General features: G+C 36.1%; 1 protein-coding gene across 5 annotated transcripts; it reads right to left on the minus strand.

Annotated features, from left to right (window-relative positions):
• Positions 1 to 21,150: 21,150 nt before the first annotated feature.
• On the minus strand, positions 21,151 to 60,550 carry VSTM2A (V-set and transmembrane domain containing 2A). 5 transcript variants are annotated; one of them, XM_071553611.1, is made up of 5 exons: positions 59,865 to 60,550; positions 57,348 to 57,514; positions 56,442 to 56,492; positions 52,709 to 53,045; positions 21,151 to 21,327 (listed from the first exon to the last, which is right to left on the minus strand). In XM_071553611.1, the coding sequence occupies exons 1-5, from the start codon at positions 59,941 to 59,943 to the stop codon at positions 21,257 to 21,259; spliced, it is 705 nt and encodes a 234-aa protein (XP_071409712.1). In that variant the 5' UTR covers positions 59,944 to 60,550; the 3' UTR covers positions 21,151 to 21,256. The 5 variants fall into 5 exon arrangements, with proteins under 5 accessions (XP_071409712.1, XP_071409710.1, XP_071409711.1 ...); XM_071553609.1 differs by lacking the exon at positions 21,151 to 21,327 and adding an exon at positions 33,188 to 35,920 and having other exon boundaries at positions 59,865 to 60,547; XM_071553610.1 differs by lacking the exon at positions 21,151 to 21,327 and adding an exon at positions 35,841 to 36,042 and having other exon boundaries at positions 59,865 to 60,548.
• Positions 60,551 to 144,179: the final 83,629 nt, after the last annotated feature.

Raw genomic sequence — 144,179 nt, forward strand, 5'->3', positions numbered from 1 at the left:
TGTGATAAAAAGGAAAGGCAATTCTATTCCAAATAGTTGTGATTGAGCCACATACTAATTTTGGGTTTTATTTTTTAGTTTTTAATGTTAGAATTCTTACTGTGTAGTGTATTGTAAAGTTCATCAGAAATCAGGACCATTCAGGTTTTTATTCTCTGGGCTTTATGAATAAATATGAAATGTGTATTCATTTTGCATCTAGCATTTTAAAGCTTCTCACAGATTTGCATGATGATTCAGCTCAGTTTTATAATTTTGCTGAATTAGCATAGTAAGGAAATAGCTCTTGTTTCAATCAGGGCCCATAGTCTTTCAGATCTCCAGATCTGCTTGAAGTAAATGTAATGTGCAGACAAAAATGTGAAATTAGTATCTTGATGGATGCCATCAGCTTTGAAATTTGTTACCTGGTATTAGAATAGCTGCAACCTACTCTACCTATAGACTGATTGTTTTGCAGAAATATTTCCATGGGGAAACCATATTCTGTGTAGTCTCCTCTAATGCTTTTACTTACATGTGACTGTTTCACAGTTAGCAATCCATAGGCTTTGGTGTTGTGTGTGGTATGATTTCCCATATTTTACTATTCTTGGAAAGGACATCTGCAAATGATTGGCTAAAGGCATTCATCTTTACTTGAGGAGGGATGATCATAGTATCCCTCTAATGTTTTAGCATGCACTTTGTGCTGATACATTGCCCACTTCACAGTTTAGGGGATATGTTCTCTCTATGAACAGATGCTCCGGATGATAGCCTGAAGCAAAAAGAAGTCTTCTCAGAGTAGGTCATTATAGAAATAACTACATCATATCAAATATTTTTTTCCACTCCATAGTTGAAACTGAAATTTAAAATGTCATCCAAATACTATTCTGTTAGGATTAAGTATCTTAAGAGTAGACAGCAGAGCATAAAAATCTTTTTTCTTCAAATACCTGTAGAAATCTATAAAGCCCTGTGGGTTCTTTTTCATTGTAAAGTTTGGTACATGCAAGCACAGAAGAAGGGTATGTACAGGGAAACTGTTCCAAATGAACATCAGATTGCATGAGTTTGGCTGAACTGGAAGGTTACTTCCTAGTGTTGAAACACTAAAAAATATTTCAGTAGAACTTAGCAGGGATCTAAACTTAAGTTTCTGTTTTCTTAAGGGCAAGAAGTAAACAAATCTTATATATGTAAAGTCAATAATTTCTTCTTTGTATAATTGAAATCTTAAATGACCAATCAAAAAATATCAATTACTTCAAATTTGTTACACAGAAATAAAGAAAAAGGAAATTAAAAAAAATCTTGTAGTAAAAATCAGTAATAGAGTAAAATTATTAAACATGGGCTTCTTTTTATCTACCTCTTTTCTTGCAATTGTGTTCAGTCTTCCACTGCCCCTTGGGTTCTTAGAATTTACAGCTCCAATTGGACATACAGATTTTCAGGATCCTGAGGACGTTACTGGGAGCAACATGATGTTAATAATTGCATCCTCCACACTGTAAGAGCTGCTTAGGGTTCTTTTCATAGGCCTGCTAACACACATTTTTTATGGGTTTGGCCAGGTGGGCCTAAATTTAGGTTTTAAAGTTCAGCTAGGCCTGGGATTGTCAGCTGATTTAAGCTGAGCTGAGCTAGCTAACAGCTGACTTCTTCCAGCCAATAATATTGTATTCCATACCATACTACATCATCTCAAAGGGTGTAAAATCCAGTGTGTGAGAGTGGCTGAGTCTGTTCTGCTATGGCCGAGGTACAAGCCGGACATCGTCCCGCTTCTGTCTTGGAGCAGACCTTGCTGCTGCCCCTGCTGCCTCTGCTTGCATTTTGTTTGCATTCAGGGAAGTAGAAACATTTTTGCTGTTACTCTTTCTGTTTCTTGCTATGTGTCTCTTAGAGTACTTACAGATCTAGTGTAATAGACTTTGCTTTGTATTAATTGGGGAGTGGGAAGTTATTCCTTGTTATGTATATACGTAACTTGTGTAAATGTGTGTTATATTGTAGTTTTCTCTTAATTTTCTCTTTTCTGTATAAATACATGTAGTTAGTTTCAGCATAAACCTAGTTTGAGGGGTTTTTTTTCCTCTCCCTCTTCTTTTTTCCTTGCCTGGTTGGGGGGAGGAGGAAAAAACTTTTTCTCTGTCTTGGACAGCTGGCGTTTTGCCAGCTCGACCCAAGACAAACTTTGCTCGCTCTTTGCGGGTCTGAAAGTCCATGTTAAAACTGAATTTACTATATAGGAAGCTTGTCGTATATACTGGGTACTACTTGTTCTCTTTGTTACTGTTAGCTGGTTTTGCCCAGGTCCATATCTGCATGCCTTTATTTTTCCAGAGTCAAGTTTTTATGGTTTTGGGCTCTCTAGAAGCAATCCTGCATCACTTGTCTTAGCATCCCTTGCCAGTGCTTTTCTACATTGCAACCAAAGTCCCTGCTTTTAAAGCCTCCACTGTCATACCAGACTTGTATTTCTCTACATTACACTATATATTAGAGCCATGAATATTTTGTTCTACACAGAATAACTGCTTGTTACAACAGTATATGCAGGATTACAGTTATAATACCAACTGGACATAGCTACCTTATCAGGTTGTTTTAGCTTAACAAACAAACAAGCAAAAAAAAAAAGATCCAGGCAAGGTTAGAAAAGTTCAAAGTAATCCTGATAAAAGTGAATTCAGATGCCTTGCAATATCAGTACAAACCTTATGGCCTATTTCTTGCAATACTGTATTTAGTGGGCTATAGGGTTACACTGCCTTCTCTGTAGGGGAGCTGAAGAGGGAGAACACAGTTTCTTAATTCCAACACAGATTTACAGGTTCTTTCTATATACTAAAGAGACAGAACCATTTTACACATTTTTAGAGTCTGTGGCTTGTTTTTTGTCACTTTGTTTGTTTTTTTCTGAAATATAGGCATTTCCTGAACTTTTGCTGGGATGACATAAACTCAGTAACAAACAGGTTTTGTTTCCTTAGCAGTGGGATTCATATGCCTTACTTGTCTTCTGATCAAGATGGCTCTTGAATTTGTTAAACTCTTATTCATTAATATATTTTTAATGTAAAACAGTCTTCTGTGAAATATTTGATACGTCATGCAAGCCACAGTAATAATTGCTTTTATAAAACATTCCTTTTCTAAAACATCTTAGAAAATAAGTAAGGTAAAAACCATGATTTTTTTTCTTTTAAAGCATGTGGTTGACCAATCTATATTTACAAGGCTCTATGTTTACTATTATGGAATTTTTAGTATTTAAATGATTGAAAAGCAGACACCATTTAGAACATCTGTAATTAACATGAAATCTTTTTGCAGTGTAGACACCAAAAGGTAATATTCTCCAGTATTCTTCAAGTACCATAGACATAAGAAACACGCATATGTTTCTTATATTTGACAATGAATCATGCAGAGCTGTAATGATTTGGAAGCTTGAGTCGTGTATTATAATTTTCTAAGTCACTCCATAATCAGCACTGGAAAATATACTCTGCAATACATATTGAAAACTCACTGTTTTGCTTATAATTCCACCCATAAGATTAAGAACAGTTTTAGTGTTCTTGATCATCTATCTCTGTAACAACAGGATTCAGCCAGAATAATTGTTGTAAGGGGAGACTGCTTTCAGATCCAAATAGAAAAGCTGTACCTTTAGGGAGATAAAAATAGTGCATTATTTATACTTTCATGTTTATCTCAAAATGAATTATATTATTAGATATTTAAAGACTAGACTATATACTCTAAAGTACCACAATCAGGACATGAGTTCTTCTGATTAGGAAGAGAAAAATACCTTAAACTTATAAGCTCATCTAGGTTGCAGTACAGCTGTCTCTGTAACAGACCTTCCATACCCACATAGGTCCTTGAATTTGTTTAAATGGCATTTGAGGTGAAAAAAGTAAATCAATTAAAAAAAGTTAAATTATATATATATATACAGCAAATAGTTCATTTTGTTTTCCTGTCCCCTAACAAAGGAAAGCTGATTTATATGTTTTCCTCAAGAAGGAAAACAAAAACAAAAACTAAAACAAAAACATTTTAAAGCTTGAACAGCCTCACTGAAAGAGGGAAATAAATTTGGTTTTAAAAAATTTCTGAGTGCAGGATGAGAACATACAGATGTTTAGGTTTAAAATCAAACCAGTTAGAACAGTATATTGCCTTATTTGGAGCTACTTCCTTCCTCTGAAGGGAGTAATCTTAAAGCATTAGAGGTTCATGTGATGAAATAGCTTGCTATCCCTGTTTTTCCATGACTACAACTTATTTAAAGGAAGCTTGAAAATTACTGTTTAAAATGCTGTAAATGGCATTCAATTGTGCACATTGTACTGAATAATTTATTAGTGTTAACCCCCCCCTCTAACTATTTCAAAGCAGAAACAGTGAGGCTTCTTAAGTGGTTTTCTTTAAAGAGCTAAAAGGTCCATGATCTCTCCTCCAGCTTCCCCTTGATGTCTGACTTTTTAAGTTGAAAACAAGATGGATGATGATGCTATTAAGTACTGAGTAATATATGAATTCTATAACTGTGTTAAGAAAACACATTCCGCTTGCTATTCTTTACCAGCAATCACCTGCAGGCAATAAAAATAACAATTTTTTTTTTTTAAAGCATAAGCTGAAGAAGTATTGAAACTATTTACTCTGTTTGACTTTGAGGAGATGTTGGAAAGATATCTTGCATAACTAATTCTGTTTGCCAGATCTGCCAGGTGAGCTGAAGGCAAACATGTATTAAAAACTGAGACTTTGGATGGTATAGCCTTAGATAGTGTTTAATATCAGAACTTTTTTCTGAAGGCCTAGATTTCTCCTTAATGCTGCTTTTATGAGTGAGTTCAAATCACAGTCTTTACTCTGTGTGCAATAAATTCAATTTTGTACTGAATGCTTGTGGCCAACTAAGTTTGTTTCTGAATTTTGTTAGCAATCCTTAGATATTCACATTATTAATATTTATTACACCTTCCCTTCCCCACCTTTGTTGTCTCTCTTAAAAAAAAACCCTATTATATAACATTCTATCTTATTTTGGAGGGTAGAAGAATGAGAGAGGGTTTTTTGGGTGTTTTGTTTCATTTTGTTCTGGTTTCTTTCTGAAATACAAGGAAAGCCAGTAGATTGCATCCAGTCAGACTACATTCTATTATACAATTACCTTGAGAGTCTTAAGTGCCCACCAGGGACTTAAGAGTGCTCACTGAGAGTCATGCTGAGGTGTGCTGTGGCAGCAAAAGGAATAAAAGGTGCTTTGGATGCTGTGAAGTTAAACTGGTTTTTACAGTGACAAGTGACAGCAATAGATAAGGTCCCTGATAATTTTAAACTACTTAGCATTGCATCTTTGACCCAAGGTAAACAATCATCCTCCCTCCCTCCTTATACAAACTATGGTTAAATTTGGTCTGCGTAATGGAGACCCTGACACATCTGTGGTGACAGTGGTTAGTCTTTTCACCTTTCTACACATGTAGTCATGAAACAGCATTCAGTTAAAGTTGAAAATGCTTCAGAGAATTACTTTTTTGAGTTATGTCCAAAGCATGCTAAAATTTCCCAAGTAAACATTTGTGAATATGGGTTAAAATCCATATTAATTTTAAATAATGATGAAGGGCTTTGTGGGCTAGGCACTAGATTTCACCAAAACTCTCCAGTGAACACTGCAACTATTTTATCAATATATTTCTTACAAGGAATTCAGTACTCCAGATTACCATTTATATTGTAGAAAACCCTGAGTAATGATCTTCAGGAACTAATATTTGACTCTTGTTTTGGTTACAGCTGATCTCCTGAACACTTGCAATTTTTCTTAGATCAATTTGCAAGGCAAAGTGGTGTTGTTATCTGCTTAATGTCTGAAAGGATTGTAGGCGAAGAAACAAAATCAAGAAAGTCTGTGCCTTTAAAATATGGGAGAAAAGAAGTTTAATTAACTTTAAGCAAAAAAATACATTTGAAAGATGAGAAGCATTCTTGACTTTCATTTAATTCTCCATTATGGACCATACTTGGTAAAATATTTTACAGCTAAACTTTAAGCATATGTTGAACTCCTTATTCAGCAAAGCACTCTGGCCTTCCAAATTAAGGTTGTTGAACCTCTGTAGTAAATTTTTTGTCCCCAGACTTAAAGCTTTTTAAATTCTTAATGTTTATTGATTTCATTAAAGGTTATTCTGCTACTAGAGTATGTTTTCAGAGTGCTTACAGAAAGCCACACTGTTAAAATAAAATGGCACTTCCCTACATCTTTGTTTAAAAGCAATATTAATTGTGTATGCAATACCTTATGTCCAGTTTAGTAAGTCCAGAGATGGTTTGTACAACTCACAGCTGCTTATTGGCAGTTGGATTGCTTCATTTGTTAATGTATTTTGGGGTAGAACAAAAGTAAGTATAGGTGAACAGGCACAGTTTGTATTTTGACTCTTCATCGTTCTCTATAGACACTTTAAGCAAGAGCATTTGCAATTTATGCATTTGAGAAGTCTATCCTGCCTTTATGTCAAAAAGTCATGTGGTGAACCATTTTAATATTGTGCAAGCTTCTAAAAAAAGAAACTAAATGAATATATTAATTATTATTTTATACTTTGAAATATGATTTTCAAATCTGTATTTAAAAGTAGGCCACTGAACACTTTATTGAAGTAGTAGAGCATATTATATCATATAAATTACAAACAGAATGGTTACAAACCCCTCTCTTATTCTTGAAGATACACAATTTGCTTCTTCTGACCTTTTCATTGTTCTGTAAATTCTGTCATTTACCACAATGGTTCCCACTAGGAAATTAAGTAAAACAAAGCTATTTTTAATATGATATGAAATGAAGAGTGTAGCTGCTAATTCTACTAAATTTTACTGATAATTATCATTATTTAAGGGTACTTTTTAATAATATAGAAGTTTCTTACTATTTGCGTTGATGGAGATTTAGGTTTTTTAACTTTTCCTTGTCATATTCACAACTGAAAAACTTTCATATTTTATTTTTAATGCATTAATAAATAAATAAGTTTAAACTCAATTATAAATTTTAGAACTGTAAAAAAGGTTTAGGTTTTTTTTCTTTTTCTTTGAAGCTACTGATGATTTTAGTAGTGTTTAGAATAATCACAATAGCCTATAGGTTCAGGATTGTTTGAGATTTTGTACAGAATGAAAAGGTTTCTCACAAACTTAAGTGTTACATATAAAATGCTAAATATTGTTTCATGCACACATATGTAATATCTATCTCATTTGTGAAAAGTTTGTTTTGTTTTTTTGTTGTTGTTGTTTATTTATTTTGGTTTGGTTTGCTTTGCTTCAGTTTTGTTCTGTTTTGTTTTGTGAAGTATTGTATCCACAGATCTGCTTAGTACTTTCTTGCTAAGTAGATTGACTATATACTAGAAAACCAAAGTGGCCTTATTTATGATTTTACATTATCCTGTTAAGCACAAAAGATTTATAGGTAATCAACCTAACAGAGGATTTGGACAGCATTTCAAATTACAGATTTTGAGAAATAAGAAGGCATTCTTTTCCTTATGTAAAATGGCACAAGTGTCAGGTCCTATTTTGACTTTTTATAGAAGGTTAATGCAGAGGTGATACAGAAATCAAGAAAATATTTTATTTTTTAGTACAGATCTTGTGATGTGATGGCTGAAGGAAATTCTAATTCACTTCATCACAGGGTTATTAGATTTGTGTAAAATGCTTTCCAGACAGATATTTTACAGATGCAGTAATTTAAAAGTGATCTTCTTTTTTATATATGACAAATAATATGAAGATAATTGGAATAGTTCACTGTTGATGCACCTGTGAGTTAGAAGTGGCCTAAATCTACTAAGGGAAGATCACTTTTCATTGTTCAATTAGTGAAAGAGAGAAAGTCTGCTAAAAGTTAAGCAGTGTATGTTTTTAAAAAAAAAGCATTGTTAAATCATGCACTAGGATTATCATGTAGCTGTAACAAGAATCCTTAATAAATTAGATTTGGAGGCGTAAGATAGAAAAAGTACTTGAGACCATGAGCAGAAAGAATTTATTTAAGCTTTAACCACCTTTTTTTTCAATTCCTTTCCAACCCTGGACTTCATTCATATGCTAACTTCTAAGTCCTGTTTGTGTCTCTGTTGTTGCATCTTCTGAAATATCTCAGCTTTGTCTATCTCAGGGTTCACATAGTCCTTTCTTTTGATTAATTTCTATTCTCACTCATCCAAGACACATCCTTGATAGGCATTGGTAGAACTGATCAGTGAAAGGAATTTGTCACATGTTGAGTGTTGAGATATTAACGTATTCTTTTGACCTCAATCTCCTCAAAAGTGAAAATACAGAGCCCCCTATTTTCCCATGGAAAATTGTTTCAGAAAAACCTTAGTATACATCAGAATATTTTGCTTGAGTAACATTAAATTGTATGCTCATCAAATATTTCTGGTTACTGTTGAAGGCACTAAGTCATTGTCTCTTATCCCAATCTCCTTTATAGTTCCTTCTTTCTTTTGCCACAACTAAACAGATAGACACTGAACACATGCCAATTTTTCATTTGAACCTGAATTTCTAGTGGGAAATATTCAGCAGAAAACCCCCTCCAGAAACTTCTTTCAAATTGTGGGTTTGGATGAAACCACTTTTTCTTTGAGGCAAATGTTCCATGAGTGCAGTGTAGTTACAGTATATGAAAAGTCCTGTGGAGATTAAAAAAGAAAATAGATTCTCAAGCCAAGTTATGGTCCTTTGGCTCCACTGAGACTCTGTAAATTACTTTATCCAACCATAAATAACCAGAGGAACATTTTCCTGCAGGCACATCTATGACACTGATGAGACATTAGTTTTACCCCTTAGGCTCCAGTGCTTGTAGGAGGCATGTTGAGAGTGATACAGCTGACCTTCATCGCTGCAGATGACTCCAGTACTGGCATGGGCTTCATTAAACACCCAGTGTCACCAGCATTAGAATGGCCACGGAGCAGCTTGTCACATGAGGAATATCTGCTCTCTAAAGCCCATCATCTTTTGCACTGAGTGGAACTGTGTAGTTCGGTTGTAGCTTAATTCTGAATTCTTCCATATGCAAGAATCCAGTCTGCAAAGTATAGTTAATTCAGTACTTACTTGCTCAGGACATTCCCAGTAAATAAATCTGCCACTTCAGTATTACTCCATGAGTACTCAAACATAACCAGTTACATTTATTAGCAAGGACTACTGCTTAATGAGGAGAATCAGTTCTTTAATGAAGAAAGTTTCAGATGAAAATGGTAGTTATGCCTTTGCTGCCTCATATGAGATTGATTCTGACCACTTACTTTTATAAGAACTTTCTGTCCTTCCAAAGCTATGATGCAAAGCAGCATAGGCTGAACCACTGTGCCAAGTGGCTCACAGCCAACTTTTGCTGTTCCCTTTTCCCTCTCTCAATACTAAAATAATGCTTTTTCAGGCAAATGAAACCATCTATCAGCATGATGGTTTGCAAAGTTCTTAAAATAGTAATGTGATCAAAATATTTTTCTTAACAAAGGAGTCTTCTTAATGGAGTTATAGGTTAATCTGAAGGAGTCTACTGTCAGATTTTGTACAGCAGTCTTCATTTTCCAGCCTTCCTGAACTTTGTCAGGTGTACATTTTACAATGGTATTTCCACTGCTCAAATGCAGTCATTTCTGGATTTTACACTGGGAAAATTCAGGTGAGATTAGAAGCTGAATACTTAAGTTGTTTTCTTTCTGCTCAAAGTGAGTCTTTCAGGAGCAAAACACCCAGTTAATAGTTTATTTTTGAAAGCTGAATTTCATAATATCATCTTGTCTGGTTTTCATCTGTCCATTGACCGTTGGAAGAATGTAATCTTCTAGGTTGTCAAGATTTTCTTTGGCTGAACTGAGTGTCTTCTCAACCAGATTGTCTTTGAAGACTCCCAGTGATCAGGTTAGGTTACCATATGTACTAGCTCCTCAGAGATAGTGTAGTAATTTACTTTACTTTTCCCAAATCTTAAAAGAGCTTTCAAATTGTTGTCTCTCAGAGTAAATTACCTCTGATCTAAAGCTCTGCAACTATAGCAATTTTGTCTTTTTTCTTAGGGGAAAAGGCTAATCAGCCTCATAGCATTCTGTGAATCCATTTTTGTTTGAAGGAAAGCAAAATATAAGTCAGATAAGCCAAGAGTCTAGCTCAAGGAGAAGGGTGTGTGAAAGATAAAGATGGTGCAGGGTTCTTTTTGGATCTCAGTTAGAAAAGACTGGCAACAAATGACTCAATAAAACAGCTGTTTTATTAAGACAGAGTAAAAAGAGGAATACAGGTAGCGAATCAATCTTGTATGCCTCCAGATGCTGGGACCCCTGCTTTCGTGCAGCATTGGATTGTCCCCAGCTGGGTTTTTGCTGTGCATGCTGTGCAGATCTTGTCTGTGGCTGAAAATCCTCTTTTTTGGTCATCCAAAAATCATATAGAACACTGAGTCATTGTCATACAATGGTTTTTCAGTCAGGACCACTAGAAATATTTTTTTTTTAAGACAGTACTGTCAGAAACAAACTAGAAGCATGTGAAAGAAGCATGTAGTTCAATCCAAGCTGGTGGAATTGTTGCTTCTGAAACACAAGTATCCATGTCAAAAGGCTACAGTATATAGGAAAAAAGTGTTTTATAGATTACTGAATATTTTATGGATGAGGAGAAAAGCAGTATTTAATTCCCTATGGTCTAACAACTAAGAGGATGTTAAAGTAGGGTGTGATTTTACCTCTTTTAGATACAATGACAAAATTTCCATTGATTTATGAGTGAAGTAAAATTTTTATAGAAAAGGCTGACTAGCACTTTCAATAAAGTGTATTTCCTAAGCTTTAAATTGTAATTTAATTCTCAAGCTTAAATGCTCCTAGAATTTCCCAATAAAATCAGATTGCAGACTGGTTCTCTGCTAATGTCTGCTCCATCAGTAAATACTCAAATATTTCTTAGAAAGCAGGTGAACACTTAATTCCATACTGTATTGGTGGTTTTAATATTTCTTGTAAATGCAACAACAAATTATTTAACTCTAGCTGGGAAGAGCTTGCATTCATAGCAGGTCATAAGGCTTAAGCTTTCATGACTGTAGCATATGCTGCACGTTGGGAAACTTGCCCAAAGATCTTCTATTCCTTCGCATTCTGTGGTAGTTGTGATTGCTGACCAAGACAATATCTTCTGACTCATTCTAAATGAATGTTGCTTTAAATGATGTACATGAAAACACAAGTGGAAGACTTTTCTTTTCATTTTTACTCAGAGTATGTATGTGGTATGGTATTTTCATAAGAATTGCATAATACTTAAACCCTTCCTTTCTGATCAAAAAACACTTTTGATTTATTTTTCTGTAAACAGAATCCCCGCATTTGTTTGGCATGCTGTTCTGATCCCCAACTTAAGAAACTGTTGTGAAAGTTGTGGTCTTTCTCAATATCAATAGGAGTACTTCAACACTACAGACCATACTTGCTTATTGTTTGATGTCTGTGAGTTCACTTACACTATTTATGTATGGACTCACCTGTGTCGTTTCCTTCCTACACATACAGAGTTATATCCTGTCATCTGTACACTATGCTGGTTGACATGGTGGGGTTTCTGTGCTGTGCAGCATGAAATTGGGTTATTTTGTGAAAAAATTCAAGACATCACATCAACCCTAAAAGCTGATTTTACTTTATATATAAAATATATAATATATACCTTATATAGACAATATATAATATATACCTTTTATACATAGTAATCTTGAAAGCCTGCAAACTTGTTTTTATTACTATAGCATATATATTAGTCTGACCATGGAACTGTTAGATAAAGTAGTTGTGGGACAACAATTAGGTGGTCAGAGGAGTTTTAGAGAACATTTTAGATCTGTCTACTTTGTGTAAGTATGTTGAACTCAAGATAAATGCAGCAAGTTAATTAGAATTTGGGTTGACATAGTAAGTAAAGCAGTTCTACTTACAACACTTTAAACACCAGCTTCTGGAATTGCAGAACTAGCATAAGCTTGTGGGCTTTTCCCAACTTGCACATATGTAATGACTATTGGTTCTTACAGAATTTGTGAATGGGAAAGCAAACCAGAAAGAGGGGTCTGGAGTCACTGCAGTTGCACTGTGATTTACGCAATATCTGTGCAGAAGCAGTTACTAATCACCATCTCAAAAGTGGCACAGCTAAATGTTTCACAGCCTTTTCACTGTGTTAGAGTCTGAGGTTCATACCTCAGGTAGCTGTTACTGCCAAATTTTGTTGTTATTCTTAAAGGGAAGCCTGTAAGAGAGGAAAGAAAAAACTAAAAAATATTAATAGTTTTTTGAAACATTTCCATTTCATATTACAACTGCTAATGGAACATCAACATGGAATTTTCTCCCTAGAAAAAGAGGGCAAAATTGTCAACCACAAAAGAAATTTTTCCTTCTGTTCTACAGAATTAAGTGGACCAGTTAGATATGTTGATGAACACAAGGGAAACACAGGACCTAAGGAGTAGATACTCACTAAGCTACTTACTGCTAACAGAATGCTGACAATGAACATAAATGCATTTAGTGGATTGTGGGTATGATGGTGCTGCCTGCAAAACCTCTGAAAGACCATTCAGGGTAGGGATGTCTTCTATAAAATATTACAAATTCTTCAAAAAGAAGAGAATTACCAGAATAAGAATCAGATTTTGGGGAATGTAAATATTGAGGGGGAGAGCCTGTCATTGAGAATTCATATTGCAATTCAAAGGGCTAATTGTGCATCACCGTAAAAATGTAAAAGTACAGTGAACCTCCTATGAGTAGATCATCAGGAGACTGCTAGAGCTTTTTGTCTCTAAAATCAAGAATGTTGCCACATTGAACAGAATGTGTCAGAGCTGTTATTCATAGTCAAATAATTTGCAGGAAAAAAAAGAGGAAATATTGTATATGGGTGCAACTGATTAGCAGAAGAGTAGTTTTAATTTTTTACAAATTACATGCAAAGCATTTAGAAAAAAAGTTATGAAAACACTTTGTTCTTCTATGTCTCACCTTCTTTGGTTGTACTGTTTAAAGGTCTTTAAATGCTTGAGATCATGAAGAACTTGGGGAAGAGTAAAAGCAATCTAGTGAACTGTTCTATATCCTTTGTTTTGCATAAAGCTGGATACACCTTGAATACTCACTGTGACTGCACTGGACATAATATAGTCAGCTACTATTCCTGAGTGATAGTGGTTTGGCACAGAGTACTGGCTTAACATTCACTGCTCACATACTGGGATAAACTAGTGTATATCCACTCAAGTACTCTTTTTCTTTAATGTATAATAATCTGCTCCTCCTTAGGGTCCTATAATCACTCCTCAAGAGTGACTGCCATGGATTTGCATGTGATGTCAACAGTAAAAGTATAGAGTTATGATATAGAGTTGGAGCCATCCTCAAAAGACCAGACAGCATCTTGTAAAGCTCTGCACAGCTGAAGTATATACAAGACAGTCAGCTATCTGTACCTTGTGTTTTTTTTTTTTTTCATCTGGAATGTGCCAGTGATTCACATGTTTCAAGTTTTTAAATACATTTATGGAATAGGCTTTTAAGTGAAGTTTCACATAAATCTCTTCACATTTTAACTGGTATCTCATCAAAACAATGAGATAGTACCTTTTTGTTTTCTATTTTGAATGGATAAATTTTCTTTTATAATTGGGAGATGTTTTATTTTACATATATATAAATTCTTAATGCCTTAGATCTCCCTCAATATTGAGATGATGTGCAAGAAGGCAGAATGCCTAGAACAACAAAATTTGATATGTGTATCCTGAAAATAAGATTCTTGAGGTTTTAGAGTGTGGGTCATAGCTTCACTAAACACTAGGGAAATTTAGCAGACATGGTGGTCACTAGATACTTTGTTATCAAGATTAGACGATCCTTTTTTTTCTTAGAAATAAATATCTCAATTAAAAAAAATTAAGAAAGCTTTCTAAATTAAAATTAGACTAACTTGTCACAGAAATACCAATCTACCTTTATTAATAAGTAGCTTCTGTGTTATCTTCTGTTGGCTTCTAATACTAAAATTTCCCATATATCAGTCAACCAAGAAAACTTCAGTTTTCTGCCTTTCATACTTTTCATTGTCTGTTGGAATGGGTAGAACAAGTTTATTAAAATTATAAAATAGTTCTGAATTTTTATAGACTAGATGTGAATTGATGTCTTTTTCCAGTTGCAAAGTTTGAATATTTTCTAGAACTGGATTTCCATATGCCAGTTCCATGACAGTATCAAATAATCAAATTATCTCTTTCAAGAAGTTTAATTTTTTTTTTAAGCACCCACTATCCATAAGGGAAAATCTTCCACATAGACTCATGTGAGATAGCCAATACTTGCAACTAGGCTGAATTGCTTTAACTGTGTATTCTAGATTTGTTGTGGTTGTAGGTCTTCAACAGATAGCTTAGTTGATTCAGCCAAGTCTTCCTCCAACATGATTCTGATAGGTTCCATAACTTATGGAAGATGCCTGTCTTTTTGACGTATGATCTGGTTAAGCATTTCTGTGGAAGATGCTCACCATAGCAAAGTACAGCAATTAGCTGAATATTTTCCTTCTTCTATTGCAATAGAACACATACTTTTTAAGTTAAATATATCTATAGATTCCATACTGTTTATTAGTAGCAAAAATAATCAATTTAGAGTTCAGCTAACAGCTAAGCTAATCTCCTGCCTTTTCCATTTATTCTTTGGTTCAGGAAATAGCACACTGACTTTCATAATCTACTTGCATTCAATATCCATAGAAAGCAGGAGGCAGTACAAGGAGTAGTAATGTTCTACTACTATAATATCTGTAGGCAGTTGCTTCAAAATTATTCTATTTTACCTGTGATTCCTGGTCTTTTCTTTTTCATAAAACAGTGCAGAAGAGCTCTTCACAGTTTCAAGAGAAAGGCAGAAACCTTTTCTGAAAACACAGTGGACTTTGTCTTAAGAGCCTGTTCTCTGAGTAAAAATCCTGCAATGCTAGCTATTTATGAAAAGGCAGCAGCACACTAGCTAATTGCTGCTGTAGGACTTCTTGGACTTCAAGAGCAAGGAAAAATGAAAATCGTTCTTTCTTGATAGTAATTGTTCTCATTTAACAGCCATGGTCACTGCTTCATAATGTGCAGTCATAGGTAGGCTCATACACTGCCTGAGATAATGACAGTAGATACAGTCAATATTATCAAAATCTTGAGAGTCTGTTAAATCCAAATTAAAAAACACAAATTAGAAGATGTTCTGCTTACAATGAAATTTTCAATGGAACACCTAGGTGTCACAATCTTACAAGTGCATGAAAAGACAGAGATGATAGAAGCAAATCAAAGCTTGAAATCAAACTGGGCCTTTAAGGTGAGAGCCTAAGTCTAAACGCTAAATGATTAGGAGAGATTGAGAGCCTGCAGTTGTAATTTGCCATTGTTAATTCAGAGTTGCTCCTGCTTTTAGCTGAGGACTAGGCTTGGAACTCAAAGACTATGTCAGTTTGATAACCTATTCTTGGGTAAACCACCGGAAAAAAAAATAATGTAAAGTATTACAAACATATTATAGAGTAAGATGTAGGATATTTTTACAGTTAAAAATAATTTCACCCATTGCTGTCACATGTAGAAGCTACCAATCAGTTATAAGAAAATTACTTTTATTTGAATGAGAACTGCTCAACTCATTTTACTTTAATATGGAGACTTGGCAGAGCAAACTTTGCATAATTGTGGAAATTTGAGTTTTTTAAATGGAACTATAATTTCCCTATGGAACCTTCATAAACATCAGAAGGACCATATTAGTCTATGAAGTAATGTTAACCAAGGTGAAACAGACTGGTCTTCTTATTATTTAATCTTGTTAATTAATGAATAGTACTGGTGATGGAGTTATAGTTTGTCACGAAGAAATCACAACACGGAAACAGCAAGAGAATGATGATCCTTCTGTCTTTCTCATCAGTATACTGTCTAGGAAAGGCTAATTTAATTTCAGTACAAAATTGATGGAATTGCAAGAGTGGCAGGAGTTTACATAAGACAGATAAGAAAGATTTGAAGAGAATAACAATTGTCCAATGAAGTAAACGTTTTTACCCTTGGGTCATCTGAATATGATTTGACTTCTCAAAAAGAATTCTTTGCATATTGTTTTTACCTGTTTCATTTTCTGTAGGGTGATATCCAGTAGAAAAATAGGAAAAGATAGTGCTGGATAATAAAATAAACATTCTAATAAAGTTTGAAATCTTACTAGGATGCTGATGGTCAGTACAGGTCAGTAAATAACTCATTTGGAGTGTAAGAAATAATGGTAGGACTCTTAAGAAAATTTTCTTATTAAAGGGAATATAAAAGCCATCAAAATTTTTTGAGATATATTGTCAGGAATTAACTTTATTGTACTTAACTGCTGTCTTGGCAGACAGAAGAAAATTCTTAAGTCTGTCGAGCCAAATGACCTATGAGCCTATTTTATTCCCCTCTCTTACCAATCTCTTCTCTTGTTCCACTTTTGTCTGAAAGTATGCCCTAATGATTATAAATTGTTTTATGAAATGTTGGAATTAATGGCCAACAGTGTTCAAAGATGAGGTGTAATCGACATACATTCTTTGGGGACAGGCAGGTTCTTTTGCAGATCCTTGGCAGGATGTTTTCAGAGGTCAGGACCAAGGGTTACTGGTCACACATAGAGAGGCTTTGTTCCTGGGCCAAAAGTGAAATTCCCTCTTCTAGGGAAGGAAGGGAGAGGGAAATCATACCTTTATAACATGTGGTTGAGTGAAGTAGACATCTGTAGAGCCTCTCTTTCTTCATGTGTTGAGTAGCAGAGCTCACACAGAATTCAAGGGTTCAGTTATTGGATCTTGATGAAATCCCCAAAGTCAATCCTGCTAAAGTGAATGGTGTAGCATTTCAAATGTCATCGAGTTTGTAAACTAACAGAGATCACCTTCTTTAACTAAGAGAAAGAAAATAAAAGTGTTGAAACAATGAAAATAAAGGAATTTATTTGCACATGCTAAAATAGTGGTGTTTATTTGAGCAACCTAGTAGAAGATATTGGCTGAACAGGCCCTTGTACTTCAGGATTCAATAATATGCTATAAATTGGAAGGGAGTTTTGAAAGTCATAAGTGTAAGTGATTGATTAGTTGGAGTTTTATCAATATTACAGGAAAAATAAGAAAATATTCTCTTTATACCCTGATGATTTAGAGTTTCTTGTTTGGCTGGTTTGGGGTTTTGTTGTTTTTTTTTTCCTGTGGACAAAAGTCCAGGAGGAAGGCATAGACTGAAATGAGGAACTCCATTGAATTGGAATAATCATTACGCAAGATCCTTGTGAAACAGATGCCTCTAGAAATTCTTTTCTATACTCTTCTGATTATTATGGGAAGCAGTCCTTCAACCATCTTTGAAAGCTCTCCCAAAACCATGTCTTGAGCTCATTTACTCATGTCTGTGAGCCACCTGCATGTACATCTGTGTAGGAAATGTTGGTCATATTGGTCATCATTACCAATTGTTCTTCTGTTTTTCATTTCCAATGACTTAATTTTGCACTGTCTTCTGTTTACATTGCATGCAAATATTATGCTTGGTAAGACTAAAGTGAACAGTGAATACAACTCTCTATAATTAGAGTTGTTCTATGTGGTAGTTGGAATCTATTTCATTTAATGATCTTAACTGGGTTTTTGGAATGGGATTCTTTTAGTCAGGCTACCTATTTAAATTTCTGGATTAACTTTAGAACTGCCCTTCATAGTGATAGTTGAGGGACTTTTAAACCTGCATTTTGTCTCTGACCTTGTCCACTATCAATGTGTTTGCATTTTCACCTACTGTGCCTGAAGATGAGTGGATTACAGAGGATTCTGGGCAGTTTTAAGCAGTATTACACTATTGGTCTGTGTTACTTTACATTGTTCTGTACTCTGGCTAGATTTGATATTATCTGTAAATGTTTAGGCAGCCAATGGGTCTGTTTGATAACTGTTTAGGTTCTCAGGATACACATAGATGAAATAGCCTTTACTTCTAAATTAAAGAGAAAGAAGGGTTAAAATGGCTTTGAAAACCCTGTTAGAAACCTATCATTAGCAAGAATTTTGATGCCTCTGCAGCCTTCCTAGTTTTGAAACAGTAGTTGTTTTATGCTGCTCTAACACTTCTTTTTTTTACAACAAGTTTGAGGAAAAATGGGAGGAAAAACTCCTATTGTTATCCCAAGTATTCTACGTTTTATGGTGAATTCAGATCTTTCTTCATTTTGTCTCACAGTCCTTTGTGTATGAAGCAATGGAGGGAAGAACCAAAATCAAACAATATGCTAAAAGCTGAAAAGAAGACAGGTCAACATGTTGCTTGCTGCAAAAATTGAGAGGCAATGGAAAAATATCTATGCATGTAAGAGAAAGCAAGGGACTCAGATTAAGAAGCTGGCAGAGTCAGCAGAGAAAGAAGCCAAGAAAAACAGATGCCATATCTAAATACCAATTCTGTAAGGACTGAATCACTTATTCAACAGCCATACATTGACTGCCTACAATAATTGACATGGTACAATGCTGTTGTCTGCTGGGGGAAGAGTTTTTGCATAGTTAGATTGAAATTATTCAGAGAGGTCAAAAATGGCTGTGAAATCAACTCTCTATTTTTTGTTCATACAGATACTATAATGATCCAGATGTCTGCCCTTCTACAAATCACTGAGCAGCTCTCTGGGTTATAAACATAGTGTTCAAAACACATTTGACAACTTAGATTACACATTGCTGTCTGATATTCATAATGTATGTATGTGTCCAAATAAATTCTCAAATGTATTTGCAATACCTATTATAATCATCTTTGGCAACTTATGCTCTAATGATAAAAGATAGATCAGACTGTAAAAATATGGATTAGAATCATCAATGTTGTGTTGCTTAATCCTATATGGTTTGGAATTAATTAAAAAAGCTATCATTGATATGACAAAGCATTGGTTCATGTTCAAAACTTTCAAAGTAACCTCTCGCATTTGACTTTCTTTTTAAATTTTGTAGAAGCCTAACATATAGGATGAAGGGACCTGAAGAGTCACCAAATTCATTTCACTGCTCTCATAAAGCATGAATTCTACAACAAACTTTCTAACTTTTTGTCTAATCTGTTTCTTAAAGCCTCTAATGGAAGAGACTCACTGGTCACATTCAATGCGTCAGTACTGAGCAAAAAGAACACTCTAAAAAAGATGCTTTGGGCTAACCAAGCTGTGCAGGTAAATAATTACTTGGAGAAGCCTTCATCATATAGTGCACATTCTGTTCATTGAACTATTTCAAGTCTTGCTGTATGTGTAGCTAGATAAAGAAAATATACCTTTAGAGAGAAGTCAGTGGATACATGTTATTAAGCCATAGTATTGCACAGTATAGAAAGTAGAAATAAATTGTGTTGTTTGTAATTTTCTAGAGGATGGGTTTTGAAGCAAGATTTTATTCTCTTAGAGTATGACACACTGAATAATTTTAACAAATATGCCAATATTTTAGGTTTATTTTATGTAAAATCTTCTCTGTTTTTTTAGATGGAAGAACAAATTCTTATAGCTGTTTTTTACACAGTCAAAATTGATTTTTTATATTATAACTGATTTGGATTCTTCTCCACTTAGAAATTAATAAGAAACTCAGAGTTTTCATAATATATACAGTTGAGTGCTGTCAGTGAAGCTTATGTAGCTTGATACAGCACTGTATGACCCAAGGTTATGGGTATTAATTTAATATTAAAGAAATATCCCCTCATTCTGATCTTATAATAAGCAAGACACTGATGGAAACAAGTCATTGCTGCCACTCCAATTTTTAATGTTGAAAGCTGAGTTTGTTGTGGAACTGGTGCTGTACCATTGTTACCAGAACAAGTCAGTATTTTCAAAGTTATGATAAGGCAGTATCTTAATGCCATAATAATTTTCTAACCTTAAAGGAGGAAATAAGTATGATATCTTAAAAATAACTGGTAAACATTTGCTCTTAAAAAGCAAATAATTTAATAAATGTTAAGTCATAAAAGTAAAAGGTCAAATTAAATTAAGGCTTCTCCTTTTTATAGGTTAATATTTTTTCCTTAGTGTTCTCTTTAAAAGTAAATATAGTGTACTCATCATTACACAAATTTGGCTACTTAGTTTTTGCATATTTGAAAACTTACTCTTGCATTTTTACCTTCAGTGTTGATCTCTTCTGTTTTAAACCACTGTAAAGATGTTGCAGAATGTTACCAGACAGTTATGTTTAACTGAGTTGTGAATAAAATTCAGTGAAGAATAAAATGATTCTGATGTATAGCTTATAAAGTACCTTAGGACTGCTTATGAGAAAGGACTGGCAAAATAGCTGGCTTGGTGCATATGACCAGCAAGTGTGGACCAAGGAACAAGCCATGTACAGCAGACTGGTCACTGCTGGGTAATAAAACTATGGAGAAAAAACCCTTTTATTTTAAATTGAGATAAAACTTTATTTCATGTTTAAAATTTTGCCCTCAGAATTTCTCAGGGGTCATCAAGTCTTCAAACTATTTCTCCACTTTGTGCTATCTTTGTAGTGACTGACAAGTTTCTTCTCTCAGTTACTTATCTAAAAATTATTCAAAATAATGCAAGGGACAAGATTAAAACAGGATTTAAATTGAAGAAAAACTGCTCAGAAATGAAAGCTGATACCTGGCTGGAAAAGTGCTGCTATTTTCAGTCCACAAGTAGGAGAAAAAAAGCAGAACAAAGTGTTATTTCAACACAATTGTAAACCCCGATGCATATAAATCAGAGACTTTTAGAAGCTGAGAGTAGTAGGAATAACAGCAGTGGAAAGCTTTGAAAGAAGAGACACAGGAAGGAAATATGGTTACAACAGAGGCTTCAGATAATACCCATAAACTGGGATAGAAAGATAAATAAATAAACAAACTTCCCTTATGAAATCAGTAGGAACACAAGTAAAGGTTACATGTTATTAAAAAAATTCTGAGAATTCATGGAATATTTATTTAGACTACATGACAATCATAAGGTAGAATAGCTTTGAAGACACAGTTAGAGTTTCACTTGGGAGACACAAGTGACTGATAGCAGTTCGTGAACTTAATACAGTTTTAACAGCTGTAGTGTCTCAAGCCAAAGGCCAAGTTTTGTGCTGTATCCAGCGGCATCCACAAGTGAATGGCTTGAAAAAAAAGAAGAGCAGGACAAGGTTATAATACGATACTTCTGTCTAATGCTAATTTCATGCTCCAGCTATTTTCACTTTAGAAATCTCATGAGTCTATTCTGAGTTCTAGTAATTTGCAACTCACCACAAATTTCTCTTCCATAAACCTTTTCAGTCTCCCAGTCAACCAATCTACATGAACTTCTTGCATCCACATTAGTTTTGGAAAGGTCTTATGCACCTGCTCTAATCTGTTTTGAAATGTGTTCATTCCTACTGGCTCAATTTGACTCCTCTTGTTTCCTGCATTGGAAAACAAAGTGAACAATTTCTGTCTGTCTTACTTTATACCACTTCCAATTTTATTTTCCTCTATAATTTCCCCTCTCAGTTTTATTTTTGTTCCACAAGGAAAAGTGGCAAGTAGCTTCATATGTCATATACAGAGATCATAAATAAGAGACATTTTCTATTAAAATAAAAGCATATTTAGAAAGAGTTAAAGTTTTATAATGTGTGGAAAAACTTAAAGTACAATTAATTGGCGTGATTATAAATTTAGCATGTACCAAAATAACTGGAGAGACATGTGACATGTTCATAGAGATTTAGCCAGATAAATATGTTGATTTCATAGGTTATATGTAAAGCTTTATGTGATAATTTCTGTCCTTTTACCATGCAGAATTGAGAAAGTGATGAAGAGTTGTTTCTTTTAATCTCTCCTTTCCTTTGGTGTTATATAGCTTAACTAGTGCCATGGAACTGGGTTAAGTACAGAGGCAATTGATCGCTGAGCTAATCAACTTTCTCATGAGATGAACTGGAGTATTTTGTATTTAATTTTTCATCTCTTCCAAACCATTTGTAATAGGTTTGTTGTTATCACAGTTTTCCATTCCATATCCTCTGCTTTTTCACCCTTCACTACTGAACTACCAGTCTTTTTTATCTGTCTGTTTATCTATCTATCTATCTATCTATCTATCTATCTATCTATCTATCTATCTATCTATCTATCCTTCCTATTTAATTTTTATTTTATTTTATTTTAATTTTATTTAATTTTATTTTATTATTTTATTTTATTTTATACAGGCTGGACTCTTTATTTTTGTACTTTTTCACCCTTATCAGTTTGAGGCTGTTTTAGTTATTTTCCCCAAGATATTTAAGACCATCATTATCACTGCTCAGAATGACTGAAAAGTTCAACCCCCTGTTTTACAATAGTATGGGAGGCATTTTACAGTGCCTGCCATTTGTCACTATAAAATCAGCTTCAGAACAGATTCTAAGAGAAGAATTTGAACCTCATAAACCTCCTACCAGCTAAAAACCTCTGTCTTATCATTACTGGAGTTCCTTACCTAACCAAGGAAAACTGTGCCCCGAGTATATAGTCATTCAAAGATATCAGAATTTATGTATCAAGACCAAATTCTAAATGTATCCAGTTCCCTATTTCTTCTTAATGCCTTCTTGGGACTAGCAATACTTTTGGGATTAAGTATTTAATTTGGTCACTGCATTATTTGAAAGACTTCTTTCTCATATCTTTCCTCTTCTCATATGAAAGGATTTTTCTATATTGATAAGATTCCCTCATTGACAAAATAGTCCAGCCTCTGGCTGGCTTTGGAGCTCTGAAATCTTAGTTCTTGAGAGGCTTCTAGGAAGGTTTAGTATTGTTACTCTCGTTTTTAAAAGGCAGTGTTCTAAAAAAAAGTAGTCTTAATTTCTGCCCTGACACTGTCTGTTTTCTCACCCCATCTACCCATACAAACAACCCTACTCATTTCCACCCAGGGTCAAATATTTCTAGTCAAGAGACATATCAAGCCTTTTGCCTCCCTTTTTATTTTTTTTCCTGCCTATAAAAACATAAAGAACTGAACAATAAATGCATGAATAAACATTCAGAGAATCTAGCAACAAATCACCCTGAAGGAAAGCAATACAGAGAAGAAAACTGAAAAGAACCATCATGCTTATCAGTAATCAGTGACAGGCAGCGATCAGGGAAACAATAACTTGTTTGATGTAGTCAAGTCAGTACATGGCAACATCTTCTGTGCCAACATTGTTAGTTTGCTTCTGTGACTTTTACTTATGAAGGCTGAGTTTCATAGATGACCAATTTGTTAACCAGCCTCCTTCTGCCATTTAACCTTCTATATTTTAACACTAGAAACTATCTTGAGAAATGCTAGAGAAACGTTGTAGCCGGATGAAATGGAATGCCTGGTTTTTTAATTTTTTTCCTTTTTGAAAGTTGTTGTCAGTTAATGTAAAGCAACAAGAATCCAGAACCTGAGACACCTTCCACTTGTGTGGTCTAGAGCCAAGTGGTCCACAGCTCTGACATTGACAAAGGTGGAGGTTGCCTGTTTTGTTACTAGTTGGGGACTAGCTTAATCTGAGATTATACTTTAAAGTAAATTCCTGGACTGCTTGAACAATGCCTACATTTTCCTGGAATGAACCCAGAAAGAAGACACTGTTTATGAAGTGTCTCATACATGACTGAGTCACTTGCTTCTGAGATCCAACAATGCACTCAAGAACCTTAGACACAACCATAAAGGACTCATTGAAATTAAAGTCAGACACATGTCAACACACACATTCAGCACCTAAGAATAAGTGAGAAGATGGTTAATTCTTTTCTTTTTTTTTTTTTTTCACTCTTCCTTTCCAGAGTGATAGGTTGTTCCCAGCTGGTCACCAAACTCACATTCAGCCACTGTCACTCCCCCTCCTGTCAGATAGAGGAAGAAGAAGAACAGGAATGTGAACCATTTTGGATCAATATGGAGACATGAAGATCACCTATCATTTACCACTGTGGACAAAACAGACTTGATTTGTGGTGAATAAATTTATTGTCAATGAAAATAAACATGCAGTTACTGATTTGGGTACTGGGAGGAAAAGAACAATAAATCACTTGCACACTTAAGGAAAACACCTTTCCCTCCTCTTTTTCCCATACTCAGCTTCACTCCAAATTCCTCTCTTTCCTCCTTTGTTATTGTTACAGGTTTACATTCAGTCTCTATATGAGGCAATGCACCACAGAAGGTTGGGGTATGTGTATGTGTGAGAGTTATGGTCAGTGCATAGTGTTTTCCTTCTGCATTCCTTGCTTTTCACTTTCTTTTTTTTTTTTTTTTCTGCTCCAGTGTGAGGTCTCCACAGGCTGCAATCCCTTCAGGTAAGTGCCTGTTCTTTCATGAAAACCCTCCTCCTCCTATGATTTTGCTGTTCCTTATCTTTTGTTGTCTCCTCCTTTTCCTTCCCAGCATTGTCTGACCTGTCTTAAATACGTTTTCTCAGAGGAACCAAACACACAGTTGATCTCTTGCAGAACCAGTGGAACTGATTGTGTCTGGTGCAGGGTAGTCCTCAATTGCTTTTCACAGAGGCCACCACTGCAGCCTCTTAACTACCAAAGCAAGTCTTGTCATTTAGACTCATTCTAAGAGCAAGGGAAGCAACATTTCCTAACACATAAGAAGATGGTCTTTATAGAAGAAAGATTAGGAGAAAAGTATGCCCTAAAATGGTTTTGATCTACTTTACCCTTATTATTACCAGCAGCAAGTCCAGTTCTCCAACTTGTCCTTTTTTCTCTCTCTCAGAATTGATCCTTATTTTCAAAAGCAAATGGAGCTTGTTTGTTCTTAGTTTTAGGAGCTTCTGTGTTGGTGATATTTTAAACAATCTGATATTTTCCAATGGAGAAAGAGTGTCCTAGTAAATTCTAATCAGGCGTCTTAAAGCTGACACGAAAAAGTAGACTATGAATTAAAGCTTTGCAAACAAATCACAATTTTACATGCCTTTTCAACAGACAGTATGTTCTTTGTACCAGAGCAGCAAAGAAAACCACCTGAGCGAAGGTTGAGCTACCTTCACTTATTCAAGGTGGGGTTTTTTTTTGGTTTGGTTTGGTTTGGTTTTTTTAAATGAATATGTCTTACAGCATGTGAATACTTAGAATTACAGCTTGGAACTTCTGTGAAAAAAAGTCAACAGGATGTGGCTGATACAGGAAGCAGCTATTTTTAGGTAAAACTCCTGAAGTGGGATATAAATTTAAGTCTTCTCTGCATTTTTATTTCTGAAGCTGTTTGCCAGGCTTGAATGATACATGATTAATAATTGAGCACATCATATTTATACATTCCTTTACAATAGATGCCTGAGAAGAAAACAGAAAATTAAGGGGGCGGGGAGGAAAAGGCAAAAATACGCTTCTATGGTAGATCCTGCCAGAAAGACATCAGCTCGTAGTGATGATAACTTTTCTGCCAAGTGATGATAACTTTTCTGCCAATCTACATGTGTTTAATCTTTATGTATTACTTTCTACATTTCTTCATTTTCATGCATGTCTCATTCTCCCTTGCTCAAATGAATCAGTAGAAAGATTTTTGCAACTGCATTAGGATTGAGGCTAGACTGCCTATTTCTGCTAAAATATGTGATGTTAAATGTGGATAGAAGTCAGTTTAAAAGTCCATCCAAGGTATGTTTCTCCTCCGTAGGGTGTTAGAATGGCCCAATATCTTTGGCTGAGTTGACATTTCTATGTTTTCTCAGCATGTGACAATTGTTTGCTTGTACTTCCAACCCCAGCAAAATAATATTGTCAATCAACTTTGTTACAACATCTTATGAATTTTAAAATCAAGTGCCTCAGCAATGCTGCCTTATAGTGCTAATGCTCTGATTATGATATATTGAAGTAATTGCCTTATCTACCTTTCTCCCCGCTAAGAATTGCAGACAGTAATTATTTATAAACTACCAAAGTCTTCCTTTTGGAACTTAAAAAGCTTCTACCATACAAGGCTATGAAAAAATTATTGTTTTCACAGTTCTCTTCAAATGGAAATGGGAGCTATATAGTAAAAAAATTGAAAATCTTGAAAAAAGACTATTAGAAGGAAGTCTAAAAGGGCATGCTGCAGCATGACAGCCTGAGCAATTGTCACAGTACTGTCTGGGTTCCCAGGCAGAAAAATCTCTGAAATCTCTGCACTGTCCATTTCTGCAGCATGTAATGGGATCCACCTAGTTCTGTATTTAGTGTTCAACAGTAGCCATATCCATATGCTTCTCAGAGGTATGCAGAAATATTCTCCTGGAATAATTTGCTCATGGAATTATATGTCTGAAGGTTATTTTATTTCTTTACAGCGGTAGATGTTTATTACCTCTAATTTTAAAACACAAAGATTTATATTCACAGAATTATAGAATAATTTAGTTTAGAAAGAACCTTTAAGATCATTGAGTCTAGCCATTAACCTAACAAGTCAAGTCCAATACTTAATCATGTCCCTAAGTGCAACATCTAAATGTCTTTCAAATATCTCCAGGGATAGTGACTCAACCACTTCTCTGAGCAGCCTGTTCCAATGCTTGGCAACCCTTTTGGAAAAGAAATTTTTCATAATATCCAATCTAAATAACCCCTGGCACAAATTTAGGTGATTTCCTCTTATCCTGTTTCTTGTTACTTGATAGAAGAGTGATAGCCACATGGCTATAATCTCTTTTCAGGTAGTTGTAGAGAGAGACAAGGTCTCCACTGAGCCTTCCTTTCTCCAGGCTAAATAACCCCAGTTCCCTCAGCTGCTTCTCTAAGACCTCTGTTCCAGTCCCTTCACCAGCTCTGTTGTCCTTCTCTGGACATACGCTAACACCTCAATGTCTTTCTGGTAGTGAGGGGCCCAAAATGAAGCCTAAGGATTTGAAGTGCAGCCTCACCAGTGCCAAATAGAGAGGGATGAACAGTTCCTCAGTCCTGCTTGCTACATATCCATATGAGCCCTTTTTTGTTTAAAAACAAACAAACAAACAAACAAACAAACAAACAAACTTTTCCACTGAATCTGTAAGTTTTATTATTATCTTTACAAGTGTTCAGTTTCACTTAGAATTTTCCTATCTATCATTAGTACTCATATAGTTACTTCTTGGGATACAGTTTTTTCAGTCATCCAGCTTTGTTTTGAGTTAGAGATTTATCTCATTGCCACATTCTGGTATTGGTGTTTTCAGAGATTATGAGCCCAAACTTGCATGTAGCTTTCCTCAGCGACACACAGCAGAAACATGTAATGTCATTTCATTATTTTCAGAGTATATTATGTCATTTATTTCATATATGTCATAATATATTTTCTGCTTGTTTGCCCATTAACCACTACAATGGTGTTTTCTTTGATTCAGACACATTGAGCATATTCGTCTTTCTCTGGACTGTCTATAGTTAGTACAGACACAAATTATTCCAGGGTTAGGTTCACCTCAAATACACTAGATGTTCTGTGTGCTAGTTCATTGGTAGATCTTGTGTCAGTTTTCAGAATGGTGTTCTTTTGAAATCCTCCCCCAAGATGGCTGTTTGGGGTTTTTTGATAACCAGAAATAGCTGTGATTATTTTAAAACATTTCTGCCATTGTCCTTCTTTGTAACCACCCTAGAGGTAGGAAGTCAGAGCATTCAAAGATGACTTGGTGAAACAGATCACAAGTGCTTCTCAAACACTTCAGCAATCTCATATGGCTTAATATTTTAAATTGCTGAAACAAAATACAGAATACGGTCAAGAAATCCACAATAAAATAAGAACAAATAGGATATTTTAGAATTTTGCAACAAGAATGTTTCAACTAAAGCCTCCTTTTTGGCATATGTTACGATAAATCTTTCTGAACAGCGTCTCTAATATGACTTGTATATAACAAACTCAGAGTCTAATATGGTGTCTTTCTTTTCCTAAGGAAAGCTTGATTTTATTTGTCCAGTAAATATACTTGAAGCCCCTCATACTTCCATACAACTGTCTGCAATTTTTTTTGTGTTACATATTTCTGAGGACTTCCAAAAGCCTAATCTGATTAAAAAGAAAAAGTGGATAAAATAAAAAATCACTGCAGATATATGTCTCCAGGGTAGAATTGATATTACTGCTGTCAGCTACTTATCAGTAGGAAAAGTGTGAAGAAAACAGAAGTCTTCCATCTGCTTCATCCATCTGCTGAGAAAAGGAACTCTTACCATTACCAGGTCTGTCTCTATAATTCTGTCTTTTCTGTGTACATTTTCATGACTAATGTCTTAAATACCTGTATTGTTTACCTTTACAGATAAGCTTACAAAATAACATTTAATTTATCAAATTAAAAGCAACTCTAAGGTTACTATTTTTGAAACAAATGCATACTAGAGCATAATCCCCAAATCCCTACTTAAATGTCATGATTATAAATCAGTGATTCTTTAAAGTGTCTAATAAAAGAGTTTGGTTTAGTATTAGATATACTCGATTATTCATATTTAATATTGTTTGGAGTGAGGATTTTGGCACAATATGTCACTTGGGCTTCTCTTTATTTGCTTATATTCTATTTCAATGTTGACATACCTTTCAAAAGTGAAAGAAATAAAGTTGAGATGTAAAATTCAGGTCAAATAGTATTCTCCAAGTCCATATGTGGAGGTTATTGGTGAGGAGAGCAGTTTTCTTGAATGTCTGTCTTAGAAGTGTCAATCACAAACACAGAAAGTAAGGGAGACTCCTGAGGAAGTTTGTTCAATATTCTTTATTTTCCAGTATTCTATATTTTATTTGTCCTATGGGTTAGGAGCTTTAGAAAGGGAAAAACTTTTCTAGTTACAGAGATTCCACCAGACATTGGAGCAGCCCATGTCTATCAGCTCCATGCATTCAGCATTTCTAGAATCCAGACAATGCCAGATATTCTGCTCTTATGAACAGTGCTGTTGTGTAAACTCAATATGTCCTGTGGTTTGCATAAGGCAAACAGCAGTATTACATGCATTATTTCTGCTGCTGCATGTGTATAAGTTCTTTCAAAACTTATTCCCTTGTTAAGTTCAAGAAGTGTACTGGAAAGGTTAAAGACAAAGATCAGATCAGCGTGACCAGAATCCCTCCAGGCCTCACTTCCTTTCTCCAGCATTTTGTATTCCTGCTTAGAATAAAATCCAGGCTAGGAGATTTTTGGTCTCCCCCCCCCCACGCCCCCACTTTTTTTTGTCTATTAATGCAATTAGTTCTGGCACATACACAGCCTTAAAATACTATTGGGTGACTTTTAAAGCCTGTTCTACTAGGTTAAGTGCAAAGAACTATTAAAAAAACCAAACAAGACAACAACAAAAACAAACAAACAAACAAAAAAACATGACCCAAACTCAAACAAATAATCTACATAATTTATATAAACATTGCCTCACTGTTTTAAAAGAAAATTACCTAAGGGATGCAACAAGATTTTTTTCGCTGAAAAGCTAAAAATAGTAAAAAAAAAAAATAAAATTAGGTATAGAAAATTACTGTTCTATAATGTATATTAATCTCTCAAGTGCCCTCATCATTAATAATCAAATGTGAGGCAGTGATGGTGGAATGGAAACACCTGACAGTGTCTGGGATTCTCATTGTGCAATTGCAAAAGGTGAACAAAACTTTTCTCTCTTCATAGCCCTAACTACAAGACTTTGTTTTCACATCAGCTAGAAGAGTAATAGTCTTGGAAGAAAAACTTTTTCATTTTGCTAGAAAAATTTCTTTAAATTTCATTGAATGTTTTACCTTCTGACAAAGTTATAGCAGTGGTTTGGTTTACTAGTCCCTGTGAAAATTCTTCATTGTTGGCAGTTGTAGAGAAACAGAAGGAATTGTGCCTTCTGTTTTCTCTCTTTTGCACAGGATTTCAATCAGTAGGTGAAACACTTTGGATCCACCTTTCCGTGTCCTTTTTTTCAGTGCTTAGCCCCATTGAGAAAATTAAATATACGAACAAAAATAATGTGTCTTGTGCCCAAATCACCAAAGAAAAAGACATTAAGGTGGTTTAGTAAACACGTTGACATTTATTTTTAATAAAGTGTGGATTTGTTCTTTTCTATTATAATGAAAAAACAACATTTTTAAAACCTGAACCAGTGTTTATTAACATCCAAAAACTGAAGAGCATTGTTGGTGATCAGAAAAACTGACACCTGTTTTTTTCAAGAAGTATGGTTGCCAGTGATTTAAAGGGTCTGTTAAATCATTTAATATAGAAAACAATCAGCAGCAATGAACATAATCTTCTACCAGAAGTAGCAAAAGAAGTAATTGTCTCCTTCTTCCTCAGTTGAATATACAAGGATATTATATATAATATATATAACTTTGCTTAAAAATCTAAATCCCATATAATCTGAAAAGTTATAGTTATACAAGTCATTTTAATTATGACCTTGCATCTTCAAAATTTTAAATTAAATAGTTTATTTTAAGTAGCTAGTTGTCAGACCCAATCTTCTCTCATTTTTCAAGTTCATGGCATATAACAAGAAAGGAATTAATAGTCTATTATGTACATTTTGGCTTCCTTATGAGCTGTCACTCTCATATACACATAAGACTTCTTTCTCTGCTGTATTGTTAATGTAGAGGAGCATTTCAACAAGTGAAAAATTAATTTGCTCCATCTGAAGACCATCTCTACTATTAGCATGATATAGTGGGAATTCAAATTCTATATATATGTATTTTGAGGTGATAGAACACTGCAAACATTTAAATTATTGTAAAATGAAAAGATTATTTCACTCTCTGCTTTTCTTCCCCAGATTCTTTCATATCAAAGATGACATTATTTTGTCCTCTGTCACTTTGTAAGAAGTAATAAAATATAAAATCTTGTCTGGGTTTTAGATTGAAATGTTGGCAAAAAAAGAATAGTACAAAAATAAGAAAATTACATAAAACTACTATTAAACTTGACTCTCAAAAAAGCACATCTCTGTTTCTTTGCAAGCATCTTAACCAGTTGATTGATTCATTGTTACAGACAAATTTCTTCTTGCATTGTTTGACTGAAGAGCACTAGAAAGAATATGTAAAATCTTTCAACTATGTCAATGGATGTGCAAACTCCATGACTATGAAATCAAATCAATATTTAGGAAGCTCAGAAAAAGAGACTGAAGGCATTTATGGTGAGTTGCATTAAGCAATTTACTGTGTGCTTAGCATTGTTTAGCTGAGCTAATCATGAACATTAACCTTTAAAAATGTATATTACAATGTATGATGATCCCATTATTGGCTCTAATGCTTTTAACTCTATAAACAACACTTGACATTTACCAATAGTAATGTCATGGACAAATGTTCCCATACCCTACTAATGACAAAGGTCTTCCTTTTTTATTTTTTTTTTTTTTCAGGAAACAAAGATTGACAGCAATGCAGTCTTTTTTTTTTTGTCTTTTTTTCTTTTTCAGTGATGAATTAAATCATGAATTATGATCGCACTGTAGAGATCATTAGAAGTTAAATGTTTATCACTGAAAAATATTAGCCAAGTATTCAGATTTGGTCACTGTTGCTTCCTTTTACTTGAATGAAGCAAAACAATTTAAGGAATGAAAGTGAGAAAAATGCCTTCTAAGGCATGTTCTGATCCTAAATCGCAGCAGCACTGGATAATGTGCATAAGTATGAACCTCCAAGCAGTCCTATCGCACTTGCCATGGTGTCTTATGTGTTTATACCTACTTCTGATCTTTGTCTTCAGGTACTACTATAACAGAAATTTTCAATATTGGGAATGAAAAAGAAGTAACAGTAACTCATGATAGATTCAGCATTTACCATTCACATTTTCTAGTACCTTACTTAACAGGAACTCTGAGAAACAGTCAATCTTAAATTCATCTTCCAAACTTTTTGAATTATATGGTCTGAGCAACCCTTATGCTCCACAAATTTCTTTGAAGAATCTACAAAGGCAATTAAGAAAGGAAAGATCCAACATGTTATGTAGCAATTTGTATGCATGAAATTCCAGAACTTAAAGGAATATTGGTAACCATAGATAAGGAGAAATTTTGAGACAGGCTGTGTTGCAGTACTAATCCTTGATAGTTGTATAAAAATGGCATAGATCTCTTTTTTCATGTAATACAAAAGCTGTCATTGACATTTAATGGGGTCAGAATATGCTTCATTAAGACTGATGGCATATCAGATATCAAAGTTTGTGAGTGTAGATGGCATATACCTTGAAATACAGAAGTGTTTCATACTCACCGATGCTTATTCTTCTATTAAAACCAAAAACTGTTGGAATGATCTCAAGAAAGTCGCATACACAATGAGGCCTCATGGACACCAAGTGAGAAGCATGAGTCATGTAAATGACCACCTCAAAACTGGGCTGATTTTGTAGAAAAGGACATTGGGTTGAGAGATTTTATCACTGCTAGATGTAAATTGTCTTTATCTAACTTATGAGGAGCTCTTAAGGACATAATTAAGCCATTTTTTTAATCTATTAGCATTAAAGTCAAACTGGAATTGCACCAGGCAAAAATTGGCAGTAGTTGGATTTCTATACCAAATATGATTCATAACTAAACTCTCAGAAAAAAGGAGACTACTGAAGCTTAGCTTCCATTTTGAGAATTTCTAGGAGCCTCAGGTAGATTCTCAATTTGAAGAATGGCTGTTAAGACACAGTATAAAATTTAGAAAGGCAAGAGTTGTTTCTGTTGGGAGATGTTGCTGCTGCATCCACACAGATTGGCATGAACTCTAAAGATCTAGATCTGCAATCAGAAAGGCCTCATCTTAAGAATTTATTTGCCCCTTGAGGAGGGAGGAAACAGGACAATTACTGTATCCCCTCAGCATCTCATGCAAGATTCAAAGGCTTTTCAAGAGTCCTACAGATTTCTTTTGTGCTTTTTTTGCTGACACTGTTGAATGATAGCAGATCATAATATGGCACTTTCTTTGGTAATGTCTTCTGACTTGCACCACACTAGGCCAAGTGGTCTAGAATTCTGCTTTTAATTTCAACTGGTTCTTTAATCTGGATTCCTAGCACATGGTGATTTTATATCCAAGCAGCTAACAGCATAAAGCAAAACACAGTATCAATTTAACATAGTAACAACTTTAACATTGTGAGGCTAAACTGCTCTGCAAAATGCCATGTCACTGTGGGTAGTCTTTATATAGACTCTGTGCATACATGGGATATTCATACAAGATATATGGATACAGTAAACAAATGAAACATGTAACATTAAGTATTTGGTTCCAGTTAAGACCAATGGAAACTGAAGTTTCCAAGCTCCAGGCAGGAGGTTGTCATATCATTCAGTCATATTTATCTATTTCAGGAGGAATATGTAGATTTCTCTCCAGAGCTCTCAAAGTTTGGTTCCATAGATGTGTTAAGGAAGTAAGAATTCAAAAAGCTTTGACTCTTAACTTTTTTTTTCTTTATGTTCTCTCTGATCCATAATATTGGTTTTGATTCAGAACATTTTAATGGGGTCTGGTTTTAATTTCTTTGTCAGTAGGTTGCTATTAATATGGAACAAAACTTTTTCAATACGCAACATTCCAAGTAGGTCATAAATTTTAAGTCAAAATAGAATTTTTTTCCCTTTTCCTCCTGACAGTTATTCCTGATTTTTCTCTTTAGACCAATCATCTACTTTCTATTACTGCTAAACTTGTCTAAAATCAAAGAAAGACTGGCCATTTCCAGTCACGCTTAAAATACAGAATGTATGGGAAAATAGATCTGCCCAAATATGTTATCCTCTATCAAAGTGTATGTTCCGAAGCATTGATTCTATGCCACTATATGGTCTTTACCTTTTGAAAGTCGTGGGGGAAGGCTTCAGAGCTTTGAGTGGTTTGAGATAAAATGCTAGGCCTGTAGACCACAGACTGGTGAGATATTAAACACTCTTTTTTACTTTCATCTACATTCCTTACAAAGTGAGGAGAAATCACACATCTGACCACACTGCGGCTACTTAATGCTGCTGTAAATAGATCATAATAAGCATGTGGTGCATGTGATTGTATGTGATGATAAATGAAAGGGTGTGAATTTTTCAGCGTCATTGGAAAGAGGGGAACAAGAAAAAACCTTCCTGATTGCAGCTGCAAATGGTAGCAATTTTTCCTTCCTGCATTAATGAATGTAATTCATGTAATGCATATTACATCATTCAACAGCAAAATTCTCATGTTCATTTCACAGACAAAAAGTATTTTAATTAAGAATACCAATGAGCAATGAAAACCTACTTCCAGAAAAAGCAAAGAAAAACACTTCTTTGGCCACGTAGAAGGACCTGTGATGTGAATGTAGTTTATCAGTGTAATAAATTCACTTTTCTATAACCTTTTACCAAAAGAACCTCCTTTAAGTCATGTTGCAGTTTATTTGCCTGTTTTCTCTTTCTAACCTTTCTTTACCTGCAGTATTTGACTGCAAACCTGCACTGTACAGTGTCTGGTGATCAAATCACTTCATCTCCTATAAACATCACAAAGTAAAAAAGCTTTCAGCATCTGAACTCCAACACAACATACAAACTAAAATAATTCATTGTCTAGAGACCATAACAAATTTTAATGTACATTTACAGAGTAAACAGAGGGCTGAAGGAGTCAAACCAGTCAAAGTGAAGATATGTATTACAAAATTCACACATTACTGAAGTACAAACTAAAAAGTGATGTTTTGTCAAAAAAGGAAATAAAGATGTCTCTTGGTGGCACAACATATAGATAATATTAAAAACTGGCTTGCATGAGGACCAAAGTATGTCTACTCTGAAGTTATATCACACAGACTGTAAGCAATTTACAGAATTTAAGTTAGTTTTGCATATACAGGGGTTGCAAAATTAGAGAAAACACACTGAAATATAGAACACGCACACACAAAAAGAAAGATGTATATATATAAACCTCCACACAATCATCAGGGGTTGGCCTAAGTCTGTAATTGCCACCATTGAACAAGAAACAAACCAAAAGACAGGAAGAAAACCTCACAGGGGAAAAAGAATAATATATGAAAAAGGGGTAAAAAGTCAAACCAAAACAAAAAAAGAAAACTCAAAAGAAAAACACAGTCATTTGTTTTCCAGAAATAATGTCCCCTAGTCTGCTGAGCTGCTTTGTAGAGTTTATTTTCTCCTCCTTATTTCTCATGCCAAAAAGAAAAAAAAAAGAAAAAAAGAAAAAAAAGGTTTTTGGTAAAATTTGTGTGTATTTTATTTGGGTCGATGTTAAATCACTGTAGTTTGTTTCATAATTTGGCCTTTTTTTTGCTTCCAGGCTGGAATGGTTCTTTCAGTGTAGGAAACCAAATGTTATCCATGGTTAATTCTGTTATACTGATGACACGCAGGCCAACCCCTGAGAAGTCAAGGATGAGGCTTCTCCTTGCCGAAAGAAAAGGAAATTAGGTCTTGCTGTTACAAAATGTTTGATTACATCACACCAGGTCTCTTCAAATAAAATATCAGTGATACGCCAAACAAAATAAGATACATCAAGAAAACATGTGGTATCCTCTTCTTTTTTATAATATTTATTTTATTTTATTTATTTAGTAATTTTGTTTGTACTTCCTGAAGACGGTGCTCCTTGTGTAGAGATTTAGAGTACATTGGGTGCAGAGTGGTGGTTGGAGGTTAGGGTCAACTTTGCTGTCCGCTCCGTGGATTTTACAGGCGATTTGCTCTTTGCTTTAAGAAGAGAAAGTGATATTGGAAAAAGTCAGCACTTTTAGATTAAAGCAAAGCACCCTTCACAAAGCCACAAACAAGAAGCAGGACAGAAAGTCCATGGCTTGTAGCTATCCTCGCACCTGCGGAAGAAGTTATAAGATATTCGCTCATCTTGCAGATTTCCAATGCTCCTTATAAGGTTGTTTTAAACATATACATTTATATATTTAATTAGCTCGCCAGGTTGGCTCTGGTGCCCATGAATGTCTTGGCATGCACTGCAAATAACAACACATACAAAGTATTTCAGTCCCAGGGAGGTTTTTTGGTTTGCTTTGTTTTTTGTTTTTTGTTTTTCTTTTCTCTTGTCTGTCTTTTTAAACAACGTTACCCAGTGAAACCATATACTAGGAGGAAAAAACTCAAACACCTTCCATATCAGAGTGTTCTTTACACAATCATTTCCAGCATCACATCGTCAACTGCTAACAACAAAATCATGTGTTTTCTTGTAAACCAGAGGAGATACTGGCAAATGTCTGCGCTATTTACAAGGGGGAAACAGATTGCCAAAATATTTGGATTATTTATTTTTGAGAAACCATATTATACCAGATTTTTTTTTCTTTTTAAAAAGCTGTGAAAACAATGGTACATAAATTATTTCTAAAAATGTGACTTTATATTTAAGCATGCTAGCAACAAAAAAAGAATTCAGGGCAAGACTAATTAAACTGAAATGTTTGCACACCAAGATTATAAGCATTTAGATGTCTTACATTCCAAGTCTCAGTGCTTGATAACTCTCTGTATCATGTAGAGTCACATTCAGAATTTTAAACATATTACTTGAGATGAAAATTATAAATTTTTAATTTGGTTGTGCTATAAATACTTCTGATTATAACAGGTTAATGCATGATCAATAGATTTTATATGTGATGTATATTTGAAAAATATTAATGTTATTGATAGTTACAGACATCAGTTGTAGAACAAAGTAATAATGGTGCTATAAGCAGTCTATGATAGAGATGGACTTGTAATAAATTGCTATCAAAAAATTTATTAATCATGTATAAGCTATTTTTGTAAAGAATTCATTATTAAAGAGAATGATGGATTTCATTGCAGCCACAAAGACCACATTTGTCTTCTCATCAAGAATATACACAATGAAAGCAAAAAGAACTCAAGGCAAATGCTCACTTTTTAAAGTTTGTAGATATTTATGAGTAACGTCCTGTTCTGTATCTGCTAACTATATTTATAAATTAAGAAGTATTTCTGTTCCTGTCTAGTATTTTTTTCCCCCTCAAAAATGGGAATTAAACTAAAGTCCAGATTTTAGATGGACACTGCTTACATCAGTAAATACATGGTGTGAGATGTTGCATACATAGTGGTTGCCATAACACACTCTTAGTCCTCTCTCACATACACAAGACCTTCTAAGTAACAGTGATATCCATGTGTGAAGTGAATCTCTAAATGAATATTAACTTTTAAATGGAAATAAGGCTCAAAGACAACGAGATTTTTCAAAGTTCATGGGAATTTTGAGCTTAGCTCCTGCTAAACAAAGACAGGAGTTGGAAGCCTACTTTCCTCTCGCTTATATGGTAATGCTACCTGTACTACACTGCAGTACTTTGCTTCTCAAAACACTGGATCTCTATTAGAAACAAGCAAACACACACCAAATTTGCTGTAACTTTGTCCTATGGGTTGTTTTCATACAGGTAGTATTTACAAACTTAAACTCAAGGGTTGAGGTCCATGTCTGCTTTTGGTTTTATTGCAGCATGGATTTGTTCTCTTTTTCATATAAGGTGTAAAACTGGTCATTTGACAGATTTTTATAAGAGCTTTTCTTTCCATAACAAGGACAGCAGACATTAGTTAAGAGAATCTTTGTTAGTGTTAGGTCATTTCCTGATGTATTGAATTATTTTGACTTGTTTTATTCCATTTAAATGTCTTTTTTTGACTGAGCTGGAGAAATACATGGTTCAATACCACTCTAAAGAGCTCTTTGGAGATACCATTTCCTCTGCCCAAAATATATATAATGCAACTATGAAAAATCTCATGGTTATTCTTTAAAAGAGCTTTTTAAACAATGAATAGTGTTGTAATTCGAGAATTTGAAAACTGTAATGTGTGGAAGAGAAACAATATGGTATAAGTTTGAATTAAAATATTTCACAGTGGAAAAAGCAGCACCATAACATTTATTGGTAAAATATTCTTTGATTTTGTTTTGCTTTTTTCAATATGACAGTCTGTAGATCCCTGGATTAGGGGGTAATGTATAATACATACCCATGATAACCTTTTAATTTATAATGTTCAGTCTCTACATAATCATGATCTCCCTCCAATTCACATCACATGATCTACATGCATGTTCTTCTCTAAACAACAAGTTTGTTTATCTTTCAGGGGATTTAGGTTACAGTACATGCAGTAAGTACAGGTTAAAGTAATTCTGAACACATGAGAAAAAAATAAAGGAAATAGCTACTAAAAAATTTTCAGCTGCTATGTGAAGAAAGAGGCTATTAAGATTGTTGGAAAAAACTGTCATAGATTTTGCAAGGTTTTGGGCACTGGTCACTATATCCTAATCTGACTTATTAGTTTCCAAAATGCAGTCTAACCCAAATGGATAAATTTTCAGTAATCTATCAGCCCAAGTAAAATTGACTTGTAATATATGGCTATCAGGTGTGCCCTCATCTTTTCAGTGATGCTTTAAGAAATATAATTATGCTCAGGTTTCATATTTTTTTCCCCAGAGATGTGAAAAAGAATTGCATTTGATCTTTCATGAACCCAAGCATTTCTTTAGATTTTGGAAGAGTGAAAGCTGCAAATGTAGAATAAGTACTAAAAGAAGATGTTTTATTCTTTTTCTCTTTTTTTTAATCTTCTGTAATATTTGCTCATATTTTATTATTTTGCTTTTTATCTTGAAAAAGGATGTAACTAAAAATATTCAGAAATTTAAATTTTTACTTCAAATCTGTGTCATGGGGTGCTTAAATCAGAGACTCTGTCCCACCATTTATAGACTTATATCAGAGGCAAAGTACAGATCAAAATCCAAATTCAGATATCTTCAAAATTCAAATATCTCAATAGTTGAAATATCTTGAAAATTCAGGCTATCCAAAATCAGACTTTTTATGCAGATGTACTTTTAGGGAACCATTCTGGCCAAGACTTGAATAGTATCACTGTGAGCAAAGTAATATAAGTTAAAATCTGTCTATCTGGCTGTGGATTTGATAAATTGGTTACTCATTACCTGTCCATTTCAAGCATTATTTTCTAATTTACAAAATGAGAGCTAAAAGAAATTTTATTGCAGCTCAGCAGCACTGGGTAAAACTGGACTGCAATTATGTAACCCTCAAAGACAGTAACTCAGAAGAACCCTAGTATAATATGTATGTATTTTATTTCTACATTGTTAATTAAACTCTACTTGATGTGTGGGTCTGGCTTTCTCAGTGTCACCTATCAGCCACTGGGAACCAGTAAAATTCTTCCTGTGAGATGTAAATACCCATTCGTTGTCTTTATTTGCTGCTACTAACACACTTCTAAAAGAGCAAATGTCCATTAAATACCTAGCTTTCTCCTGTAAACAAATGCTGTATTGCCAAAGGCATGTGATTATAATTTTTTGTGCAACAGCATGAAAGAGTAGTTCATGCCATTAAAGTGTTTGAAAATGTGTTTTATTCAAATATATGGCTTACTTAAATGTTAGGAATAGAGTTAAAAATGTGATAGATGGTTATGACCTTAATGCTTAAAATAATAAAAATATCTCTGTCACAAATGCTGAACCATATTTTATGACTCACAGTGTGTGGACCAAACAGCTAAACATCAATTTTGTTCTGTTAGTGAAATCAGTTTTAGAACACCTAAGAATAAAATAAAGCCATCAGAAGTTATAAATTCTTAGTAAACCCTAACTGATCAAAAAGGTCGTTTCTCATTATACGCCTGAATGACTATAATCCCTTGAATTCACTAAGGTATGGATCACACAAAATTTGTGGAAAGATACATGGGATTTTCGGCTGCAAGCAGAGAAAAGCAAATGATTGTTGAATAATTTTGCCTGTTTATTTTTTGCAACTGGATGAAACACTGAATTGTAAACTAAGCAGCTGCCTCAGGCACTACAATTTTAGCATCTCCTATTTGTAGGAGTAACTTACATGGTTAACCACCCTGGATCTCAGACAGTTTGCATCTGCCAGAAAGGAAGTTTAGCATTCCTTGTGCTTTCTAAGGTTTGAGACATCACTGGGATATAACAGCCTCCTGCATTCTGAGTCTCAACACCTGTCAGAGCCTTTGAAAACTGTCTTCCTACAGTTATGCATATTAGTGTCCTCTAATATAAATAATGAAAGGAATCTGCAAATTCAACAGCACTTCCTTACTATTTTACTAAACATGTAAGGTTAGTTAGGTTACCCTTGAGTTTCATTTAATTAGTAACCTACTACTCAGTGTCTGAGTAGTGTGCTGTTTTTTTGCAGGAGAAGTATAGCCAGTCACACCAAAGTTCATCCTAGATTCTTGGTATATATTACATTATACCAAAATATCCCTGCATATATTTGGGGGACAGTATATTCAGGTTGTGCTGAATATTAGTTAATTTTGCAGTTCTGATTTCTGAAATCACAGAGGTATTGAAACTTTTCATTTTTCAGGAATTTGTGCTGATGCTTTCCATCTTTAAGTGCCTGGTCTGCTGTTCTACAAGACTTAGCTTTGCTTTACAGTGTTGGATTTTAAATAGTCTTCTTGTCAGCCCCAGTTGAAATTTCATGAAATAATATTTTTGCATTATTTTTCTGTAAAATAAGTAAATGTTCATAAGATACCTGCCTTAATTTTACTGGGGACATAAATAAACTGTAAGATTTTTTGAAGGACATTTGCAGTTTTAAATCCATAAAGATAGGTGAAACCAATTATGATTGATTCTATTTAAAGTTTTATTTGAATATATCTCACACAGGTTTTAAATAAATATTTTTTTTTCTCCCTGGGCTATCAATTGCTATCATTCTTATTCCTCTGAATTGCATAAATCATGGTTATGTGTATCTCTCCTATAATGTTGGGATATATATATCCTTTTCCCTCTTCAGGGAAATGACTTCCCATGCATGCTTTGAGGCTCAATTATCTGTGTTTGATTTTGGGGAACTGAATGACAGAAGCCAAGCTATATCATATCCAATGCAGATCCTTTTGCTTAGGCTTTCCATACATCTTTTTCTTAGGCTTTTGCTTCATCTTTTTCCATTGGTTGTCCAGTAATCAACTAAAACTAGTGTGAACTGCTGTTCTGAATTTCTGTTTGGGTTTTTTATTTCTTTGGGGATTTTTGGGGGGTGTTTTTCTTCGTTTGTGTGCATTTTGTTTGGGGTTTTTTGTATTTTTTTGTATGGTTTGGTTTGGTTTGGTTTGTTTTTTTTTGGTGTTTTAGGGGGTGTTTTGTTTTGGTTTTGGTTTTGGTTGGGGTTTTGTTGTGGTTTTTTGTTGGTTTTTTTTTGTTTTTTTGGTTTTTTTTTTCATTTTGAAAGAAAGCTTCTTCCAAATTGACTGAAGTTTGGAACAGGTTATGTCTTGAATTTCATGGAAGACTACTCAGACTTAACATTCAGCGTGTAGCTCTGTCCATCTGAAATCTGTTCCTTTTCTGCCATTTATACTCAGAAGAGCAGATGAGGAAGAGGGGTGAGATTCCAGATGGATGGTTAATCACTAGATTTCTCTAGGTGAGGCACCCAGGTGAACAGATGTATTCAATCTTGCATGAGGCAAAAAAAACCTCACAACTTTCTGATCCCAGAAAGAGGGGAGAATTTTGGCAGAAACTTGAGCCACAATAACTCCTGAAGCTCTTTCTGAGCTAAGGCAGGTCATAACCTTTAAATTGCTTCCAACTACTCCTAAAGTCATGTTCTAATGAAAACTTATGATGGCAATACTTGGGAGAAGAAAAAACCTGAGAAGAGTTCAAATATAGGTACCACATAGAAAAATGATATTTGGTTTCAGGTAGCAGTTCAGAAAAAGCCATAGTAAATCTATAAAAGGACAAAAGACAGCAGAATGAAAGAAGAAAAAAAAGAAAGAAGAATGGGACTCTGAAAAACTTCTGAAATTCCACAATGCCAAGATGGACAGAAGTAGAATTAATGTATACTGGTAAGAAAAAACATGGGATTTTACATTCTGACCACTTTCTGCATCAGTCCCTACATTAACTCCTTCCTCATGAAACAATTTAATCTTGTCATTCTGGTCCTTCTATTGAAACATACCTGAGTCATTGTTCTCATTTTAATTCTTTAGAAAGTGCTCTTGTTCGTATCTCACTCTTTACCCTTTTGAGTAGAACCAAGATTCCTAACTGGGAAATTGTGCACTATGAAAAAGCTAAAAGGATCTCTTATGACATTCTCAAAGATGAAAGCAAGGTCATCAAAATGATTCAAACCTGTCATCCTTTTACCTTAAACAGACAGGAGGGAGGGGTGAGATCCCTAAACATATAATTGAAATGGGATGTTCATCAACATGTATAATTTCCACACTTTACTGATGAAAATAGCCAAAATTAACTGTTGACTTTGAACCCAGTTTTTCAGAAAGATGAACTAGATAGTGTACTTGACTTAGTCCATTTTGGGTGCAATTTTTGCTTTCTCTATGTCCTTTATCCTATAATGCACAACTTCCATTCTCATGAGTGCATTTCCCTCTGATTTCATATACAGCTGTATTTAAATGCTGTTCATAAGTAGTTCAGTATTAAATAATACTTTACATATGAGTATGATTAGGAAATCCTGATACAGTTCTACATTGGCTTCATGAGTATCATTAATTTCTGTAGCAGTTATACTAAGTTTTGTTCAAATGCTTATGCTTCTTTGGAAAGTTTTTTAGGCTGTTTTGGTCAGAAAGTGTGTTTAGGTGTCTGGGCAGGCAGGTACACTAAAATTCAGCCTCTGAAATTTGAATGTCCTTAACATTTCATACGATACCCTTCTAAACAAGTTTAGGGTAGTAATGTAGGAATTAGTTATATTCCCATTTGGTGAAATTAAGTGTTGATGAATTGTCTCTGCAGGTGATACATGGAGTAAAGCGTGTCAAAGTCCTAATAATATTTGAACTTAAGGCACACAGCCTTCAGCTTTAGAAGTCTATATTTTCTTCTAACAGCTAAAAACTTTCTTGTGCATGTGCTCAGCTTCTTTAGATTTCATGTTATCAGCCAAGGATATAGTGAGCTCTTGATGTCTCTGAATTGCTCAGTGTCTGTACAATTATGGCTACTTCCATCATTATATATTTACTATATTACGGAAGCTTTTTAATCATACTCAAACTTCCCTACCTGACTTTCTTAGGAGAATGACATTCTGCTTGCCTGGGGCTCCCAGGCACAAATGTCAAAGCGTCAGCCATTTGTAACAGATATCCTAATTTTCTTCCTTCAGCTGGTGTTTGAGCCTGCAAAGTTTTAAAATATCTTCACACATGCAAGTAATGCATTAACTTCAGCCATTTCTCTTTCAGTGAGAGAGTACTTTTGGGGAAAAGATTTCTAAAAGAGGTGTTTGCAAATAGTTTGTAAAATACCAGCACTAGCTATTTAAACAAAACTTGTGTAAGAAGCAGTCCACATGCAGTGCCCATTGCAACAGGTCAAAGATGAGGGGGAGGGGTGCAAGCGCAAGCAAATGCAGACCCTAAATTTGATAATTAATTGTTTCAGAACAACTGACAGCATGTTTTTGACTGCTCTTATCAGCACTGGACACCCTCCTCTCTCATCTTGTCCTGGAAAACTATGGATAAAAAGTTGTCTTTTTGCATTTTTTTTAATGTGTGACAGGAAAAAATATAAACTGGTGCATTTGTATTTATCTTCATGAAATGGCTGATTCAGATGGAAATGTAGTTTTTTTCTGACTGCCCTGTGGTAACCCATTTTCATCCTATACTTGCATATAGTAATGCCTTATCTTGAATGAAGGTCGAATTTAGGCTGTTAAAAATTATTGAATTGACTCTTTTAGCAACTGGGTTCTAAGTTGTAACTAAGCATGACTCCTACACAAATTGCTCAGCATTTTTGTAATGTATATAAAAATGTGTCTATATTTTATATATGCCACATTGCAATTAAACTGTTAATGGAGCCATTTCTGAAAGATACCATAACATTACAAGAGTTTTATTTGAAGAAAAATAAAATTGCACTTGTCTTTTTTCTCCTTTGCTTTTTTCACCCTGGATAATTCTTTCATCCATCAGAATGAAAATTTAAGTGGGTGATACTTAATATTACTTTATCAGCTTCAACAGCACTGTCATGAAAAACATATACAAAGGGGGTTGTTATAAAACAGACAGAAGGAAAATTATCATTTTTTGTAAATATTTCAACATATGATATTGAATCCCTTTTCTTGTTTTTCACACCTGACACTTAGGCTCATATTTGATATACAGTCAACCTGATCTCCTTCTGTTTATACCATTTATATAAGAGTTATTTTCATTGAACTCAGCTGTCATTGGATGCGTCTGTTTTCTTCTGTCTGATTCCTAGATGGTAAGTGTTTTGAGGCAGGGACCATTCCTTTGATCCTTTGTTTGCCTGGTGGATAATGCAGTTGTTATAGAGATTAGAAAAATGCCTCTGACTAACAGAAGGTACCTCTGTCTAAGAGCTGTGACTCACAAGCTGTTAATACGCTTAGCTGGAGCAGTTTGAGATGACAGTGCCTCCATCTCTCCAACTCCCCCTCTTATGGAAATTAAACCCCCAATAGTAGGAGTGATACAAGCAAACCTCACGCCATCTCTTCATTTATCTCAATTTAACAGCTCTGTGTTTATCAGCTGTCATAGAGGCTTGAAACTTATGCCTCTATGACAATATAGAGGCTTGACACTGTGAACTGTGAAAACTTAGGAGCAGACACCTATTTCCTTCTGCCATTCAGATTTGGGGCAATAACTTCTGATTGGAACAAGACAAATACTTCAGGTGGTAACACTTGAAACTGTAAGAGCTAAATCAGTGTCCACAATCCAGTCTTCACCCTTGTTATTGCTGTGCCACAAATATTTTTAAAAATAGGGTATCACAGCTACAGCCACAGTACACTAGTTTGAAAAAGGTTGATTGTGAGATTAAAGCTTGGTGTATTTGTTCCAAATACTGTATGAATTCAATCTTATTCGCATTCTACATTGTTGAATTTTTCTACTTTTATTTCATATGTTTTTTTTACTTTCTCATTACAGTTCTGAGATGTGGGAGCAATCACAATAATGAAATATCATTCATTGATATTCAAAGTCTCTTCAGGTAAAAGATGGCCACTGATTAGTAGATATTGTATGCATGGGAATAATTCTACGGAGTACAAAATAGGTAATTGTCCTGTCATTTTGGCAGTGTTTCAGAGAAACACAATTCTATATAGTCATACTATCTAACAGTATGTCTCTACTAAAGGGTTTTACACCATCTGAATGTATAGCTCTTTGTGATACCTCCTCCTACTGATTAATTTATTATTGCTCCTTGACAAAACATCTTGCCTTTTCAACTCTTCTTTTTTATTTCACAGAATGAACTGGAGATTGATACACCATCTTCTGTAGATTGTAGAAGTCACTTTTACAATCCTGATAGCCCTGTGGATCTGATTTGATGGCCAAAATCCTCAATCTGTGTCACAGGCAACAAGATCAGCTGAGGGAATAACAACAGTAGAAAAAGGACTGGCAGAAGAAGGCAGAAGTAGCATTCAGATTTGCTCTTTTGTTGGTTGATGAACACACATATTGAATGTCTGAAGCACTGCAAATGTGGCTGCACGTCTAACTTTCACATTTTTACTCACAGAACGTTAGGCAGCTTTGTTCCAAGACAGAAGCATTTTGCAGTAGATGAGGGAACAAACTTCAGTGAGGTGGATCTGACTGGAACACCCACACAGACAGGATAACAAGTTGCACTGCCAAATAGTATGATTGCAACTTCCTTACGATAGGGTAAAATGAAGAGTTTGGAGCAGAGTCTTCTCAAGGCTGACAGAAAGATTACTAGTTGCTCCTCAAATGCCATCTAGCTTTATCATAAACAAAGAAGGATTAATTGATTATTACTGTAGCTGTAAAGTTGGTAATGTGACTAGAATATCTTTGAAGCTTTTGAATTAATCAAATGTAAACTCCCTGTCCATAGAAAAAGAAAATATTAAAGTTGTTGAGCTTTCTAGCTATTCTGGCCTAAGATTTCAAAGAGAAACACCAGAAAAAAAGTTGTTTAAAGTTGAAGGAAAAAAAACACAGAAAAACCCCTGAAGCAACAAAACCCACCACAAAGAATGCCCTCTCTCCCTGCATCTGAATGTACTGAAAATAGCAGTTTTCAGGTGTTTTCATTCAGTTCCCAGAAACCTTCCTGAACCCAAACATCTTCAGGTGGTACATTCTGAGCAAGGCTTAGATTCTTCTTCTAATTCACTCTCACTTTAAGAGTAGAAGCAAATTCACCTTCATCTTGATCCTTGAGCCAAATTTTTTGCTGTTGTAGATGAATGAGTTTTTCTAGACTTCAGCAGAGTTGCATCCATTCCAGCCAACAGATAATTGCACCCATTCTTCTACATTTTATGTAATGAAAAGTATTTTCATAATGAAGTAGGGCATCATAGATGGGAAACTTCCTGCTTCTCATCTGAAGCAAAAATATCCTCTGCTTTGCTGTATATCTGTCAAGTAACAAATGGAATGTGTTTTGAAGTAAAGAAATCCCATCAGTTACTTCAAGAGCAAGCCCTGTCACGTATGCTGCAATCTCTGATGACCCAGTGCAAGCTGCTGATTGTGAAGCAATGAAAAGCAATTTGAGTGAACTGACAAACAAATCATACACAGCTTCCTCCCCTCCCCTGTTTTTATTCCTTTTATTTTCTTCTCTTTCTTTACTGCTTGTGTGGCCAATCTTTCTAGTGGCTATTTACCAATAAAGTTACATCAGGCATGTAGAGAAGAATTACTGCGGTTCTACTACTCAGAGAACTCCTGTGAAGTCTCCTACTACGTCTTGGTATATGAATTTTGTTCTAAAGGTGAGGTTAGTCTGAAAGTTTCATTTTAAAATAGTTAAAGAGATGTGATTAATTGTATGTGCAGCAATCACAGATGGACAGTGAAATACACTGATAACATTACTAAAAAAATAGGAAATATCTCAGTCTACAATGTAGATGGAGAAAGACAAAATGAGTTTCTTAGGCTTTGAACATTTAGTTTCCACTGTGTCTGTTCTCACTGTTTCTTGATTGGTGTCACAGGAGATGAATATTTAGTGCAGCGTCCAAACACCCTCCCTTTTACAGAAATATGATTTACAGTGGAGCTGTCATATATTTAATTACAAATTCCATTGTTATCTCAAGGAATCTCAGGAGACCTATTTTCTATTGTGATTTATTATTACTGCTTAATCATGGGCATAACTAAGGTTGAAAATAATATCTCAGATTTCAGAGAGGATATGTTTTGTAACTAAACATACACGAATAATTTGGTATGGGCATGAGTGATTGAACAACAGTTCAGATTTGTAGAAGAAGAAAAATGAACACATATTGGTTGGTGAATATTTTCTTAGTTTCTGAACCTGTATTTTCATAAGAGTAATAAAAATTATTAGAAATTGACAGTGGTATAGTATCAGTGATTGACAATTGCAATGAGGGACAATTACAAAAAGTACATACCATTTGCTTGTGACAAGAGTTAGAACTGCAGATACACCAAAAAGAGTTTGTTTGTTACTGGGTTTAGATGAACTAAGCACTAGAAACAGGAGTTTAAGTACTTTTATGCATTTTGTTCTATAACTAAGTATGCAAATATAAGAAATTAAGATATGGGTTTTTTCAAAGAAACATAAGGCATTAGTGAGTTAATTCTGCACTGGAAACCATGGCCAAAAAAAAAAAAAAAAGAAAGGAGGTTAGGTGCTATAAAGACCTTGCATTGTCAAAGAAGTCATTTGGAGCAGATTAACATTTTTCAAAAGATGCTTACAGTTCCAAGGTCAACAGCTAACTAGTTATTACGGCTACATCAATTAACATGGTTTGAATTTAATACATTATTTCAGAGAAGCTAAAAAAGAGGAGCAGCTTCTTTTCAGAAAGAGGGAATCAAAGTGTAGATTTCAAGTAGAAACAGAGAATGCAGCATATACAGGTTTAAAATGAGATAGTCATTGCATTATCTTCCTGCAAGAACTTCTGAAAACAGCTGAATAAGATTAAAACTGTCACTTGGCTTTTGCTTTAATGTAGTCCTAAGGAAACAGAGGCTGGACTTTTTGCTGTCACAATCATAGTAATGGCTGATGCCTCCCAAACCTTATGGATACTAAGTTTCTAAAACAGTAACCAAGAAAGTCAAAAACTCTCCTAGTGAAGAAAGCAGGAATGCTGGCTCTCACCTGGGTGGAGGCAAGAGCAGACATTTTGTTCCTTTGCTTTTAGAGGAAATGGAACATAAATGAAAAAGAAAAAACCAACAACACAGAAGTTAGTTTATATCGCAGAAGATTCCTAATTGGACGAAAATAGATTGATAAAAATAGATTCCGACATTTTGTAGATAAAAATGAAGACAGGAAGGCATGTCATCAGTTTATAAGTATCAACAGATTGATGAAATACATTTTCATCCTCTTCCTTTCATTCATGCCTGATGATCAGTTTCTCAGTGTCATTTATGATGACAAGAATCTAGATCATTCTGTCGTAGGTAAGGTCCACTTTCTCTTTTCAGTTCCTTGCAAGTCACTCACTTGCAGTTCTGTCACAATGACAGGAAGTTTTGGCATGAAGTTAGGTTAATAGTTGAATTTTTAACTTTATGAAATAAGAAAAAGTTGCTAGAAATGTGCATAGTCTGTATTTAAGCAATCAGAAAATGCACCTTATTGTCACTTCTACATTTGTAGGTATTCCTTTTTGAGTTTTCTGAGACTGATCTTTTGGAGGCTGAAAAGGAACTATGGCTTTGAGTTCTTTAACAGAGCATTGGCAGAACAGGAAGAGTTTGGGGGATATACACATTACCCGCAAAAAAAAAATTCTTCAGCCTTTTTTGTTACTATAAATGTTGAGTCAGTAGAATGCAGACAGCACAGTTTGTCTAGATTTGTATCCATGAAACAGTGACAATTGGTGCAGCTCGGATATTACTTAGCTTCCTTTCACCTCAATTCATTTTAGCTCTTGGATCCTATTTAGTTGCAGCACTGCTTAGAGTTACAAGGCTTTGTCGTAACTGTGCTTTTACCTTTGGATTATGATAAGTTGTTATGAGTCATGCAGGAAAAAAAGTCTGTCACTCCATCTACGTAGGACATTTTCTGCTTATATGCAGATTACACTGTCAAATTACTCAAGTTTCTGTTAAGCTGTGATGGGGTACTTCATTTGCTGCAGCCCAGCATTATGAAATGAAAGGTTCAAGCTGTGTCAGCTTTGACTTTTGCTTTCCTGACTTTTTTGACTTTGGGGTAGTTGTTTAATGCTTCTGAGTATATTATATGAAGACTGTCTGTGGGAGATATTGTCATTAGCTATTTCTTCCTTTATCAAATCTCCATTACACTAACAATAACAATCTTTTTCCAGAGCAGTACAAAATACTAAATGGACCTCATACCACTTTGTCAGTCCTGGATATATAGCTTCCTCACAGTTATCACAGATATTCTTACTTTTGAGTAAAGGAAGAAAATTGTAGAAATATCTTTTTAGTTGGGAAATGTAGATGTTTTCAAATGATAGCAACTGTAAACTGCTTTTCTAGAGCTACATATTAAATATCTATTGTTAGGAAATAAAAGAAATTCTGCAGTGTGCTTCAGAATAGAAGGAGTTGAGTAGAGTGCTATCTACCTTTTAAAAATAAATTTTGGGGACAAAATATTTATTTAATCAGAGTCAATTTTTCATATATTAGTAGCCAATCTCTTCAGAAATGGCTAAATACAGAATTCCCAATAATTTCAGAGTATCATGTTTCCCATTGCTGTAGATGTATTTCACAATAGTCTATGAGCACTGCAGTAAAAATTATTGGTTGCCAGTAACTATGCACCAGCTCTCTAATATGGAAAAATACAATTACTTATGGTTAATTGTACTTCTCTCTTCAAGGAGTATTGCTGAAGTCAACATATTACTCAACATGAACAGACACATCACAATCAACCTGTATGTATTTCAAATACAAACATGGATTTAATAATGATAAATTTGTATTCATAAACAATCTGTCTTCTAGGCTGGATGTATACATTGCTCACGTCTCATGTAATCACATGGCAATCTTGTGCATGCGTATATGTAGTTAGCATGATGATTTAGAAGAGTGCCTAATTTGATAAAATATGGAGATTGTGTTGTTTCTGCATCATAAAAAGACTATTAATGTCCATGACACCTTGCTTTTGCTTTTTTGAAGTCTCACAACTGACATCTCCCCTTCCTCAGCTGAAGTTGCTCCTCAAAGTTAGATAGACCTAACTCCCCTAAACTGCCTTGTATTCCAGTGGATATTTCTATCAGCATAAAATGACAGTAAAATTAAGTGAAAAGCCACATCTCACCATAGATGGAAAATTCTGGCCAAGATTTCTCAAGTAAAGGAAAGTAAATATTTGTTCTTATCAGTTAAACTGATCTTATTAAAATATAACCAATAATTAGGGTAGCAAATGACTATTAAATTGAAATTAAGCCTGATAGTGATTTTTTTTGTACACTCTGTTTCTACAGTAGGTAAGCTACACCTCTCATAAATGCAGAGTTGGTCTGTCCTGGGTCATAAAAAATGATTAATAAACTAACTTATATTTTATCTGTTGAATTTTAAAATTATTTATTATTGGGATTGTCTGCACTTGATCTGCAGTAATCTTTGCTCAAGTTAAAAAATAAGAGAATTAGTTTTTCTATTTTTTTTTTCTTTTTACAGGGATCTTTCCATGAAATAACCTACTAGTTCTCAAATTACAAATATCCAGTAATCAATCAAGATCTTGCTTGAACTAAAGACATAAACAATACTATAGATTCAATTATATAGCCAAAATTATTTATTGGATTAGCTGTTTTGTGCACACTTTGGCTGCAATGCAGTATAGTCTGTTGCTACATATTTCATAAACCTCTATTTTAATTAATTTCACATAGAACTGAACAGAAACCAGAGCTTTCACTTTATGGAAAAGTTTACTGCTTTTAAATGTATGAGTCCAATGGAAAATAAGCAGTATATACATTTAGTTGAAAGCAAAGCCATGGTAGAATTATGGTTTTAAATCAATTGAAATATTGCTTTTCTTCTAACACCTTTGAGATTTTTTGGAAGACCAAAAAATTGAAAATGGGTCAATTTCAGGGAAAGAGTACTGAATATAACTTTTAAATATTTTTTTTTTATAAAATGCATACAGAGGTAAAATAGTGGTAGTACTTGCACTACCTTTTCCAGTAGCAATAAGAATTTTCATATGAATAATCATATTGTTCCAATCTGTATTAAAAAAGCTTTTCTAATAGTATACCTGTAAGATGAAAGTGATTTCACAGTAGGTGTGCTATGAAATTTGTTGTAGTCACAGTTTTTGATTTAATAACACACGAGCAGAAAAAATGATGCACCAGAGCTAATTAGATTACCTTCCATTATATATTTTAAGGTAGGTTGTGATTTCCTGTCTTACATCAGGCCCTCTATGTAAATAGAAGTAACCCAGAAACCCTTCAACATACCCAGTTTGTTTTCCAGAGTATATTTGATTATTTACATCTCAATTTTTTATCCTGTCCATCACTCTATTGCCATTATATAGTGCTGCATCTCCTGTATATTCATGTACCTTCGCATAACTGTGAATTTTACTGTAAGAATGTAGAAAATTCAGACTGATATTGATTATAGGTTATTTATACAGTGCTGAACAAAATCCCTCAAAAAATGTGTAGTATGGTAATTTCTACATGACAGACAATGGGTGGCATTGCCATTTTAGCCTTTGATTCAAAACCAATGGTCAGGCACTTGTAGATGACAAAAACACATCCTCTGCCAAACCCATGGTCTTTGTAAATCCTATACAACAGAGAAACTATCTGGTGTACATAAGGTTTGTTTAGATTAAGAAGTCAAGTTCCATATGAAAATAGGATTGACACTAAAAGTAGATTAATTTCACCAAATGCTGGAGATATAAAAGTTAGGTGACTGGTGTAAAATAACTTAGGAAGAAACAAAACTTGATGAGTGTTTTATTTAATTTGTAAGGCACAACCATCTTAAAATGAGTCATTCACTGACACGGCCCTCACTTTCCACACATGCTAAAGGGAAAGCTAAGCTTTGATTTGAGAACTAGGCTTAGGTGGGTAAAACCAGTAGAGACATACTCCACATATAGAAGTTTAAGGTTTTTTACTTCTTCTGCCAGAAATTTATTCTTCAGATTTTAGGAAGTAGGGAGATAGCAGGAAGAATACAACCAGAAAGAAGGAGGAATAAATGAGCACCACACTCTTCCTAGTCACAATTCCTGGTTACCTTGTTGATTTAACATCCTTTTGCATGATGGTAAGCAATCAAATGAAAGCTCAAAATGCTTTACCATACCTGATTGTGGACTTTGTTTGGGGATTTTGGCTGCTGCTTCAGGGCTGGAGGTGGCACGCACACGCTGATTGGCAGAATTGTGGATGCTACTTGGGACAGCTGCTGAGATGTTTTTACGAGGTTTCATGTCTTGCAACCACATTGGGGATGCCTCAAAGGCTTGCATTCGCCGAGAGTGGCTGTTAGCATTGACTTTGAGAAACGCCTGGGCCTTGTATTCCTGAAGGTCTCCATAGTTGGCATCGGTCACCCGGCACTCATATAAGCCTTCATCCTTTTTCCTCACTTTTGAAATCTGCAGCTTGTGGGAGATGTCATTCCCTTGTACTTTCACTGTCTGCAAATTTGCCAGGAGGAAAAAAAAAAAAAGAAAGAAACGAATAAATACGTTGTCAGGAATTTTTCTTTCTCTGGAATGACTCTACTGACATAGTGCCAAATTAATCAATGGTGCGATTGTGCTTTCTGCAGGGAAGTTACATCAAGGATGAGTATGGCTAATTGTATCTATGAGAATGCCTGACATCCTTTGTCCAAATCTGCTTAGATGGTTGGCTCTGAAATGTAATTAACCTCAGACAAACCATCCAAACTACCATACTTATTCTAATTAATTGCTTAAGATCATGAACATTCTTAATGAGCTTTCTTCTGTAAACCTAGTATCTGTGCACTTCATTGGTTAAACCTTTCCAGTTAGTTGGCTTTATTGAATAATTCAGTTTTTGAACTAGTGCATTAACAGTTTTGCTGGAGATGTTCACAAAGATTTAAACTACATTATAATTATTTATTAGATTAGCTTGTACTGTATTCACTACATTGAAACTGTATATTTGACAACCAGCTTATCTCCTTCAAGTGTGTCTAGATCCTCGATATTTTTTGTTTGCTAATGGTAACAAGATATCTGTGTCAGGTAGTCTCTTTTGTCTTGTTTATGTAAGTATGTACTTATTAGAAATTATACATCAGTAGTTATTCAAGATCTTTTAAGACTTGTCAGCTCTAAACAACCTCCTGATTTATTTTTAACTGGCTCTAATATCTGAGAGCAACATAACACATTTTTGTTTCAGATAATTAAAGTACACAAGTAAATTATACATCTAGAAATACATAATAGGTATTAAGATGCATTGGGAAAAGTCAACATAGGTTCTGTTTTTCACGTTCATCACTTTAGAGAATTTATATTTAATTAATTTTCTATTACTCTCTATTTGAATTAATATCTGTTGCTCCACAGGAAGCCAGTTAAAAATGTATTCAGTGGGATGTAAAACTTCACCTTTGAAGAACTTCTGAGTCTGGTTTACTTTCATCATTACACAAACATGGATGCAAAGGTTGCTTTGTTTTGTAACAATGACAGGCAATAAGGAAACATTAGGATGATGAATACATGATAGTTCACAAAAGAACTGTTAAGACTGAAGCTAGGCACATATTACTGTTGGTTGTACAACACATTGCTTCTGATAGCTTGGCATACTGTAGTCACCAGTGTTGGCAAAGCACCTACTCTGCCTGCTTGATAACTTGAAGAGCAATACTTGTGAATATGTTATTTTGCTTTAAGGTACTGGATGAACTTTATAGTCTGTTGTGCTGTACCCAGCTCTGAATTTATACTTGGCAAACTGTGTTGAAAGTGTGGATTGCACACTTGCAGACATAATGCATGGAATATTAATTACAGGGAAAGTGCTGGATAGTTATTTAAACCGTATTCAACAATAATATAACTCTACTGAACAGTTCATGTTCAAAAAAAGGATTAAAGAAGTTTCATATGAATGGAAAGAGGATTTGTAGGTCATATTGTGCCTTCATTTGTTCCCATGCAACAACCAAAAAGTTAAGTGTTGCATAGCACTGATGAAATACAGAATTGGGTTTGGCTTTTGTATTTGAAATTTAGAAATTGTTGCAGGCAGCATGTATAGTGTATTTTCTATGTTTCTATATGTTTTGTACCTGATTATCATTTAAAATTGATAGAAGTGGCATATTTCAGCACACATTGAGTATATTTTAGCATTTCTTTAAATATTTGCTAAATGCACTTAAAAGTTTTCTCATGATGATAATTTACAGGAATACTAATGGAGACACTGAGTATGCCTTCAAAAAAAAAAGGCTAAATTTGTAAAAAGTGGATTTAGACATTATGCAATTTTGATGGGTTTTTTTATTACAAATATAAAATAAATGCTTTATACAAGCTTATAGGAACACTATAAATACCCCATTGTGAATTATTATCATGCAATATGAATGAGATTTGTAACTTCAAAGATGAGACAGGCATAACAGACTATATTGTGCCTCAATTCTTATTGACTACTACAGAGATTTTAAATGAGCGAATACTGATAAGGAATGAATTGTCTGCTAGTCCTGTGTCTAGTGGAATAGTGTCCAAAGACCACATGTGGGTCTCATTTGTAAGATAGTCCACAAATATAACTGAAGATAGGGTTCATGGCAGAAATTGTTTATAGTGTATGGTGAAAAATATCATAGGAAATGTAAGTATGGCCAGAGTATGTATTGTTTTGAATGTAGTGTATCTGAATTCTCTCTTATAAATGCCCTTCAGCTATACTTTGACCTGATGTAATTATTTGGTTAGTTATTTGTAGGCATCAAAAAGTAGCAGAGTAAAGGATTTAAGAAAAATTATTCACCCCTATTAGTTGCTGTTTTAAGCTTTGCTGACATTTACAGCCTTGGCTGCAGATAAAAGGCACTTCCAGAGGGATTGTGCCAGAGAACAGGAAAACCCCTCTGGACTCATAGGGAATACTCATGATGCAGTATCTGCTAAGTATCTGTGTCTTTCCACTGCAGTGAGCACCACACCATGACCCGACCACCATACATTTATTGGGATGTTGAGGGAGGAGAGTCTGAGCTATTCTGAGGTCAGAAACAGCCCTGTGGCTGTGTCAGACTCAGGTCATGGGTCTGCTGAGGAAGGCATCCTTTCCCTGGACAAGGGCTGGAACTATGCTGCTCGTAATTCTGCTGAGACAACATTCTGGTTTAATCTCCAAACAGCAGATTGGTAAATCTGGTGTCAAAATGCCACTTTCTTAAAACAGAGACTCAGTGGCCAAGAGTGGGGATTACTCCCAACAGGGAGATCTTGTCCAAAGTCTTTTCTGAGCTTTCTTTCTGCCAGAGGGTATGTCGCTGGAAAAGCACCCATGTAAATAGTTGCATACCTTTTTAAAGGAAAATGCAGCTTCACAGACAAATTTCAGCCTTAGAACCAGATTTAGAGTCCTAAGGCAGACTCAGCAGTTGTCCAGGGTAAATGAAAACAAGTGTTACAAGGATGGGTGCAGGTTGTCTACTTCACAGAGTACAAACAGGGTCTGTCAATGGTCTGCAGCCTGTGCTGCACTGGCCGGCGCCTCCATGCCCAGGGTTGTGGGGGGCCGCATGGGGCGGGGCTGTCCTGGTATCTGGGCCAGCAAGGAAGAGGTCAGAGAATCATAGAATCAATTATTTAGGGTGGAAAAGACTTCTGAGATCACAGAGCCCAACCGCTGAGCTGCGGGCTGCCAGCCCCCTGCAGCCTGCGGTGAGGATGGGAGGGAATGAGGGGCAGGAGCAGACTCGGCTCCCCGGGGTGGCCTCCGGCAGCGTCCGGCGGGTGGGCTCTGACTGGGGAAGGGACCCCAAGCCGGCGGGGCTGCCAGCGCCCTGCGGCGACACTTACGCTGATCTTCGTGCCGTCGCTCTCCAGGTCCCGCTCGGGCAGCAGCTCCACCTGCAGGGAAAGGAGCGCCACCGTGGGTCGCCGGCCCCCGCCTCGCCCCGCGCCTTCTCCCACCCCTCTCCCACCCCGCCGCGGAGCCCGGGGAGCGGCGCGCCGCGCCTGCCACCTGCGGGCAGCGCCGGGGACAGCCGGGAAAGCCGGGGACAGCCTGGGACAGCCGGGATACGCAGCCGAAGGGCTCTGTCCCTCAGACCCGCCGCCCGCGCTGGTCGGGTGGGCGTCATTTCTGGGCAGCCGAATGCCGAAACCCTTGCGGAGGGGCCAACGAAGGTAGGTAAGACTGTTCCCAGATGGCAGTGTTTTTTTGCTTCTTTTGAGGCATTGGTTTCCTCCTGCTTCCCCCACCCCCGCCAAGCGTGTGCCCTCCTGTGGCAGCTTACATACGGCTGCCAACTCGACTGTTCTAGCTGTAAATTGGAGGGCATGTGTAGGATCCAGCCACTTGGGAAATAAAAAATTCCCACAAGGAGCAGTCTTTGAACAGCTGCTTTCCAAAAGGAAAATGTAAGAGAGGGGGAAAAATAAAAACAAAACCAAACAAAACACCAAAAAGAGGGGGGAATAAAAGAAAAAAATTAGACTTTGCAAAATCTGTGTATTTTTGTAACCATCCCTAGCTGCATTCTAGTAGTGAAAGGCACCAAAGGCACCATCCCTTGAGGAGAACATTTTTGTCTGCAGGTTCCTACACTGTTATTTCATGGTCAAAATTAAGTCCCTGGAGAGATACAGAACCTCTCTCTGATCATTCCCTGTGTTCTCCCCTTCTTTATTTCGCCCTTCCTCTCCACCTCTTCTGTGGCAATCTCCAGGTGGTTTGAGGAGTCTGTGGCACAGGATCAGTACCTGAGTGCCTGTCACCTCAGCTCCAGTCTCTTGGTCCTCAACTGCCCGCAGAAACCACCACTGGATTTCAAGGTACACCGAAGTAGAGCCACTCTGGAAAGCACAAGACATCTCCACGTTCTGTCCTTCAGTGGCTGTGACATTTCGGGGAAATTCCGTGAATTTTGCTGCAAAACAAATGCATAATGTGTTGGGATCTCTTGCTACCTATTGATTGTTTATGCTTTGCTTTTTGTGTTGTCTTTTTAACACCTCTTCCCAACCCACCCCCTCCCTTTATAATTTCTGTTTTCTTTTCTTATTCCCACTCTTTTCTATTCCACCCCCCACCCCCACACATTATGTTTCCTGGTTTTTCTCACACCCAGGTATGTTTTTCCTCCCTTATGCACAAATCCACCCTCTTTACACTCTCAGCTCTGCTCATGGGAAATGCTCTAGACCCCACTGCTTTCTCCCATGTGCTAGTGAAGTTTCACATAATTAGGTCCAAACACCCTTGGGCAGAATGCAGTATTTCACCAGACTCACTGAGGGATTTTGTGCAAGACCAGTTTAGGAGAGGAAAAAAACATCAAACTGATTTATTGTATTTTGGAGGGCTGAGCTGGAGACCTGTAAATTGCAAACCTTCCACAGCCAGCTGAAGCAGCTGTTGGCATGGGCACCTCTGGGCACTCTTCTGAGGGGCATGTTACAATCATTCATCAAATGTCCATTTCAAAGTCTTTGTCTGAATTAGCTACCATTTCTGAGAACCTCTGCTTGAATTAACAGACCAAAAATCAATTCATCTTCTGTTTCTCAGTCCTTGCAGACACTTTCTAGAACTAACTTACATATTTGTATCCAGTCCTTTGGCAAACAGGATCTGCCCATTTCAGTGTACCACTGCTAGGTTTAAAAGCTAATCAGTAGGTTTAAAAGGGCATCAGTATTCCAGGTCATCAGTAATTATCTAAGTCTCAGTTTTTACTTTCTTCTTGTCCTTTCGTATAACTCACTTTAAAATTGTGCAACTTAATGGATCAAGATAGCCAAACAAAAGACACTACAGACAAACAATGTAATACATAAATGCTGTGTTTCAAGAAGAGGAAAATTTGGAAAGACACTGCAATGCACTTTCTGTTATGCTTTGTTACCAGATTGACTAGAGCATATTATGATGTGAAGGAAATGCAATGTGAAGGAAATATTGCTCTTTGTCTCCTCCCCTCTTCCTCTCTATCCAGTCTTTCTAACCAACCTGGAATTGGTGGGATAATTTAGTAACCAGTGCTACTTCTCCTTCCCCTTATATTTGTAGGTGGCAACACGTACTTTCAAAGCTGCTACCTTAGGATTTCATGATGTTCCCTTTTCTGACCCCCACCAGTCAGCGATTGCTAGTCACCGAGTTAAACTGCCAAATGGACTGTGCATTTCTAGTGTTGGGGGCTAGTAAGTTTTTTTTTGTTGTTTTTTTTTGTTGTTGTTGTTGTTGTTGTGGTTTTTTGTTTTGTTTTTGGGGTTTTTTGGTTTTTTGTTTTTTTTTTTTTGGGGGGGGGGGGGATTCCCCCCGTTTGTTTGTTGGTTCTGTCCCCTCCTGGTCAGTGCGCGAGAGGTGTGGGGACACGGAGGGGAATACGGACAGCATCCTCCCCGATCACACCGGCAAGCACAAAACTGGAGGGGAGCTGCTGGCAGGGAACGGCGGGCAGGGAGCCGGGGACGTTGGTCAGGGGACCGTAGGAGGGGGCACCGGGCGCAGGCACCAGGCAAGAGTGGCGGGTGTGGCGGGGCGGCCCGGTGCGATCTGTCCATGGTGCTGACAGCGGCGCCGCAGCCCCGGGGTCCCAAACAACCGGGTCCTGCGGCGCCGGGGCTGCTTGAAATGCAAGGCGCGCCTTTCGGCGGAGAGGGAGGGAGGGAGGTGGCGGGGGTGGGGAGGTATTCAAAAAAGTCGATTTTATCTTTTTCTCCCTTTTTTTTGGTGGGGGGAGAATAGTGGAAATACACAGTCACGGAATACAAATGAAGGTCTGACTCTGAGGATTGCAGGATAATAAGAGAGAAAAGGGAACACAGCACGAAAGAAGACGGCAACATCTTAAGGGAAGCGGCAGATTTAGCCATTCAGTACTTGGTCTAAATGCAATAATTATGCATGCACGGGTAGTTGTTTTTTGTATGCATACATGATTATATACCAACAGGCAAAACGCAAATACATTCATGTCCATTTCCCCAGGCCCCTTTACTCTCTTGCAAGGTGCCTTTTATTTCCCTCTTTGCAGACAAGTAAAGAAAGATGGTTATATTTCTACTTTGGGGAAACTTCTCACTTCTTTTGCTATTTACAGGAATTTTTTAAACTAAATGTAAACCTGATGCTTTGTGTCCTCATCTCTTATTCATTTTGGTTATCCTTTCCCCCTTTCTTCCTTTGTCCCCCCTCCTCCCCCCCAAATCCTGTTCTCAGTCTGTTTTAGCATAGAAAACCACATGCACGTATTTGACAAGAAGGGATCTTACCTTGGGTAGAAAGTCCTTGTTGAATATACATAACTGAAAAGAAAATGAATCCAACATAAGCTAGAAAGATCCCCATCATTCCAAGATGAAGAAGTCACATCAGGGTAAAAGAAAAAGCCAAAGGTGCCCTCAAAAAAAAAAAAAGAAAGAAAAAAGAACTGATATATGAATGTATGTACGTATCTCTAAATATATGACTAGAAAGAAACTTGTAATGTTACAAAAATGCTCTGTATTGTAGCTGCGACACTGGCAGCATTCTGCTACTCAGTGGAGTCTTTTTCTATAAGAGCGAGTATTGCAATACAGTGTGGTTCAGATGAGCTGTCTCAGACGCTGTGTTGCTTGAAGTCCAGATTCAGACTAAAAAATACACAAACCGTTGAAAAGTGGGTATCAGCTGCCTTCCGTGGCTTTTTTCAGCTACCTGGCAGCTTCGTCCAACGTCAGCTCTTGCTGCTCAGGATGTCGTGATGACTGCCCTCCCTACTCACTGATCCAGCCTAGGAAGAGAGGAGTAGGGGAAAGAAAGGAGGGGGGGAGGGGGGAAAAGGGAAGTCTACAGTGCTTGTATTGCTTCAACTTTTCCCTCTAATGGCTGCGATAATGTCTTTAACTCTTCCCTCTCCCTTCCCGTTCTTTAAACCTCTCTACCTCTAGTTCTGACTTCTGGTGGCTCTGATGCTGGGGTAAAGCTGCTAGGTTTATGGTGGTTTTTTTTTTTTGTTTTGTTTTGGGGGGTGGGGTCAGGGGGTTGTGGATTTTTTGTTTGGTTGTTTTTTCATTTTTTTTCAAGTGTTCAGCTTATGATTGTAGAGAGAGCAGGCAGCCTTTATTGTACTGATGTAATCTTCGGTCTTGCATCTCAAAACACTCAGTGGCTAAGAGGGCAATGCAGTGGTTTGATTTTTTGGTGAGTTAAGCTGTTTCTGTTTTCTCCTTTTTCTCTCCCTCTTACGGGGTCTAAGGGGAAAATAGTTACTCAATAATGCTATTGCACTCACTATTGCCTGCTCGAAATAGCTATGCTTCTAGCATGTTACATTAAAATGTTCTTAATTTTGTTTTCATAGACAGATAAAGAGAATGGTACTTAGAGTGTGTTTAGGTTGCATTATTCAGATTTCTGCAGAAAAAAAATAATCTATCTAGATAAAAATGGATTCTGATATGTTACAGATTACTCACAGTAATATACACATTTATGTACACCAGAGAAGGTGTTTACAGCATATTAAAGAATGCTTCCTCCTGCAGTGAATGTTTTCTTCCTTGTTCCCTGTTTTCTGCCTAGGTATATTAATAATATTTATAGAAGAGACTAACCTTGACTGTATGAGATGTTCAAAACACCCTGAAATACATCTGCACTGAGAGAAGTTCTCTGACTGAAGCTGTCCTGCTGCTTGTAGTAAGAAGCCATGTAGAAAGTGCTTGTTGCACTAAGCAATCACCAAATACCTTCTTAAGGCTGAGACAAAGATTAAATAGAAACTGAAAAGAACACCTGATAATCACTCAGGCTGCCAAACAGCTGAATTTAACTGCTAATCACTAACTAAAAAAAGCTACAAGCCACACCGAATTAAGAGAATTTTATCTGCATGGGCAATATGTTTTTCTGGAACAGAGTAGCTTCTGTCATTCCTGGCAATAGAAGTGCAGCAGTTCCAAAATGGTACAAGATGCAACCTTCACCTTACTTACTGCACCAGTCAAATTATTGCATGCATATAAGACATCTGACATAGCTGCAGAGACCTCTTTCACAAAACTCATGCAACTGATTGCAGAACAATCTTTTGTCTACATTTTAGCTTTTTAATTTTTTTCTTTTTATTTTTTTTTATAATTGCACGAATTCTCATCTGTATTTATTAAAATAAAGGAGCCATTTCCCCATGGTAATAGGCTATTGCACTGATGTCATATATTAAGCATAGCAATAAGTCTGAGTAAGAAGTTAGTACAATAATTCAAATATAATTTAAATTAGTAAAATGACCCCCAAATAGGAAAACAATTATATTGCCTGAAAGATTTCCTACTACCACAGAGTTTTAATTGCTCTAAAGGAGATCATGATGGATGTATTCCAAACCAAAGACAGCCTGTAAAACAAAAAAACAGCACTAATCTTTAAAGGTGGTGGATGCAGATCATCTGAAATAGTCATGGATTGCCAGTGATGCAATGATTAGACACACACTGTAGAGGTCTTTGCAGGTTCAGATGGTGAATGTTTCAATAATTTCTACAAAAGAAATCAGTTCCTTTTCAGATGGGTAGCCAAAATCCTAAGTCACTCCTGAAAATGAAGGCTGATTATAGGATTCACTTCAAGCCCATGTACGTCATCAGTAATCAGTTGAAATTACAAATTAGAGACATATTATCACCAGCCAAGTTAAATGTAAAATAGGCAGGAGGAAAAAGAATCTAAGTAGTATCACCTGGTTTAGAAGGAAAGCAGAAAACAAAAATAGATCACTTTTTTGCTCTTATTTACCTATTCCAATTCAAGTCACTTGATAAGTAAATTTAATTTTATCAATTTGTAATTTAGAAAGAAGAATAATTCTCTCAAATACACTGTAGTCCATGGTACTAATGGAATCTTAAATTACTGTCACAGGGATGTACAAAATAATATATATGGTTATTAAAATATCAGAACAGAAGATGTATTAGGAAATGGATTTAATGGAAAGAATCCTAAAAGTTTGTTACATATTTATTATTTTTATTTTATTTATGTGCTGCAACAAGCCGCATGGTTCTGCAAAATACTTCAAGCAGAAAGCAGAAATAATCTACCCTATGCTATCAATGTTAAATTTCACCCTGATGGATGTGACTTGTCCACAATCAACCATTCTCTGTGAATCTGGGCAGTTAATATGTCTAGTTACCTTGTGTGAAATCTCTGCCTTTTGTGCTGTAGGAAGAGTTTCCATGTAGCCTAACTTAAGTGAGAAGTATCAGTTGTGTTTTATGACATGAGTGATATAGTTTATGTGAACTTTCCAATGCATTTTTTTCTCTCAATAATTCTAACAGGTGAGTTTTCACTGGATACTGTCTCAGGTCATAGCCAGAACATTCATGCACAGTGGAATGGACTTTTCAAATATGCTAATGAAATGTAATTATGGAAGACCCATTGATGACACCTTGGAACTAAATTGTGTAGATCTCCCTGTATCTTACCATTACTTCAATACATGTTCCAGATCAAATACTCCTTAAAAATCTTAAATGGCCAAGTATGTTCACCATTCTTCTCTTCTTACAGTTCCCATGCATCTGTTTTAACTGTTAAAGAAAAAAGTGGTTATGGAGGTTATGATTCCAAGCTCAATAAACATTAGAAATGCAAGTTATTGTGCTAATCAGCAAGGTTAGAGTGCTTTGGTCCCATGAAGACATGGACTGGTATGGGCTGCCTTGCCTTGCAGGAAGTTGAACAGCTGATGACTGAGTCCATGGCTGAGTGTTATCCAACAAGCTCAGTTAAAAATGGAAAAAAAAGTTGCTTTTTCTTTTTGTTTTTTAATATTATTTTGACTGATATTTTCAGCTTTTTTTCATCATTATTTCAAAGAATTTTTTTGCTATTTAAAGGGAAATTTTACATTGTCTGATGAAATTTGTGACTTATAAAAGTTTAAAAGGATGTTGGTTCTCTTCACTGAGGTTTGCTCTTTGGTTTTGTTAACTTAAGTGCTCATATGAGCCTCTTTCAGCATGTCACTCTTGCCTCTTGAAACTCCCCCTGCAATTAGAATCTGGAGAGCAGGAGAAAGGCAAGAGAAAACAAAGATTTGACAAGGAGATGAGGCATGAATGAAGGAGTTGAAAGTTAGAAAATGTCATAATGAAGTTTGTCCATTAGCTTAATTCATTCCTTTAATTCACAGGCAATTATGATCTACTTCAAGTGAAATTCTCTTATTTTTAACTTTGCCTCATGCTTCACTCAGCAGACAAAATTCCCCTAGTATACGAATGGCTTCTTGTTCGAGCCCAGAAAGTAAAGGGTGCTGTTGTATGTGGTACTTATGCTTCACAAGTATTGAAAGAGAATGGATGCCTTCATCTCAGGGCAGCTAAGCACTGGCTTGGAGAAGCCCAGTCCCTTACATCAGATGTTTCACAGAGGGTAAATAACAGTGTGCTTCTGATTTCTGAGTGCCCTGCCTCAGGATCCTGATGGCTGAAATGAAGAACTGAACAGTCACAGCTGCAATTAAAATGAATGGGTGCTGTGATTGAAGGTGCAGATTATTACAAGATGTGACAAAGAAAACCACAATCTGGACCCTGGGTAGCTCAGCATTGACTGTTGTCTATGTGTCTCTGCTGCCTGTCTGTAAAGTGGAATATATTACTCTGTCACTTCAGAGAGGTTTTGTTAAGATAAATTAACCTTCAGGAAGCTCTCAGAGCTTTGCATGATGAGCACCATAGGGAAGTTCAGAAGAAAATGAATAATTCTGCCTTCAGCTCAGGATTTGAGTGGTGTGCATGGGTGAGGCCTAGGGACACAAACTGAAGAATAAAAATAAACAAAATGTCAAAGACCTGCTGATTAATTGAATACCATTCTATACATACCCTGAGTGAGGTAGGGGGAGAATCTAGAAAAAAATCCCTTTGTCATGGTGTATTTAAAGATGATTTTGCATATGAAGGGAGGCAGTTTAGTTCTTGCTTTGCTGTCTCTTGAGTACTTGATTTTGCAGCTTTAAAAACGTTCTTTGAGTACAGCTTTTTACTTATAGCCGAACATTTTATAACTCTCTACCATTAGGTAGTTGGGAAAAGAGGCCACAAAACCTCAAAATGAGACTTTAGGCACCAATCCAAACTTTTTTTTCCCTGATTTTCTGTTTACTTTTATTAGAGAAAATATACAAAAAAACCAAACTGTTTTAAGCACAGTCTGTACCCTGGGTTTAAGGAAAGCTAAACATACAATACAGAGAACCTTGATACCCTGATTCTGTATTACTTTTCTTATGAGCCTTTTTCCTATCCTTTTTTTCCCCTCAAGTTGGCTTATACCCAGAAAAGTGTAGAAGTATCTTTGCAGTATGATAAATTCATTCTGATTTAAACAAGTTTTTAAAAAAAAAGCAGAGTTCCTAAATTGCTTAGTATCATATGATCGGAGCTTCTTAGCAAACCAGGACTTTATACTGTCTGAATTATGGGTATTGATTGCATTTTTTTAGAATTTAGCCTTCACTGAAATTTCAGTTTGATTTCTCCTTTTTTTGCCTCTTGGTATCCCTGAGAGTGTGAGTCCCAAGTACAGTAATAGTTGAGGTGATTTCTTGGAAAAAAGGCATGCTGGAGGGCAGGACAGTGACTGGGCTGTTTCCTCCATATTATTCAGAGTGCTGTTACTGAGGGATGTGCTCATCATGTTCAAGTGAATGAGGAGGGCTGGAAACAACTATCAGGCTGGTCAGATAGAAAACTTAATTCCTTCCTTTGGACTATACTAAGGCAAATAACACTGTCCATGAAAGAATTACTTTTTTTGTGTGTGTGTGTGTGTTATTGGAACCAAAATTTGCATGATTCTTTAAGATCTGTATGTTTGATGAAGGGAAAAGTGTTCTCACAGTGCTCAGAAAGCATACTTAATTTTCTTAATGGAGTAACAAAGGGATACTTCCTGGCGAATTAATATTTTTCACTTTGTTAGTTTCTCGCTTTTCCCTGTCTTCACTGGCACAGGCATATTGAGTGTAACTGCAAATGGAATTAGCAGCAAAGAAAGCAGAATGAGTGTTACATGGGTGTTTTTTGTGGTTTGTTGCGGGTTTTTTTGTTTGGTTTTTTTTTTCAGTTTGAAGTTCCACCATGGAAAACTATTTTCTTGCAAGATGAGTTCTTTATTTAGCACTTGAAAATACTTATCCTGTTGTTTCATAGTAGGTATTATCTGTTCATTTGTTTTTGAAGCAAAATCTTATTCAAATAAATATATATGAACAACACTGCTCTATGATCATTTTTGTTAGGTTGCAATTTGCAATTAAATTTCTCAGTTAAGCATTATGAATGCCAACAATTTGTATAAATTAAACTATATTTATAGTCTTATGAATTTCTACCTACTATAAGTTACATTTCAAAAAAATATCATTCCATAGCAAAATTAAATTATGATGTTGCTGTCTACATTACATTTTTAAGGATTTTTGGTTTGTGTTTTTAATTTTTGCTATACCAGCCCTCTTGTGGACAGTTCTTTAGGGAAGGAGACAGCTGAGGATAGCAACAGTTGTTTGTAACTTTTACTAGCAAGCTGGGAAAGTCAGTGCAATTTGTGAACAAGACAGACTGTGGAAAATACCACTTGATCATTGTCTGTCTCTGGTCAGCTAGGACAAGATTACTACTTATGATTATTTATCCAGAAAAGCATGAAGCACTTACAAAACTTTTCAGTTGAAGAATTCAATTTCTTTCAGCTATTCCCCAAATGCCTTAATGTTTTGGGTTTTTTTGTTTGTTTGTTTGTTTGAATTTAAAAACAACAGCAACAAAAACCCCCAAACAAAGACTAAAACAAAACCTGAAACAACAACAACAAAAGCAAAAAAAACCCCAAAAAACAACAAGAATATCATACCTCATAAACCCATGCAGTCAAGTACATCTAGCTTGAAAAAATGAGCTTTCTGAATTTTTAAAACTATAATCTTTCATTATGCTGCTGATAGGAGCAAATGACTATAATGCCCTTTCAACATATTGGAAAGCTTCATAGAGGAGGTGGTGAAAAACACTGGCATAACTTCAGGTATTTGCATACAAAATTATTTATTTTTTTTCAGTAAATAAATCCACTTTAATAATTTTAACTACAGGTACTTCTTTTGTTTTAATTTTTATGTAGTTCAGTGAAACAGCTACCATAGCAGATTCAGCCTGTGAAAGGGAATTATTTTCTTGAGAGAGAAAAAGCATTAGTGTCAGCATTTGTCTTTGGGCAGTATTTTACTGCATTTGCCTGTCTTTGAGACAAGAACTTTCAAGCTTGGTAACTGTGAGACTATCTTCTCAATACAGGACCAAGAAGCCAAGAGGGACTGGAAGCTTGAGAAACCATTGCAAAATGGGAAAGTTTTTATTACAAAGGTATCTAGTAAGCCAAAATCCATCAGAGACTAGTTTTCATCTGAGCTTTGTCAGAAAGAAACTATCCAATCTTTGATATACTCACCTTAGAAATAATCTGATTTTTATCTTTTTTTTTAATTTTTTAAACATTTTATTAAGTCTTCCTTATCTAGTTAATGAGTAAGAATGGATTCCACTAGGTTTTTTTCATGTGACTACACTCTGTAAAGACTGTTACATCCATGGTATGATGTATCAGTGAGGATACCTACCCTGGTACAATAAATCTGTCATTCTAGGTGACATCCATAGAATGTCAGTCAACAGCCTAGAGGAACTCAGTGATATTAAAGCATTTATCTCAATCTAAATTATTCTATAATTCCATGATTCTACTTTAAACAGACATACTCTTTAACAACTAAATAAACTTTTGATTGGCTAAGTACAAGTATTCATCATCTTCTGTACAAGAAAAGCCTTAAGGACTATTCATGATTCTGCATTTTGACAACACAATTATTAATTAGAAGCTTAAAGACAGAAGTGGATCCATGTTGAAGTGTGAATGTGGCTGTGATTAAATGTTAGGATTTGTTGATTGGAAATGACTGATAGGTTACTTTGGTTTTTAGGATGATTTGTCAGTAAGATTTAATTTGAGGGGAGTTTTTTTCCCTCTGGGATTTTTTGTTGTTGTTGAGTTTTTTGGGTTTTGTTGTTTTGTTTGGGGTTTTTTTTATGGTTTTGTTGTTGTTGGTTGGCTTTTGGGGGGCTTTTTGAGAGATTTCATTTTAGGATTAAGATTTGGAATATTGTTAAACAAAACAAGCCATAAAATAAAGCTAAATTAACTTTAATTGCACTAAACTATTAAAATAACTTCCTCTTTGGGACATTCCAAATATCTCCTCATTTTCAGTTTGACACAAAAACTGATTTAACTAATGAGAGTCTTTTATTTGACTTCTGTAGTCTAGAGTTCACAATTTCTTTGAAGTATATAGAATAGTGTTGACGATAAAAATCCTGTCTGTCTCACTCACTTCGACATTGTCAGTGTGTTTCTTAAAGTCAAACTCTAAAATTATTCTCAGAAGAAATATTCTTATTTAAAAATAACATTTCTCAGTTGGTTAGTCAAACCACTAATATTTAACACTTGTGTGGCTGGGAGGTCTTGTGGGTTTGGAATATAATGAAAAAAATTTTGGGATGTACAAGCATTGATCAGAATTCACGCTCAACACTGGGTGGACTGGAATGGACAACCCATGGAGGTGGAGTCCCTGCTGAGTGGGGACTTTCTCTGGATGTGGTGCTCATTGACATGATGGTGTTCAGTCAAAAGTTGGACTCAGTGCTCTCAGAGATCTTTTCCAACCTAATAGATCTCGTGATTCTGTTATGCAGTTGAAATGGATCCAAAACTTCAGTATCTTTTTAGTCACTATCTATTTTTCTTCACTTATTCTTCAGCATTCCTTTTCTTTTAGATTAACACAATGTTAGGTGTCTAAGAAATACCATTTGTAGATAAGTAGTTTTTTGAATGTTTTATTTGTCACCTTGATTATTAGCTTGTGATTTTGACTGAGTAAGAAAAAACGACTTCAAATAAAACTTCTGAATCTCTGTAGTTTCTTTCATTTTTTCTCTTAATTTTTTTTCTTTCATTTTTTTTAAATTTCTTTCTGAATAATGGGGAATATCCGGGATATAGGAAATACAAAAAGCCACACACCAACTCTAGCACTGTAGTGCAAGCATGACTGTAAGTGCCCTTCTTTGAAACACTTGTAAAGGATATAATTCAGAAGCTGAAAAGGGGGAATCTCTGAGAGGAGATTGAATTCAGACACAGCATGCTGTGTAACCAAACAAAAGAGTGTTGCCTTTCATTGTTTAATATTCCTAGCAGTAAGGTGGTACCACTTAGGATGTTGAAAAGTAACACATGGTGGGGCATATAATTAAGTGAAGCCTGAAGAATAATTATGCAAGTACAGCTCAGCATAATGAGGAACCAGGGTTGGGGGTTTTAATAGCCTATTTTGACATTAAGTACAAAATTGAAATCTGACGCTAATGCGTCTGTTGGAAATGGAAGAAACTTACATATACAGGCATTTCAACTGAAAAAAGACTATATATTCTTTCTGTAGAATAATACTATTCCATATTTTATTTAAGTAAAATAAAATTTTATTTATTAAGGGCTGGATATAATTTCAGAAGAAAAACCTGAAAATATCCATTGATCTAAATAGGACCTGGCTCCATCTCTCTGTTAAAACATTTATAATTTTCTCTGTAGTCATACAAATAAAATGTCACAATTACTCTGAATATGCAATACCAGCTAAAGCCAAATTTCTGAGCTATTCAGAAGAAGCTATTGTAAACTGAATGTTTCAGCATGAGCCTGTTCATGAGGGACAGCTCTAGGGTTGCTACAACAGCAGCTTTTTGCTGCTGCTCCAGAAGATTACAAGAGAATTTAATTAATACAGCATTTGGAAGAGTAAAATGATGTCTGTCCAAAATAATTCTCTAACTCTGGGACCTATTGAGTTGCAATGGGTTTTCCTCTGTGTGAGAAATATTTTAAAAGGAGAACCAGAAGGTGTTTGGAACTTCATCCTTGTTGCTGTCTTTGCACTCTAAGTACAAGGATTATGAAAGTCAGAACTCTAAGACATGTTTTGCTGGCAATAGTTGGATCTTTAACACTCTGAAACAGGGAAGGAACTCAGCTGCTTATGCTAAAGCTTTCTACTGGTATTATTAGGTTTCCTTGACTATCTCAGGCATGGGGTTGGCAGATGCACAACAGAGCTTAGAATGATCCTAAATTGGTTTGAGAGTGCAGCTAGAAATGAGCCAGGATATCCTAAGGTGCCATTTAGGCACCAGGTTCCTATGCTTAGGCAACCAATGCCCTCATAAGATTTCCATGGTTCCATCTATTCTTCCATAAAATGAGACACCAAGAAAACAACATTAATATTTATCTATACTCACATAATGACTTATAGGGATGAAGATTCATAAGGTGCAGTATACATATAGAAATCTATGAAAATTAAAAATAAATCCTGATAGTAATACCATTTTCTGTGAGTGCTGTTGGTTCTCTTCATAGATCCATGATATTAAGCTTTAGCAACAAAGAAAGCCTTGGGAAAATGATTTCTCTGTTACTGAGATCAAAGGATTCTGCCTTCTGTCCCTTTTAGATTAAAATACATAAATAAATACTTTCCTCAGGAAGATTTTTATAAAGTTTTGGCAAAAAAATGTTATCTCTTTAAACTTAAAAAACTTCACCTCTTGATGCCAGGAGAGATGTCAAATCATTGGTGTTACACCATGAATTCCAGTGATGTCTTGCACTCCTAGTAATCCAATTCTATAATTTCAGATCAGTATTCTCTAAATAATTGAAGAGACAATTTTGAGTCTGGGAAAAAAACGGACTTTGGATTCACACTTCCATACAGGCTTCTTCAGCAAGAGGAAACTCTAATCTGCAGAAGGCTTTTAACTGTTTTAATTGTTTTTTATTATATACACAAGTAATAAATACATTCAGTGGTGGCTGGTTTATATTATTCAAAAATAATGCTAAGGAAGTCTGAATTATTGGCACAGTACCTGAAGGAGGAAGAAATAAACCAAAATGTCTTTTGCATCTAGACACCTATTTTATTGAAGATAATTTAAAATAAAATTTAAAAGTTCATTTAAAATTTTACTTGGAAGACAAAGACAGGAATAAGGTGCCCAGGTCACAAAATCACTAAGATCTCTACAAGTAAAAATGTATGTCACTTATTGTAGAAAAGAAGCTGGCTGACCCTGCTGTTCATGTCTGACAACCTGACCCATAAACAATAGGAAAAAGCTACCTGCCAAGAATGCTCAATTTACATTGCCTGCCACATCTTTACAGCTGGAAAAGGAGATGCTTGAAAGCTTTTTTTATACTTTCTTTTTTTTTTCTTTCCTTAATGGCAAGGCAAAAGTCTACCTTTCTTGAATCTGAAGTAGGACAGTGAGTCATTCTAGTTCTTTGTACTGAAAAGTTGGAGGCATTTCAGAGGGCACTGCTCTGTACTATAAAGCCAAAGTGAGTGTTTCAGGTGTAATTCTCTCCAGTGCCAATGTAACTTCTGTGATGGTAGTTGCCACATAATGCACAGCACTGCAACACAAGTTGACTCCTGGGGAGCATTTAGTAAATTGTAAAGGTCTGTGAAAGCACAAAATAAAGAAAGACGGACTTTTCCTCTGAACACACTAGTCTCATTCCAGCAGGTAGTGCGAAGAGCAATAAGGAAGTTAAAAGTTGCCCAGAAGCAGCAGATACCCTTGCATTTAGTGAAAAAGCTGGCTCCATCCTTGGCCTGGAAAACTACAAAGTGATGCTTGCAGAGAAATGCCTTCCAGTAGCAGCCCACAGGAAGGGTGCAGGACAGAGAGCAGAGTGACTTTGACACTGTGACTAATCAGGGCTTTTTTAAAATCATGCCAGTTTCTCTGTCTCTGCCCCAAAGCACACTGGCTATGCCCATTAGTTGTGGTCAACAAATAAAATAAAGGGCCAGACTTCCCCACATTATGATATACAAATTGATCTGAAGTGCCGACGAGGTATTGGGAAACAGAAACTCACAGCATGAAATTCTTCCCCTCAGTGAGCTATCTACATGTCAAAATGCAGTTTTATGATGTTTTGATAAAAAAAAACCAGTTCAGCCTTATGGTTAAATGCTATCAGGCATGCATTTAGAGGAGCTCAGCTCTGATCCTCGTCCTGGCATTGACCTCCTCTGCTTCATTGGGAATGCTGCATATAATTAGAAGTCCTTTATCTAGATTTAAAATAGGGATGATAACTCTGTTTAAAGAGCTCTGGAATTTAGAGATGAAAGCTAGTCTATTGCCCTAAGTTTAACTTGTTTGCTGTAACATGCTAGAACTGCCTACTTGCTGTAGCACAATGTCATTACTTTGTGTGCCCAGTTCCTCGGACGGTGATGTTGTAATGTCAGGGCCTGACTGAGTTTTTCTGGCATGGTATTGCCCCTTCTGAGAGTGCTGTGTATCACAGGACCATGAATAAACCCTAAATCAAATCCTCAGCCCTGTTAGCTTTAGTGAGTTGCTAAATCTTGTGTCTTGTAGAGTCTTAGTAACAAAAATACACAGAAATAGACAATTCTCTGGAGGATTTAATTAAAAAAAAAAACAACAAACCAAACAAACAAAATCAAAGCCAAACTGACCTAAAAACCCCCACAAAGATAATATTTTCAGCTACAGAGCATACCTTAATTTGGACTTTCAATCCAGGGTGCAGGTGTGACTTTTTCTCCTGCTGCTTTTCCATAGTTCATTATAAAAGTCTGTCAAGCCTTTTCATAAAACAGATTGTTTGAAAATGTGGCCTTTTTGCTTATTTTTATTTATTTATTCTTACTCAAACAACCATTTAAGACCTCTTTAAAGACAAACAGCAGAAATAAGTCCAGACAGCAAATGTAGCACACCAAGTCTTTTCTTATAAATTCTTTCCGTCCATCTCCCTCTGCCCCCCTCTCCACTTCAAACAAATGACCGAAGAAAGGAAGAAAAGGCTTACACAGCAATATTTGCATCCCTGCCTTTAGCTAGTCACATTTTCCTAGCTTGAGGTGATATGCATTATTGAAGAATGTCCAGCACTTTCAAGTAAATATGTGCACACTGTACTCCTCTGTACTCTTGGGCAGTGTTTATAATAACCTGCATACAGCCCAGTTTTCATTTTTCATCCTTTCATTTTTCAGGGAACAAATACTTTAGAAAATGTCTCAGATATATGGGGGCCAATGAGAAGGAAGTAGTAAGTTGTAATAATTGTTAAGTGAAGACCATAGCATTGTGACAAAGCAATATTCAAATATGGCTGAGAGCTTTCAGCCATCTAAGTCCATCCTCAGGCCAAGGATCTGTATAACAGCTGGAACTGTGAGATTTTGGGTGTCTAAGCTCAGGTGTCTGGCTTAAAATATTGGGTTCGTGTTGCATAAAAGTATAGTTAGTTATTATTTAGAAGTTAATTAACCAGTATAAATTAATTTAGTAACATCTTCCTTTTATTGCAACCTGACACAAGGAATCTACAACAATATTTAATAAATTACAACTTCAGCAATTCCCCATTAACTGCACAATTTCTCTCATAGATTCTGCTTCTGTAAATTGTCCCACTAAACATTTTACTGCTTATAAGTTATGATAATTATGATGGGCTGAACACTGTCTGAGATTTTAAAAGAAAGCTTTTGTGGGTGATGTGCAGTTGCTCTTACTTTTTATGACTACCTGATAAAGGTCAGTCATTTATATTTTTTTATAATTTTCTCGAATTATAGTTCATTTAACTTATATCAACCTGTATAGCTTTGTGCATGGCTACCAGTCTGATCTACTGGAAAAATATAATTGTATCAAGGTTACTTAGCAGAATCCTTCTAATCATATGAGCTTTATATTCCTAAGCCATTTGAAGTAAGGTATTCTAGCAACCTTCATGGACTTCATGAAAGAAATTTAAGGGGAAATGCTCACCATATGGTGAAATGGTAGCTGGTTTATCTCCAGAGGAGATTTAAAAAATATATATATTATTTTAAAAGAATTTTTAAAGAATTTTCTTCCAGTTTTCTTTCAGCGACAAATTAACTCCTTTTTTTTTTTAATTTTAAAATGACCACATAATTTCTGTGGTGAATGTGTGTATTTATACATGGGAAGAAAGTAAGCACAACTGTTTGTACCAGACATTCAGATGTATTGAGCAATATCAGCAAAGCTTTTTTCATACCACCTACTCCCAAGAATGCAATGCCCCCTGACTATACATGACTACCTTGTGTTTATGTTAGCTGGGAATTGTAAAAGACATTATTCAAGGGTTATTCCTGTAGGCAGCGTATATCAGAGAAACTGCTACCTGTAATGGAAAATGGACATGAATTGGGGTGCCAGAACAGTCTGTACTTTCAAAAAGCTTGCCTGATGTATTCACTGTCTTAGGTTACACACAGCAATCAATGTCTTGATTTGTCCATTTGGGTTAAAGCACTCATCATTTAGTGTGCAGGATTCAGGATAATTTCTCTTCTGGACCCAAAGGTTTCAAATGCACAGTTCTACCCTGCAAGGACACTGTGCTAAGCAGGACTGGAGGCTATTTTGGATAAATATATTTGTAGTTCTCAATTGTGAAGCTTGTGGCTGTAAGATATTGTTCAGGAAACAAAAAGTTTTAGAAATTAATTAGTTATCTTTATTTCATGAATGTCCATTGGTGACTATTAAATTGATTAACCTGGATGTAACTTCTGGCTTACAACAAACAAACAAAAACAAAACAAAAAACAAACAAAAAAAACACATGGGAGAAACCTTAAGCTTCTTGGTTTTGCAAAGTAGAAAGTTAAGTCTGTCAAACTGTTTCTTACAATCTTCCTTTAAATCACCTCAACTAACCCTTGTTAGTCATGAAACTGAGTGACCTTTGGTCTGTTGTAGCATAGGTCCCATTATGTACTTAATGACACATTTTTCTGCTCTTTTATACCACAGGACCCAACTTCAATCTCAGAGAAGGCAGAATGGACTAGGAGAATGAAGTTCTTTGGAGCATGAGGGAGGCTGCTTCCTTAGGGCTCCCTGCCTCCCTCTTAGAGAAGCTGGAACTCCTGCCATGCATTAGGCAAGGCCACAAAGGTTGCCTCATGGTGAGGGCATTAAAAAGTGGATTTCTATTTCTGTCCCTGACACTGCTGCAGAGTTTGCATCTGATGCTAGACAAACTGCCTAAAATACAATTTTTGAAGTGCTGACTAATGACCTTTTCCATTTCTCTAAGACCTACTTGTGACACTTGGTGGTAGGAGGTCCCCAGATGGAAAAGCAGCTGGTGCTGTTGGACGAGCGTGGGGGCTGTAGTCATTGGGAGATGTGACTCGGGCACCGTGAGCAGGCAGAGCACTCAAGTGTGAGTCATCCCAGATAGTGAGCTCCCCAAATCAATGGTTCTTAGCCTTGATACTTTAGCTACCCCATGTAAAATGAGGATGATACAGCAGTCATACTTTATACGCAATTGTAAAAGCAAGGTATTGCCATGCATGAAATACAGTCATGGACACCACAGAGAAGTCTAAACAAATAGTTTCAAAGGGAAGTTTGAATAATGCTATGCAAACAAGACTTTAGGCCATACTTTACAAAAAAAAAGAAATTCGACACCTCATTACTTCCCTGAATGTAATCCATCTTTGTACAGAGCAAGTCATGTGTAGGTACTGACCAAGTAATAAAAAGCAAAAGACTGAATTAACACTGCAGAGGTGACTTTTTTTGCATGTCTGTCATTTACTTTTTTGGCACTGAGGGTGTTTCTTAAAATGGTATATGTGAGCAATATTCATACATGTTAATTATGAAAATGAGCTTAACTATGCTCATAAAATTCACAATAATTTAAGAAAAAAATCAGTGACCTTACCTTTTTTTACTTTCTGGTTCTATCCCAAGACAAAATAATTTTTAATTTGAAGGACAAGTTCCTAACAGCTGATTTTAGCAACAAGTTATATGATGGCTGCCAGAGTTGGTACAACCCCAGACTCACCTGGTGTCACCTCCAACTGTTAAAGATTTTTGAGTGGTGCACTCCATTAGTTTCAGAGCTACTAATAAAGTCAGGGAGACATTCTCCTGATATCTTCTGTATATTGCCTGATATTTTCTAGATAAGATCTTTTGTATCCTCAGAATGTATTTCAAAAGAGAAATTAGGATATCCATATAAAACCAATTATGCCTTGTCATCCAAAGAATGGTGTCATACAAAATGGATGCATCAGGGAGATGAATCAGAAACAAGAAGAGACCCTGAAGAGAAAGATGTGATATAGCTTATACACATGATTTAGAACAAATTTCTCAGATATGTCAGCTTACTGGGATCATCTGGGGTGTTCCCAAATTAAATTTTGTGAACATTATTTCTGAATTTTTTTTTTACTGTGTCTAGCACATATTTGAGCATAGAAGATTCTGTGTTGCCTTAAAATAGACCGCCAATCAAAAGCGTAAGAAATAGTCTTTGCATTTTGGAAGTTGGCTTTTAAAATTTTGTTGGACTTTTGGTCTAGTAGGAGCTAACAGGTTTCCACAGATAAACCACTGAATTTCCCTCGTGTATCACACTATACATTGCTTATCTAAAAAATGAGAGTAGTGAAGTAAGATCCCTACTGAAAAAAAGAACAAGGAAAGGAAGGAAAAAAAAAATTGAACAGTCGTCAGCCACATATTTGTTCCTGCTATTCATGATGAAACATAGTTCCATCTAATTTTTTTCCACCTAAATCTAGATTTTATCTTCTGTCTTTATTTTTTTTCTTATAGTCATGCTTTTTAAGTTCTGATCCCTGTAAAACCTTCCTAATATTTTAAAATAGAAATGAACAATCCATTTTGTTTTACATCCTTTTGGAAGACAGATTGATTCTTTCTGGAGGGTAAGGGGTAGGGGTTAATTAGATTTACATGTGTGAAGAATTGAGGAAAGAAAGCTCAGCTGAAAGAAATTAATTTTGTATTTCTTGTTGAAAACAATAAAGGGTCATTTCTCAGCCTAGCACCTGTGAAAATTTTGTATTCCATATTCACAACCTCTTCCTGCAAGGACAGCAAATTATTGGTTTTAGTGAGATGACATTTTTCCTGGGATCTTGTGGTCACTATGAGAACTGATGACTGGGAGTTGGTTCTATTCTCATAGAGTCCTCCCATGACCAGTAGATTGACTTTAAATTTGAAACAGCCTGAATTCCAGATGCTAGAAATACATTTTCACAAAAGCAGTATAAGGAAAAGTAACTGATGCTGATTAGGGATACAGATTCCTAAGGTTTCTTTTGAGCTGTCTGTAACCTTTTTTTGTGGGCTTTATTTCTTTTGAGCTTGAAATTTGACATGTAAGTTCTTAAGACAGACTCATACTAAGCAAGTGTGTCTCTTTTCTGACTAAAAAGAGAAAAAACAAGAGTAATTGCCTTATGTAGCTTTCTTATCTAATCTCATTTCATATTACATTTAGAGAGTGGTAATGGTTAGAAATGAAGTAGCTGGCAAAACAAAGTCCTCAGATCTCAGCCATGAATTGCATCAGTCCAAGAAAAATTTGCTGCATTTTTTCACATTAAGAAGAGTTTAAAAGCAGACTATGTACATATATCTTGAGGCTTTTTTTGCTACAGTGAGCTACTGATTTGCCAAGGTTCCTGATGATAAAGTACATTAAGGTTCTTTTAAGGTACAGAGCTATGAAGTCTTGGCTTTCAGTTCAAAACAAACAAAAGCCAGTGTGCAGTACATTGAGGCCCCAGATCTGAGGAACCTAAATGAACATGTATGGAGACTTGAATTGCATAGACAGTGAAAAGAGTTTCAGAAATATTTGCAGTTAGCAAACACAGGATTCATACCCTTTATCACTCTTTAGCTGACCATCGTGTTAACCACACAGGAATAACCAGAGTAGTAAACAGTCTTATTGCCAATAAAAAATTATGACAATGTAATTTTGCCTGATATAGGTTCTAAAAAAGAATTGAAAGGTAATTAGATAGCTAGATATTGAAATAACATGTGCTAAAAAAAAACCTTCAGAAACTGATGTCATTAAGTATAGAGGAAAAGTGTCAGTCCTCCTGATAAAGAAGTTATGCTTAAGAAATTTCACCTGTATACATTCAGAACAGTGTGGATACTTCAGAAAAAGACTGTTGAAGTGATGCAGAGTAATGCTGGTATAAAGTCACATCATTCATTTTAGGTTGTCATAAATATCTAAAGTCAAAATCTCAAACTTATAAAATGCACACATTCCTTATTTCTCAGAGACAGTTTTTGTCATGGACTGACAGAGGACTTGAACTCCCCACTCCTGACATTCAAGACAAAAATTACTGGGATGAATATTCTGTATTGTCTTTTATGATTGCCTTATTCCTTTTTTTTGTTTGTTTGTGATTTTTTGTTTGTTTTGATTTGCTTGAAGTGCTAGTATGTGTGGGGGGTGTAAGTGTGGGGTGAGTGCATGAGCCAAAAGATTAATATTTTAAACTTCCTACCGTGCAAATGCAACTAGAAATCTGCTCTTCCTTTCTACCACATCATCATCAGTAATAAATATTCTGCAGCTGGAATTCATCTGTCAAATTTGATGGTGATATATGAGCCAGTGAAATACTGTGCAATCTTTTAGAGGTGTCTTGGTGTTGCAGTGCTAACATTAAAAAGCCTTTGTTTTATTCCGTCAAGTAAGCAGACACACATCAAATGCATATGGGGAATAGAACAGCTGGGTAAGAATATGGAGTTTTTTATAATTATTTTTCAAGCTGTAACTGCGCTTTAAAGCTTTGAATCTGGTGACACAGCTAGTTTGACAGCATCACCACTTTAAACCTTTTAACAGCACTGCAGGGTATATTAACACACCCAGATTTGCCATCAAGGAGAGGATCACGTTCAAACCCTGAAGTAACAAAGAAAGCACTCTAACATTGTCAGCAGTTAACCATTGACCCACCCTATGGCTGGGGTAAGCATTTCTAGCCACTGAACTTCAGCTTATCTTCTATTTAAGAAAGAAATTGATTACATAAGGACAGTTTTGCATACTAATAGTGCTCTTGAAATTATATTTAGAGCATAAATTTGACATTGCAACTCTGCGATATACATAAAAAAAGCTCTCTGAAATTTCAGAAGCATATCGTGATTCAGCATATTTTGTCATAACACTAGATGTAACTTGACATGCTTAATATTTTTAGCCTTAGATTTTCTAGATTGATTTTTTTTAGAGTGAAGAGTAGACATTTGTTCCTGCCAGGCATAAGCAGATGTTCATGTGTGTACTTACATGTGGTAGTTCTTTTAGTATTAATTTGGTTAGAAAAAAAAAATTAGCCTTCCATGCATTTGTAACTTAATTATGTTTTGAATGTAATAATTCTCTGGAAAATGTCATTCCACTCAGCATATTTTCAAGAATTTATTGAGAGCTCAAGCCATTTAGGTATCTGTTCACTAAACATTCAGTTCATACTTGTTTATCAATGAAGCTCTAGGATTCACCTTCATAAACTTTGGAACAATGTGTTTTCATAATAAAAAAAAAATTGCCAGCAAAAGAGCGTGAATTTTATTTCAGACTGAACTGAATCTTCATGTATACTTAAAATCACAGAATCTGCTTGCAGAGTGCCAAAGATATATACATTGGAAGCAGTCTTGTTACTAGAACTAATGCACTGCTGGTGAAATAAGAACTGGGCATATGGCGATTATGCAGAGCTGTAGTGAAGAACCACAAATACTTTTGTGCTGTTACTACTTAAACCCTTCACAACTCTGAATACAGCAACAATCGTCACTGCTTTTTATATATGAGCAAATGTGCAATACTAACCAAAGTCTTTGTAGTCTCTTACAGTAGAACACTGCTTGTAGACATCAACAAATCAATGGTTTTCTTTCCCAAATCTGAGGCACTTAGGCTATATTACAGGTTGCTACATACTTTCTCTTTTTTTTCAATGTCCAGAACTCTTTTTTACATCATTGTCCTTGACTTTTTGGGTCCATCTAGCTGAGGAATTGTAGAGAGAAAAACTGGAAGGAGTCCTAAAGACTGCTAATTCCAGGAATTATCTCCAAGGAGTATAATGATGTATTGTATCTAATTAGGTTTCTACAGCTTATTCTTGACTACTTCTCCAACCAGGAATGGCTGAATTGTACAGCCTTCTCTGGCAATTTATTCTGCTTCCCATCTTTCATTATGAAAATTATATGTGATTGCGTAATATATATATATCTATCTATATCTATATCTAACCTATATATAATCTATATCTATATCCAATCTATATCTATATCTAGATCTAGATCTATATCTAGATCTAGATCTAGATTTAGATCTAGATATATATCTATATATCTACATCTATATATCTATATATCTATATCTATCTATTTATCTATATATGCAAATCTATATATCTATCTATATATGCAAATATTCCAGTCATCTAGTCTAACTTCTTTAAATGACCCCTGTTATATTTTGTTCTGTGCCTGGGGGCATGAAGAAAGCATATAGCCCATTCTCTTCATCAGCAGAAAGTAACACTGTTCAATGTCTCCAACTTCATGCTTTTCCATCCTATCTAATACAAGCCCAACTCTTTCCTCACTGAGAGTTTGCTTAGACTATTGCTCTTTTCTTATTCATGCACAGGTCTTCTTATTGTTATTTGAAAGTTATGCTTTCAAACTCTACAAATTGTCTTTCTTTCTAACATGGCCTGAATACTGTTCAAGAAAATTTGTTGAAATTACCTCCCCATAGCTAACTTTTAGGTTTGTCTTAGAAGAATTCATAAACTTGCACTGCAGTAAGATATGTTACCGTTCCTAATAACAGATCACAGGCTGCTCATTAACCTCACAGAACATACTTCAGTGTTTTTGGACTTGGCCTTTCTAGAGCCATGTTTTAGTTTTCATAACTAAAAACCTTTATCTGATGACTGGGGACTGTTACATCCTACTTTACATCCCAAAGTTAAACTTTTTTACAACTCTGTGGTGTCTATGTTACTAAAACACACAAACATTCATATTTTAATACACATATACAGATGTGTAACATACCAGTTTTCATCATAAGTAGTTACTTTGTACAATTGAGCTATCCATGATCCTGGGTTAAAATGCTGCATACAGAAGTATGGACATGAGTTGGGAAGAGAGGCAGGGGAGGGTATGGGACACTCAGGGCAGTAACAGCTCATTTAGGATGATTACCACTCATCCAAGAAAGGTAGCCTTGGGAGCTGGATGGCACCTTCAAGGGTAGCTAAGGAAATAAAATGAAAAAGTATCCAATACCATATATTGTTGTAGTCATAGCAGACAAAGTGCACAGGGTCACAGGTGTCACATTCAAAACTAATTCTATTAATCTACAGGTACCACACCTAAAAAGCACTTAAATCTTCAAGTTACTCTATATATTCTAAATCCCTCCCATTTCTACTTTTCATACATCCATAACAGTGTATGACACTGTAGACACAACTTCTAATGGGATATTACACACTCTCCACATGTAAATTTAGTTTCATGAGAAATTATCAACACACATTCCCTTCCCACTGCTTGCTCCTTCTCAGATTCCTTCTTATCTCATGTTGTTTTCTTACAGTCTTTATTATCTCTTGCCGTTCTCAGTCATTCAGAGAAGTCACATTTCATCTAGATCAAAACTGCCTGCAGTTTCAATCCCCAGAAAATAGAATAATTTTAGATGTAAATTGGAGCTGTCATCATCATCATGCCTAGGCTTCGCGAATGAAGATTTGGTTGTGGCTTTACCCACGTGGTTGTGTCCTTTGAGCCTGCATGGTGGACTTTTTAGGTGAGGCACAACATGCATGAAACTGGCCCCACCCTTTAACTCCTAAGGTTCATCTACCACAGCCAAGCAAGCTTGAATGGTGACAGTGAAGTCCTCAGTACTAGAACATACAGCCCTGGTATTCCTAGGAGGTCTCCCATCCAAGTACTAAGCAGGGCTGACCCTGCTTAGCTTTCAAGATCTGATGGGATTGGATGCCAGGGTAGCATTTAAGTGCCTAAAGTGGAGCTGTAGACCAGCAAAGAAAACATGGAGTGCAGGGCATGTTAGTAAACAGTTAAGGATTGCCCCAAGTGGACTCTATAATGAGGAAGAAAAAATCATCAGTGTGAGTGTCATACTTCTCCCAGTATAGGACATAGCACATTTGTCATCTTGCCCCAGTTGAAGCTGTCAATTAACTGAGAAGCTGAAGTTGTTGTGGGAAAGCTGGGTAGAATGTCAAAGAAAGGAGGTAGGTACTGGAAGGTCTGTGTGCACATGTCACTTGAACTCTATTTGTCTTGAACTATCAGAATTAGGATCCCAGTAGAGACATGAATAATATTTCTCTGGTTATTGTGTAAAGATTTAATTAGACTAACAATATAATTTTTGAGTATGTTCCTTTTACCCATAAGAAGACTTTCAATCTAATTAACTAGTAAAAATTAAAACACTCTCTGTAACCTGGTGCAACAAATCGATGATAAAATACATCTGAGGTTAGGTATTTCTAACTTGTAAGTAGTTTTAAAATGTAATCAAAATACATTTATCACTAATATTTTTATATTAGTCATCATTAGTTAATGAAAGCAAGTAAGATTTATTGGTTACTTAAAGCAAGCCAGTGAAAGTAAGGAAAGTCTTTTAGATATGAACAACCTTTCAGTAAAAGACCTTATCCACATTTTCAGAAGCAGCAAATTGAAATTTAAAGATCAAATCACTGTAAGTATGCAAAACTTTTTGTGTTTTTGTGTATAAAGTATTTTATTTCATGGTTCATTATAAATCAAGACTGTGCCCACACTTATTAATTGCAGTGTTCTCTTGTTGGCCCTGCTTGGAAAGGATGTTGATTGTTTTACTACATACAGGATCCAGATTAACCTATTTCTTGGAGGGAGATCCGAGCAGAATTACCAATTATATTTTTGCAAATATTTGGTATATTGCACATTTATTTTTAACTTTGAGATTGCTGTTTCTTATATATCTTGGTGGTTTGAAAGCCTCCCGTACTAAAGTAAAAAGGCTTCAGATGATCGTTTTTTATGTGTTTTCTGAATGGGGAAACCAAAAGATTGCTTCTTAGTTGTGCTACTAAGGAGCCTGGAAGAGGGAGAAGATAATGTCTTTATTACTGGGTGACCAGTAACAAAGTTTTCTTTTCCTGACATGTTATATTGACCATCAGAGTAGACTTTTTCGTAGTAAATATTCCTTTATCATTACAGTTAACAATCATACTCTGATTGCAATATCTGATAGTTTAACTTGTACTACTTTATGAGACATACTCTTGTAGGAATTAAATAATTGCAGGAAATTTTGAGAGAAAAAGGTGTCATGAACATGGTAAGAGTGGCCCGGCTGGATTTACTTATATAGGTGTATTGCCTGAAAAGACTGTGACGGTGTATATGGCAGATAAAGGCTCACTATGATGCATTTTCTGTTGCTACTGATTCAAATACCGAGGCAGTGTGATTACTTAAATCCCTACAACATGGCATGTGCTATTTCAAAGCTGTGCTCTTTTTACTGTGCTTAAAGTGCACAGAAGTAAAGCTTCTGACACAATACAAAAACAAAAGCTATGCTAATTTTCATGCACTAAACACAATGAAACTCATCTCTAATTTCAGAAGACCTCACTGCAGATGTTCTGTCAAAGCTACATATTGAAAATCCCTGTATAGTCACCGGAAACAGAGAATAGAATTTAAATATTTGCTTTAAGTTTAATTATATCTTTTACTCCATTGATCATGAACTGATTTTTATTGCCTCTAAAAGAAGCTTAAGGTGAGTAGTTCAGATATACATCTCTGGTTAAATATTTCTACATTAATCAGATAGCACATTACACTTAAAATATTGTATTGGCGAAACAGAAATAGATAACATGCAAAGTTGAGAATTTAATTTTAGTGTAACTGAAATCTTAAAAAACAAATCAAATAAGTATTAGTACAGATCCAATTAGTTCATGGAAAACAAAAGAGAAAGAAACTAAACTGTTACAGAAAAAGGCTTAACAACAATAAATAAATACAATACAATTAAAATTCTTATATGCACACTTTCTAGTACCTATTTAATTTGTCTAATGTTATGATTATCCATCCAGAACTGTCTGAGTCCTGAGGTGAGTGGCTTCAGTCTGTCTGGAGGTGGAAGGGGGATTTAAAAGGAGCTGACAGCGTCCCAGACTCTTCCCCAGGAGACAGTGATGTTGTTGACGGTGTTTCTTTCTCCATTTTTTCCCCACAAAAAGTGTGAAATAATCACAATGGCAACTTTTCCTTACTACAGGGTCTGCCTGGGACTAGTTTGTATGTTTTCGAACATGTTTTACACCCTGGTCTTCCCTGGTCTGCAAGTCCATGTCACACTGAAATTTCCGGTATACAGTGTGAGTTAGATATGTTGAATACTTGTTCATTGTTTGCTTTGTTACCCTTAAATTGGTTTTACCAAGCTCCTATGGTTGTAGGTTGTATTTCTTTTATATGCCCTTTGGTGAGTTGTTTCTAACTCTAGAGTCTTCAACGTCAAACTCCCTCTTACTATCCCATGCCTTGGCTCCACTACACTGCATTCCCTGTCCTCTGTTTGAAGGCCTCTCCTGTCATATCAGGTCTGTGTTTCTCTACATTGCATTATTATGCTGCAGTTTTGAATATTCTAGTTTATCAGAATAGCTGTTTGTCACAATTATGTAGATAGAAATAATGGTTACCTCATAAAAAGGTAAGAAATAAAATTAGACATAACCACTTGATCATTGGAGAAAGTGCTGTTGTAGCTAAACATGTCAAAACATATCTCCAGGTGGGCAAAAAACAAGTTTGGACAAAGCATGTCTGAGTGGCCTCAGCCCTCAGGACTTTGAGCATCAGTGGCTGGCTGATGTAGATGCGTCAGCACTGCTTTACAAGACTTAAGGGTACAAATCCTCCCAGCAATGCCCATGGTAGAAATGACAGGAGGACCAGGAGCATTAAAAGCAGGAGAACATTTGGCTGCTTAGGTCACTTGGATTTCTGACATTTAGAATAATGAGGATGTCAAGATTCTCTCTGGGATTTTCAAGGATGGATTTACATACTGTATAAACAGTATGAGTAGTTTGCAATGAAACGTTTCTCTGCAAGAAAGTGAACAATTTTATTTTCCTCTCATTGTACAGATTGAACAGTATTAGATCCATTAATCCATGCTACCCTGCAAATGAGATAACATGACTATTGCCTATAGCTTGAATATGAAGGAACTTCTTACCTGTGAAGGTGTGATGAAAAGCTGTAGGAAATGTAGAGGCCAAGTTGATAAAGTTAATATTAAAGTCAATTGGAATCTAGAGGACTGCTTTAGTTAAACATGGGCCCGCCACATGAACGAATGAGAAAACTGATTCTGAGCTCTAAAGTGAAAAATAATACCTTACTGTGACAGGCAATTATAAAGTGAACTTCAGAAAGGAACCATATGAAACGGAGAAAATGAGATTGTTTTTGAGATCCTTTTTTCCAGAAAATTCTTCATGAACAGGATTTTGTGGAAAAAGGAGTACAAAATGACTCAATAATGGAAAGATTTAAAGTGAACATTTATGGATGAAGAGATGGTGTAGTAAGAGAATGGCAAAAAAAACCCTAAATTGCTTCAGTGTGCATTATGAGCAAGGGAAGGATACAAGTCCCTTTTAGTGTGTTTCTGACTTGCTCAGCAAGTCTGTTTCACAGGCAGAGGTGATGCATTACAGCCAGCAGCTGGAGGAGACTGACACAGAGCAGCTGCTGTAGTATGCTGATGGCTGTTGGTGGGTCCACAAATCCATTGGAACAGTGCAACACTCCAGAGAATGTTTGCCAAAGTTCGTAAATTTAAAAAAAAAAAAAAGTCATCTTGTGGCACAAAATGCAACAAACACTTGAAAACATTATTAAAAACATTAAAGTTATAAATATTCCTCTCTGTGCCATAACAAGTAGGATGCCAGGGAGCATGTTTTTTTGTGGAGCTTGGAACTATTGTGCTACCAGTGGCTATACTTTTGCTTTTTAACTCTCTTATGTGTTCAAACTTAGTTTTAGTGTTTTTCTAAAGATCTTGAGTGCACGTTTTTGTGGAGGGATGATTACAAGAAACTGGAATTTAGAAGTGTGCTGGGGGAAAAAAGAATGGCACTTCTGCCATCCACCTGCGTAAGCAATTGTAATGCAAAGTGCATCTGAAGAAATTTAAATCCGCAAACTGAAGTTCTTACATACTGTCTAGTTAGAACTATTGCACTAGCATAAATAGGTTTCTTTGTCACATTTGGTAAGATTTTTATCCCCCCAAAAATCCAGTTTGAGTTGGAAAGCGGTGAAACCATTTTACAAAATGTGATGGATTCATTTTGATGATTTTTTTTCAATTTAATCATCCCTGTTAATACTCATAAAATAAATGAATGAAGGATTGAATTACTAAATTGGCTTGTTAATAAAATGGAAGACAGCATCATTCATAGCTATTTGCACCACTAGATACAGAAAATAAGGGTAATTTTACTGATCATCCCCATTTTCACTAGATGTTCATATGTTATTATAAAGAACATGTTGATAACCCTATGGACAGTACAGGTCAGTTCTGTTTAGACATATTTTTTTCTAAAAATAGAAATGTATTAAGCCCTTCTGAAAATGTTTACATAAGAATATTGTCAAATTTGCAAGAAAATTACTGTTCTGTGCATTTCTTAATTTAAAATGTAAGTTAAGCAGTGTTAAAAAAACACATCCAAGTTTAACGAACTTTGTTAAACTTCACTGAAATGGCAATGTATTGGCTCAGTTACAGTTAAATCTGTGAACAACCAGTATGTTAATTAAATCATTAAAGCTTTGTTCTTTGAAATGTTACTTGAAAAGCTGTTTCAAAAAGCTCTTCCCATTGTGAGAATATGACAAAGCCTGTAAATATTCATCCTCAGACATAAAGGGTTGTGAATGATATAACACAAGAGATAGATATCAGAACTCTGTTTACTTCTGAAGGTCTGGGTTCAGAGTGGTATTAAGTGGCCAGCAAAAACATTTGGGATGATTGTATTGGAAAGTCCAAATGAAGTATGAATTTATTTCCTAATTGGAGAGTTTGTTTTTGGTTTTGTTTTGTTTTTTTTAATATATTTTGCACCGACCACTGTTCGATTCTCTTCCAAAACCACCTGATGCTGACATCCTCTATTCTGTCACCTAATTTCTTCCATTTTCTATAAGAAATTAATTATTATTTTAATTATTTTTATTTAATTATTTTAAAAACAACTGCAATTATGATGTCATTACAGTACAGTGTGTATGCTCCAACCAGTGTATACTCTGTGTACAAATATCTTGACTATTTTTCTTTAAAGGTACACAAAAGTTGTACAGAGAAATTTGTGTTTGGTTTTGACACTTTGACTCTACACCTCTGAATATTTGACTGTCATGCACAGTTCTTCCATTTAGCAGTAGGACTGAAAAATCTCTGATTTTGCAGTGAGAAACACAAGCAGAACTCTTTCCTATTAAAGTAAAGCAAAACCAGCTGTAGACTTGAGATTTTAAAACTGAAGAAGTTACTTAATGTTCTCAGTGTTTCTTTCTCCTGCTACCAACTTAGGGTACATGCCTGTTCTTACTGGTTGTCACAGCTTTCTCTTGCTGGTGATTCAAACTCAGTTAAGCATCAGGAAAGGACCAGAACTGTTGTGCTGAGGTCTCAGAGACCACAGAATGATAAATTATGGATGTGCTGATGGTACCACAGATCCAATTTGATTGTTTCCCTTAAACTACAAACATTCACATAACGTAGATGCATAAGAACATAGAATATATTGCAGTGGTATGCATTTATTATTGTAATTAAATTGTTTTAAATTTGCTATTGAAGGAAAGCTTCAAAAATCTGCACAAGAGACTTTTTACAGCTTTATCTTTTTTCCACCTCCACCCAGAGGTGTTTCTAAAAACAAAGGGCTGGAATCACCATTTGTTGTGAAACAGTTTGTTCTCTTGACAATCTGGAAGCAATTCCTTATGACTCCACAATATCAGAAATGTTTTCTTAATAATCCTTAACCAGCAGGGACAGTCTGACCTGTGTCCATTACAAAGTCAATAAACCAGTTTCATACTACAACTTATCTTGACTTTCATTAAGTGAAATTGGAAGTTCAATCAACCATTAAGATTTTCGATTGCAATCTTTTTACTAATCTAATCAAACAGAATTCAGAGACCAAACAAATGTAAATATGTTCTTATTAGCTAAACTATAGGAACTTCAGTAGTCTAGTCTCTCCTAGGTGTTTCTTCAGATTTTCTCCATGAATGACTGAAATGTAGGACACTTACACATACCTGCCATGCTGTTTTGTTTTATTTTCTCCAAAGTCAGAGGGAATCTGCAGCATTGCAAAGAAACCTGCGTAGTGTGCTATGCTTGGTCTGTTCTTGTCCTTTAGTATGCTGCACAACAGGGTCTGCCTCACCATGGTGTGTATGCTGTGTCTTATGACTTCAAGGACTTCAGGTTTTTAAAGAAATGTTATTACTATATCTAAAAACATAACAATATTTCTTCATAGGTTTTCTTTTTTTTTGGTAAGCATCCTAATGTCTTATTAAAATGAGTGGAGACTTCATTTCCTTCACAGGTATGGAAAACAGGGCCCACATTTACAAGCCCAGAAAAGGATTTAAGGAATTAACTTTGACGCTCAGACTGGCATATTTGTTTATAGGTGGAAATGTGCAGGCTGAAAGTGTAACAGCAATATATAATGGTATGTACAGATAAGCAAGCCAAATTGTGATTATTATGAGATTCAACAACCTCAGCTGTGCAGTTTCTTTGCTCTATGTGGGTGTTACAGGTGAGTAGCCAATGGCAAAATTTGACGCATTAGCTCACCCTTTCTGTAAAGTCTATATTGGTATTCCTAATATATATGTGCTTACTTTTCTAACATCTCAGTATAGTATTGCATTAAGGGTAGATACTCATAGCAATATAGGACAGGTTGATATTGGCAGCAATGCACTATATGCAGCCAGCGTAGCAGTGATGAGTCAGGGCAACAGTCAATCAATACCGTAAATTATGCTTTTTAACATTGTAACCATACTCCTCCGTACTTCTGTCAATTCTTATCTTATGCTCCCAAATGCATGAACTCTTCTCTACTACAAAATTCACAGAAAGCAATGAAAAGCATGCTACTATCATTTATTAGATATAAACACAATATAAAAATAAATTGGAAGTAATATGCTTACCTTTTGGGGGGTTTTGTTTGTTTGTTTCTTTGTTTTCCTAAAGCCCTTATGTAGTGGCACAAAAATAGGGAAAGGAACAGAACTCCCTCAAATCCTTATGCATATTTAAACTATAAGATCATCTTTTGCTCTGTAACATTAGACTAGAAAACCAAAACTTACAGTATCCTCAACTGTTAAGTTTTTTAAGCACAAAGGGTTTGGGAGGGGAGAAATGAGCACAGAGCTGGCATGGTACAAAGCACCTCTGAGCACAGACATACTGCTCATTGCTCTCAGAAAAGATGCAATGCCTACTTCCTGCCAGTGTTATGAGTGTGATTGCAGAACCATTTTGAAATGACTATTTAACTTCCAGTACCAGTTTTAGTTAGTGCATAGTCAGGTCTAGCATCTGCAACACTTCTGATGTTGATGAATCCGGAGTTATTCAACTTTTCAGGGTCTCTTACAGAAGCAATCCTCTAATTTTCAAAGTTATGAACTTCCACTAGACATAGGATATATCACAGCAGCAATTTACTGCCATGGTGTTTAAGCACCTCAATTTAATTGAGCAATTGACTCACTTCTGAGCCATGCAGAAACTTAAGAGTAACTATTATTAAAGGTGTTTCTGCATTAATTACATCTGATAAATTACCGATGATTATTATCTGTTGAGTTCAACTGTGGACTCAATACTTGGGTAAAATTTAGATAAATTTAATCCTTGATTGTTGCAATATAAGATCTTATCCCCAAACCCTCACTATTTTTCATGAGAATTGGACACAGAATCAGTAGTTTGACTCTTGTTTAACAGTATAAGGTACCAATTATCTGTCCAGTAAAAAAATTAGCACAATGATAACCCACCTCAGTAAATATATCTCTCTCAGGCTGTTGCTCTGTCTCCTTGGGGTAAGTTGCTTGTCTTGAATTGAGAAAGCCTGAGCTTAGCTCCTTTTCCTGTTAACAGTCACTATGATGATCTTAAGTAAATGCTTTTGTCATGTAGTTTTAATGTCTGTAAAGTATAACTAATGATCTTTACCCCCTTTAGCAGAGTGGACTAATAAATGTATGTGAGAGAGTCTACACTGTAGAGCTATTTTTTTTTCTTCAAAGAAACTGTGTATCCAAGGGCCAAAAGTGACAATTGCCAAAGAGTTAAATGGGGAGGAAAGGAAAGCCCTCATTTCCTGGATCTTTGCACAAAGTGTGTCTGTATGATTCTCATGGGCCACAAGTGAACTAGGATCTGTCTCATGGTTTTTAACATTACAGGAGAGTTCACAGACCTGACCTAGTAGTGAAGTCTAAAGCCTTAGTGAAACTAGAGGAGCAGCCTGCAGCTACCCTTGTTTAAAGAAAAAAGGAGTAGAAGAGGAAAAAAGAAATACAAAAGAAGAATGACAAGGAAGGAGATATACTTAGAATGGACAAAGGAGAGTGCCCCAAAGATCTTGCTCAAAAGAATCAGGTTGTGCACAATACAGCTATAAATTGCTAAAAGATAGGCGTTCTTGTGAGATGTCTTGTACTTGCCACTACTTACTGAGCTAGAAATACCCTAAGGACTTGCTTTCATCTGTTGAAGCATTTTGTCGTCGTCTCTATACCTGGAAGTCAGAGTGGGAAATGTACAGCAGCAAAGAATCATTACAGATTCACAGGAATAACAATAACAATAGTAAAAACAAAGAATTCCTATACCAAAGCTCTCTTTGGGTGACCTGTTCACATTGTGCACTGTAATCCCCTAAAGAAACTGCAAATGTTGTAGTGCTGTATTCTATTGTCACTGAACTTTGTGTCTCAGAAAGTCCCATAAACTTTGCCCCAAAGACAGGGCTGTTAGCTGAAGGCTTGGTTTATAATATGACATCTTTTTCTTTAATCTAAATTTTCAAATTCTGCTCAAAGAATGCTTCCAGTGATGCAAGCTATATAGATGTATTGTTCCTATTTATACAGAGAAAAGATTAATACCCGGGTTGACGTGTTTAATGCAGCCCTTCCAGAAAAGCAGGGTTAGTAATGTGCCTTTCCATCAGTCAATGGACATAAAAGACACAAAGACCAAGCATCAACTAGATATGTTACAGAGAGTGTGCTAACATTCTCTTTTGGGCTGCTGTCCAGGTCTTCAGGAAGCTCTTGCTAATGTGGAAGAGCAGATGGGACCATAACCCCACATCTTGTCCCCCACCAGACAATGCACACTAATTGTTTCTCAGTTTAAGGACAGTAAGCAGAAAAATAGTTATTACCCATATCTTGCAACAGGGAAGAAGCTTGAGGACCTAGTATTTGCTGAGGCTATATGGAAAAATTTGGAGAGTTGGAAATCTGAAAACATGAAGTCTTCATCACGAGGCCAGCCACATCACCAATCTGTATATGGTTTATTCTAATATCTCATGAACTAGAGCTTAGCAAGGAGTCAATGGACTATTGGTAAGGGATCCATGAAAGATACTTGACCAACAGTATGGCTCAAATAAACTGTTTCCAAGAGCATGATCTTTGTGCAGCTGGAACAGCTACATTACCTGGAAGCTGAGTTAAAATTTTGTAGCAATTTAAAAAAATTCAGGCCAAATAGGCTTTGCACCACACACTCATGAAGGTGTGTGGTTTATTGTAATTCAAAGAGTTACGGTAAGAATTTGGCATGGTAATCCATTGTGAATGTGCATAGCATATAAAGTAGGAATATCTAAATCATATACTGCTCTCCCTGTATGTTTCTGCCTATTAAGAGGTAGCCCTATAAAGAACAAGTGTATAATTTCAGATCCATTTTGGTTCATGAAAACATTACAGACCTTTTGATTAATGTAAGTGACCTTTTTTATCTGATTCACAAGTAGGCAGATAATAAACAATATGATACCATAAGTCATAGAGACGTGAAAAGAGATATTTTGTCAACATGTAGAATCTAAACTGAGCCATGAGATTATTTATAAATCCAGAATTTTCCTTAAGATCTATTCATTCACTCCTGGACCAGGAGAACTGGGCTCTGAAGATGAAAATAGGATTGTTCACAAGTTGGTTTTTGTGTTGTTGTTTGTTTTTGTTTTTGTTTTTTTTTTCATTTGAAATACTTTCATCATTTCCAACTGATCTTTCTTTCATTTCATGGTTTTTTTTTCTGGTCAAAGAGTGGTGTACAATTTTCCTTGACTTTTTGTATGAGGTAGACAAAATAGGAGGCTGAGAAATATAACTGTTTTACTAATGTCATTGTACTGACCTCTTTCACAGTAAGAATTAGTAGCCTGAGAGAAATTAATGCTGTTTTTAGCCAAATGCCTAAGGACCCTCATTTAATACATGTTTTATTCTTAGTTTTGATTAATCAACATCAATTTAATGGTAAAAAGGCATAAAATTAATTTTCAGTGTAATATATATCTATTTTATACAACAATTTACACAACTAAAGGTCCCAATTTTGAGTTTGGAGAGTAACTTTCCATTCTCCTTTGTGAGGGTAGTTTCTGATCAACACTCAGAGGTATGATCACAAGTGGGGAACTCGAAGAGTTATAGTTTTCTTTTTTTCTCAACCTCCTTCTATTCTTTTCTTGTCAAATTGCTGGGCTTAGTACATTAGGTTCACTTGACTTAGTATTTTTTTCACAGGAGCCGGAAAATAGTTCATATTTTCTAAAGAAGGTCAGTTTCCTGAGGTAATAATTTTTTTTACAACAATATCAGCTTTTGTGCCTGTACATCATCAACTAATCTGTAAGAGTTAACAGGTGAGAGAAAGTTCCAAGAAATTTTATTTCATTATACAGTAGTATAAATGCATGTTTATACCACTCCCAAAAATAGAATTTCAGCATATTCTCTTTAAAGGTTTGCCTTGAACATCCATTCAGTAATGTTAACCTGGTTAAGATTTTTTTCTTTCAGAGAAGACACTTGGTGTAACTTGTCCACATGGTATATTTACGGATTTTATTTTTGTTTATCAACTCTTTTAAAGGTTTTCTATGGTGGTGTTGGTTTATCAACTCTTTTAAAGGTTTTCTGTGGTGGTGTTGGTGATAGATCCAGGCATCATCCTAACTCTACTGCAGATCCAAAAGGGATTGCAATGCATTTTGTATTCTGTATTTTGAGTATGAGGCAGTGAAATGCCATGCCGACGCCCAATCCCATCAGATCTCAAAAGCTAATCTGGCTCAGCCCCGGTTAGTACTTGGATGAGAGACCTCCTGGCAATACCAGGTGCTGTATGTTCTAGTCCTGAGGACTTCACTGTCTCATCCAAGCTTGCTCAGCCATGGCAGATGAACCTTAGGACTGAACAGTTGGGCCCAGTTCTGCTCACGCTGTGCCTCACCTAAAAAAAATCCACTGCGCAGGCTCGAAGGACACACCCATATGGGTAGAACTCTTCCTAAATCTTTTGTTTTGTGAAGGCCAGCCATGCATACATTTTGGGTGTGTTCTACTAATTTGTGGCCACAATTTAAAAACAAAATATCCTTTCTTTCTTAAATCTGCTAGTGTTCACAAAGGTGTTTCTAAGTTTCTGTCAACTGTTAAACACATTCTTAAATACTGCTTAAATCATACTTAAGTCAGTTTGCCTAAGTAAACCTGCCTTGCTGAGAATGAATGGAACTATACCATGGTCAAAGTCAGGATAAGTCCAAGTGATTTGTGACAAAAAGTTTTTAGTCTACCAACTTGTTGCTTTTTTTTCTCTTCCCAAGAAGTGCTAATACAAGTAGCTGGAAGAATGTTTTCATCACTGTTGTTTTGAGTCACTCCCAATGGTATTATCCTTTGGGAGAACTTCCAACACACTATATCTTGAACAGATTCTAGTCTCTGCAGACATCTGTACAGAAATTGTTCCCATTTAATAGATTCTAACTAGATATTGAACCTTTTATTTTAAAAAAATAATGATTAATCTTGGATTTTTAAATGTATTTAAAGTTACTTCTACAGAAGCCAAATAAGCGTGAATCATCTAGTCCATCTGTGATTCAGGAAGGAGGCTTTAAATCTTTTGCAATCACTCAAAAGCAATGCAGTTCTCCCACCAGTATCAATATTTCACACAGGTGGGTCAGGAACTATGGTTCCAAAGTGCCTTAAATTATGGATCTGAACTTTTCAAAAAACAAGATAATTTTTTGGAGTGGTTGGCCACAACAGTCCAGAGAAGGATGTTTAGTCATTTTGCGCAAGTGAATTTTTAGGGCGAAAGACACTACTGTAATGCTAAACTTTCAAAGACTAGGTAGCTCTTTAATAGCTCCAATTGTCCATTCAAATTTTGACACCTTGAGTTCTCAAGAATAAGAACATTCAGAAGAAAAGAAAAAATTAGATGCTTCATGAAGAAAACATGGAATATGATACTACAAAATAGAAGATGCAATGAGGAAGGCTAATATTTGTGAACTGTGTTTATTGGAGAGGAAATTAAACAACGAAATGGGTGATTTTTACCTCCCACCAAATATGTGCTTGAATGTACAGATGATCATATCTGGATAACAGTGACTTCTGGCAGGGACCTTTTGATACTAAATGACGTGGAAAATTTTGGTTTTATAGATGTTTTTTCAGATGTTTTACATAAAGAAAACCAGAATAAAAGTAATTTACCAACATGATTGATTCCAAAATATATATTGGAAATAGAGTATTTGGAGGCAAGATGAAAAATCACATAGGTTCATGACAGATGATGTTGTGCAGTCTGTAGTTTAATTCTCAGGAATTTAGAGGGGAAAATAAATAAATAAAAATGTGTTTGGGAAAGTATTCCATAGATATTTACCAAAACCCATGAAACTTTTGGGGGATAATAAATTGGTAGATAGGTAAAGAGGTGGTAACTTTATGCTAGTGAGTTTTTGGTATGGACATGAAAATTTGCTGCAAATAAGAAGGTCTTTTCAGCAAAATCTTATGAAGTTTATGAATACTAAGTTACCTATGGTGTTGGTCTTAGGTATTGGTATATTTGTTGGTTCTACCAGGTAGATTGTTTGCTAATGAGATTGATTTGCTCACTGTGTTTCCCTGTAGACTGCACAAGGACACTGGACAGAATTTGGCTTGAGACAGTCTTCCTTCCAGAGTCCTTTGGTGTGAATGGAAATCTGCTGTCTACATTTGGTATCTGCAGTACAATTCTTTGATCCCAGGCAACACTTAAGTGTCAGAGTTATTTTTTTCACAGATATTGACATGATACTAACTGGCATATCTTAAAATATTTTGCTAAAAAAGTTGCCACAAAATTTCAATAAATTAATGGAATTAAAAAGTAGGAAGAGCAGATTGCTTGTAGAAGTTAGCAGTAGTTTTGCAAGAAAGGTCAAATAAATAAAACAGCAATTTTCATGACCACTTGCAGAGAAAAAAGTCCATCTGCAAGTGCTGGAGAGGATACATAGGAATGTGTCTGTCTATGCATTCATATGTTTAATTTTAAGTACTCACTAACCACATTAATAAAATGCACATAGGTTGATAGTGGGAATATTTCAGACACTGGTACAGTCAGATTGGGTGGAAGAGGTGAGATTAGCCCTTTTCTACTTTCCAGTTGTAGAGTGTTTCAAGAACCAGAGCTGCTGCCAGCATAATTTAAATGGGCCAGGTTGCTGTGCTGTTGCAGATGCTTTTCCTGGGTTGCCTGTGGGTAGTTCTGCAACCTGCAGCTGTCAAGGGTATTTGGAGCAGCCATAGAGTTGCATGCCATCACTTCCTACTGTGCAAAGTGAGCTGGAGCTTACATGGAAAGACCTTCAGTTTGGCTGCCTCTGTTTGCCTTGTGAGTTTTTATAGCCCTGGAAAAATATGGGTGAATTTGCAAGTGTGTATGTATGCAGATGAGCATGTTGGGAATTTCTTCTGCTACAGAAGATCTTCTCTCTCTAGATTATTACAACCTTCCACATTGCATAACAAACTCTTCTCATGGCATCAGGGATTTACTAGATTGCAGCAGAGCACTGTGATTGCTTTCGTTCCCAGTGTGGTAATGTAAAATGCACATTAGAGAAACCTCACTGGCTAAATGACTACAGAGCAAGAAATATGAGATGTGGGGCCACCTGTCAGAATGTTCCCCTAAGCCAAGTCAATGCGCAGGGGTCACCCTTCATACTAGAGCAAATGCACCCCATCAGTTCCATGGAGTAGGAAACAGGTCATTCTGGTAACCTAATTCAATGCTGTGTGACATATTTATTCCTCCTCATATTTCATAACCAAACTGCTTTGACATGCATTTTTCAAAACCAAAAATAAATGTACTTTTTTTTTTCCGTGAATGCTGTGTTCAGTTACTGAGAATGAAAATGAACATTAACTTGTATACTTCCATCAAAATAAGTTATTTTATCCTACTTTTTCATGCAAAGAAAAATAAAGTTTTGTTTAGTTGCAGTATTTTGTTTGGTTTTTAACTTTTTCTGTTTTTACAATCCAAGTACTGTTGGGGAAAATCTGGATGCACTTCAGTATCAGGGGGATTGTAAAATTAACTGTGATAAATTATATGTTTTGGGCACAGAGGAATTTAATTTGGAAAACAGTAATAAGTAATACATGGGTCTCTGTCAGCAATTTGTGTGTGTGTGTGAGAGTGTGTGTGTAGGTACGTAAGCACATTTCTGGTGTTTATCTCATCGATAATCTGCAGTCATTAACTAATATGTACACATCTTTATTGGAAAAATTATCCTTGAGATATTAATTTTCTGTCACCCTTGACTCAAGTTAGATTTTGAAAATTCCTCTAAGGAAACTTAGTCTGCAAATTACTCTGAAATTCTGCAGGATGTGGTCATCTACCTGGTTTAGGCAGCACTGAAGATGCACTTGACATATATATATATGTTCACATTAATGTAATGTGTAGATATAGCAGACATTCCAGTGTCAGTGAATGAAAAAGGTTATGTCACTTTAGGACAATTTTACTGTGAAGAAAACCTATGCAAGGGAGTAGTATGTAATGTAACCACATTCACTGTACTATTTTATTAGGGAGAAAAAGTTCACTGCTATGACATCTGAAGAACACCACAAAGACCCTTTCCTGATGACTGTAATGAGAACAGGTTACACTACAACTAAGTTCCACATTCTCATTACAAGCTTTTTAATGAGAAGGGATTAATTTTCTACCATTTTCCATTCTCATTACTACTCAGTCAAGGGAATGAGATATCAGGACTTTAATGTCTAATTTATATTCAATGAATCTTAGTAGTGAGCTGGACTCTTTTGACCTTTTCAATATTTTATACTTTGATTGGGTGGTCACTTGACTCTTGCATTGCTTATAGTAGTAGCTTATAGAAGAAAAAGTAGACTGGCTACCCAATCAAACTGGAAAAACAACAGAAAGGTCAATTTAATATCATACACATATATCAGTTCAAGAATATAAACAACATTATACTTTGGACGTATTCTTCTTGCCAGAACTACAAAACAAACCTGACACTTCAGTCCATGTGGTCAACCTTGTGACTGGAGGAGGACTGGGGAGTAGAAGAAAACAGATATATTCTGTAGTGACTGAGATTACTTTTACTTCCTCTTTAAACACTCACTTAAACCTATAAGCAATAGGGTAAAGATTAACAAAAGTACTTTGTCATATTTTACACTTTGCTTACCCATACTTTGCAAAGGACAATGACTGCAAAAGGAGCAATAGTGAAGAATCAGGTCTACTGTACTGCCAGTAGTTACTTTACGAAATGCTCATAAAATATCTATGTGAAATATTTTTATATATTTTATAAGTCTTGTCATGTAAAAGTCAGATGTTATAAGGGTCAGTCAGGAAATTTTAAATCTAAGAAAAACTGAACTGTAATGTCAGACAAAAAATGCACAAACACAATTGCCTAAACAATATGATGTATTTCTTGTACATAATTTGAAGTTACTAAGTAATCAGAACTTTGGAATCAAATTTTATCTGATGTGTATATTTAAAAAAAAAATAATATAGAAATGAAGCTTCTTAATTTTTAGTTTTAGATATATTTCTGTCCAAAGATACTAAGAAAAACCCTACACCCTACAAAGAACTTTCTTGAAAACATTATACCTAATTTATCCTTTGTTTAAAGTTTGTTGAGAACAAATTTATGGCTACAATGTATTTTGACGTGACTTAATTTAGAGTCACTTGCAGAAGTGATGAAATTCAAATTTTCTGGTAAAAAACATTCAAAAAAGGAAAGAGGTAAAAAATAAAGAGCCATTTGATTTTTCATGTGAAGATTTTTATCTATTTGTTTTAATTAACAGTTTGTTTACAGAGGTCAGATAATTATTCTTTCATACCTGAATAAATAATTAACTTATGTCAAACAAATACCACTTCATTACTGGAAAGAAATATAATTGATGTTCTGTAACCCTCTATATAATAAACATACTATTCATTCCTTAACTATTAATTCTCAAAACTCATGTTCAGCAGTCAGTAATAATTAATTTGCAATACAATACATGTCTTATTAAATGTAAATTAAATCCAATTTGAGACCCATCTTTAAAGCATTACTCAGAATGTCATTCCTGGACTCCCCCAAAAGAAATATCATTTATTACAGTTTGTGAGGCCAGAGGGAGGAATAACAGTTTGGGTAATGAGGACACTATCAGACCTGTGCCAATTTAAATGAAAGAAAAATTAATGTATGACATCCTTGCAAAACAGATTAGAAAGAAGAAAGTGACAAAAGTAATAATGTGAATACTGAAGGGACTCTTCACCTTAAATGAGCCCAGGCAAATACATTTTTCGCTTCAATGATATCAAACTGAAATGAAAGAATTAAAAGATATGTGCCTATTTCAGTAAAAGCAAACTAGAAATCATTATGACAGATTGTGGTGAAGTAAGTCAACATTTCAAATAATACACAATTATGTCTCTCATGCATAAAGCCAATAGAGCTTTAAGGATCAGAAAGTATCTACAAGTATCCAAGCTCTACAAGTATCCAAGTAGTAAAGCAAAATATTTTGAACCCAATGTTATTGAAGAACTTCAGTTGGACAATATTTAGGATGAAGCAGCTAAGAACAAACATTTTTAGGGCAGGTGGTGAAACAAATTAGAAAAATAAGTCTGAGTATCACTCAGCATGTGTCTTGTGTTTTGCTAAGACTTGACAATAAATTTCAAAACAAGAGAGCTGACTTTCTTGTAAGGTTCTTTGCCCTGCCATCACAGAAAATTCTTGTCATTAAGCTGAAGTGATGCTTTCAATAGATCAGATGAGGTTACTTCAGGATATAGTATGCGCCATAAATTAAACAGAAATTTTTTTAACCTGATCCTTACATATACTTACTACTGGTCAGTAATGAAGGAAACTATAGGTATTCTTGCTCTGAAAAATCCTATGTATTCAGAATAAGACAATCACAATATACTCTCTTTGTTTTTCTTTTTTTTTTCTTCTCATAAAGTTGTTGCTGTATCAGCTATTGTATTTCTCTGATCTGATCTCTTTGTTGGCTCTATAGGAAAAGGCTGAGAAATACGTGGTTAATCTATGAGGACCTTTTGAGAGTATAGTTGTATTTTGATACATTCTTTTAATTGACAAAGTATGCAGCAAAGGGTGAAGAATCAACAATTAATTGTCTAGGGTTACTGGAAATATTCTGAAGGGAGATTACCATATATGTGGTATTTATTCAGTTCATTAATCATTACATGCATTGGTTCCTGACAGGTCCATTGAATTTATGCCTGGTTAACCACTTGGTTTGTTATGTCATATCATACTTAGCAGTATTAATAATATATGTATGTAGTAGTATTAATATATAATGTATGTAGACATATATAAACACCATGTATACACATACAAACACTATTCTTATAGATAGAGTCATCAAATTTAGCTTGGAAAAGCCTTTTGATATCATCAACTCCAACAGTAGATGATGTAATCAATCTTATATTTTATTCAAAATAATCATTGTACAGAAATTGCTATATAAAAAACAAAAAGCAAAAACCACGAAAAAAAACCAAAAGCAAAACCAGAACAAAAAAACCAACAAAAACAAAAAAAAAAATCAAAACAAAACAAAAACTAAAACCAAACCAAAACGAAAGCCCAAAAAACTCTTTCTCTTCATTTTGTTCTTTCTTGTGATGGCAATGATAGTTAAAAGCTACTTGGGCCTTGCAAGGCTGAGTCATCCAATATGTTTGCAAAGGGTCTAAGCCAGCTAAGAGTCCCAAGACCCATTTTCAGAAATGAATTAGTTATTTGAGTCAATAACCCTCAGGGTAGTCTTCCAACCACAGATACGTGAGCCAACTTTAAACTGACTAGCTCAGGTACTGGTAGTAGTTTAGCTGTGGCACCACTGAAATTACTGCATCCTATATAAAGTCCTATGTTCCTCGGAGGATTTGAGATTACAAACATACTTCAGTTTTGGAACTTGAGTCCAGCTTGGGCTTCTAAATCACTTCAGTGTCTTTATGAATTTAACTTTTATTCCTAGGCAACCTACTTTTTCTGCCATGTGTTTTTGGGGCATCAACAATACATTTAGTATGGAGGCTTTCTGTTCATAGCATTTTTCAGACCAATTATATAGCATCATGGAGTGAACACATCTGCTGCTACTTGATAGAGGAGAAGAAGGTAAAGGAATTCACAGAAGACTTGCCAAGGACTCTAGTAATCTCTCCATGAAGACGTTTGCTGCTTTGTGCTTTTGTGCCATACTGTGAAAATTTGGAACATAGATAAAGTTGTCCTTTACCTCCCATCTAGATTTTCATCCTCTAGTGCCAATCTACTTTGTGCAGTATTTTTTCAGCCTGTGTGGAGGTCAAAGATGAAATACTTTATTTGATCAAAAGTAATTCAATATTCAATTGGTCTCCAGTGAGCAGAAAGTAGCATACGAGGTAGGAAGTAAAGTACATTCCTTTAGGTATTTCTGGGGAATATACACGTGTCATTGAACTTGCTGATTTAAAAATTTCATCTTTATTGCACATAAAATCAGAGTTTGGTAATTTCTATCTTTATTTAATTAATTATTTTACTTTTAGGCAGTAAATAGCTTAGCTCGTATTACAAAGAAGATGCAATTCTAGAAGAGAGAATGACAGAACAACAAATTAAAGATGAACAACTCTTGAAAGTCTGAAAATCAAATTTCTGATGAACTCTTGAAGGATGGACTCTTTCTGCTACTATCAATTGATGTAACACAGCACTCATAATCACAAAATATTCTGAGTTGGAAGAGACCCACAAGGGTCATCAAAGTGCAACTCATGGCCTTGTACAGGACAGTTATGGGTTTAGCTAAGTAGGCCGAAATTTAGGATTTAGATTTTAGGGAAGGCCTGGGACTGTCAGCTGATTTGAGCTGGGCTGAGCTAGCTGACAGCTGACTTCTTCTAGCCAACAGTATTCCATACTATATTCTGACATCATCTCAAAGGGGTAAGAGCCAGTGTGGGAGTGGCTTGATCAGTTGCTTCACGCTGTGGTCTCAGGAGGACACACCGTGCCATCCCAGTAGGGACAGGAGGCCCAGGCCCACAGCACCGGCTCACCACCATGTTATGTTAGGGAAGTAAAATGTTTGTTCTTAGTTTTTCTGCTTGTCTGTCTTTCTGGGGATTGAGTCTCTGGAGTGATTTTCAGTTAGAATGGTAGAATTTGTGTTTACTGGGGAGTGGGAAGTTATTTCTTGTTATTTCTAACTTGTATGTGTGTTATATTGTAGTTACTCTTTTAATTTTCACTTTTCTGTATGAATAATATATAGTTAGTTTAAACATAAACCTAGTTTGAAGGGGTTTTTCCCCTTTCCTCGGCGAGGAGAGGGAAGCTCTAACATTCTGTCTTGGGCAATTGGCATTTTGCCAGCTCAACCCAAGACACAGGACAGTCCCAAGAGTCACACCATGTGACAGAGAGCATTGTCCAAACACTTGAACTCTGTCAGGCTCGGTGCTGTGACCTGTCCTGGGGAGCCTGTTCCAGTGCCCAACCACCCTCTGAATGAAGAACCTTTTTCTAATATCCAACCTAAACCTTCCCTGACACAGCTTCAGACCGTTCCGTCAGGTCCTGTTACTGAGCACCAGAGAGAAGAGATCAGTAACTGCCCCTTCACTTCCCCTCATGAGGAACTTGCAGGCTGCAAAGAAGTCTCTCCTCAGTCTCCTCTTAAAAGACCAAGTGACTTCAGCCACTCCTCATACGTCTTCCCCTCAAGGCCCTTCACCATCTTTGTTACCCTCCTTGGGACACTCTCTAATGGTTTAATGTCTTTCTTATATTGCAGTGCCCAAAATTGCGCACAGTATTGAAGATGAGGCTGCCCAAGGTCAGAGCAGACTGGGACAATCCCCTCCCTCAACCGGCTGGTGATGCTTTTGCCTGATGCCCCCCAAAGCGCAGTTGGCACTCCTGGCTGCCAGAGCACTGCTGATTAATATTCAACTTGCCATTGACCAGGACCCCCAGATCTCTGTCCATGGCACTGCTTTCTAGCATGTCACTCCCCAGTCTGTATATACATCCGGGGTTGCCCTCTCCCACATGTAGAATCTGGCACTTGCCCTTGTTAAACTTCATACTCACTCTTGCTCTGTACTTGAAGCAAAATTTCCACATCCTTTCAGCAGCATGCCACCTCTGAAAGCTCTTAGCTCTGTAGCCTTATGAAATTATGGCCTGCTTTCAGTTACTGATTTTTATGATGTTTTTTACCTTCTCCATTTGAAAAGCTCTTCAATACACAAAAATAAAAATTCAATTTTTTTTCTTTACCTATGACCCCTAGATTAACCTTCATCCCACCAAAACAAACAATAAAACCTACAAAAACCCAATCAACCAAAACAACAACAACAACCTAACAAAAAACAAACTACAACAACAACAAAACCCTAACAAATAAACAACCCAGCACCAGAATGGCAAAGCTGCAATTCATAAGCATCACTGGTATATAAATTTTTAGAAATTTGTTTGCATCTCCATCTTCTTTCATTGGACTTTTGCCTATTCCACCTGCCAATTCTGTTTTCTTTTATAAACTTCTATTTTCTGGAATAAACAGAATGACTGAATCTCAGCTTTAAATTTCTAAAAGTAAATTTCTCCCCTTTATTTTTTTTGTTTTGTTGGTTGTTTTTTTTTTTCAGAAAAACAGAAGTTTGATAATAAGCTCCAATTGCAAAATCTAATTCTTATTTCTCACCAAAGTCATAAGTTCTGACTGTGTAATTTCTTGGACAATGGAATTTATTATCTTTTTACCTTTTTCATGCTGTATTCAGCCTTTCTTTCTCCACTTGTCTATCATTCCCATTATGGCTTTTAGAATAGCACACTGACTTGCTAACCCATGTGTCATTTGTCTCTCTCCCCTGTCATTTTCATCAAACTTTCAAAGTGGTTGACACCTTAAGTGGCAGGAGGTATACTAAAAAATGGGGCTAGCAGGTAGATGTGCTGTTATCTTATATTAGGGAAAATATATTTTCTCCATCTCAGTTTTGCTGAATCACATTCTGTTAAAACATTAATTTCATCTTTATTGTTCTTAGTGCTCTTGCATTTCTTCTAGGTATTATTGTATATACTCCTTTTCCTCCCTCTCCTTGAGGACTGACTTATCTTTACATTATAGCTATGGTACTCTCTGCAGTATCTCTTGCATAGTTTTGTTTTGCAACTCCTCTGTTCCACTATTATATTTGGAGCACCGGTTTCTACGCATACCTCACCTTTTAAAGAGCATTACAGTCTTGAAATTTCCATGATACATCAGTTTGTGACTCACTTGGAAAAAAAGATGGTCAAACTTATACAACCTGAAAAAGTTATGGGTTCTTTCAATGCTGTCTTTGAAAAGAAGTAGGAACAGAAAGAGAGAAGGTATTGCCTTCATTAAATAGATATTTGGTTATAAACAATTTCATTCAATTAGGTATATTTTTCCAATCAGTTACATTTTACAGAAAGTTAGATAGGTGCATTATATCCCTAGAAATAACTTCTTACACACTTTTCAAACAATCAGAGAGCAAGGAACCTCAGATGATGAGTAAATGATCCTCTTACAACTGGCTTTTGTAATGACAGGAACAAGATATTGAAGATTTGTCATACTGCAAATTATTCTTTTGAGACTTGCATTGGTCTATCAGTATTGTGTGATCTGAAAACATGCACGTCCAATCAATTATCTTCACACAAGTACAAAATTAAATTTACACAAACTATATAGTCATTCACATGCCCAGTAATAAGCCTGGGTCTTTGATACTTTTATAGATATTTAACAACTTTTCGTGTGTAAGATTTTCTGTCCTCTGTCCCAGTTCTGATATTTCTGTGCATATAAAGTAACATTAGATATGTAGACAAGCTCTTGGATAAGCTCTGTGTTATTCATACAGGCTGAGATCCCAGAGAAAAAGCTGAACTTCTGTGTTCCCAAAGAGTGGAGAAGGGAGCATTAGTTCTGACATACCACGTAAAGTAGAACCGATCAGTACAGGGCAGAGCATGGTAAAAGTTTAGAGTTCCTATTTTTACTGCAACTGTTGGGTGCAGGAGCAATCTTGAACCTTCCTTGCATCTTTGGGGCCACTACTAATTGCTGCAGGAGCTCATGTTTTTTGCCTTTCTCTCTTGCCACATGGACAAAAAAAGCTATGCATTCTGCTCAAATTTAAGCAGTGCTTGGTTACTACCCTGAGAGCTGTAGTGCCAGGAAAGGGTTTGTAACATTTAGGATCAGTGCACTGTAGTGGGCCAAATACTTCTTTTCCATGGGAGCATTAAGTAATCTTCTGTCCTCAACACCATGCCCTATCAACTCTACAAATATATTAAAAGTATGATCTTGCTTTTGGCTGCTAAACAGAGATATACATGCTAGTGGGAAAATAAACATCAAAGTGCATTATAGAGGACAGGAATTCTGTTTTTCACCCAGCTGTGAGACCTTCTCAGGTAAGCTGCCTTAGGAGAATGCTGTGGTTGGTTTATGTAACATCTTCTTTACCTGAAATAGCATTTGTCAAAGATGAAAGTCTTTCAGGATCTTTCTTCTTTCTGATGTTTAAAACTATTTGTCACTATAAAATCATATACTTTTCAGTGTCTTAATAATGTCAAGATCCACCATCAGAATAATGACTGAAAGAAAAAGTGAAAGGGAACAAATCATTGCTTATCTTCAGAATTGCATAAAGGAGTAGAAAGCATTAACATGGAAATGTTAGGAAAATGAAGAACTAGGAATACCTAGCAAGAAAGAAACAGACAGTAGAGATAAGGTAAAAGGAGATTAAGCATTTAAGATGCAAGGAGGTGAGGAAGACATCCAGCAGAAAGGCAGTGTTTCACTCATTCCATTTAACTGCACTTGGAGGCTTCTTGACTCTTCAAGGAGCACAAAGCACCCTTGAATATAAATTATATAAGAAGATCCAGAGGCCAGCTTGTCTTGAACTGAAGGTGACTGTTCACCTATTCATTTTCATTTAAAAATGTGACTACAAGTATTATATGAATAAGCTATTCATAACTTTATACTTGTGTCTCTGACTGAAAAATTGAAGTCCTTACTTCAATAAGTTTACTTAAGTTCTGGATAAAGCACAACCATCAGAAGAGCATAATAGCTGGGTGTAGAAAAAACCTATGGAATCTCATGGAAATGGTGCACATACACACCTGTTTTGTACTGAAAGACCGTGACCAACACTTGACTGCAAGGAATATGAGAAGGTTAATACATTGCTCAATAGTTCACACTCCACTTGCATTACTACAGGTTTTACCCCACATGAAAAAATTCAGGCAGAATAAACAGAATTCAAACCAAATAGAAAATCCATTAGGCTATGTTTAAAGCAAAGCATTCAGGAATGTATTCAGAAAGGTCACTGTCCCGTATAAGTTCTAGGAAAAGAGGTCTACATTTCAGAGGAAAAAGATGTCACAGAATTTTGTCATGACATATAGGTTTTTAAATATATCAACAAAGATTGATTGGACAGAAAAACTGGGGAAGTAACATTTTGATCCAAATATTTTGAGCATCAAGAAAGTTTCTACTGGATCTGATTATAGTTGGGGCTTGTTATTTGCATTAGAGCCTTCATAGAAGCATCTTCCTGCTTTTTAAATGAGGCATCAGTACTCCTCACAGGAACCTTGGCTGCAATTAATTAGCTGAGACAGCTGAGTGAATAGGGCAATGAAGTACTTTTTGTGACCCATGATTCTGAAGTAATTTAAATCAAATATATCTTCAGATACACATTCGAGCAGCCATAAAGTTACCTTAAGTTGAAGGAGCTGTCACATCTCAAGGACAAACAGGACCATCTGGTTTTGGTTCCTACAGTATCATTTAGCTACCATGAAAGAGTGACACAGCAATTCCTTCTGCATTTGAAAATACCTTCTTCTAAATAACATTTAGGAACAGAAATCTTCATGTCACTACTCTAGCACAGATCAAGACAAGGTCAGGACCATTAGAAACAATTTCCAGCTGCTTCTTTTCACTGATTACAAATTACCACAAACATTATGCAAGATCTGAATCTCATAAAATGTATGTAATGAATTATTTTCTCTCTTGTAGGCTTTTATAACTCAAAGAAAATATTATTTATTAATTACATAAATCTAAAGTTTTTTTTAACAAACTACCGCAACTGAATGCTGCTGATTTTTTTAAACTGTCGCAAATTGGATCTGGATCTAGACCTAGACCTAGATCTGGATTGGGATCTGCAGGTGTTTTAGTCCTTTCTCCATCTCACTCTGTATGGTGTTCACTGCTTTAATCTTAGCCCATCAAGCTATGTTTTGCTCCAAAATTCCAACCAGTGATAAGAAAGCTTTAGCTGGTCTGCTTCTAAGCTTAGGGGTGATGACAAATAAGCTTTCCAAAACTATTGAAAAGCATATAGATTATCCATTTACATTACCTGTATTTTAAAAGCTGTATCACAAGGAATCAACTCATCAAATTCATTCCCAGTTTCAAGGTGATGGTTCATTGACAATATGTGGTTAACTTCACAATCTGGTTTTCTGAAAGATACAAGGCTTCTCAAGAGAATAAAATACAGCATTCTTGAAGAAAGAAGCAGAATAAATCAGTCAAATGATGCCATGCTTCTCTACTTTTGTATTCCAGGTAATACTGAATTAAGTTTCTGTGCTCTTTAAATTGCAGTTTTCACAAAGACAGTTTGGAATCAGTAAATATATAAATGCCAGAACCAGTTTATTCAAGTTTCCTTTTGAGTATTCACCTCAATATTATCTACATTATGCATTTAGAAGTGAGTCTGATTGCTGCATTCTGAACTGCATCTTTCCTGTGTGCCTTCCCAGATTTCATTTTCTGCAATACCAGGCAAATGAAAAGCATACAGTTTTGTTCTATCAGAACTCAGATATCATCTGATTTTGACCTGAACGCTTGTCTTCATATCTGGTGGCAACATTTAGTAGAGATGGAAACCTGACAAGGAAACAATGGTTAATCATAATGAGTAATATTATTCAACTCCTGTATAGATTGCTATCTTACTTTTTCATTAACTGCCACTCATAGGAGTAAAGACGGGTCATCTTCGGCACAGGATGACTTTCATTGACCCCACAGTTTCAAGAGACCAAGAAAAGAATACATTGTCTGCAGCAATAGAAATGAGGTTCTAACAGCAATGAATATTCTGTTTTGCCTGGCTAGTGGATTTTCTGATGTACAGTATTGCTCCATCTCCTATAATCTGCCCTACATACATTTTCTTCAACCAAAAGAGATATGAGTAATTGTAAATACACCACCCCCGTTTCACATCATAAATATTAGGACCACCAATAAAGATATCACCTTCTAACTGGAAGAAGAAGGCAAAATAGTCAGTCAGGGATCAGAGCACAGCAGGTATGGGACAATGCAGGATGGTGGTTGAACTCAGATTTCCAGTGAGGGAGCTTTAGTCAGAGCTTTCAGGCAGATCTCGACTGACTTGCAGCAGGTAGAGGACCCAAATTAACTCATCTTAATTGGAAACACTGTATGACAGACAGAAAATACATTTGCCAGTGACTTAGATAATGTCTGATTGAGCAATTTGGAAGACTGCCTTTACCGCGGATGAAACTATAACCTGTGACTTGATCTTGCCATGGCCCTTTCTGTAGGTCTATTACTCATTCAGGTTCTTTTCTTCTCTGTCCCTTCAGATTTGAAGGGGAAAAGATCTTCAAGCCATATAAGCTGTTCCTATTTCTATCATTATCCAAACCTGCAAATGTGTCCTTTTGTGTGAGAAGTGGTCAAATTGGCTAATGTGGGTAGTGTCATGATCCCTGATTATTTAAATAGAAGACTCCATAGTGCCTTTACCCTGAAGGTCTAAGTACCATTGCTTCATATTATGCTGTTAGTTTAAAGGGTCTTTGGGCATGTTCAAAGCCAAATTAAAGATACCTTTCCTATTTCCATATCCTGGAGATAGGCAGAGAACATATTCTGAACCATTACAAATCATTGATTTAGCTTAGAATTTGAATTAATATTTATCTTTGAGAAGATAATGTGTTGCAGCCCTGATTTTAGTGGGTCTGAATGACCACCTTACAAGTTTCATTTTCACCTTAAAAGGATGTTTCCAGCCTCAACCAATTGGAGTCAGACCATTCTACCTGGGGCGGAGTCACTTCAGGTAATATATACCTGTGTTTTTGAATAAACTTGGGATTTGCCTGAACAGCATATTGGTGTGTGTGATCTCACTAGAGCCTGGTCGGCAACATTTGGTGACTGTCAATGTGATTAGAGGACATGGAAGCCACCTGCAGACCTGCCTAGAACCTTAAGTGGCAGCCCCCGAGAGCTGCTGTGCCCCAAATTTTTTTTGGGTGCTTTGTGAAGAAGCCTCTGAGAGCTTCTGTTTCCCGTAAAGTTGGGAGTTTGTTTTAGTGGCCTTCAGAGCTGCTGGAAGAATGTGGACTGAAAGAACCACGACCTTCAAACCGGTGAGTCAAAGAAACATGGGAAATTCCAATTCTACTAAAACGAACTTATTGCTTGATAAATTTGAAAAACTAGCTCGTGTTACAAAAACAAACATTGAAAGACAAGCATTACAGGAATTTTTTGACTGGTGCCTTAGTCGGGGGCACTTAACCAATGCCAATTCCACGTTTTCCATAGACTTATGTGACAATATTGGGGCAGATTTGTGGAATTTAGCACAAACTGCACCTGAAGAATTTTTGCCGCTTATTCCGTCATATACAGTTATAAGGAAAATGCTGTTAGAGGTAGAACGAGCCCGTAAAAACCTCAAGCCACCGGAAAGAAGGGAAAAAAGTCTGCTTCTGCAGGGCAGTTTTTCCCCTGAGCACCCTTTTGTACTGCCGTGGGCACTGCCGCTCGCGGAAACACCGCCGCGGTACCCCTCTCCGCCCGTGTCGTCCATCGGACTCCCGCTGCCATTCCCTTTCGGCATCGCCGCCGCCCTATCCACAAGAGCGGAGCCCGGAGCCGAGCCATGGAGCCAGCATTGTGCCGTTCCTGTACCCACACGTGGCACCGCCCGCTCCCGACGGAATCACAGCAACCATGGAATCAAAGGTTTTCCACGCCGTTCATCACCGCAAAAAGCCAAGAAGTCGTCCTTGCACCGCCTTACAACTACCAAGAAACAGCCTATGCACAGCAAATGAGAACACCGTCTGCCACTGTAGGAGCGGCCGAACCTCAACAGCAACCCTGGAACCTGATGAGACATGCCGCAGAAAACATCCAGCCATGCCAAAATGTGAGTGACTTTTATTTATATCCTAAATCCGGGAGGGGGCGATGGAGAGTGCCCTCAGCCGAGAGAGAGATGAGGGAAGGCAGCTTTCCCCCTGTCCGTCCACCTTTGGCTCCGCCACCACCGCCAATGCCCTGTGGGTACCTCGGGGCTGGGGTGTCTCTGTCGCGCTTCCCGCCGCCCCGCGGGTACGCCGGAGTCACTCCATTGCAGCAGGAGACTGCTGCGGGAGACATTTCAGCAAGGCTCGAAACTGCGTGGCCAAGAAAACAAAAAGACCACGTGATTGCAAAGCCCGCGAAATCAAACAAAGGAATTGTGCGCCCTTACCAAGAGGTGCAAGGACCGTCCAATCCCCTGCCCTACGGCATGCAAATCAAGGCGCATGTCCAAGGCGCAAGTCCCCCGCAGCCTGCAGGGGCCGGGGTATGGGAGGAATTAGCCTGCCCCTGGGGCAGATCCGTTCCCGCGGCACCCCCACCACCTCCTGCGTGGATAGATACGCCCATCGACTGCGTCATGGAGAGGGGAGAAACTCCTCCCCAGTGGAGCGGAGCCAGTGAAGCTCCCCCTGGACGTTCCCTCCACTGCGTGCCATCCACAGCGCAAGCGTCCCGGGAACGAGTTCCCACAGTGCCGGTCGCGCAGTACACAAGCTCTGCAGCACCAGCAGGGACTCTCTCCTCGATAGCCGCACGCTGCCTGCAGCTGCCAACACCGGCACCGGAACCCCCCGCGCTGGCAGGGACCTTCCCCGTGCCATAAAACTGGTACCTGCAGCCTCCATCACTGACAGCCACACCCACCGGCTGCATCCCAGAATGGAGAGCAACATCACAGCCATTTAAAGGCATGGCACCGAAAGAAAAAGAAGCCTCTGTTTGAGACATGCTGGGGGGAGCTGGGAATCACAATGTAGTAAAAGAAGGATTTGAAAGATCCAAAAATGCTGCTTTAGCTGTTTTTTCTAACCTTCCTAGAACAGGGAAGCCTCTGGTAACTCAAAAGACCATTTCAGAAGCTTTCACAGCTATTGTCAAGCCAGATGGAAAGCATCTAGCCACCATAATACAAAGGGTAGTTAAATCCAGAGAGTATCTAAGTGTATCTCTTGTATTTGTGTCTTGTCTTGTTGCTGTTACTAATCAAAATGTATGGATAATGCTTTCTCAACAGGCAAATCTAGAAAATTTCTGCTCAGATAACATGGTTAAAGCAGGAGAACCAAACAAAGTGTGCCTTATAGGAATACCTTATCATAACATCAAAGATTTCATTCCTTTTGGTATTGAGGAAGCAAAAGTGTCCTATCATAGTACTGGAGAAACCATAGCAGATATCATATGGCAATTGAATACTTCCTTAGAGAGAGATCCACAAGAGCTAAAGTTAGTAGGAGCTCTCCCTGGAAATGAGTCATGTATTGAATTTCACCCTGTGCATTCTAGTGTATCTGAATGCTCAAACAAACACTGGTCACAGCAATATTTTCCTGTGGGCAGCACAGATGTCACTCCTCATAATAAGAGTTACACCAATAGCAGTTGGTGTTGGAATGTTGTTGGTTCACAAAATACAAGCTACCCAAAAACAAGATTGGTTCACACAAAAGCTAACCAGAGAAGAGCATTGCCTCCTGGATATTTCTTAATTTGTGGTAATAGAGCATGGCCTGGAATACCTGCCCAGGTAAAAAATGAACCTTGTTATTTAGGCAAGCTGACCAAATTTACACAATCAATACAAGAGCGTGTTAAGTGGTCTAGTCCTCAAGCTGAAGAAAACACCATAGAACATTGGAGTGATACAGGAAATTTGCTAGCAGCAGTTTTTTCCCCAGTTGGTATAGACAGAGCATTACGTTTAGTGCAAATGCATAACTACTGGGTGCAGGAACAACTAAACATCATTGCCAAAATGCTTAATGATTTCTCAACAGATGCTGATAAGATAGAACAAGCAGTATTACAAAACAGAGAAGCCCTAAGATTCCTGTTGCGGATTCATGGTTACCAATGTGATGAGTTTAAAGGGATATGTTCCACAGAATTAAGCAAACACTCCAAAGAAGCACAAGCAGTGAAAAATAATCCTGACAAGCTAACAGTTAACATTTCTCCTTTAAAGAAATGGGTTCATTCCCTGAGCCTAATAAGCTGGCAAGAAGCAGTGCTGTTACAAGGAGTATTGATCCTGGTTGTTATTATGATTTGTTTGATTGTTCTTATTTGCTGGACTGGTCATTAACTGTCCAATCAAACAAGAACAGTCCAGTACAAGAGCATGTTGTTTAGCCTGTATTTTGAAATTCTGTTAATTTTCAGTTAAAGTGCAGTTTTAAGCTTATTGCACTGCCAAGTTGCCCAGCAGGCTGTAAGGGTAAAGACACCTGTCCCCTCAGCTGCTGATAATTTTCTGCAGAATGGAAGTGGTTATGTTTAGCCTTTGTGAATTTTCTCTGTGAATTCACACTTCTTTACTGCTTTACCAAGAGTCTATGAAGTGACTGAAAATCAAAGCTTCATTCTTAAACCTCTGTAGTGGCCACACAGAAGTTTTGAGAATTGACCTTGAAATACAGCATAAGGAGACTTAGCTCAGCTGGACTGAACTTGCTTCTTTGTTAAGTGAAGTCACTCTGCACTCTTGAACACTTTGCACAAAGTTTAATAAAATTTGTAGTTTGTTTAAAGTGGTTTGTGTGGTGACGACTGCACAAAAAGACCACAATTTCACGCGTGAAAGAAAAGTTTCTTGTTTTGCACTAGTTGTAAGTTTGTAAATTCCAAGCATACATGTCTTAGTCATGTATTAGTTTGTGTTAGTTTACAAAGGTTACTGTACCTCTTTCCAAAGGTCTATTTTGAAAAGAGAGGGAGAGGTAGGGATGTATAACCTGCAAAATACCCTGTTAAGTCTTGAATTAGCAAAATCTAAAATCTTCAAAATGTTATTTCTCAATTTTCAAAATTTTCAGCCTTTCTGTTTAAGTTGCAATATGCATGAATCTGGATAGTATCCTAATGGTAACAATTTCCCCATTGGATAAGTTAGCTAAGGAGTTATGTGTATTATGTTGTTTGGATTTTTGCTTTGTTCTTTGAAACAAAAGGGGGAGATGTTGCAGCCCTGATTTTGGTGGGTCTGAATGACCACCTTACAAGTTTCATTTTCACCTTAAAAGGACATGTTTCCAGCCTCAACCAATTGGAGTCAGACCATTCTACCTGGGGCGGGGTCACTTCAGGTAATATATACCTGTATTTTTTAATAAACTTGGGATTTGCTTGAGCATCATATTGGTGTGTGCGATCTCACTAGAGCCTGGTCAGCAACAATAATGCTCCGTAAATGGAAGCTGAATGCTAACTATTAGAAAATCATTTTGGTTTGAATAATGTGGCAAAATGCCAAGTATAAATCAAAGGACAAGCTCCCTCCCGACCCTGCTGAGAAGACAGAGGAAAAAAATGGACCCTTTAGCTTGAAACAGAAACTGGGATATATATTAACTTGAGAAAGGGAAGATTAAAAGTAGACTACAATATAACACACACCTACAGAAGTTAGATATAACAAGTAATTCGTTCACCTCCCCACCAAACAGAAAACTGAACCCCTCCAAACACAAATCCCACCATTCTAACTACAAATCATCCAAGAGGACTCAATTCCCTGAGGGACAGACCCAAGGAGAGAGAAGACTAAAAGTAAACATTTTACTTCCCTAAGATAACATGGTGGTAAGCTGGCACTGGGCCTAGTCCTCCCATCCCTCCCAAGATGGCACAGTGCATCCTGCTGGGACCACAGCCATGAAGGAACTGAGAAAGCCTCTTCTCCTAGTCTGCTGCATTTATATGAGATGATGTCGGAATATGGTACGGAATACCACTGGCCAGTGGAAGTCAGCTGTCAACTGTCCTGACCCAGCTTGAGTCAGCTGATAATCCAAAGCCTACTCTAAAACTAAAACCTAAATCTAGGTCTTGCTGAACCCAAAAAAACACCTTTTTTTTTTTTTTTATTTTACTAGATGCCTTTGGGACAAATTTTCATTGATTTCTCAAAGTATTGTATTAAGGGGAAATATAAATCATAGTGAAAAACAGACAAAATGTAGAGATAGAAAAATAACATAAGCCTATTTTGAACATGCCAAAAAGTAATGTTTATATTATTTAGTCCTTAACATTACAGGAGGAAATGGAGCAAAGAAAATTTTAAAAAGACTTAGACTGTAAGATATTTTGAAAGACAAACGCTGTTGTACACTTGGCAAAAACATTCAACGCTGACAAGATTCTGTAGAGTAATACCCATTTTGCACTCTATTCAGCCACATTTAACAATATCTAATTGTGTTTGAACATCCTTAGAAAAACTTGCACTCCTTCAGAATCTAGGCTCATTAACAAACAAAAAAAACCCCAACGAACCAAACAAAAAAAACAGAAAAAAACCCCACAACAATAAACCAAACCCCACAATCATAAGACATATGCAGATATGGAAGTAATATTAAAGGTTTTCAAGTGATCACTGAACTTGGCAGTATCATTTGAGAGTATTTTTATGCCAAATCAGGAAATCTTTTTCAAAGGACTCAGTAATAGTTTTGCACTCAACATCTAGGCCTGCATGAATAAACTGTGCCTGGTGATATTGCTGGGCCCTGCAAGTTGTAATCTGTCCTGCTGGTGTTGACTTGGATGCCACAGAAAATTCCTGTGTATTTTTCTCAAGTACCACCAGGTAGCTTGTGTGCCACAACTCTGTTCTGCATAGCCCTGTGTTTTACTAGCAGAGAGGCTGGATATCCAGGCATATTACTAATGATGAACTATGCTTTTGAAGGGCCCCATGAAATTTTGGAGCAAAGCTTCTAAGAAATATCAAAGAATTTTTACAAAACATTGGTCTAAGTGTAACTAAAGTGTTTGCTAAACTGCTGGAATGTGTTCCTTTCATAGAATCATAGAATCATAGAATCAATTGGATTGGAAAAGATCTCCAAGATCATCAAGTCCAACCCTTGGTCCACTCCAGTCCATTTCCTAGATCATGGCACTCAGTGCCACGTCCAATCTCAGTTTAAAAACCTCCAGGAATGGTGAATCCACCACCTCTCTGGGCAGGCCATTCCAATGCCTGATTAATCTCTCTGTAAAGAGTTTTTTTCTGTTATCTAACTTAAAATTCCCCTGGCAGAGCTTAAGCCCGTGCCCCCTTGTCCTATTGCTGCCTGCCAATCCTAGTAATCTATGGTCTCCAATTTTTAAGGTAGACAGAGAATCCTAAGCTGATTTTATCTGATAAAATTGTTTCACTCACCATTCTATAACCAAAAAACCTAGTTTGGATCTACATTTTTCTTGAGGGATGGGTGAATCCTCAGCTGGTGTCGTTCAGCTAAACAAAATGTGTGGTTTAGCTTGAATTAAATTTTTAGGGGGGAATTTCTGTCTCAGCTGGAAGTGCAAATGGGTATTGGCCATGGGTTGTTCCTGCTGTCAATGATAATGGGAAACTTGATGGTAGATGACAGGAACAATTTGTTAAGAGCTCCAGCTAACTCCTCTCACAGCTTAAAAATATCTAATGGGATTGGTTGCTAGATGAACTGGCAGTTCTGAAGAACAGATGGGACTGAAAAATCAGGGCTCTATTAAGCGTGCCAGAGGTGGGGCTAGATCTCATTTTGAGCCTTTGTTAATGAGCGTGGGTGGGGATTGTTTCCTCAGTCTGGAATGGTTTATGGCAATGTGAAATTTCTGTGTGTACACAGTCAACTCTCATCCCCCCACCTGCAGTATGCCCATGGTTTCTGCAGAAACGTGTCAACGTGTACAATATGATTGCTAATATAGTGGGAGGTGGTATTAGAAAACAGTTTGCTGTTACATTCTTGTGTATTAGCAAAATACATAAAAGCTGTATGAGAATTTTTACTTAGTTTTGAAGTGCTTTTGGACATTACTTGAGAATAATTACTAGAGTAGAGAAAGGCTGACTTCAATCTCTCGTGAGGGTCAAATTAATACTTTCAGTTTGGTCTTTTCTATAGGAGCCAAGAGGTAGGTGCTGGAATATGTTGAAACCCAAATAAAAGACCAAGTAAGTACCCCAAGAGAATCAACAAATATTTGGGTAGTAGTTTGATTCTCACTCATCTATTACTCAAAACCCATAGTAAATGATAATTAGCTCTTTGACTATGTACTGAAGTAAACCAGGAGCTGACATATGATTGCTGTAGCTCAGCTGTTGGTGTGTTAACTTTTAGGGAAAAGGTGTTAATGAACAACTGGTGAGGAGCAAACAAGGTCTGAGGCTTCCTAAGTACTATTAAAACCTTTCCATCAAAATAGTAAACCAAATTAGATAAGAATGATCATAAAAGCAGATCACAAATTAAAGAAGTTATCAAGCAATTTTTTTAAAAATTTAAATGTCAGCAGTAGGGATTATAGCTATTAGAAATTCAAGAGTATGACTGTAAATCACTTTGCGAGAGCTTTTATTTTGATTTAAACACTTTGGAAGGTTTCCACTTGCAGTACCTCCAGGATATCAGTAAGTATATCTGAACCTGTATTCCAATGAATTTCTTAAGCAGATCTGGTCCCTGCATCATTGTTCATATCTGTTTAAGCACTTTAGTATCAAACAAACCTAGAAAATTAACTGGCATGTTGAAAACAAAAGTTTGAATATCAGTGTTTGAAATAGTACCAGGATTTTATCCATTGTCATAATGTACATAAGTATTCTTTAAAGTAGGGACTGAGTTGCAAATTTCTAGTTATCCTGGTAAGCTACCTACCCAAGAATTTATCAAGTTTTTGTTTTGTTTCAACTTTAGCTTAGTAAATATTTAGATATCTTGACGAGGAGGAGCAGCAGCTTTCGCTGTCTCATAGAGTTGCTATTGTGCTGAATGCATCTTGCCCATCAAAAGCCTACCTTTCTATCCTGCTGTGGGTCTCTTGGTGACTTATTCACCTATATGACCTTTGTATTAAGTAACCTGTATGACCTCTACATCATTTAATAACCTGAACTTTTTACAGTTAGCATAATCTTCTATGTTTTTCTCATACACACTTAGGTAGTTGCGTACTGTCCATGTAGAATGTTGCCTTACTGTGTTTCAGATACAGCTAGGGAGCTATTTATTCAAATTTTTCCTCCATTATTTTGCTCTTTAGGAGTCTGAAGTGTACTACATGAACATCACCATGTACTTTTTTAGAGAGTGATTACTGATGTAGGATAAGAAGTGAGAATGAATACCTGGCTAATATACAGAGTGATGACTCCATGAACTACTCAACCTTGTGCAAGACAAAAAATTTAGCCTTTTTAGGTTTTAATAAAAAGCTACAGTATTTTTAGTTTTCAGGGGCTACTCCAGAATATGGCTTTGTTGTAGATGACTACATTATAATCAGAATGAATAATCCCTTCTTGGTTTACCAAGGTCAGACATTTTCAAAAAAAAAAAAAAAAGTCAATATACCAAAATAGTCTTACAATTGCTAAGAGAGTAAAATGCTTGCAAAACTTTTACTGGCACCAATAGCTAAATGAGGCTGATACAGCCCTAGAAACATAGAAATTTATGTAAAATTAGAAAATAATTTCATTACTCCATTAGATACACACCTGAATACAAGATAAACCAACAATCACAAATGAAAACACAGTTTAAAATCCCAACCTGTAACACCTGGAGTATTTAAGTAATTTGGAGAAACAGGAAAAATGAAAATATACTACTATGTTTCTGTTTCCTTTAAATTCACCCAGTAATTGAACATAATCTCCAGCATGACAGAGTTCAAGTACAAATAAGTTAACTTTTCAAATTATTTGCCAAATTTTTTCCCCTTATGATTAAGTTAGTTTTTACTCTCTTTGAACATTCCTTCCAAATGCTCCAATAAGCAAATTCAAAGATAAAAGTATCCACTTCAAATCCTACTAAATTCTTCCCTGGTTAGTCAGTCCCTTGAATGTCTTTATTCATGCCATTATGTCTCAAATTTCAGTGTGATTTTGAATTTCAAAACCAGTGTTGTTTTAACCTATTTGCCTTTAATATTGTACTACTTCTTAACATATACCTCTTCCTTAGCTGGCCAGGTTGTCTGTACTACCGTAATACTTAATTTTCTTAATCTCCTGTTCTTTACTTTCTGCTCTCAATTTCTTCATGTCCTGACAATGCCTTTCTTTCCGTGGGAATGGGGAAAGTGGAGAAATGAAGACCAGCCATAACTTTGCCTTTGTCAGCTGTTGCTGTTTATTAATAATTCTTCAGCACTCATTCTGAATGAGAATTCTGTCGAAGAATTAGTTTGTCTACACATTTTGGGATTACATTCTGCTATTAATAAAGGAAATATTTAATGAAGATCATGTGACTTTTGAAAGATACAAATCTGGAAATAAAAAATTGATCAGGTAATTATTAGGATTATCTCCTTTTCCCCTCTTGAAAAAAAAGTGTAAATCAAAAGTACATACAACACTGATACAGTACTGCAACTTAATAAATAGAGCCCTTGGAAATCAACTAACAGTCTGTCTGTAGAATCAGGGTGACTTCTTAGTAAGAGATTCTTTTATAAAAGCAGACAGCAGCTTCTTCATGGAAAATGGGATACACAATAATTTGTTAAAATCCCATCACTGCAAATTAAAAACCTAATGTACCTTGAAGGCTCAGAAATGTAAGGTTTGCAATGGTAAGATTAATAAGGTGAAATTAATGATGATATAAATGAAAATTAAATTAGAGAAAATATTTTTTCCTATTGTTTAAGAGCCCTTAACTAGGAGATTTTGTTTAGCATGTCTCTTCTGAGCAGAAAACAAAAGAAACAGAAACCTCAAATTCACCTGAAGACTACTTTATAAAATAATGTAATTGAGGGAATGCCTATTATGGTTGGGTTTTCAATGTTTACAGGTACTGAAGTTTCATAAACTCACAGAATCACAGAACGGCTTAGGTTGGAATGAATATTAGAGTGCATCTAGTTCCAATCCCCTCACCACAGGCAGGTACACTTTCCATTACACAACATTGCTGAAAGCCCCATCTAACCTGTCTTTGAACACTTTCAGGGGATCTACAACATATTTGAACAGCACCCTATTTTTTAATATAACAATATATTTTTACTGCGTGCATTTGTAGTCATGTTGCCAAATTTTTACCATATCCTGAATTTCTAATTTTGTTTCTTTCTTTGTTTGTTTAGGGTTTTTTTGGTGACAAGTAGTTTTATGCTAACCTTGCTGCTGTGTACTGCAATATCACTTTCACATCAAATTTCCTTGTTTTCCTCAATTTAATGTACAGTACTGGTTTTATAAAATTGTTTCTGAATATATAACGAAATATCTTCTTTTGCCAATGATAAATTTGTTCACAATTCACTTATGAGAAGGCCTCACAGTTTTTGGTTGGTTTTTTTTTTTTTATTTTCAGAAGAGAATGAAATTTTTCTTTCTTACTGAACTGTTCTTTTTTTTCTGAATAATTCATATTATTCTCTTTCCTACTAAATTGCATATGTGGGGGCTTTAGAATTCTATAAATACTTTTGATAGCTCATTTTCCCCATAGCTAAAATATGTCAGATGAAATTACTGTTAACCATATTAATTTCTCCATATAAAATTTTAAGTCTTTGACTTTAGATTAATATTCAGATTTGTGCTTTATTTGGGAAGTTTGGTTGGTGGGTTGAGGGGTTTTGGTTTGTTTTGGTTTTGAGGTTTTGCTTGTTTTTGTTGCTGTTGTTTTTAGTTTATTTGGTTATTTCTGTTTGAGAAAACATAGTTCTAGCTAGTCTTCTTACTAATAACTATTTTTAGATATTAACTGTATCAAGGAATAAAAAAGGGCATTTGAGCAGTTCAAAACATATGGGAATACAAAGATTGTCTGATGTCAGTGGAGCTTCGATATATTTACACCAACAAAAGATTGCTTAGGGAGGTGATTTTTTTTTATTGAGAACTTACCTTGGACTAGACTTTATCATCTGTATCCTTTTCTTTTTATGCACCCATGTCACTGTGTGCTGTTTGTAGAATTTTCTCTTATTCAGTATGGGGGGTGGTGGGGAGGAGGGGTGTGTTGTGTTATCCACCCCCATGGAATTAGTGGCATTGAAGGTCTCTGAGATTGCACTATCATGTGCACACAATACAATCATCAACTTATGAGATTAGGAAGAAAATTTAAAAAAAAAACCCAAACAACAAAACTGCAAATAAGATTTTGAAAAGTAATCAACTTGTTTGTTTTCCTATGAAGGATTTATTTTCTCTGCTATTATGTTACCCTTTTATGCCTATACAGAATACAGATGGTAAGAAAAATTGTTCTTCTTTTTGTATATAATCCTCAGAAACAATTTTGGTATTTTATTTTTTATTAATTCTACACAGTTTCATGGGTACCAATGAGAGTACACGTAAAAGGGAAAAAGTCTGTGCCATGACTTGGTGAATTGTGCAGAATTAACTTGATGCCAACGTGAAAACTGCACGTTTGATCCGGGAATCATTAAGAGTTAAAGCTTCAAGGTAGCGTTTTCACTGTGACTTGTCAGAGTAAAATGAATGTTAAGTAGAAAAATCTAACTCTGGTTTTGAAAGGGAATTGCTTGTAAAGCTGCCTATGAGAGCAGAGAACTATAATATTGATCCTTCAATATTCTGCCTGACTGCACTAGTAGGTTACACTGCTTGTGTGTCTTTCCTCTAACCATGGCAAAATACAGACTAGATGAAAAATCTAAACTGATCCATGTATTACACATGGAACTGGGAACTATGAAGGTACAGACATTTCCTACTCTCAGGCTGTTTTCAGATTGTTTTGATTTTGTAAAACTCTAATCTCTTGTGGGGGCTTGGCCATACTAGTTGCATAGGCTAGGATGAATACTTTTGTAGTCACTTTTCTATTATACCTCATACTTCATTCCAGGACCAGTCTCTGATGCCTGCATGCTGTATTCAAACCTAAACTACATACAAGTCACCTTTGATGTTTGTGCCTGAACAGTGCACTGTAGGTTATTACTGGTAGAAAATACTTGTAGCTTTTATATTTGAATTTTCACTATAAGGGTGTTTAAAAGGTTTTGAATTGTCACTTTTTATGATGTCAGAAATATTAGAATCTACAGTTCTCTTTGGGGAAGGGCTTTTCATCGGCACAAAGATCAGTTATCTTTGACTGACTGCAAAAAACTATGGTTAAAACAAATTTTTCAATCTCAGTACATATGTGGGTTGTTCTGACACTACAGAAAAACAAACAATGCACATTTTTATTTATTTCACTAATCAACTGACTTTATTTTGATTTGACTTAGAGAAATATTAATTTGTCTCTATCAAGGCAGGAAAAGAAGCAAGAAAGGAATTATACATCAGAGATTGTTTCTCCAGAAATTTTGCATAGGAAGAGCTTTGGGTGTTTAGGTGTTAGGTTTGGGTTTTGTTGGTTTCTGCACTGGTTTTGGCTGAGGTAGAGTTAATTTTTCTTCATAGTGGCTGGTATGGGGCTGTGTTTTGGATTCGTGCTGAAAACAGGGTTGATAATAGAGAGATGCTTTTCTTATTGCTGAGCAGTGCTTACACAGAGCCAAGGCCTTTTCTGCTTTTCTTACTATCACATTGGCAAGGAAATTGGGAGTGCATGGGAGACTGGGAGGAGACACAGCCAGGAGACGTGACCCAAATTGACCAAAGGAATATTACATACCACATGACATCATGCTCAGTATATAAAGTGGGGGGAAGAGGAGAAAGGGGGAAGGGGGAATGGCAGGATAGCCTACCCTGATAAGACCTAAAGTCCAATCAGAGAATGCATATTATGCAAGCTATCATGCAAGCTATCATGCAAGCTCAACTGCTGGCACCAAGATGCTGTCCTTGTGTTATATTATGCTGAAACCATCCGGGTTCACCAGACTTCAAATGCACATCCTGCATTTGAAACAGGATTTGACAGATAAGCTAGTCTGCTGGCCTATAGATCTGTGACTACCAGTCAAACACATTATACTATGGAAGTCCAGCCCCTTTCATACTGTCAGGTTCTTCTTGGGATGTATATGTGGATAATCCACCCTTGGCTGGGGATGCCCTCCAAGGATACTCTTAAGGTTGAGAGAAAGAGCTCTCCCCATAAACATTGGTATGGTTGAGTTACATCAAATGTCTACTTAATAATTACTTAAGTTTTGCTAGCTTTGGTATAATTGCTTCTGCATTTGCTTCAATATAGTCCACTATCCCATCTTATAATACCCTACTAGTAGATTTTTAGCTTTTACATTTTGTAGTAAACAATTCTGATTAAGATCTTTTGTCTGATCATTTGTAATAATAAATGATTAATTTTATATAAATATTCACACTTTGCCAATCATTAAAACCTATGGGACGAAGTGGTTCAACCACACTTCCATAATTCCTTAAATTAAAAACATTGACATAACCTGAGGCTAAGACTGGATTCAGCCACACCTAGACTCCTCTCTGAAAAGGGGTTTAGAAAGCAGAGTCCTTTCTGCACCTCATGACTCAATGGCAGGGCTTCTTTAATACATTTTGTCTAAACCTTCCACTCCCATCCATAACAGGTGGACATTTGGAGTAATGGAGTTTGTCTTTCCAAGTAACTGTTACACACATAATATCACCCCCTCCTGGGGATGGCTCAACACCTGCCTGCCCATGGGAAGAAATTAATTAAGTCCTTGGTTTCCTTTGGTTGTGTGTGTGGCTTTTGGTTTACCTATTAAAATAATTTTAAGTCAACCAACAAGTTTTCTTGCTTTAATCCTTCCAATTTTCTCTATGACGTTCTTGATGAAGTGGGAAAGAGCCTGTGTGGCATTTGGTTGCTGGCTGGGGCTGAACCACAACATTTGGTTTGGTTTTTGGGCCTTTTTGGGAATTTGTCAATGTTAGGTACTCTTGTGTAGTGCCAGTGCTGCTCATAAAAGAATATCTTATTTTGTTGGTTGTTTTACATTTTGTATGTGTTCTGTGAACTGACTTCTGAGAACAGGACACAGCCACATTATTAACTTGATTATCTCTAAGATGTTTCCTATTCCAACTTTAACTTTGACATACTGATAAAGAACACTTTGCAAACAGATTGCTTGTATTGTTAGTATATGCCCAGATGGCTATAGGAATTTCCAGTATAAGGCAGAAGTGATATCGGAAATCTTAGCTCTAAGAATTCCATACTCTTCCAGTACCTAAGAGATGTGAGGCACCTGAGGTTTAAGAAAAGAGCCAAAGGGCTGTTTTTTTGAATAACAGTACTATTACTACTAATTCTACTACTGATGTTACTACTGAACTGTCTGCTTTTGACCTCTAAATTGTACATCTTCTCTGAGAATTCAGGCTTTTACTGAAGGATAAAACCGTGTAAGAAAATAAGGTTATTAATCAGAATGTATAATATGGTATAAACAGAAGATGTCTGGATGTATTTGCAATGATAATGTAGTATAAAAAGGCTGTAACATTACTGTAAACCTCTTTATATTTTTCACCTCAAGTCACCTTTGCAAATGGCAGAGTTCCTGTCAACCATATATTTTTGTATGGTCTTTTGAATAAATGAGTCATCACCAAATGGAATGTTTGATTGCTTCCTTCTCTTTATTTTAAGCTCTGAAAACTCCCCAGACTCACAAAACTAACCAGCTTAAAATAATGAAGACTGAAGCCATGCACATTTGCTCCAAATCTAGAACTGCTTGGTTTTCTTGCTAGAAAATCAGAAAATAATTAGGAGGCTACGTGTTTATATGAAATCCACATATATTCTCAGCAAAATCACAGTAACAAAATAATGACTTCTGTCATGTACAAGGAAAATAAAAATCCACATGAAAGATGGCTTTGCTGGATCTCTAAAATAAATTTTTTTGGCTAATATATGTGTAATCATTCTCTTCAGAATTGTCACATCTTGAGTAACATAATTACTATATAAGGTAAAAAACTCACATTTATTCTAATAGATGCAATTTATGATAACTTCAATCATGGCTTTGATGTGACTCAGAATAAAACATCTGCAATAAACAAATATATTAAGCATGTTTAAAACTAGTAGAAGTACATTTTTTTTAGCTGTGAATCAATTTAATTTGTATGAAGAAAAATATTCACTGGGTTTTCTGAATAAACAATGTCCTCCTGTAAAAGTTTAATTCAGGGCCTAGATATATTAAGAACTCCTGGTGGGGTTAAGAGGTTTAACTATGCAAAGAAATATGTAAAAACTCACCAGTCTTGCGGCAGACTTATTATTTGAAGGTGACTAGGCAACTAAGAGCAGAAAAGACCAGTGAGAGTAGGGTGAATAGCACCATGAGCAGTGAAATACAGTAGTGAAATATGTGTTCCAGGTGGGCAAGTAGAAGTGGACAATATTGTGTTCGATGGTCTGCATTAAACTACATGTTGCCAGGCACAACAGTTTCTTTTCAGAATTATGGCTATGTCTGTAATGTCTGGCATTCGCTGCGAGAAAGAGCAGAGTCTCACTGAAAATTCAAGGCTAATAATCTCTAAAAATCTGATGTTGAAAGTCAGTATTAAAATTTGATGGCCCTAATTTTCCCTTTATTTACACCACTTTTATGATTATCTAACTCCATTCACTTCAATAAAGCAGTTGTGCCTGATTTACAAGGACTGTGTGAAAGTGGTGCCAAAGAGTCTTGTATAATCTGTTCATAAAAATTCCCACTATCAAACAACTTTTCTGACAACACAGTCTTTAGGTTAAATGCCTGACTGCCTAAAAGTGCATCATTAAAGACAAATTTTGTCCTTACATGTACTCCAAAGAAACCTGACTTTGGTCCGTAATATACAACACAAAACACTGAAGAGGGCCATGATGCATCCAACCATATATCTTTAAATTACACTACACAATTTAAACAGTGATTTAACTGAACTTAAAAATCAAACAAATGCAATTGATTTTGGTTTTATTTTGCAAAACATCTCAGTATATAATCAATGTCATCTGCTTTCTCCAAGTGATGCTCTCCTTATGCAGAGTAACTTGTAAAATCCATACAGGTGAAGCAAAGTTACAGAAAATATGCTGAGCATGAACATCCTAAAAAATCTCAGTATGAGTTTCCATTATGAAAAAATTAAAAAAAAGTCTGGACCAAGGAATATTTATGAATAAATATAATTTTGGTAATCTGTGCCATCTCTATGCTAAAAGCTGTGTCTCTAGACTCTTCTGTGGCAAATGTAATTTCTAAGACTGCTTCTGGAAGACTTAGGACTAAGGATTAATATATCTGAGAAATATGAAATATTTAATGATGTTACTAAACATCAGGCAGCTAGAAAAATACATGCACCAAAGCAAAGCACTAGAAAACTCGCTTCTACCTCAGCCCTCCCTTCAGTCAAATAGTGGTGGTCTACAAACACTTGGGTTTCTAACAGGTTGTACAAGAAGACTCAGTCATTTACTATGACACAGAACATGCCACAGTAGGGGTTAACCACTGAAAGTCTCATTTTTCTTTCAGTCTACTCCTCTGAATTCTGCTGGTTTAACTGTACCATGAACAGTACCATGACCCTTGGACCCCAGCTGACCAATATTGATTGTTGGTAGATTGCAAACTACACTGACCAGCTGTGGTTGGTTTGCAGGATCAGGGAATGAGAGAGGGACAGCAGCACTGACCTGAAAATGCCTGATGTAAAGCTGTGGAGGAGCACAGAATAGCAGTCAGTTGCATGGCTCTCCTGAATGCTGCACCAGCCTAGTTGAGGCTGCTCTCTGCCAAGCCCTGCTTTCTGACTGGACTTGGAGGCAGACCATGGAGAGCTTCCTTCACTTCTGCAGAAATGTCTTTTCCAGAATCACTCTCACTATTGCTCCTGTCATTCTTGCTGGTTTAAAGATGCATAGTAAATGTATTTACTGTGGTGGGTTTTATTTTGTTTTGATTTATCCCCTAGTATTTACACACTTTGAGAAAAATTAATAGCTAAATGAAGAGTAACTTCTTGTGTGGACAACCAGCCTTTCACAATAAGTAAGCATTTATCAACCTGAAGTTGTGACACAGTCCTCAGACACAGAGCTCAGATCAGGCATGAAAAGCATTTCTGAGGTACGCTACCATAAAAATTCCACTTCAGTTGCTGAATGTACATTAAGAACTGACATATCTTGCTGTTGTAGTATACTGTCAGTATCCAAAATAATTATACATACATAAACGTAAACTCTTTGCTTGACACAGTAGAGTTTCTAGACTAGAACCAGATGAGAGTTTAACATAAGCTTTGACCATGTTTATATTTCATATTACCTTTCAAGGCTTATTGCCTTGTTCTTTGTATGGGTAATATAGAGATCGGACCTGTGGTTAAGATCACATAGCCATAGCAGGAGTAAATAATACAAAGTAAAAATTTTTAGTTGTGACTATGTGTAGGAGAAGGTGATGTTTTGTCAGATACCTTTGATACATTCTTGGTAGAGTTTGTTTGATTTGGTGGTTTCTTTGGAGGGGTTTAGTGTTTGAAGTTTTTTGTTTTCTCTTAGGGTTTTGTTTGTTTCTGGGGTTTTCCGTTTGTTTGGTTTTTTACTTTTTCAGATTAAATGTTGTTTCCTTGAGAGTAAGAACAAGCAAATTGGGAAAGAAAATATGTTATTTCATGATACTGAAACCTAAATCTCTCATTTCTACTTTAGCTTTTCCTTGGAGTCAAGTCCTCTGTGCTTCTATGGCTGAGCTTGATAATTCTTTGAAAATGTCTCTTTCCAGATCTGTAGTATTGGACTATAATTCTCTCTATATTGGTTCTGTCAATTTATGCTTCAGGAATTTGAGAGCTTTGCTATCATGTATTTGCTCATTCAAACAGGATTTATCTTCCTTGAACATGTTCATTCTCCCCTTAGACACCTTAAAATGGAAAATTTTGGCATCCTGTGACATCTTCAGATGGAAAAGATCTGAAAAAATAAACTTACAGAAAGTATTTTTCAGTATGCAAAACAATGCTATGGGAGCTTCTTGTCCCAAATACACTTTCAAAGTTCTGTTGTCTCATGCCATTTATTTTTTGTGCTCAAATCCTCTTACAAAGTGTCATGGTAGATCTTGGTGTAAATTTTTCCCTGATCTTTTTCTTGACACACTTCTTCACCCTCAGTCTCTACACTTGTTTTTTCTACACAGAACCCAGAGCTTCTCACTATACTCTGTGAGGCCTGAATGATGGCATATAGGTATCTGTTTATTCTAGTCACAAATGATATCTCTTAATCTTGTAGGAAGGCTGAGCTTTGAAAGTGGTTGTGGTTTTATGGAATTCCTTCCCTCTTCTATTCATACTTTCTTTAAAGTCTGTGTCTTATCTATTTAGGCTGTAAACTTCTCAGGGCAAAGATTTCTTTTTTCTTATATACAATAAAGATGTAAAATGTACTTCAGTCTCAGCTAAGACTTCAAATTCCTATCTGAGAGACACTTCAGCCAATGAGTTTGAAGACTGAGAAAAAAAAACAAAAAAAACCCAAACAACAACATTGTTCCCTTAATCAGCGAGAACAGGAAAAAAAACCCCCAACTCAACAACCAAGCTCTCATTATTCTACTGTATCTGAACAATAGTGTTGCACATCTGTAAAGCCATATGCTGACTTCATTGCATTGGGTGAAATGTAATCACTAGTTTAATGATAATTAAGCAATATTAATTCAGGGATAGGACAAAGGGAATGAAAAGCAAGAATCTTATCATTAAAGGGCCACTCTACACTATGTTCTCTAGGCAAACATACTCACAAAGTCAGAGAGTGAGCAACTGGTTTGTTCACAGGGTAAAGAATGGTCACGTGTTCTCTTTTTTGATGTTTTCTTTTGATTTTCTGTGTGCTCTGTGTGGATTGAATCTACAGGACACAGAAGAGAGTACAGAAGAGTCTAAGCAGTCATGAAGATCGTATTTCACAGAATCACAGAATATTCTGAGTTGGAAGCGACCCACAAGGATCAGAGTCCAACTCAGCCCTGCACAGGACCATCCCCAAGCCAAACCACGTGTCTGAGTGTATCATACAAATGCTTCTTGAACTCCGGCAGGCTTGGTGTTGTGACCACATCCTGGGGAGCCTGTTCCAGTGCCCAACCACCCTCTGTGTGAAGAACCTTTTTCTAATATTCAAACTAAACCTCCCTTGACACAACTTCAGGCCATTGCTTCAGGTTGTATCACTGGTCACCACAGAGAAGAGATCCATACCTGCCCCTTCCCATTCCCATGAAGCTTCACAGTGCTAAAACTACTGAATCAGTTGAAGAATTAACAACCCAGAGCTGATTCAGAGAGTTACATAATGGAACATGAAGAATTCTTCCTGCACTAGTGTGGAAAAATCATTCCCTTATGTTTTTTTGGCACCACATGGAACTTCCTGCAGGGTGAATGAAAGTAAAGATTTGGATGTTGGCTGACAAATCTGGATAGATGAAACTCAAATATTTAGCATTTGGAATGGCAGGATTCAACACTTAGTCAATCCAATTAATTGCATAAACTGCCATGTCTGTAGAGAAGGCAATATTTTATATTCTTCCTTTTTCTTTAATTGGTAGGATTTTAAAATAGATGCCAGGACAGATATCATGACAGCAATAGCCACAACTTCCTCACCTTCTGCTGGGGGACTGAAAATGGGGGAGGTCCCATTTGAAAAGCCTCTTTCTGAATCTAATTTCACTAAGTAGGGAGAAGGAGGGACTGCAGTCAGTCAAAGCCTTTCTTTTTCATTACTTACAAAGTAATGAAGTTTACTATAACCGAGTTTGAGGGGGCAACAGTTTGCCAGGGAAGTACAATGGTTTTGGAGGGACCATTTTTTTGTTTTGAGAAACAGAAATCAAAGACCTATTGGGCACCATGTCCTGGTGAATGGCTAAAAAGCGAAATTGAGGCGCTCACTTTAAAAAAAGCTTAACATTTTTGTCATGTGTTTATTTGTTATGTCAACAATAAGACACCTTCTATTCAAAAGGAAAAGACAGATATTACCTAAATCAATAAAGGACAGGTATTTTTTGGCATTTACTCCATAGGTTTCCTGACTTAACTGTTGACAATAGCAGACTCTGATTTTGTAATTGATCTTTTTGGTCAGCTGACAATTCCAGGCCTAGTCTGAACTTTAAAGCCTAAATTTTTGGCCTACTTGGCTAAGCTCATAACACTTATTTTATAATAATAATTTTCTAATGGTGTTTCACTACCTAAATCCTCACATTTTGTAAGTAAAACCAAAAAGCTGTGTGATGTTCTCATCTGCAATTTTCAATTTCACTGATGATGTCCTTCCATTTCACATATATTTCAAGATATGTATTTTGGGAAAGCATTTGTTTCTCCTACTGTTTCCCACTTTTTCTCATGATGTTCTGAATTTTATTTATCATCCTTCTTCACTTTTGTTTCCATAATAACAACTGAACCTTTTTTAAGATGAAGGCTTCCACTGTAGAGACACTTGGAATGTTCACAAAAACTTCCCTGCTGTGCTGGTAGAAGTTAATTTTCTTCATAGTAGCTGGTATGGGACTATGTTTTGGATTTGTGCTGGAAACACGACGGATAATTCAGGGATGTTTTTGTCATTGCTGAGCAGTACTTACATAGAGTCAAGACCTTTTCTTCTCCTCACCTCACCCCACCCCACCAGAAAGGTGGATGGGGGTGAACAAGAAGTTGGGAAGAGATCCATCTGGGACAGCTGACCTCAACTGACCAAAGGGACAGTCCATAAGATATCATCATGCTCTATATAGAGAGCTGTGTGAAGACGAAGAAAGGGGGAAGGGTGTGGGGGAGGGGTGTTTGGAGTTACAGTGTTTGTCTTCCTAAGTGTTATGGTTTAGGAATGGCACACTTTATTTTAGTGCTCCCTCCACAGACTGTCCCAAACCAGATGCTGCCCACTTGTTCTCCCCTGCCCTTTCCCATCCCCCTTTACTATCCCCCTTCCAAATCCAGGAATAGAGTTGAGAATTGCAGGCACAAAAAGGTAAAAATTACATGTTGAGATATGAACAATTTATTGGAAATAGAAATGAGATAAGAAAATGAACTGTAATAACAATACTAATAACAAAAGGGGACAAAAAGAGGATGATTTACATGCAAAAATGCTCATCAAAGCCTGACCTGAAGCAATGTTAGGTGACTGCAGCTGGCAGCACCCCACCCCAAACCACTCCTTCTGCCATGCTTGCTCATGACTAGAAACCGTGTCCCTTCTTCATGGAAGTCAAAGAAAGACCCTTTCCTGCTCCCGACAATGATTAAAGATGGTATCAAATAACACAATGTCTTGGCCATGCCCCCTTCTCCTGATCTGGGCTGGAACTAAGACACCACTAGGACTCAACTAGTCACCGTAATGGGAGATGGAGCTCTGTGTTTCCTGGAGATGGCTGAACATCTACCTACCCTTGGGAAGTGGGATGAGAATTCCTTGTTCAGCTTTACTTGCATGCAAAACTTTTGATTTAAATATTAAAATGTCTTTCAACTCAAAAAACATTTTCAGTTTTACCACTCTGATCCTCTTCCTCATCCCATTCTGCAGGGAGTGACAGGCTGTGTAAGGCTTAGTTGCCAGCTGAAGTTAAACCATGAGACCTGTCCTTCATAACCAGTCTTCTAAATGAGCCTGACATCCTGCCCTTTGAGACAGCACTTTCACAAAACCCACACTTGGTTGTCAGTATTAAAGGTATTGATTCTCTTTTATATTGATTGTTTCTCTCAAATAGCCTTCCCACATGCAGCTATACACTCTACCCTCTTTGCTGAGATACAAGTGTTGTCATCTGTGAATTAAGACCTGAGGTGGTTCTAAGATCAGTCCGTTGCTGAAGAAAAGGTCCAGAAGTCCAGAAATGAGGGGGGTGGGGGGGTGGGATGTACATTTAAATACATATGACTAAGAATTATTTATCCTGTCTGAAGTGACATGGTTTAGCACTAGCTATCACTTTCTTTTCTCATTCTGCAATTCCTTTCTTATGTTGCATTTTGTTTCTTTGCTGGGAAGTACAATGTTGTTCTTAATAAAAAGAGAGCATTGATTTTACTTAGAAATATATTACTAATCCATGAATAAAATATTTTAAAATTGTTTGTTTCACCATGAAGCATTTCAAAACCCTTGTAAAACAAATGATTTTAGATAACATTGATATTTCTATGGCTATTTGTTTAATTAGTACACTACAGCTCTGCAACAGTTGGCCTCTCTTTTTTACCTTAGCAGCAAACAGTTTTCTTTGGAGTTTAAAATAATCTTACACTGTATTTAGAACATTGCCTTATATTGTTATATACTTTAGCCCAGCATTACTTCACTTTTAAACTAGTGTATGTTCACTGATGAGGAATTTTCCGTCACTAGAGTAATAAAGTAGGAAAATAAATTTGTGACTTGTGTCCCTCTACTCAGGACAGGTGCCAGAGAGATGGGGCTCATAGACTTGCTGAGTTTCAAAAGAACCTCTGAAGATGAACTTGGTCCATTGTAACTTCTCAAGTAACATCTCCTAAAGCAAGTTGCTCAGGACTTTGCACAGTTGGGTTTTCAGTTTCTCTAAGGATGAAGACTACACAGCCACTCTGGGCAATCTGATCAGTGTTTACTTTTTTCATATATTCAAGTAGAATTTCTTGTATTTCCATTTGCTGCTGTTACGTCTTGTCCTTTCAGTTGTCGCTGCTGATGAGTCTAACTCCCTTTCCTTCATTCATTTCATCTGGTATTTATATTCTTTAATAAGATACATCCTGAATTTTTCTCCTTCAGCCTGATCAGTCCCAGGTCTCTCAACCTTAACTGCAGTCCGTGAATTGTCCTCAGGGCCCTTTGCTGGAATTTCTCCAGTATAGTTTCTTCTAGTTCAGGAAGGACCAGACTTGCACAGATAGGAACAGAAACATATCCATCCATTGGATGTATTTACCACTTCTCTCAGTTTATGCCATCTCCAAACCTGTTTAGGGTACACTGTGTCCCATCATACAGGTCATTAATGAAGATGTCAAACAGTATTTGCCCCAGTCTTGACCCCAGGGGTTTACCACCAGGGACTGACTCCAGCTGTATCTTGTGCCACCAGTTCCAAGCACATCTTCTGCTGCTGAATCTGACATAGACAAGACCCTCATTTGAAGAATTTGCATCATCTTTATGCATCTTAGAATCACAATACCTGAAAAAGTCGGTAGCTCTTATTAGGTTTCCAATAAAAATCGCTATGTAAGAGCTAAGCATTATTTTTAGTCACGTATTTTTTCCCCCTGGTATTAGTTTTGAGTTGCAAATTGCATTTCTCTATTTAAAAAGTTGCAACATATTTTTATCACTGTGCTGGTTTAAAGGTAAACCAGCGGGAGAAACGAACCCACCTCAAGAAAGATTACAAGTCAGAGTTACAATTTACTAAAATGATCACAATAAATACAATGATACACAGGAAAAAAAATTGGTTTTAACCCACAGAAAACAGTTGTATAACTCAGCACCCTGAGGCATAAACAGAATGGTTCATCAGCCCCTGTGCTGAGCACCACATAGTTCCCCTGAGTATGAAGTACAAATAAAAGAAAACATGTTGGTGAGAATGGTGGTCGCAGTCCTGTTGAGGTTCTGGTCCTCCTCTGGATCTGGTAACTGGTACTCAAAGTTCCAAAACTCGAAGATTATATATTCTTGAGTTCAGACGGGAATACCCAGTACCTCCACCAAGGGTTAGGAGTTTCACAATGAGTGATTTAACTCTGTGAGTCATAGCGTATTTTTGTAATCTTTGATTGTCTAGGTCTTTGCAGCTGCCTATTGTGCCAGTCCCTAATTGCCCATTAGCAGACATGACCCCACAAACTGGATGTGAAGGTGCTAATGCTTCCCTGGAGGGGAGTTATCACAGCTGAGTCATTGGTGTGAAGACAGAAGCATTCCCATGCCTCACAGGTTCCTTTAACACCCAGCTTGTAGCCTGAGAGGTCAGGTGTGCCCTGAGCAGCTGCTGCAAACAATCTATTATTAACAGTTCACCCAAAATGATATAGAGGGTGTAGAACATGATAATCTGGTCCCAGCTGCTGTAGCTAGGACAATCACAGCAGGCAACAACTTCCTTGTTCCAAGACTTAATAGAATTTGGGAAAAACTTTGCACTCAGATATAATTTCATCTGGAACAGTTATTTGGCTTAAAAAAAAAAATCCATATTTTCAATTATATTTATGTTATTAAAAATGAGTCTGGATTAAAAGATTATTTCAACTCAGAATTAGTATTGTATTGGGTAAAAATTGGGGGGAGGTTATTATTATTATTTATTAAGAGTAGTTTTTTGTATCTATTTTAATACAATTTTAGACCACATAACACCAATCTAGTAACTCCTAGCAGTACTGCAAGTCTGTTTTAGTCACACATATAAACTATCTAATGTGTCATGTCCTTTATTTTGTTAAAAATACAGTGTAATAAAGAAAAGCATTTTCTTTATAGAGGAAATTGAGACATGACAAAGAGTTAAGTATTCTGTAAATGCTTCTGGCACCCTATAAATCATCGGCTAAAGAAAATGCTGACAAATATCAACATCAATGCAATATTGATCTACCAAATGTATTTCAGCCTCTCACTAAATAGTTTTCTTTAAGCATACAAATTAAACGAAGAGATTGGAAAATCAGATCTTTGGCACTACTAACACCTTCAATAGATTTGTAGGAGTTTTTGTAATTATTCTCTCCTGGTCTTTTACTGTTCTCAGATAAATTCATTTAAGATGACAGAGATCTCTGCAATACTGCTTTTCATGTACTTCAATATCTGCAAGATGAAAATAAGCATTTAGTAGCATGCCACTTTATGTGCATTCAGCGTGTGCTGGAGGTTAGCTTGGCAATTAAAGACAGTGGAAGACTGTAATACAAATAAAATTTCATACTGGACTTGTATACTGAATTACATCATTTGTATTCTAATACAGCTTTTTATCAGTTTGGGTAGCATGGTTAATTTCACCTGGATTCCATATAAAAAGATAACTCCTGAGAATGGGTAACATTATGAGAATCTTTTAGCAGGTGACATTTAAATCAGAACATCCAGAGGCAGTGTCATGAGGAGATATGTCTTTTTCACCTAATAAGCTCGGGCTGAATGTTAAATACAGACAGTATTTTATTAACATTATGCAAAGAGAGGTTATGAGGCACACAGGTAACTGTTTGCTACCCTTTCATATTTTTTGTAAAAAATAATTACTTCCAGGAGTCAGATTATTTCAATCAATTTTCTGCTCTTTGAAGAATTTCTTTGTTGCTCTTAAAATTCATCTCTTGAAATTCATCTCTTGAAATTTTTCAACAAAACAAAACAAACTCAAGCATATAATCATCTAATTCTTGGGCAGAGTAGTTTAGTGATGGCAATCTTAAAAAGCCCACCTCTCTTTACCGTTTTTTATTACAGTGGCACATTTCTGGTTCTTCCTGAATTAGGGCAATAATGAAATTAGCTCAATTGGATGTTAATTTTTTGTACCATTTATTGAAGAATTCTATAAATGGAGGAAAAGTGATGAATCAACATAAGAATATGAAATAGCAATCATCATTTAAACTACATTTTTTCCATTCAACTGATCAAACAATCTCCATAGAATAATGACTGGTATCAACAATGTTTGCACTTGATTCTTGAAAATGCAGTCTTTATAATGATTTCATGTTATGAATATGCTTTCCGTTAATTAATAATTTTTATTGTATTTTTATATGTTTGTCTATGTCTATGTGTATGCATTTTTTCTAAGTAATAAATGAATGACCTCGGGTACAGAACAACAAAAGGTTATTATGTATTCTCAGACTGAGTGGAAGGAATGACTCATGAGAAATATTGCAGGCATTTGTTATATAAATAGGTTAGCCTTGTTTAAAGGTTGGCTAGTTCCTCCCTCTGGTTCATTTTCATTTATGTTTTACAAGTCATATTATGTATTAATTATTGTATTTTGATCACGCTGCTTGTTAGATAATTCATGAGCATCGTCCCTCAGATCTCAGATGAAATTTTAAATGCACTCTGAAGCGCATGTCTACAGAGTAGTTTCCCAGAATATGCTTTTAAAATTAAACACCAGTGAACATCTTAAAAGTCTGACTGCAGATCAGAATGCTTTTTATAAAATGGACTTACACACGTAGTGAGACCGTGAACTAGATGGTGCTTCTTCCACATTTTTTCTTTTATAGCAGGAGGATGAAAATTAGCTTATTGTACAAATTGTGAGTCACTAGTTATTTACCAGTGATTTTCTATACAAAGTTTTTGTTTAATAACCTATAAAACCTGTATCTTCCTATGAATCAGCTGACTAGAGGTTTATATTCAGGCAGAAATATTGTAGAAAATAACATTGCATACCTACTGTGTTGTGTTTGTGTTGACTGTATTCCACTTCACATCATTTGAATTTAATGAGAGTTCCAGCTGACAGAGCCAATTTTCACTAGAGCTCATCAATACTCTTATTAAAAATACAGATGTTAAAAATCCAGGGAGAACTTTAAAAGAGTCACATGGGAACTGACCATCCAGCTTAACTGACTATCAAAATTGACTTGAACTCTGTCATAAGATTTTATAAAGGAATCTAGAAGCTTATGTCATTTGGGTCTAGGTTGATCCTCTTTGCATCATTGTAGAAATCTAGAAATTTAGGATAATCCATGGTTACAAATTAGAAAAAAAATGATGTGTTTGTCTGCTAGGCAGGAATGTCTGATACAGCAGTGTGAACATTATTTTTATTTTTATTTTGAACTTATTCAAGATAATAACTTATTTGTGATTCAACTGTAAGGAAAAATCATTGTTACAAAAACTTGAGGTGGTTTCAGTAGACCAATATTTGGAAAAAAAAAGTAAAACTGTAAGCTAAGAATGGAAAAACCTTGAAAATGGAATGCCTAAATAGAAAGTCATTGTTAGAAAAGAAGATTTTTATTTAGAGATTGGGGTTTACCAGGAGAAGCAGTTATTAGGCAAAAGATTTGTTCAAAAGTCCAAAATATGGCTTTGTATGTTCTGTTTTTCACCTGTTATCATAAGTAACATATTAGCTTATTATAATTGTGACTCTAGTCTGGTACTTACTGCATTCACACGGAACAGTAATATGATTCTGGTCTAAGAAACCCACCTCAAAGCCTTGCAATTTAGGTAAAAGATGAAGAAGTAAAACACAAGTAAAGGAAAGATAACTGAGAGATTATCAAAGCTGGGAAATATAAAAGCGCTCATCTGCTGCACATCACTTGTTCGACCACTGTCAAGTGGCATCAAGTTGTAGGTAAAAGGCAGACCTGAAGAAAGATACTGTGACATTTCATTAATAAGGAACTCCTTCCTCTGTAGTATTCACTGTCTTCCTCTAGTATTCACTGCCTTCATAGGCAAAAAGTGCAAGACACTGTCTTTCCTGCATCAAATCTCTGAGGGATTTCCTATGATCTTTCTCTGAAAGACAGTAACATGAAGTCATTTAGAGGACATGAAATCAAATTAAAAACAAACAAACAAGCCCCAACAAAAACAAACAAACAAAAAGAAAAAAACACCAAAAAAAACCCCTCCACCACCCCCCCCCCCAAAAAAAAACCCAAACACAATCCCAAAATGCAGCTAAATCCTTCAAAACTGCTTTATAGCCTTCTAAAAAAGACACTCTTAGTAACTGCACAAATTTCTATGTGGAGAGTAGGAATCCACTCTGACACCTGCAGCTAATCAATTCTTGCCCTGAAGCATGATATTTGGTTTATCCTTATTATTAATTTTGGCATGCAAAGCTACAAATGTTGTTACTGTTCATATAATTAGCCCACTTCTTTTTAACATTCAACTAGGGTATTTGACTTGATGGCCTCCTGTGAGGGTGAATTTCACAGATTGATTATATGCTGTATAAAGGAGCATTTGCTTTTATTGGTTCTAAATTTACTGCTTTTAAATGGCAGAGAAGAAAACTAAAGAGTAAAAAGACATTTTATTGCAAAATCTGTTAGGTTGCCCCAGTGAAAACTAACTAGCATGTTGATGTTATTGTTGCAAAAAGTTAGAAAAGAAATTCCAGAGTCCTAAATATGATGGTTTCACCGTATATATGTGTGGGTAGGAGTGTGTAATGAATTAACACAACAAAGTTCCAGGACAAATATGGAATGAAAAAAAAAACAACGAAATAAAAGACACCTGTTGGACTCAGCCCCATGGGCTCACACCCTCCATGTTCCTTCCCCCTTTCTGTGTGTATTTTTCCCTCAGGTTTTTATGGTTTCCCTGCATCTGAGAGAGTTCTACACCCCTTCCCTGCCCTGCTGCAGCCTCTCCCATCCCTGCCTTCCTAACCCTGCCCCAGATGTGCTCTCCAATTCCCTCCAAACCCCTGCACCTATCGGGACCCTTTATAAGCCAGACCCCAGCCGGAAACAAAGTGCTTCCGACATGTTCTCCAATTCTGTGTGTGTCTGAATTACCTTGGGAGCCGTCCCCATCCCAGTCCTGCGAAACACCAAAAAACATTAATAAGTTCCAGCAGAAGGAAATAATGAAAAAATGTTTCTTAGTATACTGGATAGAATTAGGATGTTGACCTATGTGCTCTATCATGCAGGAAACTTAGTTAAAAACAGTCCATGTTCACTTTATAGGAAAGAATGAGTGACAAAAGTGCCAAATGTAATGAGTATAATAATATTGATCACAATTACATTGCAATAAGGCTGAAACAAGATTAGATAGAATTGAAGAATTTACATTACAGTAAAAAAAAAACCAAAACAAACCAGGAAAAGTACAAGAAACTGAATTAAAATTAATAGAATTGTCATAAAAAGGAAGTACACTATGGCATGGCCAAATGATACAATGATCACGGATAACTTTCAAAATTTCTGTGTATGGCTTATATCTACTGTAATGGAAACAGAACAACACAATGAGCAAAAAGAAATATCATAAAAAGGAAAATAAGTAAGGGGTGAAAATTACGCTGAATAAGTCAAGCTCAATCTCAAAAAGAAAAAAAAATAAAACCAAACCTATAAATCAGATGAGAGAACATTTTCTTACCTGATAACATTTGCCAGATGTACAAAAGAGTACCTTACTAAAAACATAATAAATGTAACTAAGACTCCCAGCCCAAGAAAGTTTGGGTTACCTCATTTTAGGTATCTACAGAATAGATTTGTCTCTGACACAACTGTTTGGAATTTTTGTTTTATTAAATGGGAGAACCAGTTCTTCTAGGATCACCTGGCCTATTTTACATAGCTACCTTATGATACAGTAAATGCAGAACTTCCTCTTTTTTCCTTCCCTTACTTTGAGCAAAGAGACCTGTGGTAAGTAGATCTCTGATGGCCAATGCAGATATGCTAAACCTTGCTGTTAAAGTAATCCTCAGACCTCTTAAATAAATTAGGAGATAGCTTTGATACATTTGAAAATATGAGGAAAATAGGATGTTGAACAGACACCATGCCAGGTAGTGACTTTGTGGAGGACTGTGCACAGCTAAAGAATAAGCCATCCACTGTTTTATCTTTCATTGTTTGTCACCTCCTGCATGTAGTAGTGCACTAAAGATGAAGAGTAACAGTTTAATAGATAAATTCTAAAATGCTATTACCATTGTCCTGAGTAGGCTGAGAGATAAGTAAGACCCCTTGGACACCAAATTGCTTATTGAAAGTGCAAAAGTGTTGCAATAAGAACCAGTTAAGTTCTCGGACTTATGAGTAAAACTGTGTGCTGGCATGGCTATCTACCTTCTGAATGAACTTGGTTCATGTAGTTACAAACCACACCAAAGACAGAATTTGGTCATATAGGTATGCTGTAACTATGCAGAAATATCTGTCACAACAGAAATTATTTGCTGCTCAAAATTACTACAATTATCTATCACAACAGAAATTATTTGCTGCTCAAAATTACTACAAACTTCTGAACAGTAGGAAAAAGAAATTCTGAAATCCTGTGGCAATTACTAGGAGAACCTGCACAAAGGTCTGAAATAGGTCTCAGAGTTCACATCAGTTGCTTTCAAAGGACAGACTTCCACATAACCTAATAAATGAAGATTTAACAGTCTTTGGTGAGTGTAACATACAGATAACATAGAAATGCCAAAAATGTTTCTCCATTGTTTTTCTGCCTGTCAAAAACATCCTACAAAAAATCCTCTGTCAGCTTTCTGCCAGCTCTCACCAAAAACTTCCTAAGGAACTCTTCCTGCCAAAGAATCCTGCCATTGTCTGTGGTTATCATATCTTCTCGAACATCTGGACTGGCTAAGTGCCATGGAACCACGTACAACCTCCTCTGTCCTAAAGCTTGAGGACAAATTTTGGAAAACCAGGGAAAAAAAGAGAGAAAGAGAGGTCTGGTGACCTTGGCCAGAAATCTCTTTTGCTCTCCCCTCAACTTTCCTCTGCTAACACACGCTGTCTATCTACCTGCCTTGGGAGGAGCTCTGCCAGCCTGGAGAGGTCTGAGACCCATCGCTACTACATGTGTGAGTCATATCTTCACTTCATTTTTTAAGGGCCAAAGAACTGCAGCTAATGCAGCTGAACCAGAAGCCAGCTCGGCATGGGACACAGCGGGAGAGGTGAAAACACACGTCCTGCATTCCAAAAGGACCTACCCCCTGCTGCTAAAAGATAACATTGGAAAGTGGCGAAAGACACAGAGAAAAAAAATAAAGGCAGAAACTGTTTCTCTTCCCCCCCCCCCCCCCCCCAGAGAAACACGGCAGAAAGGTAGTTTTTGGTGGTTATTTCTTATTTCTCTTCTTTTTCTTTGCACCTCCTAGCAAGTAATAAAATCAGTTTTGGTAGTAACAGATAACCTGTGTGAGTTTTAATTTTGCTCAAGGGAAGACTCAAATCAGTAGTTCTGTCTGCAATAGTTTAAGCAGATCGGAACGTAACAGTGAGCAATGATCTATTATGTAATGTCTATGTCACTACCTCCATAGAAAATATTGACGTAACTTTCCATGCATCTGTACAAATGGTGTGTTAGTTTTCCCCGATCTCCAAAAGGAGGTCTTGCAGAAAAAGTTCTTGCAAGGATAGAGAGGACTGGAGGAGGTGCTCATGTTTTGTAATGATAGCTATGAATGTGATGTATTAGTGTTGTAAAAGTTGGTTGTTTTCCAGCTCTTAGTGAAGAGGAGGAACATGGAAAAATCAGACTTAATTTCTTTGCTGGAACTTTTTCCTTGAGTTTTGGATAAAATGTTTACCTCTGTAGTTTACCTCTGTACCTCAGGTTAAATTTGCTGCTTCTTTGAGTCAAATCAGAGATTAAAATCTCTCAACTCTTAATAAGGACATAAACCAAACATCCTTGAGTTTATCAATCCACAAAATCAAGAGAGAAAACATACAAGCTCGTTGCTAGGGGAGAGCATTACCCCTGTTTCACTGTGGGGATGGGGAATCATTTAATGACAACCATAATGTGCAATAAGGAATAAGGTGCTCTATAACTGGGGTGGTATTCACAGCTATATGCATGCTGCTCATATGCCTCTTATCTCCTCAGCATTAGGAGGAAATAAGTCATCATCCCTGAAATACCTGGACATATGCATAACATAGTGTTTGTTTTCTTACTTTGTGGAACTTCATGTGGTAGCCTTTTTTAGTCTTTCACAAGTGCTTCAGAGAGAGTAAAGGAGAAAAAAATGTAAGGTCAAAGAAAAAAGCGGATAAAAGAATAAATATTGTTGAAACAAAAATGCAGTTTCTCAATATGAATAGCGGCAATATTTTCAGATTTCTTCATAACTTTGAAAAATGTTAGTTGAACAAAGCAGTCTGTAACATCTATTTATAAAGTGACTTTATTTTCATTTTTTATTTAAGCAAAACACTGAAAGTATCAATAAGGTGAAGGCATGTACGGCAAAACATGTTTTTCTGTGAAATCCAATAAAACACTGTTACTTTAGTGGCTCTGGACCTTTTTTTTTTGTCTTATTGATAAACAGATAAAGATTTGGACAACCATCTGCTTTCAAGAAGACCTCTTAAGAGTGTAAGTATTTTTTGCATTCTTGTTCTATAACAGCTGATGCTAAAAATCGGCATGAACTGGAAGATAGTTCCCATTTTCCTCATAATTAATTGTTTATTTATTAATTTCAAAGTATTTCTCCTTACTTGTCATTGATTCTCAGTCTTGTTTCCTAATGTTGCTTTCCTCATCTTCTTCAGATTCCCTGTGAAGGTTTTACTGCTGATGTGGTTATAGTTGGCAGCATCTCTCCTCTTTGAAGGTCTCCTGCTCCTCCTGCTTGGGGCTGTACAGGAAGACTTATCCAGCAAAGAAAACTCTTAAAGTAATTCTGCCAGCTTTGAGCAATCTATTTAACTAGGAATAACAATGATTCAGTACCACTTGAAGGCAGATCTTCCTGAATATATTGCAAAGCTTGAGCTGTTTAAATGCATGAAGAAATATTTTTTTGCCTAAACAAAAACACTTGTAGCCATAAAGACTGGCTGGCTCAGTGAAATGCACTATTAAAATAAAATCTGTATTTATTTAAAAAATCCCCAATATTTCTACCTTATTTCTCTATTTATACAGTAGTAAATCATAGTTAATGGACAGAATACCAAGAGAAATTGAGTAATATTACAGCATATCAGAGGAATACTATATCTGGATGACTAATATAAACTATAAAACATACTGTAGATCAAAATTAAAGACAATATTCTAAGGTTGTGCTGCTCCATTCACTATTCAAATATATGTGTCAGAATGGTATTTGTCAGTGTTTAACTAGATCTTCTTTTACTCATCTTGTTTTGCCCATCACTGCACATCTCTTTAGGCTATGTATAATGTGGTGACTTCAGCCTCTGTCAGAAAATTTAATGCTCTGCTACACAGCAGTAACAACACATCCATCTTCATTAGATATTGCTCTTCCACCTGTCCATTCATAAGGCTTTTCACCCACTTCTGTACAGAATGGTGACATAAAGAGGAAATCATAAAGAAATGGGACAAAAAAAATGTTTAAGTGGTTTGATTGCAGAGATTTTAAAAACATCACACTGACTGTTTGGACAAGTTTGGGCAATAACTTTTAGAGGAGGAAAAGGATTTTTCTTTTCTTCTGCACTTCTCTGGTTTTTTTCTTTTCCCATTTTGTCATCAAGAATAAATAATCAATAATGGGAAAAAATGACTGAAGAAATACGTCCAAAACTAATAGGTACTTTTATTATGTCATGTTACTCTCAGAAAAGAAAATAAAAACACTATTGCAAAAGATTTTTTAGGCAAGCAAAATTTAAAACCAGAGCTGAAAAAACCAGATCCACTATGTCTTTACCTTGCCAAATTATGTTGTACATATGAATTCCAGTCATGTTGTTTTCATTTTTATGGTGAGTGTATAGTAATTAATGTTCACTAAAGTTATGATGCCGTATGATTCTTTTTATGTAATTATAAACTTTTAAGTTTGTATTTGGAGTTTTGTCTGTTTAATGATCCTTGCTTCCATTACAATACCAGATGTGACCAGCTTGGTAGCAGACAGATTAGCTCATCAGAAAAAAATATTTTAAAAGGTATTGATTTGAGCTCTTGCATTGTCCTTTGGACTGAAGGAATAATTGCATCCTGTTCTTCCAGAAATCATTATATGTAATTTCAGGTGCTTTCTTTTCTGAAAACGTGAACTAGCAAAGGCTTCCTAACTATGAAAGTATTCTTCTCTTCCCTTTCTATAGAGGATAAATTTAAGGACCTGAAATCAGAAGTAAAATAGACTCTGGAAAAAACATCATGTCCCACATCAAATAGCATATGCTGTCATGTCCTATCTGATAAAATGAACTGCAAGTTACTAAGTGTATAGAGCAAAAAAAGGAAATAGCAAATCCTTTCCAGAAGATTCATACAGAGTTGTCTTACAAAAGACAGTGCAATAACTTTTCAGAAAATAAAAAAAAAATATTTTGGCTACATTTAAATTGTAACAGTGCATTTAGACATTCCATATCTCCTATATAGTTCCTGCCATTAACAGGTTTCTGTCCCATCCTAAAGAGAAGACTGTATTCTTTAACTCAGAGATTAAATAAATGGGTGTTAGCATGGCATAGAATAACACCAATCTAATACAAGTCAAAGACGTATATGGTTTGTTTAATTAACTAAAATTTTGACTCAAATCTATATCATCTGAAGTAAGATAATGCTGCAAATCACATTAGCATGAACAGCAGGAGTTCCTAACTTACCAGCTCCAGAGGGTTGATTGCAGGCAACAGCATTTAGGTGACTTTGGAAAACTACTTATGTGATTCAAAAATGCAAAATAAATATGTTGAACTATTACTATATCTGTACGATTGCGTGACAATATATTTTATGATATGGTTAGATATATGTCAGTGTAACATGCAAACAGCTTCAAAGATTTCAAAAGAGTAAATTTATTTCAAATAATAATACAAATTCATTAAAAAAATTTATTGTACAGGAAATAATTCTGATATATTAAATGTGAAAATAACTTTTATGTTTTCTCCTTATTAGAAAACAAAACCACATTGTCTTCTTTACTGCAATACCTATGGGCAGAACATATGAATATGCTGTTAGTGAACTGTGTAAAATTAAAATTGCACTTTTCTCTTTGTAAATTGTGTACCTTCCTGCAATAAATCATCAGCACAGCACCAATTTAATTTCCTTTCTGAGTACATCCTAATGGGAAAATTGAAGACTAAAAAGAATGGTCTGAGGGTTCCCTTTGCCCTCCATATAGAGGATGAAGGCACATTTGCAAAACAAAAGCCGCAGATAACCTAATTATATACTGAGGAGTCAGAAGGTAGGAAGTGCGAAGACAGTGGGCCAGACTCTATCCCCAGGTTGCCCAGTTCCTTAGTAGGAATGGCTCTAAATCTGGAAAATGCTA

The sequence above is a fragment of the Pithys albifrons genome, chromosome 4 (assembly GCF_047495875.1).
Source record: "Pithys albifrons albifrons isolate INPA30051 chromosome 4, PitAlb_v1, whole genome shotgun sequence".
NCBI lineage: Eukaryota > Metazoa > Chordata > Aves > Passeriformes > Thamnophilidae > Pithys > Pithys albifrons.

What these genes read in the sequence shown, in the direction of transcription:
- VSTM2A (XM_071553609.1), bottom strand. Translation starts at nt 59,943, where the DNA reads ATGATGGGGATCTTTCTAGCTTATGTTGGATTCATTTTCTTTTCAGTT. An exon ending in CTGAGGTGACAGGCACTCAG is followed by an intron (nt 56,493 to 57,347) that starts GTACTGATCCTG and finishes CTTTCCCTGCAG; the next exon opens with GTGGAGCTGCTGCCCGAGCG. An exon ending in CAAACAAAGTCCACAATCAG is followed by an intron (nt 35,921 to 52,708) that starts GTATGGTAAAGC and finishes CTCTTCTTAAAG; the next exon opens with CAAAGAGCAAATCGCCTGTA.